At 45.2% G+C, this 112262-nt stretch overlaps 5 protein-coding genes and 1 non-coding gene across 29 annotated transcripts in view; 2 read left to right on the top strand and 4 right to left on the bottom strand.

Annotated features, from left to right (window-relative positions):
- Positions 1-5781, top strand: part of tti2 (TELO2 interacting protein 2) — a 7439-nt gene extending 1658 nt beyond the window's left edge. For 3 of the 5 annotated variants that reach the window (XM_028017119.1, XM_028017120.1, XM_028017116.1), the window contains 7 exons: positions 44-101; positions 485-613; positions 971-1063; positions 4393-4574; positions 4667-4810; positions 4884-5043; positions 5401-5781. In XM_028017119.1, the coding sequence (XP_027872920.1) occupies positions 44-101; positions 485-613; positions 971-1063; positions 4393-4574; positions 4667-4810; positions 4884-5043; positions 5401-5682 (1048 nt within the window). In that variant the 3' untranslated portion in view covers positions 5683-5781. The remainder of the gene's footprint in view (positions 1-43; positions 102-484; positions 614-970; positions 1064-4392; positions 4575-4666; positions 4811-4883; positions 5044-5400) is intronic. The other 2 variants (XM_028017118.1, XM_028017117.1) reach the window with 2 other exon arrangements.
- LOC114144375 (centriolin-like) lies at positions 5782-32040 on the bottom strand. Of its 7 annotated transcripts, XM_028017126.1 has the most exons (15): positions 31925-32034; positions 29513-29671; positions 29340-29428; positions 29107-29214; positions 28938-29042; positions 23104-23204; positions 22748-22856; positions 7242-7344; positions 7078-7178; positions 6945-7009; positions 6732-6861; positions 6441-6508; positions 6238-6378; positions 6085-6148; positions 5797-6020 (listed from the first exon to the last, which is right to left on the bottom strand). In XM_028017126.1, exons 2-15 carry the CDS (start codon positions 29616-29618, stop codon positions 5913-5915), a joined length of 1398 nt encoding a protein of 465 aa, XP_027872927.1. In that variant the 5' UTR covers positions 29619-29671; positions 31925-32034; the 3' UTR covers positions 5797-5912. The 7 variants fall into 7 exon arrangements, 6 of the variants coding, with proteins under 6 accessions (XP_027872924.1, XP_027872922.1, XP_027872925.1 ...); XM_028017123.1 differs by lacking the exon at positions 6085-6148 and having other exon boundaries at positions 5782-6020; positions 29513-29661; positions 31925-32040; XM_028017121.1 differs by lacking the exon at positions 6085-6148 and having other exon boundaries at positions 5782-6020; positions 31925-32035.
- Positions 20743-20815, top strand: trnaa-agc (transfer RNA alanine (anticodon AGC)). The gene has a single exon. It is a non-coding gene; the product is annotated as a tRNA-Ala (tRNA).
- A 12651-nt stretch (positions 32041-44691) lies between the features above and the next one.
- Positions 44692-78351, bottom strand: c5 (complement component 5). 3 transcript variants are annotated; one of them, XM_028018164.1, is made up of 42 exons: positions 78199-78351; positions 72872-73067; positions 72295-72448; positions 72138-72208; positions 71963-72060; positions 71803-71885; positions 71641-71731; positions 71451-71559; positions 71217-71349; positions 71028-71143; positions 70627-70815; positions 70219-70422; positions 69932-70144; positions 69695-69844; positions 69477-69603; positions 69339-69404; positions 68729-68932; positions 68573-68651; positions 67389-67474; positions 67149-67288; positions 66740-66973; positions 66530-66590; positions 66364-66453; positions 66074-66286; positions 65929-66004; positions 64184-64343; positions 64017-64118; positions 63184-63355; positions 62823-62947; positions 62465-62545; positions 62219-62371; positions 62076-62138; positions 61920-62004; positions 61789-61828; positions 61616-61718; positions 53677-53751; positions 53016-53121; positions 48387-48470; positions 48218-48307; positions 46672-46761; positions 46217-46355; positions 45929-46147 (listed from the first exon to the last, which is right to left on the bottom strand). In XM_028018164.1, the coding sequence occupies exons 1-42, from the start codon at positions 78264-78266 to the stop codon at positions 46015-46017; spliced, it is 5052 nt and encodes a 1683-aa protein (XP_027873965.1). In that variant the 5' UTR covers positions 78267-78351; the 3' UTR covers positions 45929-46014. The 3 variants fall into 3 exon arrangements, with proteins under 3 accessions (XP_027873966.1, XP_027873965.1, XP_027873967.1); XM_028018165.1 differs by lacking the exons at positions 45929-46147; positions 46217-46355 and adding an exon at positions 44692-45324 and having other exon boundaries at positions 78199-78266; XM_028018166.1 differs by lacking the exons at positions 45929-46147; positions 46217-46355; positions 46672-46761; ... (1 more) ...; positions 48387-48470; positions 53016-53121 and adding an exon at positions 53239-53303 and having other exon boundaries at positions 78199-78266.
- A 1697-nt stretch (positions 78352-80048) lies between these two features.
- Positions 80049-86577, bottom strand: LOC114144923 (PR domain zinc finger protein 12-like). 2 transcript variants are annotated; one of them, XM_028018167.1, is made up of 7 exons: positions 86269-86577; positions 85718-86137; positions 84917-84982; positions 84674-84798; positions 83025-83180; positions 81313-81427; positions 80049-81205 (listed from the first exon to the last, which is right to left on the bottom strand). In XM_028018167.1, exons 2-7 carry the CDS (start codon positions 85956-85958, stop codon positions 80694-80696), a joined length of 1215 nt encoding a protein of 404 aa, XP_027873968.1. In that variant the 5' UTR covers positions 85959-86137; positions 86269-86577; the 3' UTR covers positions 80049-80693. The 2 variants fall into 2 exon arrangements, with proteins under 2 accessions (XP_027873968.1, XP_027873969.1); XM_028018168.1 differs by having other exon boundaries at positions 80049-81175; positions 85718-86575.
- A 3339-nt stretch (positions 86578-89916) lies between these two features.
- LOC114144563 (far upstream element-binding protein 3-like) lies at positions 89917-104649 on the bottom strand. 11 transcript variants are annotated; one of them, XR_003595511.1, is made up of 19 exons: positions 104501-104649; positions 100212-100320; positions 99615-99648; positions 99364-99410; positions 99221-99292; positions 99091-99148; positions 98832-98994; positions 98660-98758; positions 98322-98423; positions 98137-98239; positions 97600-97914; positions 95446-95606; positions 95284-95354; positions 94918-94997; positions 94616-94684; positions 94412-94483; positions 93599-93696; positions 91071-93520; positions 89917-90401 (listed from the first exon to the last, which is right to left on the bottom strand). XR_003595511.1 is itself a non-coding variant. In XM_028017516.1 (19 exons), exons 1-19 carry the CDS (start codon positions 104588-104590, stop codon positions 93512-93514), a joined length of 1677 nt encoding a protein of 558 aa, XP_027873317.1. In that variant the 5' UTR covers positions 104591-104649; the 3' UTR covers positions 89924-93511. The 11 variants fall into 11 exon arrangements, 10 of the variants coding, with proteins under 10 accessions (XP_027873317.1, XP_027873312.1, XP_027873314.1 ...); XM_028017516.1 differs by having other exon boundaries at positions 89924-93520; positions 97600-97738; positions 97814-97914; XM_028017511.1 differs by having other exon boundaries at positions 89924-93520.
- Between the last annotated feature and the right edge of the window lie 7613 nt (positions 104650-112262).

The raw sequence follows: 112262 nt of genomic DNA, 5'->3' as shown, positions 1-112262 counted from the left end.
CCTGGCCACTTGCCGTTCCTCTCACTTCCTGTTTGTGTCTCAGGGAGTCATGGCGACGGTGTGCCGCCTTGAAGCTGCAGTTCTCCTGGACGCTGCTGCAGGTTGGTCATCGCGTTGCCATGGCAACAACCTTGTGACGGCAGCATGATGATGAATGTTAATGACATAATATCACGGTGCTGATCAGTATTGAACATTTTAAGGAGCTTTTATGTAAAATAATTAATATGAATATGTTTCTGAATATCCAGAATGTGAAACCAGTTTAAATCAGCTGCTGTTTATTAACCAATCAGATTTATTATAGATTTGTTAAGTTTTTATAGGCGGAGTCAAAGTAAAAATTACACTGCATTACGCCACCTGCTGGCAGAAAGTGTTTCCTACATACATGACTGATTCCATTAAAACTCTCGTTAATGTCAGTTTTCCTCGTTAAAGTGTCTGATGTGTGATCGGCCAATCACAGCTCTGGCTTTCACAGGTGACCCGCCCCTTCCTGTCCCCCTTTCTGCCTCGCCTCCTCCCCCCTTCGCTCCTCCTGAATGACGACTACAAGCCGGAGAACTGCATGCTGGGAGTTCGCTGTCTGCATCACATCGTTCTCAACACGGTCAGAACTTTTCCACCTGATCAGAACCAGAACCACGCAGTGGTCGGCACGCTTCCGCTAACACTCTAATAGCAGAGCTAGGATTTCAAGAAACTTTATTGAGCAAAAGGCAAATATACAACAAATGAACGGATGAGGCGCACAGAAGAAACCAACATGAACAAACGTTTAATTAACAGTTAATTAGAAATTAATATGAAATGTTTTGAGAGTCTCACGACACATAGAGGGTATCAGTATTGTGGAAGGTAGCACGTTAGCATTAGCTTCCGCTGAATAGCATGTTGGTATAGCGCCTTAGCGTATCTCAGGTTTATGTTTAAGGCTTGTGATGATGATGATGATGTCTGTGTCCAGCCCGCTGCAGACCTTCGTCAGTTTAACAGAGCCGAGGTTCTGTACCAGGCTCTGTTCAGACACCTGTACACGAGCGAGGCCGCTGTCATCCAGGTAACACACACACACACACACACACACACGCACGCACGCACAGTCGTGTTTTTGTGCCTTGTGGGGACTTCACATTGACTTGGTCCGAACTCTGACCCCTAACCCAAAAACAGCATTTTATGGAGTGAAAATAGTCTCAAAATACCTGTGTGTGTGTGTGTGAAAAATATCTGTGTGTGTGTAATACTGGATTTGTAACTCGTGTAAGCATCTTTGTGTGTAACTTTGGATAGTTGTATCTGTGAAACATGATTTGTAAACTGTAAAAAGAACGTTTGTGCGTAATTCCGGGTACTTGCAAATATGTCGTCACAAATATGAAGAAATTACGAATTCAAAATAAAAGTACACACACACAATTACAATTTCTACAAACATTAAATTTCTGCACACAAACATTTTAACTACAACCTCACAAACCTTCTCTTACGCCTACAAATGTTAAATTAGTACGCACAAGTCGCCTGGTACACACACACAAAACTGCATTTATGCACAGATCCGGTTACGATGCACAAGAACTTTGTAGGCATAAGAGAAGGTTTGTGAGTTTGTTGTTAAAAAGTTTGTGTGTAGAAATTTTACTTTTGTAGAAATTGTAATTGTGTGTGTGCTTTTATTTTGTATTTGGATTTTCTTCATATTTGTGACGACATATTTACAAGTACCCAGAGTTGCGCACAAATTTTCTTTTTACAGTTTACAAATCATGTTTCACAGATACAACTATCCAAAGTTACACACAAAGATGCTTACACGAGTTACAAATCCAGTATTACTGTAGCATATTTATAAGAATAACAATATTCTATATAATTGGATTTTGACCAATAAGGTAAATGGCTAGTTTTTTCCTCAGAAGATAAGTAAGTACGACTCAAAAAGAGCAGATAGGCTGGAAATTGCAGATGCAAGTTGTTTATATTTGCAATGTGAATAATATACACTGCTCAAAAAAATAAAGGGAACACTCAAATAACACATCCTAGATCTGAATGAAAGAAATATTCTCATTAAATACTTTGTTCTGTACAAAGTTGAATGTGCTGACAACAAAATCACACAAAAATCATCAATGGAAATCAAATTTATTAACCAATGGAGGCCTGGATTTGGAGCCACACACAAAATTAAAGTGAAATAACACTACACGCTGATCCAACTTTAATGTAATGTCCTTAAAACAAGTCAAAATGAGGCTCAGTATTGTGTGTGGCCTCCACGTGCCTGTATGACCTCCCTACAACGCCTGGGCATGATCCTGATGAGGTGGCGGATGGTCTCCTGAGGGATCTCCTCCCAGACCTGGACTAAAGCATCCACCAACTCCTGGACAGTCTGTGGTGCAATGTGACGTTGGTGGATGGAGCGAGACATGATGTCCCAGATGTGCTCAATCGGATTCAGGTCTGGGGAACGGGCTGGCCAGTCCATAGCTTCAATGCCTTCATCTTGCAGGAACTGCTGACACTCCAGCCACATGAGGTCTAGCATTGTCCTGCATTAGGAGGAACCCAGGGCCAACCGCACCAGCATATGGTCTCACAAGGGGTCTGAGGATCTCATCTCGGTACCTAATGGCAGTCAGGCTACCTCTGGTGAGCACATGGAGGGCTGTGCGGCCCTCCAAAGAAATGCCACCCCACACCATTACTGACCCACTGCCAAACCGGTCATGCTGAAGGATGTTGCAGGCAGCAGACCGCTCTCCACGGCATCTCCAGACTCTGTCACGTCTGTCACATGTGCTCAGTGTGAACCTGCTTTCATCTGTGAAGAGCACAAGGCGCCAGTGGCGAATTTGCCAATCCTGGTGTTCTCTGGCAAATGCCAAGCATCCTGCACGGTGTTGGGCTGTGAGCACAACCCCCATCTGTGGACGTCGGGCCCTCATACCATCCTCATGGAGTCGGTTTCTAACCGTTTGTGCAGACACATGCACATTTGTGGCCTGCTGGAGGTCATTTTGCAGGGCTCTGGCAGTGCTCCTCCTGTTCCTTCTTGCACAAAGGCGGAGGTAGCGGTCCTGCTGCTGGGTTGTTGCCCTCCTACGGCCTCCTCCACGTCTCCTGGTGTACTGGCCTGTCTCCTGGTAGCGCCTCCAGCCTCTGGACACTACCCTGACAGACACAGCAAACCTTCTTACCACAGCTCGCATTGATGTGCCATCCTGGATGAGCTGCAGTACCTGAGCCACTTGTGTGGGTTGTGGAGTCCGTCTCATGCTACCACAAGTGTGAAAGCACCACCAACATTCAAAACTGACCAAAACATCAGCCAGACAGCATAGGTACTGAGAAGTGGTCTGTGGTCCCAACTGCAGAACCACTCCTTTATTGAGTGTGTCTTGCTAGTTGCCAATAATTTCCACCTGTTGTCTATTCCATTTGCACAACAGCAGGTGAAATCGATTGTCAATCAGTGTTGCTTCCTAAGTGGACAGTTTGATTTCACAGAAGTTTGATTTACTTGGAGTTATATTGTGTTGTTTAAGTGTTCCCTTTATTTTTTTGAGCAGTGTATATACATATTTACAATATTATTGGGAACATCCAAATGGCCATTAACAAACGTAAGGGAAAAAAAATAAATAAAGAACACAACAACAAAGGAAACTAAATCAATCAGTTGTTCCCAAAGTTTCACAATTGAGAGGCCACACCTGATAGTTCATTCATCCCAAATTGGGATCAATTAGGGCTCTGAACAAGATAATTATACTTTGCTTGGTTCAAATCCTGGTAGGAAACTGAAGTCTTCCATCACCCTAAAAGAGTGAATTCTTTCTTTGGCTCTATGCTCGGTCTTCTAGCTCGCCATCAACCTGGCCAGTTCCGATGTTTTATCTCACCCTACCGGGTTTTTTTCATCTCCCTTCTGGCTCACACCAGGTGGCTCCTGCAGCTCTGCTCCTGCCAACGTGTTCTAACCTTCATGCCTCCCCGCTCCAGCTAATATACCTAGCAGGTAACACTGCAGCGGTACACGTGACCCCAATACTCAATCGCAATTGGCTAATTAATAGTCTCGCGGGGTTTGAGATATAAAAAGGTTAAAAGACTGGAAAATCGGAGGAGGAAATAAAGGTTAAAATTTGCACCCGGGTTACAATTACACACCCACAGGTATTTTTACACACCCACAGGTATTTTGAGACTATTTTCACTCCATAGTGTTTCCCCTCATTGGGTCCAAGAAATTGTCCCCACAAGAAGCAGAGGGTTCCCACCACCCCCAATGTAGACAGAAAAAGGTCCTCACAAGGATATAAAAATCTGGTTCACACACTCTCTCTGACCCACTCTTCACCTCTGACCTCTGACCGGCAGCTCGTCCTCTCCTGCCTGCTCGACTTGCTGCTGGTTCTGGAGAAGCCGCCCTCCTCTGACTGCCGCAGGACGCTATGTCGCCATGACGATGTGCTGCATCTGGTTCTGACTCACATGGAGGCGGAGCATAAGGTGGCTCTGCGGCGCGTCTACGCCTCGGCCCTGCCGCTCTATGTGGAGAGGTGCGCTTGATTCTTACACCTCGACTTTGGATCAGAACCCGACCCAAACAGAACCAGACGCAAACATTGGCCTCGTGCTGTGATGTGTTCAGGGTGGGCGTGGCCGTGTGCAGACACCTGCGGCGGCTGCTGCCGGTGCTGCTGGGTTACCTGGAGGTCGGGGATCCGCCCGAGGAGTCGGTCCGGCTGAAGATGCTGGAGGTTCTGCAGTCGACCATCAGGCTGGCGTGGCCACGGTAACGGGAAACCTGCCGGAACCAGTTCTCTCTGAAGCACATGACCCTAAAATCTGACCTCTGACCCCGTCAGGATGGCGAGCCGCACCAATGTGCTGCTGCGCTGTTTGCTGCGGCTGCTGGTCGACGTCTCTGCAGACCCGGGACTCAGCGACTCGGTCCGGCTGCAGCTGATGGAGGGAAGCTCCGCCTCCCTGCGCCTGTTGGATGCCGCCACGCAGCAACGCGTTCAGGTGAGTCACCTGGTGGTGGCGCTGCAGAGATGCATTCAGATTACAGCAATTAAACAGAAATAACAAACACATTTTTATTAGTGTTTCTGTTTTTATCAATAAAAATAATCATAATAAAATTGATGTGGAAAGACGAAAATATTATATTATTTATATGAAAATGCAATTTAAAAAGTTTTTCAGTTTAATTCTGTTGCACCAATTCACAACAAACATCGTCTCAAAGCACAGTTTATTTTTTTATCTATCATTTGTGTAAAAATGTAATTATTTTTGTACAATGAAATATCATTTAACATTTAACAATGATAAATATTGAAGTAAATCCACTGAGCTGATTATTAATTATTGATTCAGGTTTCTCTGTTTGCAGCGGCTCCTCCTGCAGGTCAACAGCCGCCACTGCAGCACTCAGGTTCTCTGTTGCCTGGCAACCGTGACAGTAGAGAGAAAGCACACCTGAAGCACCTGGAGGGGGAGCTTTCAGAGACCGAGCAGCACCAACACCTGAACCAAGCCGCAGCCAAGTCCGAAGGTCGGCCCACCAGAACCAGAGGCTGGGGACTCACTTCCTGCTGGGTTTTCAGAGTAAAACGTTTTAGAGAACAAGGTTCAGATCAGTTCTGGGGACTAATCTGACCTTGTCAGAAGGACCCAAACAGGTCCAGAGGATCAGCAGCTAGTTGCATAAATTAAATGTTTTTTGAATTCATGTAATAAAGTTTTTCTGTAGCTCTTCCTCTTTGTCAGTCATTTATAACCCCGCCTCTTCCATGTGGCTCCTCCCTCTAACGCTGATGACCTTTTGTAGCTCCTTTAGTGACTTCCTGCCCTCCACTGGCTCCACCTTCTTCTGTATCTCCACCCCCTTAGATGATGAAGGGCGGACAGGACGTTCTGGTCCCAGACCTGTCAGTGCGTCTCCTCCGGTCCTCCAGCTCTCTGCTGCCCCCTGGCAGCCAGACGCTGTGCTGCTCCTGCAGGAAAACCCGAGCTGTAAACTGCGCCCCCTGCTGAAGGTTCTGAACCTCCTGCAGTTACCTGACAGGTGAGAGAGTCCAGGTGCTCCTGAGCCTCCCTACAGTCTGACAGCAGATCAGCTAGTCTGCACACACACACACACACACACACATACACAGTGAGTCTGACTCCTGGCGGTTTTTATTGTGAAGCAGCTGCAGGTGCTTGCCTCACCTATCTGCAGCTCTGGTGACCTTTGACTCCAGCTGCTGCAGCTCCTCCTGTCGGCTCCTCAGCTCTTCCTCCATCTTCCTGAGTTGCCGCTCCTCTTCCTCCCTCTTCCTCCTCAGCAGCTCTGCCCCCTCCTGCAGCTCCCTGAGATGACATTAAGGCATGAGGAAGAGGAGGAGGAGAAAGAGGAAGAGATTAGAGTTTACCTGAGGTGCCCTGTGGCCTCCAGCAGACAGGTGGCGCTGTCGTCCAGTTGGTGCTGCAGCGAGTCAGCCTGATGGGAACAGAGGAGGTCAGGAGGTTCTGGTGCTCAGAGTGTGTCCTTGTATTTGATGCTGTGGGGCCGAAGCCTGGTCCCCACAAGGGGAAACACTGTTTATGAGTTAGGGGTTAGGTTTAGGACTACGGCGTGAATTGAGTTTTGGTTAGCAGAAAAGAATGGAAGTCAATGGAAAGTCCCAGCAAAGATAGAAAGACAGGTTTGTGTGTGTGTTTACGTCTCTCCTGGCCATCCGGCGGCAGCTCTGAGCCTCCAGCAGCAGCCGGTCGGCCTGGCGAAGCTCTGCCCGTCTCTGCAGCAGAGTTCCCTCCAAACACACCAGCTCATCACACACCTGCAGCACACTCCTGCACACACACACCCACATACAGGTTTGTTTCTATGGTTTCATCAGTCATTTATCGGCAGCTGATCAGCGTAAATCTGGGACCTGTGTCGCTGCAGGGACCGTTGCATCTTCTTCTCTTCCAGGCAGTCTGACACACATCTGCCTCCCTGCTGACACACACACAGATGAAAGCAAGTGCTCATTGACATCACCTGTGCTGGTGTGAGACCCTCACCTTATCTCTGCGCCTTGACATCCTGCCCCCTGCTGGAGAACCCTGGGAAGTCCCAGCAGAGACAACTTCAGTCGGGTCATGGGGTGCTGGACGAATTCGTCCTGCAGGAAATGCATCATCAGCCTGTGATCCCACTCTGCCCACAGTGTTTGAGACATACTAACCTCCTGAAGGAAGTTCTTTCTGATGTCGCCCCCTGTCGGGAGAACTGAGGTACTGCAGCTCCAAACCAGAGTCCTGAGTCCCTTGAGAGGCCAGACTGGGAGCCTGAAACAGAAAGCTGAACTTTAACCTCTCAGCAGATAAAATAAGAGATCTAATTAGCTGAACAAGGCTAAGCATAAAAACAACACAAATAACTCCTGAACAAGTTCCTGAAGCTAAGAGATGCTGGACAGCTGGAGATAGCTTTCAGTTGTGCTAAAATATAATGAATTGCAGCTAAAACCAAAAAATATAAAAATAGTGTTAGATTTGGAAATAATATTCCATATGTATATACTCAAAATTAACTTTAAGGACTGTGGGATTCTTTTGTTTTCTTCTGCAATGTGTGTTTTTGTGAGAGATGTCTGCAGGAAGCTGATAAGCGTGCCAAATTGGAAGCAGATGCCAGGCACTCTGGAGACAAAGCTAAGAGCTGGCCTGATAAGGAAAACACCCAAAGACTAAAGGTCAAAGCTTGTGATCCAGGGACATGGGAACTGCCTTGAGACCTAACATGCACTAAGACGGGAGATTCCATTGTATTGAAAAGATTTTTGAGTGTGTTAGCACCTGGGTTTTTGTTTCCCCACCCCTTCCAGCAGCTGCTAACTAATGTAACCAGGCCTCTCTGATTCTAATAAAAGAGGAGTAGGAGGAGAGGAACTTTAGAGCGAATTTGGAAACTGTATGTTGGGTCTATTTTAGTTCCTAACCTGCAAGGAATCAACCAAAAACACAAATTGCTTTTCTGCAGAAGAGGGGAGCAGAGCCAGTGTTTGTGTACAGACAGTACACTGTCTGTGATCAACTTCGCCGGCTCTCAGTCCCCAACTTCCTTTTATTATGATTACAAGGAAGGAGGTTGAGCTTTTTCACACAGTCACACAAAGAATGGATCAAAGACCTTTACTACAGGATGTTCTGGAACCTTCTGTGGACCTGCCCTTACAAGGGCACGAAGCTGACCGCAACCAATCAGTTTCACAGACAGCTGATAAAACAGGAATGTGTAAATGTTTCTAGCCTCCAGGCAAACATCCTAAAAACAGTTAATAGTGTATCACAAAAGAAAGGAGCCAAGTAAACAACAAACAGAATAATAATATGAAAACATAGCATTTCAAATAAACTCATAAGTAAATGAGCTTAGATAATTTTTCTAACACTGTAAAAATCAGATTCTTCTTTTTCCTCTCCTCAAGACTCCGGGAGTACAAATTTAAGATAAGATAAGATTTATTTGTCATTGTCATCAACAGATTACAACCAGATTGAGATTTGCTCGACTCGAGTTAAGATGCAGGTTATGTGTATATACATAATATACAAAGATAAAGAAATGAATAGTACAAAATGAGAATAAATAGACATCAGAAGATGGTTGCAGCGCCTGGAGGTGTCGCAACAGAATTGACATTTTTAACAAAGTGGTGTCAAGAGCAGAAGTTCTTATGCCTTTGAATTTAGTGCCATGGTTGCCATCGGGTAAAAACTGTTTTTTAGGCGATTTGTCCTGGTTTTTATTGCTCTGTATCTCTTGCCTGATGGCAGCAGCTGGAAGAGACCATGGCCAGGGTGTGAAGAGTCATTTAAAATGTCCAAAACTTTCTTGTGGAGCCTGGAAGTGTAAATCTGTTCCATAGTGGGGAGGGGGCAGCCTATGGTTCTCTCTGCTGCCCTAACAACCCTCTGGAGCGCCTTCTTGTCCACAGATGTGCTGCTGCCGTACCAGACACACAGACCGTACGTGAGCACACTCTCTATGGAGCAGTGATAGAAGGCCTGCAGCAGGTCTGAGGGGAGACGGTTCTTCTTGAGTATTCTCAGAAAGTACAGTCTCTGCTGTGCCTTCTTCAACAGCTGGTCAAGATGGCGGCGCCCAAAATGGCTGCGGCTGCATGGGCTCTCCACAACTTGCAAGTATTTGAGCAAAATACGCCGCCTAAAACGCTACAAACTTTGCATCCACTCAGTAAGTTAGCATATGATCGCCAGCGTCTGCTGGAATTACGATCATCAAGTGATTTTGGACTCATAAATACGACTACTCTGGAGTGTTTACGTGACCTCGGAGTGCTACGGAGGCAAGACCCAGCGGCCCACGGCGCAGCGGACTCGCCTAGCAGCACTAGCCGGAGGAGGAGAAAGCGAAGGCGGTGCGACCGGCAGCGGAAGCGCGGCTGTCGAAGTGGACTAACAGCTAAGCTAAACGCTAACCCCCACAGATCGCCGCTTCCGTCCATCTTCCTCTCCAACGTCCGCTCTCTGGACAACAAAATAGACCATCTGCAACTAGAACTGTCTTCAAAAAGAGAGTTGAGGAACTGCTGCGATCTCATTCTGACGGAGACATGGCTCAACTCGACCATACCGGACAACGTTGTTAGCCTGGAGGGGCTCGCTACATTCCGCGCAGACAGGAGCAGCGCTCTCAGCGGTAAAACCCGAGGAGGAGGGTTCTGTATTTACATCAACAACAACTGGTGTAAAAATGCCATGACTGTCGCCAGTTACTGCTCCCCGGACATCGAGCTTCTGACTGTTAACTGCAGACCATTCTACCTGCCCAGGGAGTTTACTGTGGTTAGCATCACTGCTGTGTATGTGCCCCCCAGTGCTAACACTAAAGAGGCTATGAGTGTTCTCTACCGGACCATCAGTGAGTTGCAATCCTCACACACAGAGGGCGTTTTCATCATTGCTGGGGATTTTAACCAGGCCAACATGAAGACTGTTCTCCCTCACTTCAACCAGTATGTGGATTTTCCAACCAGGGGAGGAAATACTCTAGACTTGGCCTACACCAACATCAAAGAAGCATTCAGAGCAGCCCCCCGCCCCCACCTCGGTTCTTCAGACCACCTATCTGTCATGCTAATTCCTGCATACAAGCCCCTGCTGATCAGAACAAAACCTACAGTGAAGCAGGTGAGAGTGTGGACTGAGGGGGCCATGGAGGCACTTCAGGACTGTTTTGAGTGCTCTGACTGGGAGATGTTCAAGGCAGCAGCCACTTACAACGACCAGATCAACATCGATGAGTACGCCATGACTGTGTCAGCCTACATCAACAAGTGCACAGAGGACGTCAGCATCACTAAAAACATTATCACCCGGGCCAACCAAAAACCCTGGATGACTAAGGAGGTACGTGAAATGCTAAAAGCACGGAACTCAGCCTTCAAGTCTGGCGACAAGGAGGCACTGAGGACAGCGAGAGCCAACTTGAATCGTGCTATCAGGTTAGCAAAGCGAACCCACAGTCAGAAAATACAGGAGTTCTTCCACAACACCAGCAACACCAGAAGTATGTGGCAAGGCATAAAGGCGATCACAGATTACAATCCATCCTCCCCCCCAGTGGGTGAAGTTGATGCTGACTTTCTCAATGGACTCAATAACTTCTTTGGGAGGTTCGAGGCACTGAACAGTACTCCGGCAAAGAAAACTGTTCCCCACCAGGAAGAGGAGGCACTCTGCCTGGACACAGCCGATGTGTTGAAGACTCTGAAAAGAGTCAACCCACGGAAGGCCCCAGGCCCCAACAACATACCTGGGCGGGTGTTCAGGGAATGCGCAGGTCAGCTGGCTGGTGTCCTAACAGACATTTTTAACACCTCACTGGACCAAGCCACAGTGCCAGCCTGTCTCAAAACTGCCGCCATCATTCCGGTGCCAAAGAAACCTCAAGTCACCTCTTTCAGCGATTACCAGCCTGTGGCACTGATTCCCATCATGATGAAGTGCTTTGAAAGGCTGGTAAAAGAACACATCGTCTCCAGACTCCCCTCCACATTCGACCCGTTCCAGTTTGCCTACCGCCGAAAACGCTCCACTGAGGACGCCATCTCCTCCGCCCTACACCTGAGCCTGGCTCACCTGGAGGAGAAGAACACTCATGTGCAGATGTTGTTCCTGGACTTCAGCTCAGCGTTCAACACAATCATCCCACAGCATCTGGCAGGAAAACTGGAACACCTGGGCTTCAGCAACCCCCTGTGCAACTGGCTGCTAGACTTCCTCACCGACAGACCTCAGTCAGTCCGGATCGGACAACACACCTCCGATGTCATCACCCTCAGCACAGGCTCCCCTCAGGGCTGCGTCCTGAGCCCTCTGCTGTTCACTCTGATGACACACGACTGCGTCCCCAGGTTCGCCACCAACCACATCGTGAAGTTCGCGGACGACACAACGGTGGTGGGCCTCATCAGAGACGACACCGACCTGGACTACAGAGAGGAGGTGGAGCAGCTGGTGGACTGGTGCAGAGACAACAGCCTGATCCTGAACGTTGACAAGACCAAGGAGATGATCGTCGACTTCAGGAAGAACCGGCCCAGCCACGCTCCACTGCTCATCAACAGCTCGGCTGTGGAGGTGGTCAGCAGCACCAAATTCCTGGGGGTGCACATCACTAACGACCTCACCTGGACTGTGAACACCACGTCTCTGGTCAAGAGGGCACAGAAACGTTTGTATTTCTTGCGGAGGATGAGAAGAGCACACCTGCCCCTGCCCATCCTCAAGACGTTCTACAGAAGCACCATAGAGAGCATTCTGACCAGCTGCCTCTCTGTGTGGTATGGAGGCTGCAGCGCCTCCGACTGGAAGAACGTGAGGAGAGTGGTGCGGACAGCAGAGAGGATCATCGGGGCCCCCCTTCCCTCCATTCAGGACACTTCATCCCAGCGCTGCGTGTCCCGAGGCCGAAACATCATCAGTGACCCCTCACACCCCCACCATGGACTGTTCTCCCTGCTGCCCTCTGGAAAGAGGTTCTGCAGCATCCGGTGCAGGTCCACCAGGTTCCGAAACAGCTTTTTCCCACTTGCCATCAGACTGTTGAACTCTTAACTGGACTGCACTTAAAATCTGGTCTCCACTTTATACCTTGCACATGTACAGAGCTAAATAACTTCTATTTTACTGTCAGTCCTGCACTTTATATTTTATATTTATGTAGCCTGCGTTACATTTTGGGTTCATTCATTTCAATTCCTGTGAACGGTAAAAAAGAAAAAAAGAGTTAAGATGTTTAAAAATGTTTAAAAAGCAATTTCCAAACACTAGTAATATTTCTATGTCAAATGCCTTTGTTAAGTACAATTTTGTATTTTATTTCTGTATTTAATAATTGCCAAATTATTTTACTAGTTTCTAATTGGTTAAGAATACTGATCCTTGTTGCGCAATTGGAAGGGGAGGAAAAAAAGAGAGAGAGTTCGGCGGAGGGAGGTGAAGGAGACAGTCTGCTCGGTTGTTCCTCCCAGTTAGCATATGCTAAGCTAAAATTTTCCCAGCTAAGGAAAGGCAGCTGCAGTCAAGTGTTCGGCCAGGACATTTATGAAAGCAGTGGACTTTGGTTATGTGCGGTGGGACACTTTTCCTCTGTTTTATTTAAGAAGTCGCAGCTTGGACTGTTGTGAAAACTGACGCGACACACGTGAGAGCACGCTAAGTTAAAAGACGGTGAGGAGGGTTGGCTACCGCGTCGGGGAGCTACACGACTGCTGTTCTTTGTGAACTTAGAGGTGAGAATTGTCTTGGACACCGGAGGAGTTGTGGTTTCGTTTGGAAAAGGCGACCGAGATCGACTACACGGTGGGGACCGGGAGATTCAGTGCTGCGGGAGTCCATGCAGGAGGCGCGTGCGGAGCCACGAGCCACGACAGGTCCACGCTGTGAGCACGTGAGCGCTCTACTCTTCACTTCTAAACTCAACGAGTCAGGTACCGAGTCCATTTCTTTTGTTTGCTCATTGAGTGAAGCGGCCAGTGTTTAAGTTTCCAGGCCCCAACGCACTCAAGCGGCGTTCAGGCCTGCAACGGGTACTTTTTTGGGTCATTTTAGTTATTATAAAGCCGGCATAGCTTAGGATTTGCTAATGACTCTGATGATTTTGTTTGTTGTATTTGTTTGTTAATGCCCTGAAAGTGACTGATGTACACCGAGGGTTTGATTTTTGAACTTTAAAGGGAAACTTTAGTTGTAAGGTTTTGAGTTAATTCACATTCCTTATTGACTGTACATTGCTTTAAAGGTAATTTGAGTTATTTTAAGTTGTGCCCATTCCTTCGAATGTGTTTATGGTTTATTTACAAATGTAAGATATTTCATTTTACTAAATTCAGGGTAATTTCATTTGAAATATATTTTCATAGTAAAAAGAAGAAAGACATTTACTGTTTCAATTCATTATTTCATTAACAGATTCTATAAGGGAACTCATAACTAATCCGATAATAACTACTACAGATTATCACCTTTTAATGATAGCAACTCAGGGCGCCCGTATTTGGTTATTTTACATGGTTTTGGACGTTTAGCCAGTAATGTAGGCAAAGGGGCGCTACATTTATATTTATATTCATATTTTATACTGTATTTTATTTTTATTCTGGAATAACCTCACAACATTGAAACCTCAAAACATTGTCCTGAGCCGTATGCAACGAAATTTCGTTCTGTATTCACTCTGTGCATGCAAAATGACAATAAAGTCAGTCTAAGTCTAAGTGTAAGCTCCTTGGTGTTGGTGCTCCAGGTTAGCTTGTCCTCCAACTCCATGCCCAGAAACCTGAACACTGGGACCCTCTCCACACAGGTCCCACTGATGGTGAGAGGCTGGATGTCCGTTTTGTTCTTCCTGAAGTCGATCACCAGCTCCTTTGTTTTGGAGGTGTTGAGGAGCAGGTTATCTCCTGCTCCTTATCATCAGAGGAGATGAATATCTTCTCCACCTCAGCAACAAGATCATAAAGTTTGCAAATGACACGACTGTTGTTGGTCTCATCTCAGGCAGGAAGGGGGAGCTGGAGTACAGGGATGAGGTGAAGCGGCTGTTAGAGTGGTGCAAAGATAATAACCTGCTCCTCAACACCTCCTAAACAAAGGAGCTGGTGATCGACTTCAGGAAGAACAAAACGGACATCCAGCCTCTCACCATCAGTGGGACCTGTGTGGAGAGGGTCCCAGTGTTCAGGTTTCTGGGCATGGAGTTGGAGGACAAGCTAACCTGGAGCACCAACACCAAGGAGCTGTTGAAGAAGGCACAGCAGAGACTGTACTTTCTGAGAATACTCAAGAAGAACCGTCTCCCCTCAGACCTGCTGCAGGCCTTCTATCACTGCTCCATAGAGAATGTGCTCACATACAGTCTGTGTGTCTGGTACGGCAGCAGCACATCTGTGGACAAGAAGGCGCTCCAGAGGGTTGTTAGGGCAGCAGAGAGAACCATAGGCTGCCCCCTCCCCACTATGGAACAGATTTACACTTCCAGGCTCCACAAGAAAGTTTTGGACATTTTAAATGACTCTTCACACCCTGGCCATGGTCTCTTCCAGCTGCTGCCATCAGGCAAGAGATACAGAGCAATAAAAACCAGGACAAATCGCCTAAAAAACAGTTTTTACCCGATGGCAATCATGGCACTAAATTCAAAGGCATAAGAACTTCTGCTCTTGACACCACTTTGTTAAAAATGTCAATTCTGTTGCGACACCTCCAGGCGCTGCAACCATCTTCTGATGTCTAAGTTTATTTCTCATTTTGTACTATTTATTTCTTTATCTTTTATGTATGTATGTGTATATACACATAACCTGCATTTTAACTCCAGCCAAGCAAATCTCAATCTCTGTTGATGACAATGACAAATATATCTTATCTTAACCACTTGTCTCTCTTCCTTTTGTCTGTTTGAAAGTGTTTAGGATGAATGAACCTGACATTTATTTGGTCCTTCGAGCCGGAGCCCAACATACCCAAGGATTCCAGCGGGTGAGACAACTGATAGTAAGTAAACTTACTATCAGTAAGTAAGTTTCTCTGTCTTACAACCAGTTCATCCATTTATATGTAAACGAGCCATGTATACAGCTGCAGAAAGGCCCCTCTGCAATAACAACCAATTCTCTGAAGGAGTCAACTACCGCACGGCCATCTGTCCCCCACAGACTTTACCTAACGGCTTTTTGGATCACACCCCAGCAACCTCCTGGCCAAACTTCAACCAGGGCTCATTCACACGTCAAAAGAATGTGTGAAAGAGGGTTGACTGTATAGAAATAAAACCCTGTGCAATCCTAAGCTCTAACAGGTAAATGAAAAGAAAGGTTTGGAACCTTATCCTGTTGTAGGAATGGGGCCCGACGAATACCCGTGGTAAAAGGACGGCGGAGTCCTGTGAAAACAGGCACTTAAATTCCATCATAAAAGTGTGACTGTGAGAGTGATTGGAGGTATAAATACAATTTGGTATTTTATCTCATATAAACTAATGGGATTGAAAGTAACAAACCAATTGTGGATGCAGAGGCAAGAATCCTCCACTCGTAAGAGTTGAAGTGAGGATTAACACAATAGGTATTTTCAATTGTTACCCCACTAGATGAAGAATACCAGTTTTTAGAACACTCTAGGTGTTGACGAACTGGACGAAATTGTTCAAAATGGGAAAAGGAGGCAGTAAATGTGAACCTAAAGACAAACTGCAGTGTAAAAATTAGAAATTCATTAAAAAAAACAAGACCCAGATAAAGTTAAACATTTGGATAAATGGATAAAAAGGTATGGTTCTGATGGTAGATTAAATTCACAGAAAAAATTAAAGAAATGAAAAATGATCTAAAAGAGGAAAGAAGGAAGTTGAAGGGGAGCAAAAGGACAGCCAGGAATGAGAACAAAAAATAATTAATGTTTTATAGGATGGAAGATGATGAGACAGAGATAGCAGGAAGAAGAACAGAAGAAGGTGAGGAAAAGAAAGGATAAGAACAAACAGTTAATGTTTCACAGAAAGAAAGATAATGAAACCGCAGTGGTTAGAAGGAGACAACAGACCACGAGCCCATGATTCACAGGAACTAATAAACCGGGTAGTAGGTTTAGCAAACAGAACTATTCAGAGATTCAGAAGAGCAAATTATATAGAAATAGGTAGGGACAAAACAAAAGGATGATGAACCATTTGAAGAATACAGAATCAGAATGATAGTTATTTTCAAGGCTCATAGCGGGTTAGAAGAAAATAATGATGAAAATGGACCCTATAGACAGCAGGAACATTTTATCAAAAGGAGGTTTTAGGGGGAGAGGCCCTAACCGTAGAGGTAGAAGAGGAAATTTTAGATCAGATACTTCAGGGTGTTGGTGTTGTGGAAAAGAAGGACATCTGGCCAGAGACTGTCCAGGAGAAATACCACACCTCAGTATAACTAGGCTCAGCTCTGAGTGCGCCAGTCATATAATGAGACATCACATCCCAAATTAGATGAAGTGAATGAAATAGAAATTGATCAAACAAAGGAAATTTTGCTAAATTTACGAGATTTGTTATTAATGGATAACATTAACCTGAAATAACCCTATTGGTTAATGGGAAAAAGATCACTTTCTTGTGTGACACTGGTGCATGTGGATCTACTTGTAGAGAATCAATACTAAACTGTAGTGGGACATGATTAAAGCAACTACAGAAAGAAGAGAGTGTTGCAAATAAAAATAATAAACAGGAGGAAACAACAAGTATATGATAAAAAAAAAGTTATAACCTTAGAAGTCAAGTAACAGAAGACCCCCAATTTTAAAATTAGATCAAACTGAAACATATCCCATGATACAAGTGCCAAACCCTAATGGAGCAGCAGATCAGCCTCCACATGTTTTCCATCCTTGGACCTTTAGAGGAAGCCAGGAAAGCAGAAGAATTAGGAGTTTCTCCTGAAATCCTTATCAGCTCTCTTTCCTGCCATGAAATCATCTCCTCCTCAGGGTGAATTGTTTAAGCTCGCTAAGGTTGTTCTGGTTACCTCTGAGTCCTGAACAGAAGCTATAGATTAGGAAACTGAAGTGAATCTGCAAACATTTAAGTTCTGCAATGAGCTAATATATTATGCCATGGAATTCCACCAACTAAAAAAAACATTAAAGATTATAAGCGAATGATGGGTTTTAGAGATGTAACATGGAATGTTTTGGTAAAATAATCTTCTTAAAGGTTCAAATTGTGTTGAAATAAATGATTGTTTGTTTCATTTTAAGAAAAAGGGCAGTTATATTTAATAAAAAACAATTAGTGATTAAAAATAAAAAATAAATTTCGCAGCACCGATATCTCCCGCCATTAGTGGGGTAAATAATTTGATCGTTTTAAATTCTGTGAAAATATGGAAACAAATTAAGTTGCACTGTAAGTTACCGGAGACCTCAGTTCACGCCCCAGTTTACTGTAACCATGCTTTTCCCCCATCACTATCGGATACGTCCTTTAAAAACTGGAGACTGAAAGGCCTTAATACTCTGAAAAACTTGTACATTAACAAAAAGTTTGCTTCATTTGCTGAAGAGCTATTTTTCCCTTCTGGATACGGATTTCTTCAGATATTTGCAAGTTAGAAACTATGTTCGAACTAATATTCCGAATTTCATATCTCTCCCGGAAGAAAATAAATTCTGCAAAATTCTGCTGGGCTCTCCAGGATCGAACAAGTTAATCACGAGTTTTGTTGACGTCTTTGCAGAGCGAATTAACTTTACCACAGACTCCTTGAGGGCTGCATGGGAGGAGGAGCTGGGTTTGTGGATCGGGAGTGAGGTCTGGGAGTGAGGTCTGGGAGTGAGGTCTGGGAGGATTCGGATCCTCTATCAATGTAAGACACCAGTTAATTCAGTTCAAGGTGTTTCATAGACTTCACTATTCTAAAGTTGAACTGCACAGAATATTTCCTTCAACATCTTCAAAGTGTGATAAATGTAAGTCTGCGGATGGCTCCCTGTCTCATTTGTCCTGGACATGCCCCAAGCTCTTTCATTATTGGTGTGAGGTTTTCAACTTGTTTTCTAAGGTTTATGGATGCGCGTTGGTTCCTGACCCCCAGGTTGCATTGTTTGGACGCTCTCCTTCTTTGAGGAACTGCAGCATTTCTATGCAAACGACGGTGGTGTATGGAATGGTAATAGCCAAAAAAGTAATATTGAGACTTTGGAAAACTGACAAAGTTCCTCAGTTTAAAATGTGGTTGAGCGACTTTACTGAGATTCTCCATGTGGAGAAGCTACGATATGATGTTGTGGGTTTTTCTAATAAGTTCTGTAGTATCTGGCAGCCGGCTTTGGACCATCTTTCTCGATCCAAGGCCGACCCCGACACTCGCTCAGTTTCATAGTATGCCACCTTACGGACAGATAATAACGTCCTTAAGCAGAAATTGTACTCAATGCAGTGTAATCAACTCTCTGGATAATTTTCCTGACTTATTATAAATTTTTCTTTCTTTTTTTTTTTTTTTGGTTATTGTACGTCTTTATTTTTATTACTGGATTGATAAGAGTATACTGCTTTCATACAGGATTTTGTTACATACATGCATGTGTATGTAAGTCTCCGTGAATATGTGTATATGTATATATATATGCTTCATACTCTCATGTATGATTTATGTATGTTATATTCTGAAAAACTAATATATATATATACACATATATACACATATATATATATATATATATATATATATGTGTATATATATATAAAATAAATAAATTAAATAAAAATAAAAAATGTTATCAATGAGAAATATTAGAACAGTCCTGAAAAGTAAAAGTCTCAAGACTATAAGTTTTGGACACCAGCTGACACTTAGGTTATTTCCTTATTGAAGAAATTTGTTTGGAATTAAATTAAATATCTGTCAGGATTGGGTTTTCTTCGTGTTGATTTGAGTTTTTCTGTGCGTTTATTTTGGGTTTCTGTGTCTTGAGTCTCCCTGTTGTCCTGTCTTCCCCTTGATTGTTCCCAGGTGTGTCTCGTTCCCTGATTACTCTCTGTGTATTTAATGCCACCCGTATCTCTGTGTCTTTGTCGGGTCCTTATTGTACCAGTGTGTCGTCTGTCTAGTCATGGCTGCTGTCAGTTATTTTGTAACCAGTTGCTACCAGAATTTGAGCTTTTAGCCTCCAGCTCAATCTGTGCTGCCTGGACTTTCTGGATTTGTATTTTCATCAGTAAATCATCACTTCTTCATCCCAACCTGGGTCCTCAGCGTCTTCCTCACCTCCACTCATCGCAAATCTTGACAATATCTCTAAGTGTTGAAAATTATCGACACCGCAGTGTTTGTAGACCATGGAGTATTTGTTGCATTTAAATCGAACAGTCAATTTAGAGTTTGATTCTAAAAAAGAATCTACATTTTATTGAAATCGGTGAAGTGTTTCAGCAGCAGAAAATTAGCGGTTGTTGCTAGATCCTAACATAAGTTTGAGAGAGCTCTCTTTTTAAAATGTGCACGTTATTTAAAACAGGATCCTGAAGACTAGAGTTAAATATTAAAACATTAAAAATGTTAAAACATTGGAAAAGCTTCAGTAAAATTTTATAAATAATTTGAGTAAAGAGATACAATCAGGACAGACTGAAAATGTATGACTGACTACAAATCTGACCAATAGTTTTGTGTTTTTGTTTGTGTCGCTTTTCATGTTGGTGTGAATGAGTGTGTGATTATAAAAAAAACTACTCAAGTACTGAGTAACAGATCTCCTACAAGCAATACAACTGCCAGCTAAACTAACAGTTTGTAAGTGTGTGGCACAAACACAGGTACCAATGTGGTCTCTAATGGAAATAGGTTAGCTGATCGAATAGCAGCAGCAGCATCAGTGGAAATAAAAGTGTTAGATATAGAAGAACAAACTATTATACACAAAAAGATATTTAGAGACATGCAACAGCAAAGCCCTAACCCTAAGCTTGTGACCCAGGGACATGGGAACTGCCTGGAGACCTCACATGCACTAAGACAGGAGATTCCAATGTATTGAAAAGATTTATGAGACAAATTTAACCACTTGTCTCTCTTCTTTTTGTCTGTTTGAAAGTGTTTAGGATAAATGACCCTGACAAATAGATAAACTAAATCTACAAAAAATTCCAGGTAACTTGGTTCTGCTCTCTTATTCTAAGGTCTATCTTATCCTGATGTATTTTTGTAGCTCTGCTGCTATAGACCAATGGAGCACGACTTTCTCCTGCTACAATCCAGTTTATATTTGCTTTTATTTAAGATGTTAACTTATTGTTTTCAGTTATTTTTCTGCGAAAACCAAAAGACATCACCTGACATAATGCTGCCATCATCTAATCGATCTACCTCTCCTGTTATTAACGTTTTCCTTTCATGAACACAGAAAGTACCTCTGGTTCAGTTCTACTGCTCTCTCTTCTCAAAACCCCAGTTAGTCGTGGCAGATGGCTACTGGTACTGAGCCGGGTTCTGGTTCTGCTGGAGGTTTCTTCCTGTTAAAGGGGAGATTTACTTTGTCGCCCCTGCTGGTCCAGTTCCTTCTGCTGAAGGACCAACAATATCCCAGCTGACAGAAACAAACTGAACCCAGAACCTGTGGGTCCAGTCCACCACAGCTCTGGTTCTGTTACTGGCCTGCAAAACCACAGCAGGGGAATTAGCTCAGATGGTAGAGCGCTCGCTTAGCATGCGAGAGGTAGCGGGATCGATGCCTGCATTCTCCAGTGACCTTTTGACCTTTGCTGGTGCAGCATGAGGGCCCTGACCCTGGATCAGCCTGGAGAACCACAGGTAGGAGGAATCCTGTTTCCCGTGATTCAGATGTTTCTGTGGCTCCCGGCTCTCTGAAAGGTTTCAGGGTTATTTTTAGACTCTGGCTGTTGAACAGCAGGAACCTGATGCTGCCCCTCCTCCAGCATTTATCTCTGTTTGCTGTGAATTTCTAACTCTACTTCAGGAAAAACTAAAATCAAACACAAAAACTCTTTCATGGCTTGAGGTTTAACCTTAAATAGAGTTTAATCTAAAAACCCTGTTGATACATCGGTGTGCTTTTATTACATCTGTGATTCTGACATCTTAACCCTAACCCACAGATTCACTATTTGCTGTCTTAATGCAGTGCTAAGGTAACTCAAATTATGACATGCTAAGCTATGTATAATATGTATATTATGTAAGCTAAAATATGCTAAATTAAAATATGCTAAGCTATCATAATAAAAACTAAAATACATTAGAGTGAAAGAAGCTAAAATATTGTAAGGTAAAGCAAGGTGAAATATGCTAAGCTATGATAACAAAAGCTAACATATGCTAAGGTCGCACAGCCCAAAATATGCTAAGCTAAAGTGGGCTAAGGTAAATTATCAAAAGCTGAAATTTGCTACACTAATCCATCCATCCATCCATCATCGATATCTGATTTTCCTTGCAGGGTCACAGTGTTTGGGGGTCAGGGGAGCTGTGTCCGTCTCCAGCGGCCATTGGGTGACATGTCCTGTGACTGACACCTGATAGGAAATTGATACTTTTTACCATTTATTTACTGATGTATCTGCTGTTTTTATACTTCTGCGAAATGTGATTTCCTGTTAAAGGAGTTTCCAGACAATGTGCAGATGCTTTCGCAGCTGTCTACAAAGACAGGTGACATCCTGTATAAATGTCTAACGCAGCTTCTTAAAGAGTTACCATATATGGAATGCATTTCTCTGTACTTGTTTTTGCTGTTAAATTATCAGTATGATGACACGCCTATGCTTAGAAGTGAATAAATATTGACCCCGTTGGAGTTGGCTCGTCTGACGCAGCTCGGTCTGACACGTTTCTCCCCTTTCTGCAGAAAGACAAGTTTTTGTGTCCTTGTGATTCTTTCAGAGTTCATTTGAAGAATAAACGTAACAACACCTCACTAGTCCATCACACAACATTTTATTAAATTTCTGTGATGTTTAATACTTTTCTTGTTTTTTTGTTCATTTTTATGTTAATTTATTCTTTTTTATACAATTTGTAGCATTTTATCTGTATAAAACTTAGTGTTTCTGACTCAGCATGCACCGCCAAAGGTTCTTGTTTCAGAACCTTTGTCTGGGTCGGTTCTGGATCGGCATGAAATGAAACAGCAAACCCAGAAAACTGAAAGAATAAAGCAGAAAACCAAAAGCTCAGATCAGATTCTGGTTCTGGTCCGGTTAGGACCTCGGATTACATGGGCCTGCTCTTCAGTCTGCATGTGAAAACAGGGACATGCAGACTGTCGCCGATAAATCCTTTTAAAATCGTCTTGATTTAAATTCTAGATTCTAGAAAACTGATTTGAAATCATATTTGTCGTAATTTGGCTCAAAATAAATAAACTGAGCTGAAATGTAGAGAAATGGAAACATGGAGCTTTTTCCTCCTGATCTCTGAGTCTGTAACCTGACCTGTGTGAGGGCAGGTGGGCCAGGGGTCAAAAGGTCACTGGAGAATGCGGGCATCAATCCCGCTCTCCTATTTGAACTAATTCCCCTGCTGAGGATCTGAAGAAATAAATCCAGATCCAGCATTGAGTTCTGAGTAGTCTGTCCGGTCGGGTCGGGTCCGGTCCAGTTCAGTCCGGTCCGGTCTCTGGCCGTCATTACAAGTGGACAGACCTGGCTGGTACTGACCAGGTTCTGCTCTACTGTCTGGTTCTGGCCCGGTCGGACCTCCTGCCTGCCGGTCCGGTTCTGGTGGGCCGACCCGTGGAGCCGCTCGGCGCTCAGAGAGTCTCTAGAACTGGGAGGAGCAGACATGAGATCAGGTTCTGTTGACTGGCCAACCAGAACCAACCAGAACCTGAAACATCTCCAGGTTCTGCAGCCCGAGAGCAGAACCTGATGCTGTTCTGCAGACTGGACCCAGTCCCAACCAGAACTTCACAGTAGTCAGATTCTTCTGCTGAGAACCTCAGATCCGGTTCAGGTCCAAAAGACTCTGGACTGCTTCACAGTAAATATTTTGGAACCAGCAGCAGTTCTGGTACCTGGCTCCATCCTGTGGTTCCGTCTGGTTCTCTGGTTCTGGTAGACTGTGGGGAAGCCGCTCCAGCTGGATCCGGGTCGGGTAAAACTGGTCCAGTTGGACCTGCAGACAGACAGAACCTAACTGGGTTAACTCTGGTTCTGGTTCCAGATAGGGCAATATTTTCAATTTATGATCATTAAAATGGTTATATCGCAACCCTCGAGTATAAATTGTCGTTCAAATAATAAACTTTTGCCGTCAAATTTACTGCGAGTCTGGTTTATCCGACACCCTATGAATGCATCACTAGTCCCTCCCCCTCCCAACCTGAAAGTTTTCTGCCAATCAGCTGCGCGGAGAAAACAAACATGGTGACAACAAGAGTTTGAGGCGAGCGGCTGAATGAGACGGAAACTGAGGAGGAATCAGATGAACTAGTTTAGTTCTGAAGAGAAACAGCTGATCAATAATCTGGCAGCGGTTTGGGTTTTATACGGAGGATGTCCAACAAAATGAGGTCATTTACAAAACATGCTATCAAACTATTCATTTAATGGGAAAAAGAGCTCAAAACTACTCATTCTTTTTTTGTTGCCATGGCAACTGACGACAACAACGCAACTTTATGTATTAGGACTCAGCACCAGAAACACTGAAACATTTCCCCCACATAGAGCAGAACATTCAGTTTGTTACAGTTGAATGCTTTTAGGCTTGATGTGTATTTTGCTTTTATTAATAACTGATCGCTGTTTTTGATTAGCCGCTGCTGCTATTAGCCAAGCTAACAGAGCGGTGGTAGATTAGCCGCTGCCGCTATTAGCCACGCTAACAGAGCGGTGGTAGATTAGCCGCTGCCGCTATTAGCCAAGCTAACACAGCGGTGGTAGATTAGCCGCTGCTGCTATTAGCCACGCTAACAGAGCGGTGGTAGATTAGCCGCTGCCGCTATTAGCCACGCTAACAGAGCGGTGGTAGATTAGCCGCAGCCGCTATTAGCCAAGCTAACACAGCGGTGGTAGATTAGCCGCTGCTGCTATTAGCCAAGCTAACACAGCGGTGGTAGATTAGCCGCTGCCGCTATTAGCCACGCTAACACAGCGGTGGTAGATTAGCCGCTGCTGCTATTAGCCACACTAACACAGCGGTGGTAGATTAGCCGCTATTAGCCAAGCTAACACAGCGGTGGTAGATTAGCCACTGCTAATATTAGCCAAGCTAACACAGCGGTGGTAGATTAGCTAATTTAAACACCTGCTTTACTGATGATCGGTCAGTTCGTGTAGGTTCCCTTTTTATTTTTAAGCTGAACCAAAACACACATTATTCCACAGCACATCTATATGCTAAGTTTGTTAAAGTCAAGCATAACTAACCTACTTCCCTCTGCCTCGCTTTTTTTTTTCTTAGTTAAAACTTATTTCTCACCTTGTTATCTAGTCATAGTGTAGACAGTTCATAGCAAAACACTGCATCCCTTTTATATGAGATTACATTTAAGTCTAGGAGGAAACTTGCGTGGGTGACTTCATGCTGCAAGGAGTCTAGTTTAAAAAAACATTGGAGTTCATTAAGAATATCGTAATATATATCGTGTATCGTGATATAGCAAAAAATATATCAGGATATTAGATTTTCCTCATATTCCCCAGCCCTAGTTCTAGATGGATTTTCCTGCTCAATTTGGGACTAAAACTCGGCTGCAAGAAGAGGCAGAACCGGGTCAAGCGTCAGAACAGAATTATACTGTATATGGAAATATCACATCTGCACTCTGGGACTGAAGTGGGCGTCATTTCCTATCACAACTGTGGTTTAATGTTTTCTGGTCGTTTCAATAATAAAAGACCATAAAAGATCATTTCTCTAATAAAACGTCACACTTTATTTTCTAAAGGAAGTAAAACAAAAGCTAAAAGAAAAATCTGTGGATCTATGCCCATGTATTTATTTGTTCATGCAAGTATCGTATTCTTCTGCGTAACTCATTTGTTTGTTTTTCCCATTTGTTAAATGAAGTTTCTTGAAAAAATCAAATATTTGTTAACTGTAAATGCTGCTTTGTTTTACAATGTTGCTTTTTATCTAATTTATTTCTATAATTCCTCCAGTAAATATTATTTATAATGCATGGTTTATTATGAGTGTAGCTTATGTTCTGTTTCTATTGTTAACGTTTTATTTGAAGAAAATGGCTGGCCCCATTGCAATCTGGAAGTGAAGGTGGCACTATTGATTATATGAGCTGTGATATTTCAGAAAACATCATAATTATAAATATCAATATACTTACAACTAAACAGATTATGTATTCCTCTCCATGGGCTGCCACCTTATTGTGGTGGGGGGGTTGGAAGGCCCCAATGATCCCAGGAGCTATGCTGTCTGGGGCTTCATGCCCCTGGTAGGGTCACCCAAGGCAGACAGGTCCTAGGTGAGGGACCAGACAAAGTGCAGCCCGAAGACCCCAATGATGAACGGCAACATTGGACTTTGTGTTCCCTCGCCCGGACGCGGGTCACCGGGGCCCCACTCTGGAGCCAGGCCTGGAGAGGGGGCACGATGGCGAGCGCCTGGTGGCCGGGCTTTTACCCATGGAGCCCGGCCGGGCTCAGCCCGAAGAGGAAACATGGGCCCCCCCTCCCATGGGCCCACCACCTGTGAGAGGGGCCAAAGGGGTCGGATGCATTGTGTGATGGGTGGTGGCTGAGGGAGGGGGCCCTGGCGGTCCGATCCTCGGTTGCAGAAGCTGGCTCTTGGGACGTGGAATGTCACCTCTCTGGTGGGGAAGGAGCCGGAGCTAGTGTGTGAGGTCGAGAGGTTCCGGCTAGAAATAGTCGGTCTCACCTCGACGCATGGCTCTGGTTCTGGAACCAGCCTCCTTGAGAGGGGCTGGACATACTTCCACTCTGGAGTTGCCCAGGGAGAGAGACGTCGGGCAGGAGTGGGCATACTTGTTGCTCCCCATTTCGGCGCCTGTACGTTGAGGTTTACCCCGGTGAACGAGAGGGTAGCCTCCCTCCGCCTACGGGTGGGGGGCCGAGTGCTGACTGTCGTTAGTGCTTACGGGCCGAACGGCAGTTCAGATCACCCACCCTTCTTGGAGTCCTTAGAGGGGGTACTGAAGAGTGCTCCTCCTGAGGACTCCCTTGTTCTACTGGGGGACTTCAACGCTCACGTGGGCAATGACAGTGAGACCTGGAGGGTCCTGGTTGGGAGGAACGGCCCCCCCGATCTGAACTCAAGCGGTGTCTGTTGTTGGACTTCTGTGTTCGTCATGGATTGTCCATAACGAACACCATGTTCAGGCATAAGGGTGTCCATATGTGCACTTGGCACCAGGACACCCTAGGCCGCAGTTCGAGGATCGACTTTGTCATTGTTTCATCGGATCTGCGGCCGTATGTCTTGGACACTCGGGTGAAGAAGTGCGGAGCTGTCCACTGACCACTACCTGGTGGTGAGTTGGCTCCGGTGGTGGGGGAGGAAGCCGGTCAGACCTGGCAGGCCCAAACGTGTTGTGAGGGTCTGCTGGGAACGTCTGGCGGAATCCCCTGTGAGACGGAGCTTTAACTCCCATCTCCGGCAAAACTTTGAACACGTCCCGGGGGAGGTGGGGGACATGGAGTCTGAGTGGACCATGTTCCGTGCCTCCATTGTCGAGGCGGCCGGTCGGAGCTGTGGCCGCAAGGTTGTCGATGCCTGTCGCGGCGGCAACCCTCAAACCTGTTGGTGGACACCTTCGGTGAGGGATGCCGTCAGGCTGAAGAAGGAGTCCTACTGGGCCTTTTTGGCCTGTGGGACTCCGGAAGCAGCTGATGGGTACCGGCAGGCGAAGCGGCATGCGGCTCGGGTGGTTGCTGAGGCAAAAACTCGGGCGTGGGAGGAGTTTGGAGGGGCCACGGAGAAAGACTTCCGCACAACTTCAAGGCAATTCTGGTCCACCATCCGGCATCTCGGGGGGGGGAGCAGTACGGCACCAACACTGTTTATAGTGGGGATGGTGTGCTGCTGACCTCAACTCGGGACGTTGTGGGCCGGTGGGCAGAATACTTCGAAGACCTCCTCAATCCCACCAACATGCCTTCCATTGAGGAAGCGGAGCCTGGGGACTCTGGGTTGGGCTCTCCAATCTCTGGGGACGAGGTCGCCGAGGTGGTTAAAAAGCTCCTCGGTGGCAGGGCCCCGGGGCCCTGCCACCGAGGAGCCAGAACTTAAGGCTCTGGATGTTGTAGGGTTGGGTTGGCTGATGAGACTCTGCAATATCGCATGGACATCGGGGGCAGTTCCCCTGGACTGGCAGACCGGGGTGGTGGTCCCCCTGTTCAAAAAGGGGGACCGGAGGGTGTGCTCCAATTATAGAGGGGTCACACTCTTAAGCCTCCCTGGCAAGGTCTATTCAGGGGTCCTGGAGAGGAGGGTCTGTCAGATAGTCGAACCTCGGATTCAGAAAGAGCAGTGTGGTTCTGGTTCTGGTCGTGGAACACTGGACCAGCTCTACACCCTTAGCAGGGTCCTGGAGGATTCTGGGAGTTTGCCCAACCTGTCTACATGTGTTTTGTGGACTTGGAGAAGGCGTTCGACCGTGTCCCTCAGGGAGCCCTGTGGGGGTTTTCTGGGAGTATGGGGTACCGGGCCCTTTGATACGGGCTGTCAGGTCCCTGTATGACCGGTGTCAGAGTCTGGTCCGCATTGCCGGCAGCAAGTCGGGCTCGTTTCCGGTGAGAGTTGGACTCTGCCTGCCCTTTGTCACTGATTCTGTTCATCACTTTCATGGACAGAATTTCTAGACCAGCCAAGGTGTTGAGGGGATCCGATTTGGTGGCCTTAGGATCTCATCTCTGCTTTTTGCAGACGATGTGGTCCTTTTGGCTTCATCAGGTCGTTATCTGCAGCTCTCGCTGGAGCGGTTCGCAGCCGAGTGTGAAGCGGCCGGGATGATGATCAGTGCCTCCAAATCCGAGGCCATGGTCTTGAGCCGGAAAAGGGTAGAGTGCCTTCTCCGGGTCAGGGGGGGTGTCCTGCCCCAAGTGGAGGAGTTCAAGTATCTCGGGATCTTGTTCACGAATGGGGGAAGAAGGGAGCGGGAGATCGACAGGCGGATTGGTGCAGCGTCTGCCGTTAAGCGGGCGTTGTACCGGTCTGTCGTGGTGAAGAGAGAGATGAGCCCAAAAGCGAAGCTCTCGATTTACCGGTCTATCTACGTTCCCACCCTCATCTACGGTCATGAGCTTTGGGTCCTGACCGAAAGAACGAGATCGCGGATACAAGCGGCCGAAATGGGTTTTCTCAGTAGGGTGTCTGGGCTCTCCCTTAGAGATAGGGTGAGAAGCTCAGTCATCCGGGAGGGACTCAGAGTAGAGCCGCTGCTCCTTCACATCGAGAGGAGCCAGTTGAGGTGGCTCAGGCATCTGGTCAGGATGCCTCCTGGACGCCTCCCTGGTGAGGTGTTCCAGGCACGTCCCACCGGGAGGAGGCCCCGGGGAAGACCCAGGACGCACTGGAGAGACTATGTCTCTCGGCTGGCCTGGGAACGCCTCGGGATTCCCCCGGAGGAGCTGGAACAAGCGGCCGGGGAGGGAAGTCTGGGCCTCCCTTCTGAAGCTGCTACCCCCGCGACCTGACCCCGGATAAGCGGAAGAAGATGGATGGATGGATGGATTTTGTATGACTCATAATGTTTGATTTATTCAACATTGTAACATAAAATATAATTAAGAAATTAACTGTGGTTAATGTAGTAAATGGCACCCCTTCAGTTCAGGAGTTCAAATGTCATATTTCCATATATGGTATGACTCCACTCCTTCCTGAATCCAGGTGCTTCTCAAACCTGGAACCTCCCAGTGTCACCTGGTGGTCTGGCTCCGCCCTCAGCTGCCAAAGCTCCGCCTCCAGCTCCGCCTGTCGGACCCTCAGAGCCTGAACCTCCGTCCACAGCGCAGACAGCTCCTCCTGCTGGACACAGATGGGATTAACACCATGACGTCATGAGACAGTGACCTCTACTCGACCTTCTGACCTGAGGGTCCTGCACCATCCTGCAGTGTCTGTGGGAGTCCTGCAAGAGGCGCCGCAGGCTCCGGTTTTCCGCCTGAAGAACATGGACCTGCTGCTGAGAGCGCTGGGACTGAAACACAAACATAGACAATGGATGAACAGGGCCGCCCCCCAGGTGGACCGGAATGCCTCACCCCCACCTTCCCACCCCCCGCCGCCCCGGTAACCCCTCCTTCTACACTTCTCCAGGTGTACCTGCTGCCTCAGCCCTCTCAGGTACTCCTGCAGTCCAGTAGTTGCCTCCTGCAGATCCCTCTGCAGCGCTTCGTTGGCCAGAATCTGATCTGCAGCAGGACAACATAATGTTGTTTAAACAGCCAATCAGAAGGCTGGAGGTCCGGAGCTGCTCTGTGATTGGTTGTCCTCACTGCTGGTCAGCTGTTGCTCCAACTCTTTGATCTCCTGTGTTTCCATGGCGATGCGTGACAGGAGGTCGTCAAGGCGACCCTCCAGCTGGCCATTCTTCCTGCTCATTGGTCATGGGTAGCCGGACCCTCATGTGGTTCTGCAGCGGGTTCTGATTGGACCTCAGACACAAGCAACGACTCACTGGAATAATCTGGATTTAAAGTCACAGCATTTAATCTGAGCAGCACCAGAAAACCCAGTTAATGTCTGAGATAAGATGCAAGTTATGTCTTAAGCTGAAGACGGACGCTTTTCCCTCCGCTACCTCCCTGCCCACCATGCTGTGGGACAGAGGCGCAAATTGGATTCGCAACTTGCGAATCGCAGCCCAGCTGATGACCCTAAAACTCACTAGCGGGATGAAATCAATGTTGAAGAAGTTGCTAGTTTCAGTCTGGCAGGAACGACCACACTAATTTGGATTAGAATAAACAGAAATGCATCGGTGAGACTTTAGGGTAGATTGAAATTTAAAATCTACCTGACCTAAAGCATATTGTCTGTATCTGAACTGGCTCCCCTGTGTTAGCCTTGGCTGGATGGCTATCTCAAATCTACTGGAAGAAACATAAACATGATGCTCCTGCCCATCCCACTCCTTTCTGAAGACATATGTGCGACTTGAGAGCTCCCAAGGACTTGCTCTTAGATAAGACCATCATAACAGAGACTGCTGGGAGAGCTAACTCGTACAGGCTCATGGACATACATATGCATACACATACACAGCAGACACTCTCAGTTATTGTTTCCTACCTGTCGCTGCCTCCATGTCTGTGCCTTATCTCGCTATATGTGCCATATCCTTCCTGATGTTGCCATTTCATTTTACTTATTCTTTACTTTTATAAATTGTGGAGTACTCATTACTTTAGAACAACATTTAGCTTTATACTTTTGATACTTGCTCAAGACCTGGAGAAACACTTGTTAGCTTACTTAGCAACCCAGAACAAGAGTCAAACATGGAGAACCAACATTTACCTTTATACAAATCTAGAACTCAACCCACAACAACTGGAACCGAACCAACATTTAATTTTATCCTTAGCCAACATTTAGCTTTACACCTCTCTCATCCAGGAATAGAAACCCCTATTAGTTTATAAATTATGGACTATACTTAGTCTTATTCTTATTAAACATGGGAAACTAATATTTAGTATTGTACTTCTACCTTTGTCTTTCTTTTGGTTTTGTTGTTTTGTTTGTATTTCCTTTTAATTCATGTAAAGAACGTTGACCTGCCCTGTTGATGAAAATGTGCTATATAAATAAAATTACTTTACTAAAAAGCAACAGCAGTAATTTGGGCTGTTTAGGTAGAAACAGAATATTTAGCTCTTAAGCTAAATATTTAGCACTAAGCTAAATACATACAGTAACTAGCAAACTTAATATTTTATTTTGCATCAAACTAAATATTTAGCCAAATATTTAGCTTCAAATATTTAAATTGATATTTATATTTATTTATATAAATTTATTTAGATTTATTTATACAAAAATAAATAAATAAATTTAGCTTCAAATATTTAATTTGAAGCTAAATAATATATTAAGCCAGCATATTTAGCTCTAAATTTAGCAAGCAAGCAAAAATATTTAGCTCCAAGCTAAATATTCAGTCATCAAGCAGAATGCTGTAGCCAGAGGTAGCGGGATCGAAGCCTGCATTCTCTAGCGACCTTTTGACCCCTGGGCTTCTCTCCCCCCTCCCTGCTGCAGCCCGAGCAGCCTGACCCTAGAACAGCCAGACATCCTGCTGGAATCACATGAAACGGCTCAGTTCTGATCCAAACTCAGCTGCCCTGAGGAACCCCTCTGCCAAGAGATCTCCAGATAGAACCGCATCGACCCAACAGAACCAGAACCAGACCGAAATTATCTACATATCTAATATCTTTAAAATATTCTGAACATTTTTAAGTTTAGGATCTGTAATAATTTACACACCTTCCAGCAACAAGTCCAACTAATTTACTTGTTTAATTAAATATTTTTTAGTGTATTGTTGAGGAAGTACCATAAATGCTTTTTTGGCCCGCATGTTGTTTGGAACCAGTTCTACATGATTTTTATAAAGTCAGTAAGATCTGAAGATGGTTCTGTTCTCCATGTTGTTTCATTTTTGATTTATGAGTTTAAAATTAAATTCTTCATAATTCAGTCTTAATGTGAAAAGCATATATCACAGAGACAAAACCTGGACCAGGTTTTCCTAACAGACTGGACTTCTGGTTGGAAGCTCCTCCTCTTCTTCTGATGAGGCCAGGTTCGGTTTTGAACTTCTGGATCAGAACCGAGTTTCTGAGATTTTCCTGAGAAAGCTCCAGCTCCTCTTCCTCGGACTCTCAGCTTGTTGTACTCACAGCGTTCAGCTCTCTATCCTCCTCTTCTTCATCTCCTCCTCCTCTCATTCCTCCATCTTCTCCTCCTTCTCTTCTCTCCGTTAGAAACTTCTGCTCCTCCCTTCACTCTGTTGAATAAAACAGGAAATCGCTCTCTTTCTCAGCCAATCAGAGAAGAGTCTGTGGGGTGACCAAGAGCTGCTGTCCAATAGGAGCACAGAAAAGCCAGGGTGCGTGCGTCAGTACGTCTTAAAGAGATAGTGACCTGATTCTCGCTACTTCGGAGATTCGTGGAAGGAGGAATATGTACAGACTCGTTCAATAAATTATTAAACCGTTAGTAAAAAGCTAATTTATTTCAGGAATGTTCTCACTAGTTTGTAGCACCGGTATCACACCACTAACTGCGTCTCTGGACCAGTTCTAGGCTCTAAGGAGTGGGGAGCAAGAATAATAACACCAGAGACCGCTGCTTTAAAGGAAAAAGGCCGGCAATTTACTGAATGCAAAACACACATATAAAGTACAATACATGAAACCAAAAATAGCCTGCAGATTCTTAATAATGATGTAAATATAAATGGGGAGGAAAAGGGGGGAAAAAAGTATATCACTCTTTCTTTTTGCTCTTTAGTTCACCTAGGTTATTTTAATCAGACTAATTTGAGTTAATTAGACCGGTCTCATTTTTCTAGGTTGCACCTATTTTAAGATTTCTATTTTTCTCCTGAGTTAACTAATTTTTCTTTCTTTTACAGGTAGGGAAATACCTTCAAACACAATTAAATCAAAGTGAACCACAATTACTCAAATCACATTCAGAGACATAAACATATGAAAATCAAAGTATGGCACTTTAAATTCAAGTTCAGGTCTAAATGTAAATCCAGGTACTCAGTTCAATGAAAAGTCTCAGTTTGATTCAGTCCAAAAAGATAATAATTCAATCGGTTCTCAGTTCTGTTCAGTTCAGTTCGAACTAGTTCCTGATATTCCTACCGCTCCAGCAGCGGATTACCACACGCGGGAGAGTCCCTCCCTGATGCCATGGAGAAGATGAACTGAAGGTCTAGGTTGGCTCGCCATCTTGAATCCCGTCTGTGAATGTGAACGTCGCAGACCAATCCTCGCTCCGACCGAGCTTCCAACCGGACAAAAAACCTGACCTGTGTAACAGGCCACAAACACAATAAAACTCTTTTTAAATCCTCAAATTATACAAATAAATTCTTCTTCATAAACCCAATATATTAACCGGATAACAGTTTATGAAGCATTTCTTCGTCACCAGCTACGTTTTTAGCGTTAGCTCTAAAAGAAAAAGTACAACACGATGAAAATGCAGAAAAATAAACACAAAACTCACCAAAACCGACGTAACTTAGTTCTCATAAAACCCCCGTCAGTTCCCGACCAGGTAAATTATGTTTTTTTTTACTATAATATTAACTTTTCCTGTTAATTAATCACCGCTCTCTCCCTCAGCTCTGCGTAACGCTGGTTCCTTAAAGGAACAGCGACGTTATTTTCTGTCTACAGACTTTTAACCAACTATTTATTCCTATTTATGTCAGATTTTAACATGGGTTACAAATTCAAACACACTAAATAGATTAATAACAGAGAGATAAATGTTTGAAAGCTTTTATTTCTGTAAATTATTTTTTTCCACTTACAGCTAATGAAAATATGACATTTAAAATTATATATTACATCCTGTGTAATATTAAATAAGACATTGATAACCAACAAAAATAAAAAATGAAACTAAAATAAACGTGATGGTTTATTTTTTAAGAACTCCACTAAAATATTAAAAACAGCCATTTTATGTTTAGTAGAAATTTACACAAACATATTCTATAAATTAGGACTTACCTCCCAGTCTGTCTTGTTGTCAGATCAAACTTACCTGTTTCTGCCACTCTGGTAAAAAAATAAATAAAAAATTGTCTTATTATTTCGAGATACAGTCAAGATCCAGGATAAAGAGGATAAAAAAGAGAATTTATCCTCCTTATCCTGGATCTTGATAGTATCTCATTATTTCAAGATGCTACCTCAAAATTTCGAGATTTTATTTTTTTACCAGAGTGGTGGAAAGCGGTGCATCTTAGGACACCGCTTGGTTTTTCCTCTTCACCTGAACTGGAACCTGAGACTGGATACTGAACTGCTAAACCAGCAGCCGCCATCGGATCTGCCTGCTAGCCGCCGTGTCAGCTAGCACCTCTGCCTGCTAGGAGGTCCCAAGATGGCGGAGTGAGAGCTGTTGTTTTTGCAGGCTCTAGTATACAGTTATTGTTTAGCCTAGATTTAATCCAAATTTTGTGCTTTAGCCCCTGTTTTAAAACATCGTAGGTTTTTTTATTCTTAGTTTAACAACGTTTTGAAACCATTTCAGCCTTCTTATTCATTTTTGCCGTCTGGGAATTTATCTACGGAGGTCAGCATGTCAGACTACAACCGGTCGGCTCTCCAAGAGGCTTGAGACGAAGATATTATTGAAGACATTGAGTTGGTCGGGGCCACGTCTGATCCTTCGGGTAAAGAACAGAAGGTGAACTGGGATCACACACCTATTAAAAACAAAAGCAAGAAGAAAATGAAGCTACAAGAGTCTGAATGTAACGAGGACACAGCGAACGCCATCCTCCGTGCGATAGGAGAACTTAACACAAAGATGGACAATCAGACTGAAATTTTAAAAAGCATTGACAAACGCATAGAAGCTAATCCTGTCGCCATTGAGGTAAATAAGAAAGGCATATCAGAGCTCCAAGCTACGGTTAACCTTCTCAAAAAAGAAAACGCAGCGCTGAGGATCCTGTGAAGACCAGGCTCGTTACAAGAGACGCTGGAACCTGAGGGTGACCGGACTGGACCGGACCAGACTGCCCGAGAAAGACGACGAGGACGTACGGGAATCCATCATCGGGATCCTCACTAGGATCATTCCTGTCTCCGTGGATCGGCTGCGAGATACAGTCGACACCGTTCACAGATTGGGGAACAAAGCTGGAGCCGCTTCGGCCAACAACCGACCCAGAGCCTCATCATTCAGTTCGGGATGCGAACCCTGCGGGATGAGGTCTGGAGGAAATCCAAAGAGGCTAAAGGTTGTAAAGAAATGCACATCAGCTCCAAGGAGGACTTTTCTAAGGAGGACAGGCTCCCAGGGCCAAACTGTGGCCCCTGGTTCAGGGAGCAGAGAGAGGCAAACAGCAGACCTGAAGGAAGGTTTCGCCCTGATCGATAATCGAAGAGTGGACCCTGACTAATTACACCGCCATGTTCCTTTACTCCCACTGGTATGGTATATTATGTCTGTATTTGTTTAAAGGGCTATTGCACTATTTCATATAGCTGTTATTGGCTGTTCTCTCATTCCTGCTCATCGGTCCTGAGTTTAGTTTTTGCACAACTACTGTGTTTATTTCATGTTATCTTTACTTTCACTTAATACTAGGGGTTTAAAAAATATTGTCAAACGTAAGGCTACTTTTCTTTATTGCAAGGAGCAAAAGGCTAATTGTTTTTTTCTGCAGGAAACTCACTCATCAAGTGAGGAGGCCAAATTCTGGAAACTTCAATGGGTGATCAGATTAATTTTAGTCATGGTTCGTCGCATTCAGCTGGGTTATGATTATGTTTTATAAATTCCCAGGTTCTTTGTTGGAGCATATCAGTGAATCAAATGGCCACTGGGTAACTGTAATAGTGGAGATTGATGGAAATAAGATCATTTTGGTCTATATGGATATAATAATAAAGCGATGAATAGTATATTTTTTACTGACCTCGGAGTGAAGATAAAACAATGGAAAATAAAATATTCCACTGATCAGGTTATCTTAGGAGGAGATTTTAATGTAACTCCAGATGGATCCATTGATCGCCTGCCCTCTAGGGGGCAGCACCATATTTATGATGGTATTTTTGTAAATTTAATCTCTACTACAAATTTGACAGACTGCTGGAGAATTAGAAATCCTAATATCAGACAATACTCCTGGTTCAACCCTTCTGGAAACGGCCAGAGCTCTGGGCTGGATTACTGGTTAATCCCTCATAATCTGGTCAATAATATTTCAAGTTGTGAAATCTCAGCAGCTCCTCTAACAGATCATTGTTCAGTTACCTTGTTTCTCTTTCTGAATAAATCTAAACCACCTTCAAACATAGCTTGGAAGTTTAATAGTAATCGGCTGAATAACAAAACTTTCTGTCCAGAAGTCCTGGACCTCATTGAAGATATTTCAGTAATAGATCTGTTGCCCTTAAATAAGTGGGAGTGGTTTAAATTTAATGTTAGGACAACAGCAATAAAGGCAGGCAAAAGTGCTTCAAAGCTCAGGAGACAGAAACAATCCCAAATTAATAATTCTCTATGTTCAAAATCAGTTTTGACGTCTGAAGAGCTGAGTCAGCCTGATGCTTTAAATCTCAACTAGATGATGTTTTTCTAGATAAAGTAAGGGGGGCTTTCATTGGCTCCAGGGCTCGATGGATTGAAGATGGTGAAAAAAATCTTCATATTTTTTTAATCTTGAGAAGCAGAGACAGTCCAAAAAGAAGATTCAGAAACTAATTATTAATGGCAGCATCACTGAAGACCTGGATTTAATACATGAGACATTTTTATAGTGATCTTTACTGTTCTAAGTATTCAGAATCCAATTGCCAGTATTTTTTTGATGAAATTCAGGAATCTGTTGAAACAATTAATCTTGATTTTAAAGACCTCATGGAAGATGAATTAAGAATCGAAGAGCTGGACGTAGCAATACAACAAATGGCAAAGAGTAAATCTCCAGGCCTCGATGGGTTAACCACTGAATTTTATACTTTCTTTTGGAAAGATTTACCAAAACTATTATTGAGGCCCTGCTGGATGCATTTCAAACAATAATCTCTCTCCCACCATGAAACGAGGTCTGATTACTCTGATCCCCAAAACAAAGATCCTTTATCACTAGACAAGTGGAGACCCATCACTCTGTTATGTACAGATTATAAAAGTTTAGCTCTTGTTTATGCCAATCGCTTAAACAGTGGATTAGGAACAATTATTAATGAATGCCAATCAGCGTTTTTAAAAGAAAGAAATATCCATCATCACACTAGACTGATTTTTGATATGATTGATTATCGTAGCTTTATTGATAGTGACAGTTTTATTTTATTCCTGGATTTCTTTAAGGCATTTGACTCACTGGAACACTGCTTTATAATAAAAACACTAAAATATTTTGGCTTTGGGGAAAAATTTTGTAACATAATTAGTCTATTGTATACTGACATAAGTAGCTCAGTTTCCCTGGGAACGAGTTTGACCCCTAGTTTCTCTATGTCAAGAGGAATCAGGCAGGGCTGCCCAATTTCACCTAAATTATTTATATTAACTACTCAAATGCTACCTTACTAATTATGAACAATTCTAATTTGCACAGTATCAAAATTTTTGATAAGGAATTCAAGATAAGTCAGTTTGCGGATGATACAACAATTTTTCTAAGAGATAAAACTATGGTAGACATTGCTCTAAAATCTATTTTAATCTGGTTTGTCTCTCAATATTGATAAATGTGAACTTCTGCCGATCCAGTCCAGCTCTGAGAGTCTGCTGCCTCCATTACAGTTAAGTCTGAAGTTAAATATCTGGGAATACTGATTTCAAAAAATACTATTAGAAGAGAGGAGGAAAACATTGGAAGATGCTTGGATGGCATGAAGAGATCCTTGAGTCTTTGGTTCACTAGAGATCTGACTGGTTCTGGACCAACTCTTCTGTCCAAAGCTGAAGGAGTGTCCAAGTTAATTTATCCATGCCATTCTGCTTTTATCTCTGACAAGAATATTAAGAAAGCTAATTCAATAATCTTTCAATTTATCTGGAGGAACAAAACTCACTATTTAAGACGATCTCATCTTATTAAAGATTATGATAAAGGAGGAATTAGAGCCTTGGAGTTTGAGGCTCTGATTGGTTCATTTAGAATAAATTGGCTGAAAAACTATTTGTCTCATTCCAACTCAGTGTGGTTTCATATCCCTAAATCTATATTTAATAAACTCGGTGGCTTGGATTTCTTGCTTAAATGTGATTTTGAATTAACCAAGATTAATATTGCACTGTCTAATTTTCACAAGCAAGTTTTACATTTTTGGAAAATGATATTTACCCACAATTTTACCCCACATGGATCCGTTGTGTGGAATAACAGATCAATATTAATAAATAGAAAATCTATTTTTAAAACTAACTGGTATGAAAAGGTATTTTATTTGTAACTGACTTATTGGATAGTATGGATAGTACTTAATGGTGTTTTGTTAAATTATAGAGATTTTACCAACAAATTTGATCTGAACTGTACTTGTAATGAATATCTAAAAGTATGTAAAGCTATTCCTGTAGCTCTGATCCATCTCATCCAAAACACCTTCAGATATTCAAATGTTATTTCATCTTTACCCAAACTGAAAACTGGAGAATATAGTGAGACTGATAGAAACAATAATGTTCTGCTTGTGACGGCCTTCAAATCTAAATTATTTAATGATTACAATAATAATATCTTGATAACAACCAATCTGTCTATTATAAAGAATTTGTTCTCCAAGTATGTAAAATGGCCGATTTCACCAAAGGTTAAAGAAACTCACTTCAAAATCTCACAATTTTTACCCAGTGGCTGAATTTTTGCACAAAAGATTTAAATTTGATTCAACATGTTATATCTTTAGTGAATGTCCAGAAGAATCATTAATCATCTTTTTTTTCTGTCCTTTTTCTTTTAAACTATGGAGAGACATTAAAAACTGGTTGTCCCTTAAAACTGAAGCCATCCCAGAGATAACCATCACCCACATATTATACTATGTTGATGATTTGATAGTCAAATATCTGACATGGTAAATATTGTCTTCTTGCTTGTTAAATATTATATACACTGCTGTAAATGGAGAGGTTCTACACCTTGTTTTGATTTTTTTCTTAACCAATTTAAATTGTATTATACCTCATTGAAACATTTGAAATCTATTTCTGCAAAAAAAGTAACTGCCAGTATCTCTACTTTTCTTTTGTTTTAAAATCTTGCTCTATTATTATTCATTTGCCTTACTGTTTGTGCTTGTCTTTATTCTTAGCCCCTTGTTTTTTGTTTATTTTTTCTACCTATGTTGCAATGTTCGTATACCTCAACGAGTCTTTGTATACTGTTTGTTTAATAATAATAAAAAAAAAAAAACCTCTGCCTGCTAGCCGCCGTGTCAGCTAGCACCTCTGCCTGCTAGCCGCCGTGTCAGCTAGCACCTCTGCCTGCTAGCCAGTGGCCCTACATGCTAGCTGTCATCCCCGCTTGCTAACACCATCTCAGTTTGTTACATTGTAAAATTTCCTGAACTCTAAGAAGAAGTGAAGGCAGGACATGACATTTGGTCAGATAAGTATAATAATGAGACTCTTTCTGATATTGTTCTCAGGTGTTTACACCTTTGAAAATGCGCCAAAGTCTTCTGTGGACTTGTATAATAACTCAGCCCACTCCTTCAAGAATTATTCCTGGTCCTTGACCCTCGATCAGACAATTTGGACTCCTTCAGATTTTATTACTCACTGGTACTACTTTAATCAAATGCCAACAGATAACCTAGTTCATCTAATGTGCTTGTCTGTCTTAAGAAACTGTTTTATGTTAAATGAATCTTCTCTTATACATCTTACTCAGAACAGGAGTAATGACTTGGTATCAAATGTAAATGGTCAATGGAAAAGACTTATTCTCCTTTTACTCTTACTATCAGGTAATGTGCAACCGAATCCAGGTCCAGTTTTCAATACCTTTGATACACCAGCAGAATTCAAAACCAGATCAGGGCTTGGTATATTACATATTAACTCTTGCAGTCTATTGCCTAAGATAGACCTGTTTAAAATCTGGATTGAAACAACCAATACGGATATTTTAGTTTTGACGGAAACATGGTTAAATAAATCCATGACAAATAAAGATATTTCCTTAGAAGGTTACGATGTTTTTCGTTGTGATCGCCTCAAGAAAGGTGGCGGTGTTGCCATCTATGTAAAAAACAATTTTCATGTCACACTGCTATTTTCTCTATCCATTCCAAAACAATTTGAGTTTCTAGCCTTGAAAACTGAATTCACTAAGGCTCAGAATATCACAGTTATAGGGTGTTATCGACCACCTTCTGCAGGCTGTGATGCACTTCCTAATATGTACAAATATTTAGCTGACCTAAATAACAATGAATTTGTTTTATTAGGAGATCTAAATCTAGATTGGTTGACAGCATCTTCAGATAGCTTAAAAACTATCTGTGATTCTTTAAATATCACCCAGTTAATTAACTACCCCACCTGACCTAATAACAAATGTCCTCTAAAATCATCTCTCCTAGACTTCATTATGACAAACGCTCCGCATAAATATACGGGGATAGGAGTTTTTGCAAATGACCTTAGTGATCATTGTGCAGTAGTTAGAAATCTTAAGTTACTAAAGCCCAAGCCACGTATCTTGTTCAAAAGAGATCTAAAACACTTAAATGAACAAGCTTTTGTTCATGATTTGCTACTTTTCAACTGGAATAGGGTTTCTCTTTTTGATAATGTAAACCTTGCCTGGCAGTATTTTTATGAAGAGTTTTCAAGACTAATAAATAAACATGCTCCTAAACGTAAAATTAGGGTGAAGGGGAGAAATAATCCTTGGTTTTCACCAGCTATTGGGACTCTGCTTAAACATAGAGATGCAGCCTGGGCAAGAAAAAACAATGCTGAGGAGAGCTGGCTTTGGTTTAGGAAATTGAGGAATAAATGTACCTCATTAATCAAGAAAGCAAAGTCAGACTATTTCCTTGCTGAAATGACAAAAAATTTAAATGATCCAAAGAAATTTTGGAAATCAGTTAAATCAGCTACTGAGCCACTGAGGGACTTTCCAAATTTTGTTTGGAAAAAAAGTAAAATGGTGTCTGATAAATTAGAAATTGTAAATTATTTTAATGAGCATTTTATTTCTGTAGGATCTCTATTTGATGATTTAAATTCATTTACCCAAAATGTAAATACTGTCAAGAAAATCCGAGCTCATCCCACTTCCCCATGCTGGAGATTTTAGTTTAACAGTAATAATAAATAAAGTTATCTTTAAAATGAATCACTCAAGTGACATCAAGGCCCAACAGTAGACTTAAGTGTCAATAAAATAAATCTGGTTGTGTGTGTTGTTTTTGTCTCATGCAAACTTTGCTTTAATTCTACTTTTTTCTATCTAATCATAAGAAATCATAGTCAGTCAGAGAGAGTCATTAAACAAGAAAAGCAGGTTTCCTGGAAAAAGAGGAAGTTTCCAGCCTGCAGATTTATAAAAATAGTTGAGACTATTTTAAAGCATGAAAGTTTTAAAAAATTAAATCTAAACATTTTGAGTAATTTGATAAGATTCAAAGTAAAATACTTATATTAATATTGGTTTACTTGTAATAATACTTACACTTATATTTGTGGGAACTACAAGAAAAACAAGTAACTGTAACTTTGGTATTAAATAATTAGAATCATGGATTATTCTTGGTTTCTTTTCAGAAAACATCTGTAATAACTCACATTAAGATTATAATAAGTATAATTAATAAGTTATGGTTATAAAATTATAAATGAATGCTAAATCAGAGAAGCTAAAGAAAATAAATGTGATATAAATGTGATTTTGACATTGAACTTGAAATGGTGTAAAAAGGTGTAACTGCAATTAAACATCACTGATATGTTGGAGGTAGAGAGTAGGTGAAAGGTCGTGCAGGCAAGGGACACAGGAGGTTGAGCAACCCTGAGACATTAGCACAGACATCAGGAAATGTCTGTAAGACAGTGATGGATATGAGATCATCTGTCTAAGCAGACAGCCAATGAAACAAGAACAGCAACAAGGCTAGCCAATGCTAACGCACCAAAAGGTGGATAAACCCTATAAAAGGTGGGTGCAAAAGAGGAACCTTTTGTTGGATCCTCCGGGCAGCTTCGAGCCAAGAGATGGACAAAGAACTCTGCAGCTGAAGAAGAGCCGGGGCCACGGAGCCGGAGACTGTCCTGCACATGGAGACCAACCCGTCTGGCCCACAATCTGTGGCTTCGAATCGCACTTCTCTCATCGGCTGGGTTCTGACCCCAAAGACAAAGATGAAGACAAAGACAAGGAAGAAGAACTGGTGCCGTTTTTCCTGCCAGCACCAAGTCCTGTGTGACCTCACCATCCATGCGGAGAAGAAGTTCATCGGACCTACAGAGATCCCTGCCTTCGTCGATCAACTTCCTCCTCCTGCTGCCACACCTTCTTCGTCGTCGTGCCAGGTCTGGGGTTCGAGGCGCCAAACTCCGTCCGTCTCTCTCAAAGGTTCCCTTTTTTAGTTCTCAGTGTCAGCAGTAGGGAAAGATAGACTAGATGATTGATTTTACTTATTTGATTATTTCTGCTACTGAATTAAGCTGTACTGACCCTTGCAAAAATGCCTTACTAATAAAATATTTAGCATAAAGAAAATCTAAAAGATGTTGTGGACATTCATTTAATGAGTCACCTTAAAGTTCTTTGATGGTTGTAAAATAGCTGTGATGTTTGATTCTGGAGAGGAAAAAGTGGAAAATGTTTTTAGGTTGCTGGTAGCCCATATGTAAAACAACATCCTTGGGACTCGACCGAGTCACTAAAACCTACCTGGTTCAATAACAAATGCAAGTTGCAAAATAGAGAACGAGCGACCGTTAACAGGTGTGCTCTGTGAAACTAGTTGGCTGTAGGCTGCTCAGTCTGGCTAATTCACAGGGGGAAGAAGGGTGGGACACCTGGATGTAGGCCGTCAGATAACCAGGCGAATCGTTTCTCGAAACCAGCTTAAACAGAGTTTACTTCAGTTCTGGACAGGGTAAATCCCAGCAGATTTAGGAAACTCAACGGACCCGTTAGACGGAGAGCTGGTAGCACATCTCCCCTCTCAGAAGAGGAAGTGCGAGAGTGAGAGAGTAGAGACAGAAAGGAGGGGGGGGTGGCGCAACAACAATACTAATTAACTGTTTTTGAATAATGAGTGTAACTCCACCATTTTTAACTTTCCCCTATTTGTACAGCTGAGGTTTTCAGAGAACTGAAAAACATAGACACCAGAAAATCAGCGGGGCCAGATCATCTGGATCCTTTTTTTCTAAAGTTGGCTGCAGAGTTTATAGCAGAGCCATTATCTCATATTTTTAATCTAAGTCTAATCTCTAATAAAATCCCTAGTGTATGGAAATCAGCATTTGTTTTGCTTCTATTCAAAGGTGGGGAATCATTGTCATAATTTGAGGCTAATCTTTTGACCCACATGCAGAATACACTTCAGGATACAGAGAATGTCAGTTAAATAAAGTTTATTGTAAAAAGAGTTTAAATGTATCTTCTTTGCCCGGGGTATGAGACGGCTGGAGATCTGGATTCTGAGGATGGAGTAGATGAGAGGTGAGTAAGTAGCACTGAAGGTGAAAAAGAGAATAATTAGGAGACCTTACTAGTGAAATGGAACTGATCCACCAGGGGGAGGTATTCTGCTGGTGCTGGAACTTGGTTTCTAGGGTGAGTGCCGGGTCCAGGTGGGGTTGGAACTGAACCAGGAGATCCAGAGAGAATGGGCGGAGATGAGGGTTTGTTAGTTGTACTTCATTGGAGGGCGGACAGGTTGTAGCACAGACTTGAACAGCCAGAAGAACCAATCGTAGGGATTTATGAACCAGGGGTTTCTTTATGAAGAATCTTGGAGGTGAAACGATAAAACTCATAAGGCACAAAGGTAACAGCTGTTGGGAACCTGCAAGGAAAACACAAGGGAGGCTTGAGTAAAACACTTAGAAAACTCAGCGAGAGCACACACTGAGGGGCACAGAGTACCATGAACGGCAACACTCAGGCATCGAAGGACTGGTGACAGGATTCTCTTAAACACTGGCTGATGACTGATAGGCTGCAGGTGTGACGGCTGAACACCTGAGACCGCCCTCTGGACAACACAGCCTCCTGGCGCCATCTAGTGGATAACTAGAGACAAGAAAAGCAGCCCCACAGAAACCAAAACTCCAGCTTCCCAACAATCATCACAGGCAAACAATTACAGACCAATCTCTAAACTATGTATCGTAGCAAAATTTTTGAAAAATTAGTTGCAAATCAATTGAAGAATTTTTTAGATTCTAATTGTGTTTTACAAAATGTACAGTCTGGTTTTAGAAAAAAACATAGCACTGTTACTGCCACGTTAAAGGTTTGTAATGATCTTATCCAGGCTCTTGATAACAAAAAACATTGTGTTGCTTTATTTATTGATTTATCATTTGACGCAGTAAATCACAAGCTTTTAATTGAAATTCTACACAGGATTGGGCTCTAGCATCAAGCTACCATGTGGGCAGCTGATTATCTGTCAAACAGAACCCAGAGAGTTTAATTCTCTGGTGTCACTTCTTCTATTCTCACTATTTTAAATGGCGTACCTCAAGGCTCAGTTCTGGGTCCGCTTTTATTCTCTATTGATATAAATAACTTGTGTGACAATCTGTCAAATGCTTTTTACAATTTTTATACTGACGATTTAATAATATACTGCTATTCTGCATCACTATCGCAGGCAATACAGTATTTGCAGTCTGCTTTTAATGTAGTTCAAACACGTTTACAAACTCTGAAGTTGGTTTTGAATGTGGACAAGACAAAAGCAATGATTTTCTCACATGCTAGAAAACTACCAGAAACCTCCCTATTGCTGACCACTGCTGCTGGAGCACAAATCGAGTTTGTCAGTAATTATAAATATCTTGGTTTTATTCTAGATAATGAACTCTCTTTTAAAAATCACATAGCAAATCTACTAGGGACATTGAAAATGAAAATTGGGTTTTATTATCGAAATGGATCTTGTTTTACACTCAAAGCTAGAAGAAAATTGGTAGCAGCAACATTCCTGCCAATTTTGGATTATGGAGATGTTTTATATATGAATGCTTCGACCAAATGTCTTCAATCATTAAATACTGTGTATCATTGCTCTTTAAGGTTTATAACCGGTAGCAGACGTCTGACACATCATTGTGATTTGTACGCAAAAGCTGATTGGCTCCTTTAAGTGAACGGAGAAACAATCATTGAATGATCCTGATGTATAAATCTTTACTCGGTCCAACCCCAGCATATTTATCCACTCTCCTACATAGAACTGTCGGTTCTCTTCGCTCCAATAACATTATTGTTCTGCATGTTCCACGTTTCGAACTGAAACAGTGAAACAGGCATTCAGTGTTTTTACCCCACAGCCTGGAATCAGCTGCAGTCTGAACTTAAGATGTTGGAAATGATTTGACTGGACTTATTTCGATCAGTTCTTAAAGATGGACAACAAGATTCTATGAAACAGTGTCATTGTTTTTAAATTGTTTTTATTGTTTTATACTTGTGCATATGTATTAATTGTTTTTATCTTGTAGCCAGGTTGCTATGTATTGCAGATGTTTTTGCCCAGGTCCCTCTTGAAAATGAGATCTAGATCTGAACGGGGTTTACCTGGTTAAATAAAGGAATATGAATATGAACAGGTTTCCATAGATTTTTACTCCAGATTTAACTCGTTTACAACCATGTAGGTTTCTTCTCTTCTGTTTTCTTTTCCTAACCAGAAATCAGGAAGCATCTGGAGTTGAACCAGAGACCTCTTGATCTGCTACCCTCCCCTCCCCCACATGTTGCTGCTGTTCTATGTTTTCAGTCAGGAACCGGATGAATCTCAGAATAAACTCTGAGCTGCTGCAGAACCTGAGCCTCCAGGTGACCTTTGACCCCTTCAAAACTTCTGATGATAATCCAGATTAATTTCATTCTCCGCCATCTTTTAGCAGCAATGACAGCAGAATAAAAACACTTTTTTGTTTAATAAATTTATTAATTTTCCAACACTAGAAAAAATACATCTGTATTAATAATGAATGTTTAATAAATGCAGAGTTCTGCCTCGGACCCATTCACCTTTAAACCGGGTCCAGAAGTGACCCGGTCCACAGGTCAGGGGCAGCCTAACAGCTGCAGGCCCAAAGCGTAGCTCCCCAGCTGGGAGTTGTAGTCCTGACACTCTGGAGAACTACAAGCTGCGGGCCACAGCTCCACCAGAGCCTCCGAGTCCAGAGGCAGCCGGTACCTGCAGGTCCAGAAACATCACAGGTGAGACCCTAACCAAGCTGAGCAGAACCTGGGCAGAACCACCCACCTGGAGCCGCCACCCTGCGTGACCTCTGACCCCCTCGAGCCCAGCACCAGGTACTGCTGGTTGTTCTGCAGATCCACGCTGCTGCAGGTCACCTTCTTCACCAGGTCCAGGTCGCTGCCCGGACCGGCCGCTTCCAGCGCTGGGACCAGAACCAGAACCAGAGTCAGAGTAAAGTCAGGAAGGACCCGGTTCTACTGGACCAACATAGCCAGACCAGATCATCTCAGTCACAGAACCAGAACACCGTCTGCTGGGTCATTTCCTCTCTGACTCTGCGCTACGTTCCATGCTAGCTCCACTTAGCTCCTCATGAAGCGTTACAAGAGAAAAAAGTGAATAAAAAAACTAAACTTCAGTCATTCTTCCTCCATATTGATGTTAGTGACTGGGTGAAAGACCATGCAGCGGCATCCATGGTTGCTACCGCGTTTCCATGGTAACAAGCAGAGTCTCACCTTCAGACTTCTTGAGGACCTGAACTACGGTGGCTGTGTAGGTCATAAAATCTCCCTCTGCTGCCGAGGATTTCACCGTCACATTGAAGGCTACAGAGGAAGCAGACAGACCAATCAGGTTCCAACCATTTAACACGAACTGGGAACAATGGTCTGATCTGGAGCTGGTATTCCTCACAACAACAACCAACAACTGGTTCTTACAGAAACACAGAGAGAAACATGTTTTCATGAAATATACATTTATTTTTCACACACTGAGGTAAAAGTCAAAGTTTATAAAATGACAGTCAGTGGAATCAGTGGAGGAAGAGGAAGTGTAGTAAGGTGTAATAAAGTGATTTATGTAGCTAGCGCCAGCAGCATACCTGCTAGCAGTTAGCTGTTAGAATCACCAGATCAATAATCAGTGAAAGATCTGATCCAGTGGAGACGGGAAGGCCGGTTCGTTCAGCTCCAAAATGGATATTACTTTGTTATCTGCAGCCTCAAACTTTAGCTTAACTTGGTAAATATGAACGTTTGAACATTAATAAATCCTTTTGCATTCAGTGTTTTTATGAGAAGCCTCATATTTCCCTAATTTAATGTATTTGTTCTTTCATTAATCCAGATATTATTACTTTTCTGTAATATTTCAAGCAAACTTTTAATTTTAAAACAAAAACAAATTGAAACACCTCAAATCTACCAAACACACCCATAATAATTTATCCATCCATCCATCCATTTTCTGTTCACCCTTGTCCCTAATGGGGTCGGGAGGGTTGCTGGTGCCCATCTCCAGCTACGTTCCAGGCGAGAGGCGGGGTACACCCTGGACAGGTCGCCAGTCTGTCGCAGGGCAACACAGAGACATACAGGACAAACAACCATGCACACACACACTCTAGGGAGAATTTAGAGAAACCAATTGACCTGACAGTCATGTTTTTGGACTGTGGGAGGAAGCCGGAGTACCCGGAGAGAACCCACGCATGCACAGGGAGAACATGCAAACTCCATGCAGAAAGACCCCGGCCGGGAATCGAACCCAGGACCTTCTTGCTGCAAGGCAACAGTGCTACCAACTGCGCCACTGTGTAGCCCTAATAATTTATTATTATTATAAATAACTTCTTTAAACTAATCATCAGTTATATTTCTGGGTCTCCTCACCTGGCTGTTGGTCAGCCCCCCATTTGTTTTCACATTATGGTATGATCCCAAATCCTCACATGTGATTGGCTGCATGGCAGCTTTGTGGCCAATCAGACCAAAGTTCTGCTGTGAGGAGGGCGGGGCCACTGAGAGAGAGAGCTGAGGACCAGATGCAGGAGCCTCTAGGGGGCATGTTGGGATTTTTCCAACATAATAATTAAATCATATTAGATTATTATTGTCTCACAATTCCGTTAACTTTATAAACCATCCAGGTGAGTTTAGAGCTGCTGGTGTGACCAGATCATGTCATCTTTAACCTCCGATAACAATCCGATCCGAGAACCTCCATCTGTTATTAACAACGCTGCAGCTAAAAGCAGCCAATCAGCTTCCAGCCTCTCACCGTATTTGATGTGCGGCTGGCAGATCTCCTCGATGCGTTTGGCTGCAGTCAGGTTGAAGTCCACGCTCCCTTTATAGGTTGCACACGCCGCTACAAGGTCACACAGCACTCAGCTTAATAAGGTCAGCTGCAGCTGGAGCCAGCCAATCAGAGCAGAAACCCGCCTCACCTGCCATGCACTGGCACTGTTCGCCCACACAGAGGCGCTGCAGCTTCTGCTGCTGGCTGGAGAACTGCTTGGTGCACAGGCTGCCTGAAAACAGAAACGTTGCAGGTTAGCAGCAGATTCTCTTCAACATGGAAACAGAGAAAAAAGATTTTATGAGATTTGCTCAATGAAAACATTAAAATGGGTTGGAAACCTGGGAACCGGGACCGTTCTCAGGTAGGGCCAAATATTAACGGCCTGAGTGGGTTTGAAGCAGGTTCGCTCTGGGAGAACAGTAGGACCCAAAGATGTAGCAGACCTTAAGCTAACATTGCTAACTGCTAGCTACTACCCGGATACAGCCGACGTATGGAGACTTATGGTGGGTTGAATTATTAAATCAAATGGATCTCATAATAGAACCTCCGGTATTAAAATAATACACACTGAATAATTTAAAAAACCTGAAAACAGAATAAAATCTAACATATCTGTCAATTTTCCAGCTAACACCTACTAGCATATGCTGGCTATTTCTGATTGCTGTTATTCAACTAATGTTGAGCTAATGCGCTAACAGCGGAGCCAATCTACTGTTTAGCGCTTTGCTAACAGGTAACCTTCAGAGCACTTAGATTCTCCTAAATTAATTTTCTGTATAAATTATGAAGCGCTAATTTACTTGGCTGCTTTGTAAACTTTCCATTGAATAAAGTTTTACATTTTTATTGAAGATTTGGATACTTACTGTTAAGAAGCTAATCAGGCTAAATCAGCAACAGAGTTAGCAAAACTAAACAACTATAAAACTGAGAGCGGGAGTTAAAGATGTGATCCAAAGAATCACTTCCTGAAGCTCGTCATCAACACATAGACGGCAACATGGGTGAATTTAGCATTTTGGCATTAGCCACAAATAAATCCCATGTAATGTTAACAGTTAGAGCTTTAGCATTAGCGCAGCCAGCTTTTTAGTTAGCGGTGCTCAGATCAGAATAATCCAGTTTAATCTGAAAAATTTGAGCAAAACTTTAACATTCAGTTACTGACTGACAAGAAGACAGTTCAGGTCCAAATATAATGCTACATGTCCCAGCATCTCCTTGGGCTGTTGTTAGGTTTTTAGATAAATATAAATATAAATATTAAAGATTAGGAGACTTGAAGGACTGTGAGAATCTAGGTTTGCTCTCAGAACATGTGTGTTATGTGTAAGATGTTTGGAGCAGACACCTAGCAGGAGAGAACACCAAAGACTAAGGGTCAAAGTTTTATGACCCAGAGAATCTCGGGAACTGGTGCAGAATGGCACCATTGTTTAAGTAGTGACTTGTGACTGACTGTGTTGTCAGCTGTGTTTTCTGTTTTCCGCACCTTCCATGCAAAAGATTTGTAACTTAAACCACGACTCAATAAATATGCAATTGCAAAGGAGCACGTTAGAACTGGTCTGGAGACAGAGATAAGGTGATGTCCCTGGGCAGAGTTCTCCGTTCAATTGTAAGAAATTTAACTGTCTCCTTGTGTTTTTATTTTTGTCCAGCGAGAATGTGAGGTTATAGATCTGACAGTTGTCACCTTATCGTGGTGGCGGGGTTTGAGGGCCCCAATGATCCCAGGAGCTATGCTGTCTGGGGCTTTCTGCGCCTGGTAGGGTCCCCCAAGGCAGACAGGTCCTAGGTGAGGGACCAGACAAAGTGCAGCCTGAAGACCCCAATGATGAGAAACAACACTGGACCTCGCCCGGACACGAGTCACCGGGGCCCCACTCTGGAGCCAGGCCTGGAGGAGGGGCACGATGGTGAGCGCCTGGTGGCCGGGCTTTTACCCATGGAGCCCGGCCAGAGACATGGGTTCCCGCTCCCATGGGCCCACCACCTGTGAGAAGGGCCAAAGGGGTCGGGTGCATTGTGTGATGGGTGGCGGCCCAGGGAGGGGGCCCTGCCGGTCTGACCCTTGGTTGCAGAAGCTGGCTCTTGGGACGTGGAATGTCACTGATAAGTTTATTTTAATTCCTAACTTGCAAAGATTCAACCAGAAACACAATTACTTTTCTTTTCTGCAGAAGAGGAGAATTTGAGCCCAGACGCGGAAAGCCGCTGTCAAACACTGTCTGGGATCAACTTTGCCCGATCTTTGTCCGCATTTGGCTTTATTAGAAAATACAAGGAAGGAGGTTGGGCTTTTTCACATAGTCACACAAAGAATTTGACCAATGACCTTTTTCTACAGGGTGTTCTGGAACCTTCTGTGGACATGCCCTTACAAGGGCATGGGGCTGACCGCAACCAATCAGCCCCACAGAAAGCTGATACCACAGGAATGTGTAAACGTCTCTAGCCTCCAGGCAAACATCCTAAAATGGTTAATGGTGTTTCACAGACAAAAAGGAGTCAAGTAAACAACACACAAAATAATAATATGAAAACATAACCTTTCAAATAAACTCACAAGTAAATGAACTTAGATAATTATTCTAACAGTCACCTCTGGTTCTGGAACCAGCCTCCTTGAGAGGGGCTGGACATACTTCCACTCTGGAGTTGCCCAGGGTGAGAGACGTCGGGCAGGAGTGGGCATACTTGTTGCTCCCCATCTCGGCGCCTGTACGTTGAGGTTTACCCCGGTGAACGAGAGAGGATAGCCTCCCTCCGCCTACGGGTGGGGGGCCGAGTGCTGACTGTCGTTTGTGCTTACGGGCCGAACGACAGTTCAGATTACCCACCCTTTTTGGAGTCCTTAGAGGGGGTACTGAAGAGTGCTCCTCCGGGGGACTCCCTTGTTCTGCTGGGGGACTTCAACGCTCACGTGGGCAACGACAGTGAGACCTGGAGGGTCCTGGTTGGGAGGAACGGCCCACCCGACCTGAACTCGAGCGGTGTTCTGTTGTTGGACTTCTGTGCTCGTCATGGATTGTCCATAACGAACACCAGGTTCAAGCATAAGGGTGTCCATATGTGTACTTGGCACCAGGACACCCTAGGCCGCAGTTCGATGATCGACTTTGTCATTGTTTCATTGGATCTGCGGCCGTATGTCTTGGACACTCGGGTGAAGAGAGGTGCGGAGCTGTCCACTGACCACTACCTGGTGGTGAGTTGGCTCCGGTGGTGGGGGAGGAAGCCGGTCAGACCTGGCGGCCCAAACTTGCTTGTGAGGGTCTGCTGGGAATGTCTGGCGGAATCCCCTGTGAGACGGAGCTTTAACTCCCATCTCCGGCAAAACTTCGAACATGTCCTGGGGGAGGTGGGGGACATGGAGTCTGAGTGGACCGTGTTCTGTGCCTCCATTGTCGAGGCGGCTGATCGGAGCTGTGGCCGCAAGGTTGTCGGTGCCTGTCGCGGCGGCAACCCTCGAACCCTTTGGTGGACACCTTCGGTGAGGGATGCCGTCAGGCTGAAGAAGGAGTCCTACCGGGCCTTTTTGGCCTGTGGGACTCTGGAAGCAGCTGATGGGTACCGGCAGGCGAAGCGGCATGCGGCTCGGGTGGTCGCTGAGACATAAACTCGGGCAGTACAGCACCAACACTGTTTATAGTGGGGATGGTGTGCTGCTGACCTCTACTCGGGACGTTGTGGGCCGGTGGGCAGAGTACTTCGAAGACCTCCTCAATCCCACCAACATGCCTTCCACTGAGGAAGCGGAGCCTGGGGACTTTGGGTCGGGCTCTCCAATCTCTGGGGACGAGGTCGCCGGGGTGGTTAAAAAGCTCCTCGGTGGCAGGGCCCAGGGGGTGGATGAGATCCGCCCGGAGTTCCTTAAGGCTCTGGATGTTGTAGGGTTGTGTTGGCTGACTAGACTCTGCAATATCGCATGGACATCGGGGGCAGTTCCCCTGGATTGGCAGACTGGGGTGGTGGTCCCCCTGTTCAAAAAGGGGGACCGGAGGGTGTGCTCCAATTATAGAGGGGTCACACTCTTAAGCCTCCCTGGCAAGGTCTATTCAGGGGTCCTGGAGAGGAGGGTCCGTCGGATAGTCGAACCTCGGATTCAGGACGAGCAGTGCGGTTCTGGTTCTGGTCGTGGAACACTGGACCAGCTCTACACCCTCGGCAGGGTCCTGGAGGGTTCTGGGAGTTCGCCCAACCAGTCTACATGTGTTTTGTGGACTTGGAGAAGGCGTTCGACCGTGTCCCTCGGCTCGTTTCCCGGTGAGAGTTGGACTCCGTCAGGGCTGCCCTTTGTCACCAATTCTGGTCATTACTTTTATGGACAGAATTTCTAGGCGCAGCTGAAGTGTTGAGGGGATCCGATTTATTGGCCTTAGGATAGCACCTCTGCTTTCTGCGGAGTTCAAGTATCTCGGGATCTTGTTCACGAATGAGGGAAGAAGGGAGCGGGAGATCGACAGGCGGATTGGCGCAGCGTCTGCCGTCAAGCGGGCGCTGTACCGGTCCGTCGTGGTGAAGAGAGAGCTGAGCCAAAAAGCGAAACTCTCGATTTACCGGTTGATCTACGTTCCCACCCTCATCTATTGTCATGAGCTTTGAGTCATGACCGAAAGAACCAGATCACGGATACAAGCAGCCGAAATGGGTTTTCTCAGTAGGGTGGCTGGGCTCTCCCTTAGAGAGAAGCTCAGTCATCCAGGAGGGACTCAGAGTAGAGCCGCTGCTCCTTCACATCGAGAAGCATTCACTGCAGGCTCACCTTTGTCCTGAGGTTCTGTGACAGTCATCAGGGACTCAGCAGCACCAATCACCATAAACCTGGTTCTGACCCGAAACCCCACACACAGGAAGCCCTCAGAGGGAACCTGAGGGCCAAAAGATGGGAAATAACACAAATACTGTTGAAGGTTTCTTATCATCATCATCATCATCATCATCATCAGGTGTAGGTTAGCACAATGCCAAGATGGAAAAACATCAGTGATGACCTGAAAGAAGCAACTGCTCCTGGGAAAGGTCAACGGTCATCTACCTGAAGTCTGTCATTCTAGAGAGAATAAGATTATTCCCAAGACGATAAAAACTAATAAGAACTTAAAATAATTAAAAATTAAAATTAATAAGTTAAAAATATTAAATACTAAAAAGCAAATAGAAGAAAATTAAAATAAAATAAAATAACAAAATTAAGATAACAGGAAAAGGTAAAATTGGATTATTCCAGAGAGGAAACCGTTTCAATGTTCCGGAAGATTCAGCTCAGGGTCAGAGGTCAGAGCATGAAGCTCAGAGAGACGAGGAGCTCCATCTCTGACTCTAAAGGCCTCAGTTGGAAGATTAAAGGTCACAACCTTGAACCAGTAGAAGCGAGGTGCTGATATAGCCTAGTCAAAGTCCAGAGCTGAGGGTTAGGTACTCACAGAGTCCATCTGGATGATGACGGTGTCTCCCTGGAGCTGATAGTGGGAGATAGACGGGTACTCTCCGTCTGTGAACTGAAGACCAGCAGGAAGAAAAGTTCAGAATCTCCTCAGAAATTCATAAAACCAAAAGATTAGATAAAAAAAAACACAGAATGAGATTTAAGGTAAACCTTAAAATAGATAGATAGATAAATTTTTATTGTCATTGTCACAAGAACAACGAAATTTAAAAGGTGCCATCAGTCAGTGCATATAGAATAGAATGGAATAGAATAGAATAGAATAGAAGTACTTTATTCATCCCTGCAGGGAAATTACTTCGCAGTTACAGCATAGAGACAAGACAATAGACAAGACACAATAACAACATCCGGGTGTTGAGTCTGGAGTTTGGCTGTGTCAGAGCTGATGACGTCACAGGCCACCGCTGCATCAGCTGATGGGGGGAATGTAAACAGCAATCAAAATGGCGGACGTAAACTCCCTCGGTAAATAACACGGCCGCATTCCCACAGCCAGAAGTTCAATGTCCGGGCTACAAATCTGTTCCTTCACGTTAACATGGCCGGGATTACACCACCTCTCACTCACATAAAGTGCAATCCCGTCGCCCCTCTTCTTCCGACTCTTGGAAAAGTCCCTGTCCCCCCGCACCAAGGAAAATCCAGGGAACCTCCATGCTGCAGTCTGGAATAAGCGAGTGCAGCCAGGTTTCCGTGAAGCAGAGATACTGCACTCCCAGTACTCCTTCTGGGTCCTAACCAGCGCCATGATTTCGTCTGTCCAATTTACCAAAGACCTCACGTTCCCCACAATAATCGCCGGTATCGCTGGCCTGCGCCGTCTCCTCTACTACCTCCGTTTAACTCCAGACCTGCAGCCCCGTCATCTCCTCCGTAACCCCTCCGGAACCACAGGCCCATCTCCGGGCAGCAGCAGAGGCTTACACAGCGCAATCAGCCATTCACGCGAGCAAACAATGCCGCTACTCCGCTCGGCGAGGTTCTCCGTAACTAAGAGTATAAAAAGTAGCAGACGAACGCGGAGAACATCGACAAAACCACATCCAGCCATTGTGGAAAGCCCAACTGATGATCCATGGGTTCTTCAAGCACGGATCATTAATCGGTTACAGCAAATATACACAGACAAACACACACGGCGGGAGCTGCGTCTGCAGGCAGCCAGCTGCGCCGGCGCCATCTTGACGACATATGCTTAAAAACAAAAAATAACTGTCTCACAATTCACACACAATGTAAGAATTAACAAATAACTGGTAAAAAACCCCCCAAAAAAACCTAATAAATCAGAACAGCCACATTCTCACATCCATCATTCATGATGATTAATGGTTGTTTTTGATTGCATTTAGTTTTGTTATTGCTGTCGGGTAGAAACTGTCTCTGAGACGGTTGGTTCTGGTTCTGGTTGCTCTGTATCTTCTGCCTGAAGGCAGCAGTGTGAACAGAGAAGGTCCGGGGTGAGAAGTGTCCTTTGTGATGTGTTGTGCTTTTCTTAGACAGCGGTCGCTGTGCAGGTCCTCCAGTGAGGGGAGAGGGCAGCCAATGATTTTTTGGGCTGTATTCACAACCCTTTGGAGAGCTTTCCTTTGAGCCGTAGTGCTGCTGTTATACCAGACGCAGATACAGTAGGTCAGTATGCTCTCTATGGAGCACTTGTAGAAGGACACCAGCAGCTTCTCCTTGATGCTGTTCCTCCTGAGAACCCTCAGGAAGTTCAGTCTTTGCTGGGCCTTTTTTATCAGCTCCAAGGTGTTCATGTTCCATGTGAGGCCCTGTTCAATGTGGACCCCCAGGAAACGGAAATCAGCTACCCTCTCCACACATTTTCCCCCAATGGTTAGTGGTGTAATGTCCGTTTTATTCCTCCTGTAATCTATTATGAGTTCTTTTGTCTTTGAGTTGTTGAGGAGCAGATTGTTCTCCCTGCACCACTGCAACAGCCGCTCCACCTCTCCCCTGTAGGCGGACTCATTGCCTCCTGAGATGAGCCCCACCACTGTGGTGTCATCAGCAAACTTGATGATGGTGTTGCTGTGGTGGGCAGAGGTGCAGTCGTATGTGTACAGACAATAGAGCAGGGGGCTCAGCACACAGCCCTGTGGAGAGCCAGTACTAAGGCTGAGGGCAGTGGATGTATGTTTTCCCACCCTAACTCTCTGCTGTCGGTTGGTCAGGAAGCTCAGGATCCACATGCAGGTGGAGTGAGGGAGGCCCAGGTCCCCCAATTTGTCCACCAGTCTGTGAGGGAGGATGGTATTAAAAGCAGAGCTGTAGTCTACAAAGAGCATCTGCACATAGCTCCCCTGCTGCTCCAGATGTGACAGAGCAGCATGGAGGGCCGTGATCACAGCGTCCTCTGTGGATCTGTTGGCTCTGTAGGCGAACTGGTGGTGGTCAAAGCCAGGAGGGAGAAGTGCTGTGATGTGACCCCGGATCAGTTTTTCAAAACACTTCGTCACCACAGGGGTTAGTGCCACTGGCCGGTAGTCGTTGAGGCAGGAGATGTGAGGTTTCTTGGGTATGGGGACTATGGTGGAAGATTTCAGGCAGGATGGGACTGTAGACAGGGCTAGGGACTGGTTGAAGATCCTGGTGAAGACTCCAGCCAGCTGATCGGCGCAGTCTTTCAGGACACGTCCAGGGACGCCGTCAGGTCCAGCAGCCTTCCTTGGGTTGACAGCCCGCACTGTGCGCCTCACCTTGTGCTCCTCTACAACGAGGGGTGTGGTGTTGTGGGTCGCTTGGTGTAGTGTGGCTGCCTCTGTTGGCTTCACCTCAAAGCGGGCAAAGAAGAGGTTCAGCTCCTCTGTCAGCGTGGCGTCGCCTTCCACAGCTGCGAGGTTGGTCCTGTAGTTGGTGAGATGCTGGATTCCCTGCCACACCTGCCTGCTGTTGTTGCTGTCAAGGTAGCCCTCTATCCTCCTCCTGTAGTCAGACTTAGCCATTCTGATGCCGCTCTTCAAGTTAACTCGGGCTGTACTGTAGACGGTCCTGTCCCCAGACCTGAAGGCGGCATTCCTGGTCTTTAGCAGTCGCTGGACCTCTTGAGTCATCCAGGGCTTCTGGTTTGGGAATACCCGGATGTGTTTATCCACAGCTACAGTGTCAATACAGTTCTTGATGTAGCACAGTACACTGTCTGTAAAAACCTCCAGGTCCTGATGTTCAAAAACATCCCAGTTTGTCCTGTCGAAACAGTCCTGCAGCTGCTGTGTCGCATCCTGGGGCCAGGATTTGATGGTTTTGGTGATGGTTGGAGCAGTTTTCCTGAGGGGGGCATAACCAGGAATTAAATGCAGGGACAGGTGATCCGACTGACCCAGGTGAGGAAGTGGTCTAGCCCTGTAGCCTAGCTTGATGTTGGAGTAGACTTTGTCCAGAGTGTTAGCCTCTCTTGTAGCACACTTTACATGCTGGTGGAATTTGGGGAGCGCCGTCTTCAAGTCTGCATGGCTGAAGTTCCCCGCTATGATGTGCACAGCATCTGGATAGATGCTCTGCAGATGGCTAATGCTGCCATGCAAAAGTCCAATAGCTGTTTTAGCATTAGCATCCGGTGGGATGTAAACAGCGGTTACCATGACTACGGTGAACTCTCTGGGGAGGTATATTGGTCTGCATCTAACAGTCACATACTCCAGGTCTGGGCAGCAATGGCTGATGACAGTCGCTGTGTTAGTAACCAGGTGTTGTTCAGGTACACAGAGCCTCCTCCTCTGCTCTTACCGGAGTCCTTCGTTCTGTCGTGGCGCTGTACTGTGTAGCCTGCTAGCTCGATGGCAGAGTCCGCTACGTCTGGATGCAGCCAGGTTTCCGTGATCAGAAGAATACAGCTCTTCACTGCGCTGTGAGATGCAGCCTGTAGTCTCAGTTCATCCATCTTGTTTGCAAGGGATCTGGCGTTGGAGAGAAACAGGCTGGTGGTTTGTGTGGTTGCCTCCGTAGCCTAGCTAGCAGGCCGGCCCTGCAGCCCCGCTTCTGCCTTCTCTCTCTACGCCGCCAACGCTTCCTCCCTGCTGGGATGGTAATCCACGGCGCCCCGGGGCTCCTCGCTATGTCCCCCGGAATATTGAACAAGCGTTGAAAATCAGCTGTAACATCTAGTTCGTAGCGGGCACCGATCGTCAGGAGATCGTCCCGACTGTATATTTTGTTTGTCCGACATGACGGAACACAAATCAACACGTACACAAGCAGCCAATCATAGCATAGCACCGACCGAGAGAGCAATGAGCCGCTGCAACTGCGTGCGCCGCCATCTTGGGAAAAAGAAAGACTGTACACAATGCGAGCTATGATGCTAGCGGGTTTAAATGTGTATGGTTGATTTATAAATATATATACATTTTTTTTCTTTGTTAACAACCAGAGAAGACGCTGCTGCAGGAGTCAAAGCCACTACAGAAACGCCTGGATGAGTTTCATTAGTCCTGATCCTGGAAACCTTCTGCAGCTACTAGAAGGCCACCTTCTGTGGATCTGGAGGGTCAGGTCAGAGGTCAGCCTGATCTCTGGTTTATAGCTGGAACAACTGAAGCTGACTCTAGACCTATAACTCTAGATCCTAATACTGTAGATCTATAACTCTAGATCAGGGCTGTCCAACATGGGTCCTGGTGTTTTATCCTGCGTGTTTTAGTCTCTCCCTGGTTTAACGCACCTGGATCCAATGATGGATCATTAGGAGAACATTGACCTGCTGAAATGGTTGTTATACCAGCAGGGAGGGAACTAGAACATCCAGGATGCCGGGCCAAAGGACCCACTTTGGGCTCCACTGATCTAGATTCCTCCTCTTTAGGTCCAAAAATAATAACTTCAATTTTGTTTCTGTTCAGCTGGAGAAAGTTTTGGCTCATCCACACATTTATCTGTTCTCAGCATCTGTTCACTGATTGGATGGGGTCAAAGGTCACCTGGTGGCATCATAATGTAGAGCTCAGTATCACCTGCGTAATTATGGTAGCTAATCTTATTTCCTGTTATAACCTGAGCCTGTGGGAGCATGTGGATTTTGAGCATTAGAGGTCCTAGGACTGAAACTTGGGGAACCCCACATGTGACCTCTGACCTCTTCAATGAGAAGCTTCCTATTGAAACAAAAAAATCCCAGTTCTCTATGGGAGCATTTAGTCCACTTCCATTAAAGTTAGAAACTAGAAACTCCGGTTCGGTTGGTGAGGTGTGAACGCTAATCGACCTCTGACCTCTGGTCCTCCAAACCTCGGTCTGGGTTCGGTTGAAGAGAACTCTGGTTCAGTTTGTGAACGCCAAGCGGACCGGAGACGGCTCCGAACGCAGGAAGTGGACTACAGCACAGAGCATTCTGGGTAAATACAACCAAAGCTAACGTGTTAGCCTAGTGCTAGCAGCAGAAAGTACAAGCATCAGACTAACCCATTATTTATAAAATATTTTGCACATATACAACATTTTGTACTGAACAACTACAAAATACTCTTCAAATAAATAAAGCCAATGCTGTCCACAATTTCATTCATAAATATAAAAATAATTCTAAATTAATTAAGTACTGCATTGCCCATTGCAAAAACTCGCTAAGCATAATATTTTGCATTGCAAATTGTCGTCTGAATTAAGGTGCTGATGATACAAGTCTGGTCCCTTATAGCTGGCGAATAAAGAGGCAGGCTCACAAATACACTTATAAAAATGTCTATGCTCCAGCTGTTGGTTTCTGTATTCATCTTCAGTGAGTTTAATACCTGAACTCTGACCTTGCCCAGACATTTATAGCTGCATGTTCATGTTAGCGACGGGATTTGGCTCCTTCGTTCATCACACACAGAAACGCATCATTTCTGTAACGCCACGATGAGCTTCGCCATCCGTTAGTGGCGACCGGGACGATATGAAATACATTTTCCGGTTCGTCCGTAAAGCTACACTTACACTGTAACCATCACCTGCTCAGCCGCCCGCCGTGTTCAGTCTATCCGCTCACCTGTATAAATACACCTGCAAGTTGGTCCCGCCGTTCGCTCTGAACCAGCAGCTCCGGGAGGAGAAAAGCTGCCGTACTCCAGGCATGGCGCCAGTCATTTTAAAGATGCTTATTGGTCCCCCAACAACGACACAAACCCGGACATTATCATGAATCAATAAAATCCTCCCAGGCCGAACTTGAAAACTGGACCTTATGCTGCTAACACTTAGCTTTCATCAACAACTCAGGCGGGAGTGAGAGCGCCGGGCAACGCAAATAACGACCCGGCCGGAACTCGGCGCATTGAATAATAAAATATAATTTAATGAAGCTTCGAGGCAGATAAATTTCCCTGGAGGAATTTTAATAATCGAGGAATCATCAGGAATCAGCCCTAATCCCATCTCAACACAGCAGCTAAAAGTGCAGCAGTATAATGTTTAATTCATTGTTAAAGTAAAATTGTGAAGGTTAAAAAAATCACCACTGAGTATTAACAAAAAACATTTAGCATAATTTCTTTTGTTCCCCTCTTGGCCCCCGTCTAGATCCGCCCCTGGGCTGCAGGTCTGGTTCATTTTTGGTTAGCATGATTTTTCTTCATTGATAGGAAGTCAGGTTATCCAAACTGGTAAACCACGTTAATAAAATAATAGTGAAATAATACATTAAATGACCAATGAACAATTATTCATAAAATATATAAATATTTCTGAATAAAACACACAGAAAGTCCTAACAAACTTTTCTAATGTTGGAAATATGAATGTACTGTTAATCTATTAGCATGATTTGTTCTTTAAATGGGCATTCATATAATTTTGGCTAATGCTACTACATATTAAATAAAGTATCATCCAAACTCAACATCCAAGCAAATAATCAAAGCATTAATAATTTACTAAAAGCTCAATGAAAAACTGATCAATGATCAAATGTTCTGTACCATATGAGCCTCAGGAGATGATTGAGGATGAAGAGACTCTGATGTCTGGTTCTTTAGGTTCTGACGGGTCTGTGGTTCCTCTCCTGATCCACTCTGTCTATCATACAGCAGCACACGGCGCCACGACGGACACTTTTGTGTCCATCGATGGACACATCGTCCATCCTCACTGACATTGTTCAGCCTGGAATGAGCGTCTTCCTCCTCACGTCTGGATTTCTGCCAGTCTTTGTTTCTGAGGACGGCGGAGTATCGGGTGGGGGTTAGGGTAAGACGCGGGTTGATAGTAGCGGCGTAGCAACCGTCTCTAGGCAACCGTAGTGTTCTGGGGTCCTTTAGCTCCCGCCACCAGAATTTAGTTGACCTTAATATTTCCTGTTTTATTTTGGTCATTATTGTTACATTGTTAAGAAGGTCCTGGGTTCGATTCCCGGCTGGGGTCTTTCTGCATGGAGTCTGCATGTTCTCCCTGTGCATGCGTGGGTTCTCTCCGGGTACTCCGGCTTCCTCCCACAGTCCAAAAACATGACTGTCAGGTCAATTGGTTTCTCTAAATTCTCCCTAGGTGTGAGTGTGTGTGTGCATGGTTGTTTGTCCTGTATGTCTCTGTGTTGCCCTGCGACAGACTGGCGACCTGTCCAGGTGACCCCGCCTCTCGCCCGGAACGTAGCTGGAGAGGCAGCAGCTCCTCCTGACCCCATTAGGGACAAAGGTGAACAGAAAATGGATGGATGGCATTATTGTTACATTTAGTGTTGATGTGTGTGAGGCCTGTCTATCGGACAGTTATGTATCGGTCCAATACGGGACGCCACATTTAACGGTATTTTCCGGGAGTGGTAATCCTATTCAGGGCTGCTGAGGTCCAACAGAACCAGAACCAGCACTTCTTCAATGATTTGTATTTATGTGGATGTCATTGAACACTTTAACGATGGCGGTCTCCATGGTAGCCATGAAAACCGGACTGAGAGACGTCAAAGCGTCTGGAGGCCGTTTACCTGCCAGGCTGATTACCTGTCTCAGGTCCTCCAGGTACGGCTCCATGCCTGTGGGCAGCTGGATCTTCATGACGGTCAGAAGCGACTCGGTGTAATCCTCGTTGGGTGGAGGTCGGTACCTGGAACACAAAGGTCACAGCGTCCACCACTGAGGATCCGGGCCGACCGGGTCAGGTTTTACCTTCTTACTTCACACAGGCGACCAGGTGAGGAGGCTGCACGGTTTCATCTGAGGAGCAGAGCAAGAACATGAGGTGGAAAGATCAAACAGAATTTCCTTAAATCCAGCATGGGGGGCGAGGGCCTTGGGGAGGACGTACTGATGGGTCCGACCAGCTCGATGGTCAGGTCAAAGTTACAGGAGGTCTGCGTGGACGCCGTAGTCTGGTAGTAAACCGTCTTCATCTGGAGACACAGACAGACTGTTACTGGGAGGACGTCTCACCTGTCAGGTGACCACAACAAGCTCCTCCCACCTTCACACTGGACACGCCCCTCCCATAACCGGTGCTCACGATGATGTCATCATCCTTTGTTATCTTTGACAGAAACAGAGGAGGTGAAGTGAGTAGTTCTGTTGGGGCTGTGGCCCCGCCCCTCCAGGTGGGCTCAGCCTCACCTGGAGGGGCGGGGCCACCGGGCGGCTGCGGCTCAGCTGGACTCGGCTCAGCACTTCCTGCCTGCTATAGCGGATGTTGATGTCCTGGTTGAGTGCAGCTCTAGGAACGACCCTGCTGTACTCTGTGAGGGCCTCCAGGGTCAGAGCCATGTCCTGATGTCACACACCACCACCGAAGAAGAAAGGAAGCTGAGCTGGGTGTAGAACTCAATGTCGCCCTCCGCTGGTGGAGTGGAACACGTTTACCTTGATGGAGTAGAAACCTTCTCCGTAGTGCTGATCCTGAGTCAGCCAGGAAATCACGGGGTTGGCGTAATGGATCCTCCCCTTTAAGAGACAAACCAAGTTACTGAGGCAACCCCGCCCTCTACAGGCGGAGAGAGGAACCACAGAAACACCGCCCTCTACAGGCAGAGAGAGGAACGGCAGAAACACCGCCCTCTACAGGCGGAGAGAGGAACCGCAGAAACACCGCCCTCTACAGGCAGAGAGAGGAACGGCAGAAACACCGCCCTCTGCAGGCAGAGAGAGGAAATGATTGTGTGATATTATAAATGTAAATTGAATGGTTTCATCAGCCTTATGAAGTGGAAGCTGTTTGCACCTTGAGCAGGACGGTCAGCAGGACGTACGCCGTCATCTCCACCGTCTGACCGCTGGATTTATCAGGCTTCAGCCAATCAGCCGTCACGCTGGGCTCCTGCCAGTACCGCAGCACAACCGGGTTCCCTGAACACAGAAAGCAGCATCATGACACCTCTGGTATGTTTAGGGGTTCAAAGACCCCAGACATACCAGAGGTTCAAAGCCATGGCAACGCAAACAACAGAATAAAACACAAATACAACAGAAGAAAAAAAAAAAAATATATATATATCAAAGGAATCAACAAACCCAAAGATTCCTCAAACATGAAGAGGAAATCTTGGTTTTGAATAAATATGAAACGATCATTTGCAGGTAACCTTTCTGCCGCGCCTGCTGCTCCAGGCTGGTCAGCAGCATCATGGCCTCCGCGCTGCTGGGGTCCTGCAGCGTCAGAGCGTAGGTCGCCACCGCACGCACGTACATGCTCCTCACATTCAGGGCATGCTGGGAAAGGTAGTTTGCTGCTAAACGCTTGCTGTTGTCATGGAACTGAGAGGAGGAACGACAAGGAGAGGAATCAACATGGATCAGAACAAAAAAAACAGCCGGAAAATGAAAATAAAAACTGAATCCGTTCATAGGAGATTCAGCGAAAACCGACTCAGTTCTTTTCAGTTCATGGTGAGAACAAACCAGGTGATTTGTTCAACCAGAGTTCAACCAGACTTCTTGTTTCCAGGGAAGAAAATAACGCGACACACGGAAGAATTTCTCTACTAAAGTTCAACGTGGGAAAGACGAAGACGAGACGTCTGCCGTCATCATCCTGCAGCAAATTAAACTTTCAACCAACTGAAAAACTGACAGACTTTAACTTAGTTTCTGCCACTAGTTTCCATGGCAACCATTAAATGCAGACTGCATGCTGGGTGTTTGGGAAATCCTCTTCTGTTCTACCATCACAAACACAAACAACTGAGACTTTAACTGGACCTGTGAACTCAGCTGATGAGCAGCCGGTGGAGGCTCCGTGATGCTGCGGGCCCCGGAGCCCACAGAGCAGCGGCTACAGAAACCGAAAGCTGGTATCCAAACTGCTCAGACATGATTCTACTGACAAAACTAATCCATCTTCTTCCAGAGGCCTTCCCACGCTGACCTTTGACCTCTGACCCTGATGTTCATCTGTTTAGGACGACCCAGTTCTCACCCGGAGCTGCAGGATGGGGTCTCTGATGCTCGTCGCTCGGTGTAAGGCCACCAGCACCAAGGAAGTCACGAAGACCGTCTGTTCCTCATCAGCGCCGCCAACCTGGAAACCAGAACCACGGTCACAGAGGAGCTGACCGCCAGAGGAGGCCGACCGACCCAACTGACCATGACCCGGCTGTTCTTGGAGGAAGCCCGCTCCGTGAAGGAGCCGTCAGGCTGCTGAGTTTTGAGGATCAACCAGCTGACAGAGTCTGACAGCAACTGATGGTCCACGGAGACGAACGGGTCGGCCAAAGACAGAGTCCTGACCACCTCGGCGGTGACCCTGCAGGACGGAAGGTCATCAGCTCACAGATACAACTTTATTCATAAAACACTTTAAAACAACACCACAGGCCAAAGCACTGTATGATAAAAACACAGAAAACAACAAATAAAACATTAAAATCTAGAGTTTTATAGGACTGCGCCTAAAAATTGATTCACATAAGAATCACAATTCTCATTTATTACAATTCAGAATCTATTTAAAATGTCCCAAAATTGATTTTAAAAAATAGAGTCAATCCACTGTCGGTAGGCCTCCATTTTTTTACGTTCTGACGTCGCCATGGAGACGGTACTGGAATGTATCGCTTAACACATGTGCAGAAAGCAGCGCAACAAAGAAGAAACTGCACACATGAAGGAGGGAATCAGGCGGCCGTCAAAGCTACAGCACAGCTAAACTAAAGCTACAGCACAGCTAGGCTAAAGCTACAGCACAGCTAAACTAAAGCTACAGCACAGCTAATCTAAAGCTACAGCACAGCTACGCTAAAGCTACAGCACAGCTAGGCTAAAGCTACAGCACAGCTAAACTAAAGCTACAGCGGAGCTAAACTAAAGCTACAGCACAGCTAGGCTAAAGCTACAGCACAGCTAAACTAAAGCTACAGCACAGCTAATCTAAAGCTACAGCACAGCTACGCTAAAGCTACAGCACAGCTACGCTAAAGCTACAGCACAGCTAGGCTAAAGCTACAGCACAGCTAGGTTAAAGCTACAGCACAGCTAAACTAAAGCTACAGCACAGCTAAACTAAAGCTACAGCACAGCTAGGCTAAAGCTACAGCACAGCTAAGCTAAAGCTACAGCACAGCTACGCTAAAGCTACAGCGCAGCTAGGCTAAACTACAGCACAGCTAAGCTAAAGCTACATCAAAGCTAAGCTAAACCAACAGCAGAGCTAAGCTAAAGCTAGAGCGCAGCTAGGCTAAAGCTACAGCACAGCTAAGCTAAAGCTACAGCACAGCTAAGCTAAACCTACAGCATTGCTAAGCTAAAGCTACAGCAGAGCTAAGCTAAACCTACAGCAGAACTATGCTAAAGCTACAGCGGAGCTAAGCTAAAGCTACAGTACAGCTAAGCTAAAACGACAGCGAATCTAAGCTAAAGCTACAGCGGAGCTCAGCTAAAGATACAGCAGAGATAAGCTGAAGCTACAGCACATCTAAGCTAAAGCTACAGCAGAGCTAAGCTAAAGCGACAGCGGAGTTAAGCTAAAGCTAAAGCTACAGCAGAGCTAAGCTAAAGCTACAGCGGAGCTAAGCTCAAGCTAAAGCTACAGCACAGCTAAGCTAAAGCTAAAGCTAAAGCTACAGCAGAGCTAAGCTAAAGCTACAGCACAGCTAAGCTAAAGCTAAAGCTACAGCAGAGCTAAGCTAAAGCTAAAGCTACAGCACAGCTAAGCTAAAGCTTTATTTAATGGATCAGACCAGAGCAGATCAGGAGGATCGTTTGGACTCCGACAGATTGAAGCAGAAATCATCATGAAGAATCGTGTTGAATGAAAAGTCTGGATAATGAGGCAGTGAAGTAATCGGATCGGTTTGGTGTTGTGGAGCGGCAGGAGGTTCTGGTCCACTCACAGGGTGCTGGGGTCAGAGTTCATCCACATGCTGTAGCTGCTGTCTCCGTTCCTGAAGGACGTGAGGCCGACCTGACCTGCAGACACACCACCCATCATCATCATCATCATCATCTCCAGAATGACCCCTGGCGGCGGCGCCCCACCGTCTCTGATCTTCTGCCTCAGCGCGCCGGAGTTCTTCTCTATGTTTTCTCCCAGGACGTCCCAGAGGCTGTTGGTCTCCAGGTACTGGTACACCTGGATGAGTGGGAGGAGCCTATCGACCTCTGCTACTGCTGACCCAGGAGGAAGGCTGAGGAGCCGCTTGAGGCCCTCGGGGTCCAGTATGACTGACAAGACTTCGCCTGGAAGCTCGCCTGTTAGGAACAACCATCCTGATCATTTCTGCAGACCTGAAGAAGTTCAGCCGCGGCGCCTCCGCTCCTCGTCTCACCGTTTATGGTCAGCTGTCTCTCCACGGCCGAGTTGGGAACCACGTTTTCTGGCAGGATGTTCTTCAGCACCACAGTCCGCTTCTCTGAACCTGGAGCAGGAATCCAGACCAGTGCAGGTGAGACGATGACGAGGATTCGAGGTGAACCAAGATGGAGTCCACAAACCGTAGAGTCCCTGAGGATCCAGTCTTCCCCCGGAGTTCACTTCCTGTCTCACTCCTTCAGGCTGCAAACAACCAAAGCAGAACTAATGTTTAGCCAAGCTGACCACTGGTAACTGCTGACATGGTAAGGACTAACGGTGTCCAGAACAAGACAAGGCAGACAGGTTCAAACTTTGTATGCTCCAAGTAGAGTCCGTCATAGTTCACATACCACCACACGCAGCATCTTCTTCACAACGTCTTTGGCCCCTGACTGGGTGATCAGGGTGAAGGTCAGGGTGTGCTCTCCAGGCTCCAGGCCCAGCAGGGTGAAGGTCACTTTGCCCACCTCGCCCGCAGCGAGGATGCTCCAGGTGCAGACCGTGGTGTGATGCCCCTCCTGCCTGGGCGTCGGCCGGGACTTCAGCAGGCAGAGCGCCGGGCCGACCGTCAGCGTCACGCAGAACTGAGACACAGAGAGGAAGCAGAAATTAGAGCGCTCCCAGGTGTGTTAGCCCCTCCCCTTCCTGCGTAGAGGAACACAGGAAGTGAGCTCCTGCTGGTCATCGGAAGAATCAGCTGTAAACTCAGCCAGCAGTAATGATCTGAGTGTTTATTATGGGATGTGTGGTTGAACGGACTTTGATGTTGTCGTCCTGTTGGTTGTAGACGGAGCCCTGCAGCTCCAGCTGTTCCCCTCGGACCACCTGGTAGGGCAGCGGGACGTCCACGCTGAGCGGCTGATTGACCGACACCTTCACAGGATCCGACACACACATCCCTGACAGAACCAGAACGACTCGGCGGTTAGGTTCATTCCTGCAGGCCCCTGAGGGGACCGCGACGGTCTGAAGTGATCAACAGATGGAGAGGAAACCCACCACCCTCTGGAGACATGCCAATGGCTTTAACCACCCAGGTGGTCAGAGAGTCCGGCAGAGTCCTGCTGATGGACAGTTGACCTGACCTGAAGAGACAAACACCAAAGCTGGATTAGCTGCTCCAGCTGATGATCATGATGATCGGTGCTTTAAACAGAAGCTACAGAGTCTCCACAACAGCTGGGCAACATCTGGCTGCAAAGAAGTAGAGACTGCCCAAATGTGTCGTCTGTCCAGTCCAGGCTGTTGTAGGGCAAAACTGAGGGGTTTCTCACAGCAGTCCACCAGATCTCTGTACTCAGCCTCTTGTCCATCTCTGATTCTCCCAACAACTGCAGAGTAATCTGAGTATTTCTGCAGATGACAGAAGTCAGACTTGTCGAGAGAGAAAATGAACAGTGAGAGTCCAGAGCCCTGTGGAGCTCCTGTGCTGCTAACAACCTGGTTAGACGCTCAGTCATTCAGTCTCATAGATCTGTGAGATGCTTCCCTGATAAACTCCTGGATCTGAAAGAAGTGCAGTGCAGAAACTGCCGCCTTGCCAAGAGAAGCTGTCTGCATTTCAGAAACACAAACAGCTGAAACCTTTTCAGAGCAAAGAAAGAGACGTGGTGATTGGACCAGCTAACACTGGGAAACTACTGCTCAGCAACCTGAAGGAGGTAAACAGGGCTCACCTCCTTCAGTCTGATGCTGACAAGCTCTGCTATTCCACCACCTTTACTTTGTTGTTCCTCCACCCAGGCAGAGAGACTCTGGAGTCATGGGAATTATCCACCAGTCATTTCTAAGTGAGAACCAATAATCACATCTTCCTGATTCTTATGCTGGGATGCTGCCAGGTCCATCAGGAGCCCTACACTCCTCCTTGGGTAATAAGGATGAAAACGACATATTGAATATGTCCAATCCATCCAGGAGACGAAATGAAAGTCCTCAGCTAACTCCTCTCAATCTGGAGGAGCAGCAGCAGCTCCGCCATCAGCGCCCCTAGAATATGGAGGCTCTAATGTATAATTATTGAAATAATTGAATGAAAATAAACTAATATGACTGCAATAATTGACAGAATAGAATATTCTTTGCACCGTGGTTCATTAATATTAACAGAACTGAAGAGAGTCGAGTTCCTCTCAAACGCCAAACAAGCGTTGATCCGTTGAGGTGCGTTTGATTTGTGCTACCTTGCACGCTGCACCTCCCACAGCCAGCTCTCTGGAAAGTAGCTTCTCACCAACAACGGCGCTTCATCGAAGTTTGCTCCTAGTTCAGGAGAGAAACACCAAGTCAGGCATCACAGTCAGGTCCAGAAGGAACGGACCAGAACCGACCAAACTCACCGTGACGTCCCAGAACCAGACTGTCGCTCTGGTCCAGGTGCTGCTGGAAGAACTCGCAGCACTGCCTGAAGGCCGTCTTGCACCCTTCATTATTTTGTCTGAGCCTCTGGAAGGTCTGGTTTGCGTACTCCTGGCAGGTCATGCCCTTTGGCATGAACATCATTCCCCCTAAGCAGCAGCTCTTCCTGGGGCCGAAAGTTCTGGCTGCAGAGAGACGGACCCAGACAGAACCCGGTGACTGACTGACGACCAACAACAGCAACTGTTTTGGCTGTTTTTGCAGCATTGCTTTTGTTTCTGTTGTTTTATGTTTTTAGTCACTTTGGATGTTTTAAATCTTCATGGCTGTTTGCAGGGAGATTTATTTTTTTATTATTTTGTCTTTGCTTGTTCCAATAATCCCCTCTACACACACAAACAGTTTAATATGTGAAGCTTTCTTGAATCTTTGAAATGGTTTCATGTTGTAGCTAAATCAGCCAAACATACAGACCAATCAATCAATCAAATAATTTGTTTATCTTTAGTTAGTTATTACACATATAGATGTGAAAGAGGATTAAACTAGGAACGGGAAAGTCAGACGGACGTAGCAATGGTGGAATCGTACCTTTAGCTTCCTTTTGTGCGTTGGACAATTGTCTCTTTGAACGAACGGCGGCTGTACACGGCTCATCTGTGAAACAAGCCGCCATTACTGAGCAGATGATGATTGTTTCTGATTCCTTACTCTGAGTGATGGACGTACTGCTGGATGAGGGGGCGGCGTTGGCATTGGTCATAAAGGTGAGGCCAGCCAATCGGAAGACGTCGGCGTTGTCTTTGCCGCCGCCTCCTCCACAGCCCAAGTCGCTCTGCTCGAAGTGACGAAGGACCTGCGGGCCACCGTACATCCTGTCAGAGCGCCGCTCGACGGCACCGCTCAAAGCAACGCAACAAACAAGCTCAGGTCAAACTGACGGTTACCATGGAAACAGGGTCCCTGTAATTTCGTCGTAGGCTGAAGACAGCGGAGTCTACGGCCGACAGAGCCACCATGCTGCCCTGATTGGTCCTGATGTCCAGCTTGATGTTCTCCTTCGGCTTGTAGAGTCTTTCCTGGAATAAGATGTTGGTCTGATAGACAACACCATGTTAGCCGGTGCCGACACATTTCAGAGGAATTCCTGCTGATGAACCAGAGACGCAGCCAAACTGCAGCACCTGGAGGCCGTTGACACACTTGTCTTTGACTTCCATCCAGACGGAGTCCGCCACCAGCTCCGTCGTTCCTTCTCCGTCCAGGACGTAGTAGACCAGCAGCCTGATGGACGGCACCATGGAGGCCGTCACCAGGAAGTTCAGGTTCTGTCTGTTGTCAACGCTGGAGGCAAAGTTCTGACTATTAAAAAACACCACCTTCCCTTTAGACAGCACCTACGGGGGAGCAGCAGTGAAGCCATCAGTAACTATGGCAACAGGGGAAGCAGTATGTGTGACCGCCTCCTCACCAAGTAGTTGAGAGTCCTGATGTTGAGGTAGGAGGGAGCAGCGGTGTACACCTGGATGTTGGCGTAGTGGCTGACACGGAGGCTGTGGCCGAACATGGGCGTGTTGATGTAAAGGTACCGTTGGTTTGGGGAGTGATAGGCCACGGCCTCCAGGGTCAGACTGGCCTGACTCTCAGCTGGCAGGGTGGGGTCCGCCGTCTCAAACTGGGTCAACAACAACCAGACCAGTTACACCAAGAGTACCAAAAGGACAAATCTGCTGTTTTTGTCCCACCTAACATTTCAGTTCATCAAGCTCAGTATTAGGCAAACAGAACCTGAATGAATATGAAAAACACTTTCTAAAGCTTAATAAACCTGCAAGGGGTCAATACTTTTCACAGCACTAGAGTGACAGATCTTCCTCACCTTCAGCTGCGCCCTGACTGCATTTTTCTGGGGGTTGCAGATAAAATACAAGAGGCCATCAGATCCACTGCTTCTGCTCTCCCCACAGGACATAACCTCGCTTCCTCCTGTGTTCATGAACAGCTGACGCTCCACCAGACGCACCTGCACCAGGCTCACCGGCTTGTCCAGGTGATCCTTCACCAACACCTGCAGAGACAAAGGGCCTGTGGAGCTGAACAAGGTGTGGGCCGCAGGGGAGTCAGAAGGTCCAACCAGATGTTGCCTCTGGTCCTGGAACAACTCAACACCTGGAACGCCTCAGTGGAGGTCCGTTTCCTGGGCACGTCTGGAATTCATGCAAAAGGAGCCCAGACCAACTAGTGTTAAACACTTTTCAGGTGTGACTCCATGAAGCATACCTGGATGTTGTAAGGAAGTCCAGGTTTGATGAACGGAGGAGTCGAGATGAGGCTCAGACGGTACGGTGACCTGACAAACTTCACAGTAGCAAACTCCGCCTCCTCAGTGATCCCACCTGGAGGGCGACATCCAGTCCAAACGGTGAGTAGGTGAGGACCTGGTTTCAGGGTGATATGATGTCAGCGTACCTGTGTCCTCCTTCAGCAGCACCGCTACATACAGGTAGCTTCCCACCAGGCTGTCCAGGTCTCTCGGTCCATCGTGTTTGTGCAGGACCTTCTGCATGTTAACGGTCACATCCAGTTCACCTGCCGGAGAGAGCTGAGAGGAGACAAACCAACCCCATGTTGGAGATGTCTCTCAGGAGTCTCATCAACTGCCGCCAGAGAAGTCTTTGAGACTGGTGCGTGTCAGGGCCTTACTCTTTCTCTGGTGACTGATGTGGGAATGATGACAGGAGCGTTCGTCTCTCTGACGTATCCATAACGCAGATACACCTCTCCTTCAGCCACCGGAGCACCATGGAGATACCTGCCAAAGGTCAGAGCACCGCAGGGTAAACATGGCCGCTCAGCTCGAACATCTGAGCAGCTGGAGGAGATCAGGCCTCACCTGGCTGAAATCCTGAAGTGGAACTGACTGAACTGACTGTGGCTGATGAAGTTTGTCTGTGGGTTCATTTGGATGGAGAAACTAGGAAGAACTGACAGAGGAGGAGAACATCACAGATCATCACCTCCACCAGCAGGGCTCATATCAAACTCCTAGACGTACCATATTCTTTAACTTCAAAATCTGTCTTTGCTTTTGTTGTGAAATCATCTGTGTAGGAAGCTTCTATTGTCCAAATTCCCAACCTGCAAGTACAGAGAACTCAGGAAGACCTTCAGGAATCACCCGAAGGTCTTCCTGCCTCGGCAGAGGTCTTCCTTACTTTGGTTTGATGGGAATCCTGAAGGGGTTTTGCATCGACGGGATTCCATTGTTCACATCGATAATCTCCACAACATCTACCGTGATCTGATCCGGATCCTGTCGGGAACAAAGATGTTCATTGACATGGCAACAAATTGTCAACTCATTTATGGTCCTGGGCTCATCGGGCTCACCTTGAAAGTTAAGAAGACGCTGCGATTGGCTGGTCTCAGCTCCTGGTTCATGGAGAACGCCCTCACTTTGACTGAACACATCACAAACAGTTTATTCTGCAAACCTGAGCAATCTATGTTCAACCAGAATCTGAGTGAAGAACCAAGAAGGGCCGACCTTTCTGATGAGGCGTGTAGAGCGGTTTGTCTGTTTGGATGAACAGGAAGCCGTTGGATCGGGTAACCGGGATGGACAGGTAACGGTTGATCCCATTTGATTGGATGTGAAGAATCACATGATTCAAATCCTTATTCTCTGGAAGTGGCAGCAACTAAAGAGACGCAGAAACACAGGAATCAACACCCAGGTGTTTTCAGGTACACTCCATGTTGAGCTGCGGTTGCCACTAGTACATCTGGTCTTAACTGTTGTTCAGTGATGTTGTTATCTGTGCATCATGTTTGTTGCTATGGTTTCTCAGTTTTCTGTAGTTTTTTTGATTTTGTTCAGCAGGTGTGGAGGCAGACTTCCCCTGTCCTTTTAAACCTTTCTCTCTTTATTTTCCATTTTATTTCCATTACATTGGAAATATATGTAACAAATGTCTAATAAGTTCAGCGTCATAGTGGAAGCCATCTGGCCTTCTCCTCGGCACTCGGACAGTTTTGATCGCCACACTGCTGGACATTTTACAGAAATCATAATAATAATCAGTCAGGTGAGTAATGCAGAGTGCTTCAGAAGGATTTCTCACCCGGACTTTAGCGACGCCCTGGTAGTTGTTCTGGCTGTTGAGCCGCAGGGAGTCCTTGGACAGTTCCCTGTGATCCGGAGCCATGGAAGTCTTCAGGAAGACGTAGACGGTTTCCTCCGTGGAGGAGCCGAACAGCTGAACAAACACCGTCTCCACAGCTTCCAGGCACACGGACAGAGGCGCTGTGATCAGGAAGCTGACAGAAAGAGATGCCATCACTGCTGGTGGTGAAATACCACAGAAGAAGAAGAGTCTGTTCACCAGCAGCACGCCGTTATGAATCTGTTTATTATGATATGATAAATCACAGAAATCCTAGCGATGAAACTTAGGGTGCATTCAGACCGGATAGTCCGGTAGACTCGGTTCGATTGGGGACTAAATTGCAACATTTGTTACATTTTCAGAACTCTAGTTCTCATTCACACTGCAGTGAGTCAAACAAACTAAAACTAACTGAATAGCCTGTTCCCCCCGTCGCCTGTGGGGGCGCTGCACCAAGAACTACTGAAGGAGTCGACAGAAAACCTCTGAAGAAGAGCAGCAACTTCCTGCTTCACAAAAAATAAACATAAACGGAGCAGTGTCAGATTTTTGCTGTAGTAGGATTTCTTCATTTATCTACTTTACTAGTCTGGACATCGCCTGTTAGCCGCTAGCATTAGCGGCCTGTTAGCCGCTAATGCTAGCGGCGCTCCTGTCCACTAAACCAGGCTGTTCCAACGCGGGATGAGCAGGAATCACAAAATGATCTCAGCGCCTTTATTTCTTACCCGATTTCTATAAATATGGCTTAAATTAAAGCAGAGAAATTTGCTGATGTTTGTAAGTTTTCTCCCTGGATATAAATCTATAAACAGTTTGGTTTCTGTCAAGATGCAAGAGAAGACTAAGCAAATTCCTCCATCCTATTCGATGATTATGTTTAAACAAACGAGGCAATTAGTTCAGTTTTTGTCATTTATTACAGGTTTAAAATTCACAGCAGCTGCAGAGCGCCACGGCAACGGGACAATAAGCTGATAAAAAGTTGTAAAACAACCTAAACCATTTATATTGTAGCACCGCAAATGAGCAACGGCCACGCAGATCCTGATAAATAAATGACTGATATTAATATTGTGTCATATAATGCGCGAGGTCTGCGTGTTGGACACAGTGAAACAGACAGAGCGCGTCGCCTTGTGGTGGACAAATTACTGGAGACTTGTGATATACTGTGTGTGCAGGAGACATTCTTAGCTAAACAGGACCTGGAGAAGCTGAATTGCATACACAAAGACTTTTACGGCGCTGGTGAATCCACTACCGACCTTAGCACCAGAATAATTCGGGGAAGGATAGCCGGTGGTGTTGCAATATTATGGCACAAAAAATATGATCAACTGGTTGATGTGATTAGACTGGGTGTGGATTGGGCCATAGGGCTGAAATTTACTTGTGGAGACAAACATTTTATTGTTTTAAACATATACACACCTTATGAATGTCCTCAAAACGAAGACGAATTTCTTAATAGACTGTCTTTTATTATGTCTTTTATGCAAGATAATCTATCCACTTGTTTTTTTATTGTGGGGGATTTAAATGCAGATGTTACAGATAAACATTCTACATTTGCTAAGCACTTAATGCAATTCTGTCACAGTAATGCCTTAATTCTTTCTAGTAAAGCACTTTTGCCTAACAACAGTTACACCTATATTAGTGAATCATGGCATACAACTTCCTGGTTAGATCATTGTATCTGTACAGCTGATGCTCATGATTCCATTCTGGGAATTCGTGTCAACTATGACCTTGCCACCACTGACCATATACCATTCTCCTTATGTGTAAACATGAATTGCATACCTTCTGTTTTGCCTGTAGACTATAATATAAGTACAGGAAAAATAGCATGGGATAACTTGACTGAAAAAGATCTATCAGATTATTGCTATCAAACTAATGACATGTTCAGCAATACATACTTACCAAAGGGAGCAATCTCATGCCGTGATATGAATTGTAAAGACCCTCAACATGGTATTGAGTTATGTACTCTGTATGAGAATGTTGTGAAATCCCTCCTTATCTCAAGCAAGCCACTGCATAAAACCATCTTGCATAGCACCAAGCCGGGTTGGAACGACTATGTAAAAGAACATCATGCAGAGGCCAGAAGGGCTCTTAAAGCATGGGCCGATGCAGGTAAACAGAGACATGGCCCCTTGTTTGAATACAAAAAACAAGCAAATGCTAATTTTAAACATTTTTTAAGATTCATAAGGAGACGTGAAAATACTATGAGGTCTGACTCTCTTGCTAGAAAGTTAGGAAATAATAATGTTAAGGACTTTTGGAAAGAAATAAAGAAAGTAAATAACTGTAAAACGTCACTTCCATCTACTATTGATGGTGTTACTGGTGTAAAAGAAATCACTCAGTTATGGAAAGAGCACTACAGTGCGCTGTTTAATTGTGTCAAAAGTGACATTTCTGACATAGGAAGCATTCACAGTAATGAGAATGTGACTGTATCCCCACAAGAAATATATCATATAATTATGACACTGAAAGACAATAAGGCCTGTGGGATGGATAACATATCCACTGAGCATTTGAAAAATGCAAGTAAAAAACTCTGTGCATTACTCTCTATGTGTTTCACTGGCTGTCTAGTACATGGTCTGCTACCTAAATCAATGTTATCTGTCATTCTGGTACCCACTATTAAAGACAAAGCGGGTAAGATTAGCTCCTTGGAGAATTACCGACCCATAGCTTTAGCTAGTAGTTTGTCGAAAGTTTTTGAAAGAGTCCTTCTAAATAGGCTGGAAGAGTTTCTTTTGACCTCTGATAATCAATTCGGTTTTAAACCCAAACATGGTACAGACATGTGTATTTTTGTGCTACAGGAGATTTTAGATTTGTATAATTTGCGCAACACCACAGTATTTATGTGTTTTATTGATGCTTCTAAAGCATTTGATCGCGTGAATCATCAAAAATTGTTCTGCAAGTTAGAAAGCAGAGGTGTACCCAAATATCTAATTAGAATAATGGTCTATTGGTATGGTCATCAACTAATGTATGTCAAATGGGGTAACTCATTGTCTGACTCGTTTAATGTTGGTAACGGAGTAAGGCAGGGAAGTATATTGTCCCCTTACCTTTTTAACATCTACATGGATGAACTATCAAAGCGCCTGAATTGTTGTAAAACAGGCTGTGTAGTTGGTGACCGCACAATCAATCACATAATGTATGCGGATGATTTGGTAATCTTATGCCCATATAGTGCTGGCCTTCAACAATTACTAAGGGTCTGCTCCCAATATGGATGTGATTTTGATGTCAAATATAACGCTAAGAAAAGCAATGTCATGATTGTTAGAAGTAGAGCAGATAAGCATCTGATAACCCCTGACTTCTCTTTATCTGGCATTGTCCTCAATATATGCAATGAAATTAAATATCTGGGACATTACATAACTGATGACCTATCTGATGATCGTGACATTTGTAGGCAGTATTGCATGATGTATGCACAGGCTAATATTTTGATCAGAAAGTTTGGTATGTGTTCATCCTCTGTGAAGGTAGCTCTTTTTAAAGTTTTCTGTACTTCATTTTACACAGCCCATCTATGGCGAAGATATAAAAAAAGTAGCCTGCACAAACTTTATGTGGCATACAATGATGGCCTGAGGCTCCTACTCAAAGTGCCTAGATGGAGCAGTGCCAGCCACATGTTTGCACATAACGCTGTTCCCACATGTGCAGCTGCGCTCAGGAATCTCATGTATAAATGTATGTGTAGATTATCCGTGTCATACAATAATATAATAGCAATTTTAGTAAACCCTGTTTTTAGTACAGCGAGATTTTTCTCAAGATTGTGGAAACATTGGCGTCATCATTTATTTGTGGCTCAGTGACTGTCATGTTTCTTTTTGTTTTTTTATTCTTTTTGTTTTACTATGGACCTCTTTTGTGTCTGAAATAAAGATTGATTGATTGATTGATTGATTCTGCTTTTCCTTGCTTAGTGTCGGCATGCAGACCTGTTGACATGACAACATCTCCTTTAACCCGCAGAGCAGAGAGCAATAAATGACCAGAATGTCCTGAACTGTTTCTAACTGAATCGGTTTCTAGTCAGGTTGCATTCAGACAGGTTTTCTACCGTGTCAGAGTCCACTTCAACCGGACCCAGACCGAGGTTTATAGGCGGATCAGAGTTCGGTTTTTAAGTCCATTTAGGAATTCAAATTTGCATTCAGACCTCCCCAAAAACTCGGACTTTCTAGACAAACGGATCAGAGTCTGATTCGGGAATCTGATCCTGGTTGGTCTGAATGCAGCATTAAGGTTCCCAATCAGAGGCAGTTTGACCAGAAACCTGCAGGATTCAGTAAAAGGAATAAATGTTGAGCATCAGAATAAATCTGGACAGAAGGAAAAGTTCTGTGAACTTTAAGGTGTTTTTGGTTCGGGTTCGGGTTGTCATGGAGATCCACAGAGTTCCTCTGAACTTTGATGTTTGTTGCCATTGATCATTTTCCGGGATTCTGCTGTAAATATTTGTTCACCAGTTGAACCCGCTGGCTCGTGTGTGCGCCCCCTGCTGCTGGTCAGGTAGAAGGCAGAGTGGAGAGACCTCCACCCAGGTAACGGCCTGCTGAACTGGTCCAGCTGTAAACATGATGAATCATCTGCTCTGAGGCTCGGTTCTGGTCCATCCGTCAGATGATTTCTCCTCCTGATTGTTTCTGTGCTGAAGAAAAATAAACTTTCCAGAAGCAGAAGGTCGTCATCCAGCAGAGGAGAACCAACCTTCAGGAAACTGACTTCACGTTTGCTGAGTTTCCTCCTTTAGTCCAGTCTGTTGTTGGATCAAAAACAGCTGAAAGGTTCAGACAGGCAGTCAGAAACAGGTGGGGGAGGGACCAGGAGGCTGCCGGCAGCATTGGAGGAGCTGCAGGGTTTCCAACCCGTTCTGGTTTGGTTCTACAGGGACCAAAGCGTCGCCTTGCAGAACCGCTTCCTGTTGGCTTGGCCGCCGATCCAAACGGTCCTACGGACGTGTAACACGGCGGTGTGAGCGTCATGATGTGGGGTTGCTGTGCCAGGACTCCTGCCACTAAGACTTGGTCCAGTTAAAGGACAGACTTTGGTTTTCACATTTTTCTTTGCAACAGATTCAGTTTTACAGGATTTCTGTCAGATTAAAGCCAGAAAAGTTTTGAAATTTTACACCATAACAACCGTCTCCATAAACTAACCAGCAGCTGGACGATCATCTCCAAAATAAAACAACCAATCACAGGAGCTGCACTTACGATTGACTCTGAGCGTCCGTCCTCCAGCACAGAGACCAAACCCAAACCAGCAGGACCAGCGGCTTCATCCTGAACGGCCAGACTGACGGCCAGCGGCGCCGAGCGTCTCTTTATCGCTGATCGATCCGCTCAGACGGCAGGACACAGGTCAGACTTTTCCTCTGGGACGGGTTGAGTGTCCCAAAGGTGAGTTTACTCAGCCTGCTGTGTTTTCCAATCTTACCCAACACCCACGACCCGACAGAGAAAAGCTGCTGTGAAAACTAGACAAAAAACACTGAAATGTTTGGGTTTTCCAGAACCAGAACTTCCAGAAGCTGCTCTGAATCCCTGAAAACCAACGTGAGAACATTTACCTCTCTGAGACACATTTGGGTTTGTGGCATTTCTCTGCATTTTTATAGAAACTAGAAATGTTTATCCAGGCTGATCAGAACCAAACGGACCGCAGGAGGACTGTCCAGTTGGACCAGAACCTGGACTGAAACCAGCAGGGAACCAAACGGTTCCTGGTTTTATCCAAGTTGATTTCCAATCAATCAACTCAGCTACAAATGTTAGGTGGACAAATGTAGCACAGTGGAAAGACACCTGCTTGATTTAGTACATATAGAGGGGCTGGTTGACCTCTGTTGACCTCTGTTGACCTCTGTTGACATTTATTAATATCTTTAAAATGATCGTCACCCTCTGGGTCCCAAATGTTGGAATAGATGCTTTTAAACACGACTCAAAGAATCCACAATAATCCTGTACCCGGACCCGGACCCGGACCTGGACCTGGTGTGAGCTGACCGTTCTGGGACTGGACCTCCACTGCGTCCTCCTGGGTCATTTTCATGCAACATAAAGTTGCGTCTCTTCAGGAACGTTCCTGAACGTTTCTTTCGGACGAGGATCTCTTTAACGTTCTCAGTGTTGAACCCCTGGAGGTTCTGAGGTTCTCCCACCTGAACGTTCTCCCTGGGTTCAGCTGGAACCACAGAACTCATTTCTCACCTGCAGCTCCACATCTCCTCCTGGAAGCGGCGGACAGAACGTCTCCTAGGACGGGACTGGATCACATGGGGAACCATGAATGTTGGGGATTGAAATGTTCCCAACATCTATGTGTGGTTCAGGCTGGAGATATTTAGTTCTCACATCTGGACCTGGACACTCCTGGTCTCTGTTAGACCAGGAGTGTCCAGGTCCAACAACCATCCAGCAACCTGAACACAATGAATGGGTTGCTGGATCACCTGCTGGATGAGGGAATTCAGCCATTTGATTCAGGAATGATGGAGACGCATCTAAGGATGTTTCCTTCTTGATGGTTCGGTCGACCCGGTTCTACTGGAACCAGAACTCCATTCTCTGCTCCACCTCCAGCTGCTGTGGTTCTGACCCAAACCAACCTGTTCCCCTCCTGGCCTGTGGGGGCGCTGCACCAAGAACCACTGAAGGAAACGACACAAAAACCTCTGAAGACACTGAGAGCAACTTCCTTCTTCACCAGATGGAAACAAGATGGAGGCGTCAGATTTTTCTCTTTAGTCTTTGGCTGAAGACTAGGAGCCATTTCTGCTGCTAGCGCTAGGCTAACACGTTAGCTTTGGTTGTATTTACCCAGAATGCCCTGATCTGTAGTTCACTTCCTGCTTTTGGAGCGGTCTCTGGTCTGCTAGGCTTTCACATTCAAACTGAACCCAGACCGAGGTTTGGAGGACCAGAGGTCAGAGGTCAATTAGTGTTCACACCTCACCAAATGGACCAGACTTTGACTAGGCAGACGGACTGGACTCAGTCATGCTATGTTGGAGGTTCTGTTCCGGTTTCTGTGGAACCTTTGAAACGTCCAGAGACCCGAGTTCAGGAGAAAAACTTTATTAAGACTTTCTAGAGGTTTATAGTCAGAACTTCCTGTATGTTCAGATTAAAGTTTGATACATTTAATGAAATAAAGTGACAGCAGAGTTCAGTCCATGAAGCACATCTCATGTTCTTCCACAAGCTGAACCGTTTCAGAACCGACGTCCAGTAACTTCGTGCCAAAACGTCTCAAAGGTTCTGGCCGGAGAATCCGAGCCTGGAGACCCGACAGAACTTTTCTTCACATTAATATTCAGAACATTTAAAGCTCCAGACAGCCTCCAATGTTTGGACCTGAGGTTCTGTCTCTGTAACGTCACAACCTTTAACAGGAACCAGAAGCATGCAATGCAAACACGACATCAACAGAACATGGGTCATCATGCAGCTGGGCGGTCGGAACCGGGTCCGAACTCTGAGTGTCTGATAAATATAGGAAATAATTAATAATCAATAAACCACCGAGTTTATTTATTCGGTTTCTAGGATTTTATCGGCTGATCGTCGTTTGATGTTTCTGGACTTTTAATCTTCGAACAGAACCGGGCTCATCAACACCAACTGGACCTGTGTTTGTGCAGAAATCTTCGGTCAGCTTGTGTTCGGTGATTGATCAGCTGACCACGTGGCCGGCCCTGATTGGCTCACAGCACCATGGCGGGGATGTGATGAACCAGGGAGGCGGGGTGAGGCACCGCGGTCAGCTGCGGGGGGTGAACCGGCGGGGGCGAGTGGACCCCCGGACCGCCCACCACCACCACGCCGCCCACCTGCGCGCCCGCGTCCCCGCTGGGTCGGTGCCGCGCGCTCTTCTGGTGCGCGCGCAGCCCGGCCAGCTGCGAGTAGGCCGACTGGCAGACGTGGCACTTGTAGGGCCGCTCGCCGGTGTGCAGCCGGACGTGGTTCCGCAGCGTGGACGACTGGCTGAAGCGGCGGTTGCAGAAGCGGCAGACGAACGGCTTGTCCAGAGTGTGAATGCGCATGTGCGAGCGCAGGTTGCTGCGGGAGTTGAAGCCGCGGTGACAGATGACGCAGCGCATGCGCCCTAGACTGGAGGAGGAAGCGGAGGAAGAAGAGGAGGAGCAGGAGGAGGAGGAAGAGGAGCCTTCACAGGTGTGGAAGTCATCTGGAAGCAGAAGAAGAAGAACATCCAGACCTGCTGAGCATCAAAACCCGACCTGCCGGAACCGGAACCAGAACCAGACCAGCGGTTCTGGTTCTGGTTCTGAAATGTCTTCCGAGCTCATCTCTATTGATAATTACCGGGTTTGGTTTTCTTTCCCTGCTCCTCGTCGGCGCCTGGAATCCCAGGAATTCCCAGGAATGTGTTGTGGGAATTTCCATACCAGACCAGCAGCTCCTGGTCCGGAGGGATGGTCTGGGAGAAAATATGACTTTATTATGAAAATATAACTTTATTATTAAAATATAGAAATATGACTTTATTATTAGAATATAAAAATATGACTTTATTATGAAAATATAAAAATATGACTTTAATATTAAAATATGACTTTATTATGAAAATATAAAAATATGACTTTAATATTAAAATATGACTTTATTATGAATATATAAAAATATGACTTTAATATTAAAATATAAAAATATCAGTTTATTATGAAGATGAAACATACTCTGGCTAATTTCATAAATATTCCACTGATAAAGTCATAATTTGCAAACATATTTTTGGGTGAATTTAAATCATTTCAAATCAAGTAAATTTCAGGTTTTCAGTGTTTTTCTGTCTGTGGCCAGCAGGTGGCGCCAGACAACAGCAGAAGAACCGTTTCGGATCCAGGTGTTCAAATGTCCTGATCCGATCCAGAGGGGAACGTTCTGGATCTGCTCTTAATTTCACTTTTTTGGTTTTAAACATTTCACCGTAAAAATGTTTTTATATCATTTTATTTCAGTTTTATGCAAATTTCTCTTCGTCTGTTATCAATAATTATTTATAATTTAATTAAATTTTGCTTGTTAGTATCTAATTATCAAATAATTAACCACTAATTTATTCTTAGGCTGTTTAATTTACTTTAAATTTTGTTTTATTTTTCTTATATATTTTTTTCATTTAAACAAATTTTTCTTTTTTTATTTCAAAAATCAACTAAATGTATTTTATTAAATTCTGAACATAAATTTAATTAGAACAATTTAGTGACTTGATTTATTTAAAGGAGGTTTTTGTGTGAATGAATGAATGAATGAATGAATGAACGGAGAGCTCGGGAATCCTCTGGACTTCATAACTTGTTAAATTAATACAGAACATTTGATATGAATTAATGGATGGAAATAATCTGGCAGAATTATTTATTATTTTTATTTCTGTAATTTACCTGACAGGAACATTATTATTATTATTATTGTTGTTGTTGTTATTGTTATTATTATTATCATTATTTTTCTATCTTAGTGAAAATTTGCCATTGCACCTGAATTTCTCCACTGAGGGATAATAAAGGATATTCCTATTATATTGTTATATTATTAGATATCAATAATATTGATATTATTATTAGTAATAATGTTATTATTTATTCCTTACATTCGCAGGTTTTTGCTCATGTTTTAATTTTCCAGTTTTGTTATTAAATCGCTTGATTTAGTAAATTTGCGTCTTTACAAAAATCACCAACATATTAAACCTGAATTATTGAAATTTAATTAAATAACTGTTTTCACAGATGAAACAAATCAAAAATGAAAAGAAATTAAAGATGCCATATTTATAGATTTACATTCAGAAAGATTATTTTTTATAAAATTATTTTTTTAATTCCAAACAGAAAAACATTTCATTTGTTTTATTCTAATTATTATTTCTTTAACAATCTTTTGGCTCTAAAAGGAAAAAAACCTCAAAATTATTTTGTGTTTCAGTTTAAAGTCTGAATAACTTTAAACTGTTATTTTCCATGTTTATTGGAACTGCAGCCAATAATCAGTGATCGATATTTTCTGACCTCCACCGCCTTGTAGAAAACGCTGCTGCCGACCTGAACCACCTCCAGGTTCTGTTCCTGCTCGTTCCGGGCGCATTTGATGTACGTCATCCAGCTGCGCTGGTCCTCCTGGCTGGCATCCACGAAGAACCGGACCGACCCGTCTTCATTGAACACCTGGAAACCAAACCGACCCGAAACCGATCAGAAACCGATCAGAAACCGATCAGAAACCGATCAGAAGCCGATCAGAAGCCGATCAGAAACCGATCAGAAACCGATCAGAAGCCGATCAGAAACCGATCAGAAACCGATCAGAAGCCGATCAGAAGCCGATCAGAAACCGATCAGAAACCGATCAGAAGCCGATCAGAAACCGATCAGAAACCGATCAGAAACCGATCAGAAGCCGATCAGAAACCGATCAGAAACCGATCAGAAGCCGATCAGAAACCGATCAGAAACCGATCAGAAGCCGATCAGAAGCCGATCAGAAACCGATCAGAAACCGATCAGAAGCCGATCAGAAACCGATCAGAAGCCGATCAGAAACCGATCAGAAGCCGATCAGAAGCCGATCAGAAGCCGATTGGTTCGAGTTCCAGACGATGTTTGGTTTTAGAGAAATATTTTTAGCGGTAAGATCTGGAGAACCCGGCCCATTCTCACTCCCAGCTCGTCATGTTCCGGACGGTCCATCCCGTCACATGTTGACTCCATGGTTCCGTTTCGTGTCAACATGTCACGCGCGGGTTTTTGCCCTAAACTTAACCAAGTCGTCGGTTCTGAAGGTTCGGCAGCGGTTTGTAGAACCCTGGGTCGGCAGTGAGAAAGTCGCTCATGTTGAATTTAACTCATTATTTAAATAATGAGTTTTATTAAAGATATTTATCTTTAATAAAACGAACCAGTTTCATTAAAATCACTTTTATTTATTTAACGTGGCTGAAAAAATGTTCAAGATTTTCTGACTGCGGAGAAATTAATAAAAATTAAAAATGTCAAAATTTTTCTTTTAGTATAAAATGTGCAAAGATTTTTATTAATAATTAATTACAGTCCCTTACAGCAACCATTTTATTAATATTAATATTATATTAACATTAATATTATTGAACTGTTGCATTCTGGAGTTTCTGAAATGTTTGTAAAACAAAATCAGTAAAATTTTCTTTTATTTTTTCTTCTGTAATATTTTCTGCAGAATTTTGATCCGACAGTCAAACAAGTTTTTAATGTTTAATAAAATAAAATATAAAGTTATAAATTTTGTTGCTGATTCTTTGTGTTTTTCGACTCCTGTAAAAATTAAATATTATATTTATGATTATTTATGTTTAGAAAATAAAACAGAAATAAATTTCACACCGTTTGTTTGTTTAACTGATATTTTTATATTTTGATGTGATGGAAGTCCAGAACCGGTTCCGATCGCTGCTGCAGCGGGAAGAACCGCTGAAGGTTCGGCTCATTTAAAGAATCTTTCCGGAGCTGATTCGGTTCTGACTGGTTCTGGTTCGGTTCTGACTGGTTCTGCTGGAAGTGTTTAGATGTTCCGAAAAGCCTGAAATCCGCGAACACAACCGGAGGTTAAGGTGTGTATGACGGGCCGGACCGAACCGAACCGGGCCGGACCAAACCAAACCGGGCAGAACCGGACCGGGCCTCACCTCCCACATCAGGTTGTTGTTCTTGTACAGGTCCACGTGTTCCGGTGAGACCAGGCGGCCGGTAAATGGACCCATCTCGGTTCCGGCTTTGATCCAGGTCTTGGAGAAAATCCCGAGTCCTTCTCCTGCAGCACAGAGAGGTCCAATCAGCCGGACCGGACCGGACCGAACCTCTACAGCGTGTAATATTATCTCTGCTTAGTTTCACAGAAACATAAAATATTCCGTAAAGGTTCTGCTTACCCGGAACCGAACTCTGCGCGATGATGACCTCGCTGGGCAGAACCAGGCTGGACAGCTTCTGGACCTCTGAACACAAACAGAACTTCACTTAGCTCAGATTCTTTCCGAACAGAACCAGGTTCGGCTCTGGCTCAGCGGCACCAGAACCTCCCGCTGCTCGCCGAACCCCGACCCAGTTCCGAAGATCGGAACCAAATGACAATAACTGGAAAAAGCAAGAATAAAACTGTAAGAAAAGTTCGGCTTCTGTGGATGTCAGGGTTCGGTTCGGTTCGGTCCGGTCCGCCAAACCAGCAGAAATAGAAAAAACATTTAAATTCGAGAAAAGAAGAACGGAACCGGAACCGGAGCGGCGGGTTGATCCCGAACCGCCTTTGAACTCCTGAAACAGAAACAGAAATAATTCCGTCAAAATGACAGAAAATGATAAAAATGACAAAACAAAAGTTAAAAATTTTCTTCTTAATTATTTCTAACGAAATTTATCAAAAACAAAAACGAATCAAACCATAAAATGAAATAAAAATGAATCAGAAATCAGAGAAGATCCGCTGGAAAAATCATCTTCATGTTCAGAAAAGGTTCAATAACTGATCAAATTAATGGATCGGAACTTTGAGCACAAAATATTTTCCTTCGTTTTTCTATTTCAGATCAAATTCTGTTTAAAAATAAATCCAAAATAAAAACGGAATAAAAACGGAATCACATTTTCATCTAAAGTCCCTAAAATATGAATTCACGCGATGATTCCATGATTTAACTCTATTATTATTATTATTATTATTATTTTGATCTCACCTCCGGAGAAGGACTGGGCCAGAACCTCGGCCGTGAAGGCGGTCCTGGGGCTCGCGCTCGGCCCGGTTCGCTCCTCGTGCTGCAGGTGATGCTGCGCGTGCGGCGGCTGCTCGCCCAGCACGTGCCTCCAGCGGCCGTACAGGAAGCTGTGCAGGATGTCCGAGGTGATGATGTCCGCCAGGGAGAGCGGCTGCTGCGGCTTCAGGGCCAGAGAGGAACCGGCGGGCAGCACGGAGCCCATGGCGGCGGGGGAGAGGAGGACCGGGGCGGCGGAGCGGAAGTTGGGCGGAAGCTCCCGGTCTGGATTCACCGGTGAAGAAGATCCAGCCGCTTGCAGCCCGGGAGGCGCTGGCAGGAGTCGAGAGGTTCTGCAGGAAAACCGAGCTGAGGGAGAGTGGGGGGGCCTTTATACCGGAGCCGCTGAGGAAGAGGAGGAGGAAGAGCAGGAGGCCTGTTATTGGCTCCGCTGCGGTCTCACGCTCAATTAGGACGGAAAGAGCCGATCTGACCCAGACCAGCAGGTACACACAACCCAAACACGCAGCACTGACCGGGGGTCACCGGCCCGCCGGGGGAGGCTCCGTCATGCTCTGGGCTTCAGAAAATGGAGCCGCCGAACCTCCCGGAACCAGCAGCGCTGGAATCCAGGCTGAGTGACGGAGCAGAACATGAGATTAGAGGCCAGATTACAGAGAAACAGCTGCTCTTCATCATCCTCCTCCTCCTCCCGACACCGGCATTAATTATTCCCGCTTTCACTCTGATCTGTATTTATGAGCTTTTAAACATTTATTACCCCCCGAACACACACACACACACACACACACACACACACCGACACACACACACACCGACACACACACACACACACCGACACACACACACACCGACACACACACACACACACACACCGACACACACACCGACACACACACACACACACACACACACCGACACACACACACACCGACACACACACACACCGACACACACACACACACCGACACACACACACACACACACACACACACACACCGACACACACACACACACACCGACACACACCGACACACACACACACACCGACACACACACCGACACACACACACACACACCGACACACACACACACCGACACACACACACACACATACACACCGACACACACACACACACACACACCGACACACACACACACACACACACACACACACCGACACACACACAGACACACACACACACACACACATTTCTGTCGCCTGTCGTTGAAACAAGCTGGATGTTGAATAGAATCAAATTTTAAATGAAACCTGAAATAAATCCGAACCGAACCTGAACGGACCGGATCCAGAAACCTGTTGATGTTTGAGACTCGGTAGTTTTATTTTGTCTGCGGGTTTTTATTTTTTAAATACATCGACACATATATATATTATAAATAAATATATATTTCATTTATATTTCAAATTTATTGAATTTCTGGCGAAACAAACAAAATAAAAACTATAAAAAAAATAATCCTTTATAATCCCACAGTTAAATATTTTATCCCAGTAAATAAAATAAATATAAACTTAAAAAGTTCCTACAAATAAAATAAAACATAATTTCAACATCATGAATTTTCCTCCCGGAGCTCCGGGGGTCACCGAGCCCTGCAGCCCGGTTTCTCGGCTCCTCTCCCGGCGTCGGCCCCGGTTCCGCCCCGCCGGCCGCTGCGGAGCTCCGTGCGCCCCGCAGCGGGCCGAACCAAGTCGAACGGGCCGGACCGGGCCGGACCGGGCGCTTTTGTCCTGGGAGTCTGAGAGGAGAGAAAGGGGAGAAAATCCGGGAATAAAAGCAGATTTGCAAATGTTTTTTCAATTCGTAGGAGAGAGAAAGGCTGCGTCCTCCTTTCTCTCCCTGCTTTCTTTGCGTGGCGCAGAGCGGGGCTCCACGCACGCGGATCCGGGCGTTTCGGTTCCTTAATGGAGAGGCGCGTCTGGGCCGCATGGACCCGCTTTAATGAGCTTCCCAACAAAAAGCTCCGCGCCGCCACAACAACGAGCCACTTCAGCCCGATCAGCTGCCGGGAAGTCAGAGGCGGAGGGGGCGGCAGGTGACTGGCACGCGCACAGACAGGGGGGGGGGCTGGGAATCAGCCCAAATGGCGCAATAATATTGTTCCGCTAACGTGATTAAGTGGCGCAGAGCCTCATTAGTATTCATGCGGCGGACAGACGCAGCGCGCGCCGCAATAATCCGCTTTAAAAACCTTTTAATGATCATCAGTCAGCTGCACCAGCCGAACCGAACCGAACCGAACCCAACGCACCTTCCTCCCGACCAAGGGGAGGAGGAGGGTTCGGTCCAGAGCTTCAGCTTCTCTCCGGAACCAGCAGAACTAAACTAAGACCAGAACATCAGAGCCGGACCCAGAGTCCTCGGTTCCGGACGGTTTCCCACATCCCGCTTTTTAAAAAAAAAATTAAATCTCATTTGGAAAAAGTTCTGCTGAGGTTCTATGACCCAAACATCGGCCTGCTTTTCTCCAGAAATGTTTCCGAACCTGTTCTGGTTCGGCCTCTGGTCCGATGACCTTCAGGACATTTCCAGGAAAACTTCGCGGTTCCGAAATGTTCTGCTGGAACTGAAAACCCGCAGAAAACCAGAACCAGGAAAACTTCATCGATCAGCAGAGAGAGAAAATATAAAATTTATAAAATATAAAAATTAAAAACCATAAAAATTAAAAAACATAAAAATGATCAAATATAAAAGTCATAAACAGATAAATCAAAACCTGTTCCAGGTTCCGGTTCGGTTCCGTCTGGCGGCACAAATTCAGGAGAGAAATCAAAGATTCGTTTCTCAAAGCTCATAAACCCGGTTCGGCTGAGCTGATCAACCCGCCCAGTTCCGACTGGACCTGGACTTCAGTTTGAACCAGGAATCCGGTTCTGGTTCCGGTCGTCTCAAACTGAAGTTCTGGAGGAATCCCTCCAGGTCCAATCCTTGGTTCTGATCCAGACGGTTCGGGGTAAATCTTCAGTATAATCTCAGACAGAACATTTGGGTCAGAACCGGCGCGGCCCCGCCGGGCCCCTTCAGGGAAAACATTTGGACCGGGTCCAGATCCCCATCACGTTAATGTTTAATCAGGTCTCCGCTTCATCGGTACTTACCGAACTCCTTCCGGTACTTTATGACCGCAGAGCTGCATGCATTAGCCGAACCGGACCCCTGGGTCCAACCAGAACTCTGAAACCACAAACAGAACCGGCCGGTTCCGTCGCTACATGAAGAGCTTCAGTCCATCATGAAAACATCCAGAACCTTCACAACTTTGGTTCTGATTAATAAATTAATCACAATCAGTTTCAGTTGGAGGGACCAGAACTGCGGACCGGAACCAGAACTGCGGACCGGAACCAGAACTACAGCAATAATCATAATAATAATTATTATTCCCGAATTTAACCGGTTTCATCAGGAACCGTTTCATTTTCCTCTTCGGTTCTGCAGGGTTCTGGGCCCCGTCTGGAACCGGTCCAGATTCTTCAGAACTTCCTCGTTCATGTTCCTGTAAATATCCGTTTCCACGGCGAGTCCTTCCTGGGAGCCCCAGCGGCCCCCGGCGGCCCGCGGGCCCCCGGGCCGCTCGGCGGTGATTACAGGAACGTTTTAGCGACCCGATGACATCACGCCGTTAGCCCGACCAGAACCATCTGCGCCGCTCAGGGAGCATGAATAAATGATCAGAACCGTGTTCATGTCAGGACACCGACCTCCTTCCGGCGGGGCTCAAGCGGCGGGCCGCGGGCCGGTTCTGACCCAAAACACACAAGTTTGGTCCGCTGATTGGAGCCAAGCAGAATTTCATCCATAATTGTCATAAAACCAAATCTGACCCAAGTTGAAGATGTGACGTCCAGAGCTGAAGAGGTTTTTCCTTCATTTTAATGTTTTTATTCATATTTAAGAACAAAAATTAGCTGCTTAAATTTTAACAGGTTTTGATTTCAGACGCTTTTTTTATGGTTTACAGTAAAATGAAGCCAGAAAAACGTCTTCAGTTTTAAAAATGTCAGAAACAAAGTTTGGCTGCCGGGAGAGAAATGAACGAATGCGGATCTATAGATCTAGATCTATCAGGAACAAAACGCTCCAGATGTTTCAGCTCCTCAGTTTGTCCTGAAACCATAAAAATCCCACAGAGACTTTTTCACTCAGAAACAAGGATCCGGTTTATTAGCCCTCAGATTAACAGCAGCCCGCGGCCCGGTTCTGTCTGTCAATAGAATCTAATAGAAAAATCTGCAGGTTACAGTCGGACGTCTGTCCATTAGAAAAAGAACAGAAACCATGAAACCAGAAGCTGCCCTCCAGAACCCGACTCCCATCAGGAAGCCGGACGCTGAAGTGGGCCGGTGCGCGCAGCTCCGGTTCTGGTCGCAGCTGTCGGAACCAGAACCGGACACCTGGCATGAATCCACTCCAGCTGTTTTAACAATGCGGCGCCGCCCGACCCGGAGCCGCCCTGCCATAAAGGGGCGGAGCTTCAGCTCATCTCTGGCCCAATTACAGGCGGGTCGGAACCAAACCGGTGCCGGGACGGGCGGCGCTCCGGGGGGGGCAGAGCAGGAGGCAGTTCACCTAGCAGTCTTGAGGAAACACACACACACACACACACACACACACACACACTCGCAGATCGGTTAAACACAACATGTGAATTAAACAGTAGAACAAAAACACACCATTTTAAGAGGAGAGCACCGCCAGAGGAAATGTACACAAACCAAAGCGTCTCATCGACAAACTGAATATTTATACGATTTAAATAAACCCCTGCAGAGGAGAACTCATTATTATTGTCTTTATCATCATCATCATCACACAGAAAGCAGAACCATTGATTCAATAACAGCCAGATCTCCGGAAACAAGACAAACCTCTCTGTGGTCCGACGCTAACAGAGCAGCCGCCGCCGCCGCCGCCGCCGGCTGGCCGCGCGGACATGGCTACCGAACAAACCCAGCAAACTGCAGCTCGCTAATAATCTGAGGACCAAACCTGCAGCTAACAGGACATGTTGGCTAACGAACCTGAAATACTGCAACAGATGGAATTAAACTTGTAGAAAAATCGAAACAAAGATTTCAAAAAATAGACAAAACTAAAAACTTCAGGACTGACATCTCTTAAAAAATAAAATGAACAAGTCTTTCAATTTTACCAAATTTGCATCAAATAAGCTTAAACAGTAAATTAGCTGAATTTCAATAAGAAAAGCCAAAAATATATTTACATTTGTGCAAGTTTGTGAAAACAACAGAACTACTTTTTGAGGAACATTACCAACCCTTAATAACCACACACACACACACACACACACACACACACACACACACACACACACACACACAGATAAAGCATAAATCAGCACCGCTCGGATACACATAATGTTAAGCTAATGTCTTCAAGAAGCTAAGGTAATGGCTTCTGTTAGCTTAGCTAAACCACTTTCAGCTAAATTATTGTTAAACCAGGCAGGAAAACATTGAACTCAAAGCAGGTTTGGCAGCTCATCAATTAAAACGGATCATTTTGGAGTTAATATTTAATATTTAACCATTTACACCAGCTGTTTCTTTGGAGCCATTTAATTACTGGTTTTGTCCGTTTTCCTAGCAATATTGAAAAAATCTTTAGTAGCTTATTAATTTCAAATCCACAGATGAGTTCTTCCTTATGCTAACCCTTATCAGAACTGAAGTCTGGAGCCATTTTTACAGTTAGTTGGAAAATCAACACTAATTATGTCAAAGATATGCAACCTGGGTAAGATGTTTAAATTTTAATGAGCGTACATATGCAGGGTTAGTTTGGAGGATGACGATGAGTCTGAGCTTAGCATGAAGCTAAGCTAGCTTGGTTTGGGGTTAAATTACTCAGTATTTAAGTTTTTGTTCACACTGAAACAACAGTTAGGATGTTAAAAATGAAACGTAGTAAATATTAAAATGCTGATAGTCCGACTGCTGCTGGTTGTTTCTCACTTTATTATTTTATTAAATTCACAACTGGATTTAGAAAAGTCGTCATTTTTCTCCTGTAGTTTAACAAGATTTAATCTAGTTTGATGTTTTTGAGTTTAAAATCTATCTCTGATGTTAACTGTAAAGTCAGAGCTGACCTTTAACCTGTGAGCTGATGACATCACAGGTTAGCATAAATCTGCATATTGAGAACAGAGATAAAAATCTGACGGTTTACATCTAAATATTTTGTTTAAAGATTATGCAGATGAAGCTCAGCTTCTGTCAGGAAGTTAAAATATCAGCAAGTTTAACAGATATTTTACATTTATTTTTATTTCCATTGCAGAATATTCACATTATTTCTTTGCTGAAAGTAACTAGAGGGTTAACTTTAATGATTGTTTAATTTCTTAATGTCTGTTAAAATGTTACTGGAGAGAAATACTCAAAGCCAATAAAGGGACGTTAAGTTTGCTGGTTAGAAAAGAGCCGTCTGCTGTTACTTCAGTTCCCGTTAACTTATATGTTGCATTTGCATATTTGGGAGGAAAACATGAACATTTCACGCATGGCAGGCCAGATTTACTGAGCTTCGTTGGTTAAAACAAAAAGCAAAGTTGTGCATAGAGCGCTCCACGTTTGGCAGTTTGTTAGCAAGTTGAAAAAGAATATCAGTAAATGTCAAAGATCAATAGCTTTTTATTCTGTCAGCTCTTTTAAATTTTGTCAAGGCAAAACAGTGTTCACATGTTAAACCATCAGGCTCACCTGATTACTTGGTTTAGGACTTTTTGATAGAACGTGAGCGTCCATTCGTCTCCCACATCCACTCAGCTACATTCACCTAAAGACATTCATTCAGCAAACATCCGCTGAGGTAACACTGACCAGCTTCAACGTTTCTCCACACAAACTAAGCAGAACTAACAGCAATAATTCAGTTTCACTGTGGAAGAAAACAAGGAATATTCTCCTGTTTTAATAAAAAGTGGTGCTGAACTGCTGAGGTTCTTTCCTGCCAGGAAACGTCTTCGACCACAGAGAGATCTGGCTTTAGACAACAATATGATCGCCACTTGTTTCATCGTTACATAATAAAACCTAGAGAGTTCACTATCGATAAACAGGAAGAAGAATCATCAAACCAAAGAAAACAATCGTGTCATTGCACCTCCAAGATGGCGACCAAACAAATGAAATCAGGTGAGTAGAAAGACCCAGCGAGCAGAAATTTAGTACAAAATACAGTTTTATCTCTGACGGTAAAACATCACATTTCCATCCAACGCTATTAAAATATTTCTATGCCAAAATAAAAAAGATAACTGAGAGTCAACACACAATCTGACGCATGCTTTAAAACATTATCATGAACAAAATAATATATCTGATTTTCTTACTCAAGACTGCTAAGCCTTTTACCGTTTATCAGAAAAATAAAACTAGACAAAATATAGATTATACTGGATTTGTTTTTGTTCAAAGCCACACTGATAGATCTTTAAGTTCAAGTTTGATAAAAAAACAAACAAAAAAAAAAGAAAATCAGGTCTATGCTGTGGAGACCAGAGGCTAGTCCAAAAAAATCTGCCTGACAAAATATCAACTCTGTAAGGTTAAAAAACAGAAAGAAAAGAGTTTGTGATTTTTCAGTTAATCCTTAGTTTTTCTCTACAAAAAGGAAGAAAGAAGCGGCAGAGCGTTGCTTGGAAACCCCGTTTTGGTTGCTGTCAACGACCGTCCGACGCCTGGAGCCCGAGACGAAGGAACCTCTAGTGATCCTGGCGGAAACAAGACGACACGGTGGTTCAGCGGGTTCACCGCGGCCCGGCGGAGGAGGGCGGAGCCTCCGGTGTTACCTGGATCTGGGCGGGGTTCCACAGGTAGGGCTGCTGTCTGTAGTATTCTGCTAACACTGCAGTGTAGTCTGGCACCGAACTCTGCTGAGACGACTGACCTGCAACAACAACAAGACCACCATGACACCAAGAACCGCTCATGTTACAGTGTAGCCCAAGTTAGCGTAGCCCAGAGTTATTGTAGAGCAGAGTTAGCATAGCCCAAGTTAGCGTAGCCCAAGTTAGCGTAGCCCAGAGTTATTGTAGAGCAGAGTTAGCATAGCCCAAGTTAGTGTAGCCCAAGCTAGCATAGCCCAGAGTTATTGTAGAGCAGAGTTAGCATAGCCCAGGGTTAGCATAGCCCAGGGTTAGCATAGACCAGGGTTAGCATAGCCCAGAGTTATTGTAGAGCAGAGTTAGCATAGCCCAGAGTTATTGTAGAGCAGAGTTAGCATAGCCCAAGTTAGCGTAGCCCAAGCTAGGGTAGCCCAGAGTTATTGTAGAGCAGAGTTAGCATAGCCCAAGTTAGTGTAGCCCAAGCTAGCGTAGCCCAGAGTTATTGTAGAGCAGAGTTAGCATAGCCCAGGGTTAGCATAGCCCAAGTTAGCGTAGCCCAGAGTTAGCGGGCCCCAGAGTTAGCGGGTTCCATGGGGACGGAACGCCGTGTTAGTGTCGGATCTCCATCCTAATTGATTGTGTGTCTGGTTCTGTTTAACGTGACCTTCCCTGACGGCAGCTGCCACGGTTTCACATGTCAGGTGGAGGGAAGTGGGCCGTACCGGATCAGAACTGGACTCTACAGTGAGCAACAAGTGAGCGTTCATGCAGTCGTACTCTGTTTCTTGTAGTAGTCCTCCCAGGCCTTGCTGTAGTCCGTCATCATGTTCTGAGGCTGGTTCTGCTGACCTGCACACACACACACCCACACACACACACCGTCAGCCTCTGGCCGTCCAGCAGCCGCTTCCTGCCGGGTGAACTCTCCCTTCCCTCAGAAGGCTGCACAGTATCCGTGTGTGTGTCTGTGTGTGCACTTGCCTAGCTTCTTATAGTACTGCTCCCATGCTTTGGAGTAGTCCATCTGTCCTGTCTGAGCCAAACTGTGACCTACACACACACACAAACACACACAACCAAACTGTGACCTACACACACACACACAAACACACACAGCTTCAGCCGCTGAACTGCAAACCAGCAGCTCTGAGCTTCTGACCACCAACCTGGTGCTTCTCTAAACTCACGACTAACCCAGGCAGGAGGAGGCAGCTGCAGCCAGAGCTGTGGATGTGGGGTGTGTGTGTGTGTGTGTGTGTGTGTGTGTGTGTGTGTGGTCCCACCTGGGTCCTGCTGTCCCGGGTTCTGCCAGCTGGTCTGGTAGGTGTTCCCCCAAACGCCGGTCACAAACGGCTGGCCGCTGCTGCAGACACAAACACCTGGTGAACACCTGCTTACAACCGACCAATCACGTCGTCAGGAGGATCTATAGATCTACAGAGGAGGATCTAGCAGTGTTTCTAACAGTTTGTATTTTGATTGTTGTTGGAAAATGTGTTAATTTTTATTTTTCTGTTTTGTAAACAACCATCAGGAAACGCTCTGGACCGATCCACGACATTCAGCTCCTCACTTCCTGTTTACACCTGAAGATGGAGCCTCTGATTGGCTGGGAGGCAGTGAACAGGTCAGAGGTCAGAGGCCCTTACTTCTGGTGGGCAGCAGGGCCCTGGGTGAAGGGGCCGAAGCCGAATCCTCCGTTGCTCATGATCCCCGATCCCTGCAGGGAGACGAGACGGAAGCGTGAGCGCGGACCGGGCCGGACCAGAACCCGGGCCGGACCCCCAGCTTGGCGCGTTCCGGCGGCTCACCCCGATCTTGTCGTCAATGAGCTGGCGAGCGACCTCCATCTGCTGGGCGGAGCCGCGGATGGTGAAGACCCGGGTGTTGGGGTCGGTGGAGGGCGGCGGGTTCCTCTGCAGCTCCACATGGGCCCCGGACTGCTGGTTGATGCTCTTGATGGTTTCACCGCCTGGAGGGAGGAGCACGCGTCACTTCCTGTTCACCAGAACCTGGACCTGGACCAGGACTTGGACTTGAGCCAAAAACTCTACCAGGAGCAGAACCAGAGCAGCTGGACTCATGAGGAGCTCCTGGTTCTGACTTGGTTTGTGTGGACCCATCAGAACCAGGAGCTCCTCATATCATAACCTGCCTCTGGTTCTGTTGGTTCTGACTGGAGATCTGACGGATCACTGAAACATTTTCTGGTTTTTCTAAATTAAAAAACTTTGATCAGTCGATTACCGCTCACTGCTTCAGTAATCAATAATCAATAACTGGAGGAAACTAAAAAAGGATCGGCTGAAAGAAATTAAACCAAAACTGAAGAAAATAGAGAAACATTTTACAGGTAAACCTGGAAATCTCCCAGATTTCTTCAGTTTTAGATTCTTTCAATCCAATTAATGATCAGATAATCAATAACTGAGCTCCTCTCGATCGTCCACTAAAGGAATCCAGTTATTGATCGGCAGGCAATAAATCAATAAAATTATTTAAATCAGGAAGTCAATTATTAGTGTAATTGTGTCTTTTATTTATAACTTTTCATAAATGAAAAATCTGCAGAATGAAATGATGTCAGAATAATTGATCACTAAAATAATCAATATCTTTTCTCCTCCTGGGTCTCAGAGTTCAGCTCCATTTATTTCAGAGTAGAAAAAAAACATGGAATATGAACGCAGAGTGTGTGTGTGTGTGTGTGTGGAGGTTCAGACGGTCGAGCCGCAGCTTCCAAAATAAAAGCCACACAGAGAAATGAATGTCATCATGTGGCTGCTGGTTACTGCACACACACTGCACACACACTGCACACACACTGCACACACACTGCATACACACACACTGCATACACACTGCATACACACACACTGCATACACACACACTGCATACACACACACTGCATACACACACACTGCATACACACACACTGCATACACACACACTGCATACACACTGCATACACACACACACTGCATACACACTGCATACACACACACTGCATACACACACACACTGCATACACACACACACTGCACACACACTGCATACACACACACTGCATACACACACACTGCATACACACACACACTGCATACACACTGCATACACACACACTGCATACACACACACTGCATACACACACACACTGCATACACACTGCATACACACACACTGCATACACACACACACTGCATACACACACACACTGCATACACACTGCATACACACACACTGCATACACACACACACTGCATACACACACACTGCATACACACACACTGCATACACACACACTGCACACACACACACTGCATACACACACACACTGCATACACACACACACTGCATACACACACACACACTGCATACACACACTGCACACACACACACACACTGCATACACACACACACTGCATACACACACACTGCACACACACTGCATACACACACACTGCATACACACACACACTGCATACACACTGCATACACACACACACTGCACACACACACACACTGCACACACACTGCATACACACACACTGCATACACACACACACTGCACACACACTGCATACACACACACTGCACACACACACACACACTGCATACACACACACTGCATGTTTTTTTTAAAGTTTTGTTTCAGGTTTTATTGGCTCTAGTGGCCTTCATTTGAAAGTAGTTTGACAGGAAACAGGGCGATCAGAGGGGGAAGACGTGTGGCAAATGTCACCAGGCTGGGACTCGAACCCGCGACCACCGCCACGGGGAGCAAGGCCTCAATACGTGGGCCGTGCTTTGCCCCTGCCCCACCACAGCGCCCCACACACTGAATGGTTAATGTTTTTCCTCTCTGTGGCTGTCAGAGTTTGTTCCCGGTTCTGACCCGATTCAGGCCGGGTCAGCGGAGGGTCCGGTCTGAGCAGAACCAGTGGGGGGGGGGTTGTGCGCCTACCTTTGCCAATGACCAGGCCGCACTTATCAGCTGGGATGGTGTAGGTGACCTCCTGCAGCGGGCCGGGAGAGCCCATGGTCCAGTCACTGCGACCTCTGACCCTGGAGCTCCGCAGGGCCGAGCCGAAGCCGTCCCGCTCCTGGACACAGGGGAGGAATGAGGGGCGGTTCTGACCCGGTTCTTGCATCGCCGGTTCTGGTCTCGCCAGGCTTACCTGGGCCGTCTGGATGAGCTCGTTGATGAGGTGGACCGCGTGCTGGCAGCGCTCCGGCTGACCCATCACCATGGCGACGCGCTCCGGACTGATGCCATCATCTGAATACAGCCAGGGTCAAAGGTCAGAACCGCTTCCCTCAGCCGGGGGATGTTAAACATCAAACACAGAGAACCAGAACCAGAACCAGACACTCAGCTTCTGTCTTTAAAACTAAAAACGGATCAATTATTGGAACATTGATTATTATTATGGTCTGGAGTGGAAGTTTGCTTTTATTAAGAACTGAACAGTTCAAGACCCGTTTCCAACGGTTCCCCGACCTGCTTTGAACTGAACTCTGACCCCGGCGTCGTTCTGGATCTTCTTGATCATCTCTCCGTTCCTGCCAATCACGATGCCGACAGCGAACCTCGGAACCTGAACCTGTGGACAGATTGGACCTGGGGTTAGCGAGGCGTGGGGATGGCGGTCCGGTCCGTGTTCTGGAGCCGGGGGCCGGTCTTACGTCCAGATTGGTTCCGCCCAGCCTGCCTCCGAAGTCGCTGCGTCCGGACCGAAACTCCCCATCCTTCTCCCGGATCACCTCCAGAACCAGCTCCTTGGCCGCCTGTGGATCGGAACCAGAACCAGGTTTAGCACGGAGGACTCCATGTTCGCTCGTACCAGGAAGGTTCTGGACCCAGACAGAACCTCTGACCCTGAATCTAAACTCATCCAGATTCATGACTGCTGTAGCTTTCTGCATCGACCTGCTCCAACAATGACCTTTGACCTCCTGTCACCTCGTAAGGCCCGTGAACCGGGTCCGGACCCAGAACCGGCTCAGTGTAGAGGTTCCGGTACCTGGACTTTGTAGGGATCTCCGGAGATGCGGAGCGGCTTGTCGGCACCGGTCGGCAGCGGCCCGTCCTGGATCATCATCATCTTGACCCCGGCCCGCTCCTGGCAGAACCAGAACCAGAGGCTGAAGGCGGGCTCAGCAGAACCCGTCCCCCGGCGGTCCGGTTCGTCCTACCTGCAGCTGCTTGATGGTGTCGCCGCCGCGGCCGATCACCAGCCCCACCTTGCTGGCCGGGATCAGCATCTCCTGCACCGCGGCGCCGCCGTCGCCATCACCATGGAAACCCGGCCCGTTCCGACACCGCTCCACGATCTGGACCAGCAGCCGCTTCGCCTGCCTGGACAGAACCAGAACCGTTACAGAGCCGGGTCCACAGGAACCAGAACCAGACAAACCGGTTCTGGTCGGACCAGGTCAGCCCGCCGACACTCACTCGATGCTCTCTGGAGTTCCCGTCAGTGAACACGGCCGCTCCATCAGCCCTCCGCTATCTGAGACACAAAGCAGCCATCAGCGGGTCAGAACCGGGTCAGAACCGGGTCCTGGGCCGATTCCGGACTCACCTGAGGCGATCTGGATCTTACATCCCGACTCCAGCTGGATCCTGGTGATCTGCTCGCCGCCTCTGCCGATAACTGAGGAGCAACAAGCAGAGAGGTGAGCGGGCCGCCGCCGACCAGAACCAGAACCTCAGGGTGGTACTCACTGAAGCCCACCATCCGGTCCGGGACCTTGTACTCCTCCGTCATTACCCTGCGCGCGCGCACATGAACACACGCGCACACGCACACACACACACACACACACACACATACAGGTGAAGGATCTATAATGATCTCAGCTCACACTGAGCGCTATTAGCAAACAGAACATGGAGCTGAGAGCAAAGGATTATGGGATCCCTGCTGTGTGTGTGTGTGTGTGTGTGTGTGTGTGATCAATAGCAGCTGCTCCTACCTCTGATGGCCCATGGCTGGGAGCTGGTTACCCACTGAGGAGAGAGAAACCACCGTTAGATCACGTCTACTGATCCGTCTCACTGACTGCAAACAGGAACAACATGGTTGCTTCTGATAGGTCAAAGGTCACAGAACAGACCTAAAATTCCCACAACTGAGGAACACTGCAGACATTCTCCAGAAACTGTGCTAACATTCTAACGGTGCTAACTACTCTTTGGACCCGGTCTGGACCCGTTCCGGACCAGAGCGGATGTTTGCTTTATACCGTGACGCGCCGCTGTTCGCTGTAGCCTAAGCCCCGCCCACACAGGAACATTAAACTCTTTTGAGCCCCCGTTGTCAGGGAGACGGTGTGTTAGACGTCATGTGGAGGCTATATGGCCTTCTCCCAAACTCTATGCTTAGCGCCACCTACAGGTCTGGAGGATTAAGTCGTGTTTCAATTTAGTTGAAACACGATTTAATCGATAATCTGGAACCGTTAACACTTCAGAACCAAAGGTCTTCAGAAGCTGCGCAGCTAACAGCTGAGCTCAGGTTTGAGAAGCATCATGGAGGCCAAACATGAGGCGCGCTCCCTGGTCCGGCTCACCTCCGTCCTCTCCGGGTCGCTTCTGTCCAGGGTAGTACAGCGTGGACTCCACGCTTCCTGAGGAGCTGTTGAGGTGGGACATGGCTTCTCCCCCCATTTTCCCCACAATCTGAGACAAAAAGAGAAAACTCAGTTTATCATCGTTGAACGTATCAAACCTGGAGATTTTACATAAACATAAACGCCAGCGTTTTCCAGACTCGGTACTTTATGTACCAGCTGATTCTAAGAACAGATACTGAGAAATTAGCAAGTTGGTACTTATTCAGCACACAATGACTCTTGAAAACATAAAGGATAAATTAAAAAAAAGTTAAATTTGTATGTTTTACAAGTTTTTCTGAACATAACTAGCAAACATTACGTTCCTGTTTGAGTCACAGCGCAGAAATCCAGCTGGAAAATGTCAGATTTGTTTTAAAAACGTTTTTTATCAGTTCTTCATGCGACTCAGCTTTCGGTACGCCGAGTCTGATCTAGACCTGATCTGGGATATTAGGCCGGTCTGGCCAATATTTGGTGGTTAGCTGTGGTGGCTAACAGAGATGCACCGCCTTCACTGCTTCAGTTAAACATCCCACAATCCTACGCTGCATCGCTGTCACATGACCATCACCCCGGGTAGCCAATCAGAGAGCGAAGTGACCAAAACATAGAATCGGCGTTCCCGGCGGATCAGGAAGTCAGAAGGACGACGGAGACGGTTTTAGTTTTTCTGTTAAATATCGTCTGCTGCTGCCCAGTCGGCCATGTTTGTTTATTATTATAATAATAAAAGTCACGTTCAAGTTATTTAGTTAACTTTAAATATGATAAACAGAATTTATGAAATATTTAATAATTGAGAATTTTTTTAATTTAAAGAATTTGTTGTGATTTTTGGCTCAGAACTAAAAACCAAATCAGTATCATCAGGAACATTTCTGTCGGTTTTGAAAACATCTTGGAACCCTCTTCCTCTTTCTGAGCAGACGGCCAACACGCCAGCTCCGTATCGCCCCCTGTGTGCCTGCAGTAAAACTACAGGTCTGAGTGGGAAGCTGCGACCCAACAGAACCAGAACCAGTCTAATTACAGTCAGCAGAGAGGAAAGGTTTTGATCCAGTAATTTATTGTTTTTTGATATTTTCCACGTTCAGATAATAAACATGAAGATCTGGAAGTTTTAAATCGTTCCAGGTAACCTGCAGGGCGACGCCTTGTTGCTTGTTTTTATTTTTAGAAAAATTAATAATCCCAAAAAAATAAATAAATTTTTATTTGAATTTGAAACCATCTCTGTTGCTCTGAGCGTTTCACTGGCGGAACAAATTTATTCCTACAGGATAAGTTTATAGTTGATGCATTTAAAGCCGGGAATGTGGGCCAGTCACGCCGCTGGCGCCTCGGCCCGTTGCCTCTGCTTGATCTCTGAAGTTTACCTCAGCGGGATCGCGCGCTTCCTTTCACTCAAACTGGACACAGGCTGACCTGTATGGATATTTACATCAACCCCCTGTGAGGAATCGTGTGTCTTTTGAGAACTCAAGGTAGTTTAAACCCACTGCGTTAGCTCTGGTTGTGTTAGCTCTGGTTGCGTTAGCTCTGGTTGTGTTAGCTCTGGTTGCGCAGCTCTACATGAACCGCAGGAATCACTTGTAGTGGCTTTCAGTGAAACGTTGATGGAGCGCTGAGAATGATTTATATTTGTGAACAACGAATTATGTGGGTCGTTTCCGTCTCAACAGCTGCCCAGCGTGTGGCGCTGTCTGCCCTGTACAGTTCATGTCTGTGTCCTGGTTGGTTGGCGCGTTAGCGGTTAACTAACCAGCGCTAACCTCATCATGCAGGTTCAGCCAGTGAGGAGCTTCACGTTTGCCTCATAGTCACGCATCACGCTGTTTGTATATATTTTTTTAGTAATATTTTTCCGGTTACGATGCATCAAACCATATCAGATGTTTTGTCCATTTAGTCAGTCAGAGTTAATGAGTCCAGAGATCTGAGAAACTCGTCCATAAACTGGAGCAACCAAAACAGTTTCTGCTACTAAAGCCACATTAGCATTAAATTAAATCTCAGTGCAGCAGATTGAACTCATCCTGCAGGGCCGGTCCCAGGCTGCATGAGGCCTGGGGCAGAATCTGACCTAGGGGCCCCTCTTGCTGCTAAAAACATTAGCACCGCTAACAGCTTCTGTGTTGGATTTAATCTGGGAGAGAGAGAGTAGATTAACTGGCCAACCTGAAAACAATCAGTTATAATTACAGTTTATTAATTTGTATTTATGAACAAACAGCTCAAAGTCAAAGATTAAACTCACAGCATCAGATTGTTGCTATGGTAACAAAACAATCTAACTATGAATATTGCTTGAACTTTTACAAAGTAAACAGCTCCTTAAAATCTTACATTTAAATGTTAAACAATTTAAAATATTTTAATCTATTTATGCTGAAACCATTAAATCAAATTCAGCAGCATTGCTAACCTCATTAAATAAATGTTACATTTATGTATCTGTGGTTTGTGTTAATATGATCATTTATGGCCCCTGGGGGCCTCATGGAGCCGCTGACTTCATTTGGATTAAACAGAAGTGAAAATAATTGATATTCATCTTAATTAATTTTTTTATTTGTTGTTTTTGATACTAGTTGTGGTTTAAATATTGTTTCACTGGAGATGTTTTCCAGTAACATTTAATAACCCAGTAATATTTTTACATTTTCTGTCACTTTAACATGTTTTAGTATAAAAACATGGCCGACGCCTCGGCGCCGGCTGAGCAGGTTTACTGGGAGAAACTCTGCCATTAATAAACTGATTTATTGTTTTATAGTTTAGTCCACCTAATATCTGGGAGAACCAAGATATTTTATGAATTTTGCTTTTCATCCAAACAAAATCTCAGTTTAATATAATTAAAAATTATAATTTATGAAAACTTTGACCAACCTGGACATTTGAGAAACTCTGTATTTGTGTGTGAGAAAAGATGGGAAGATTTAAGGTCAGCTAATTAATATTCACATATCGGCTTTGAAACGATTCCAGATCAACATCATCTGGATTTATTATCTTTATATTCTAAACGAAGCTCCACCTACAGATGAACCTCCGGGCGCCATGTTTCATTCCTAACAGGAAGTGGTGGTTGTTTTGAGGCCATCTGATTGGCTGACAGGTGTTAGTGTGGCGCTACACTGCCCCCTGTGGGACTGGCATGTTTAAATCAACGGATTTGTTGATGTGGAGAGAACTTTTCTGAAACCAATCCTGAGCGACGGTTTTTAAAACGACACGCTGGAAACGTTTGTTTCTATGGAGACCTGACTGGCTGGAGAAAAATAAACTATTTCTGATTATAAATCAGATTCTGGTTCCTTTCTGAAGGAAAGAGGAGAAGAAGAAACTTAACTTCTGACTGGGTTCGGTTGGTCCTGCTGTTAGTTCCCCGTTTGGTTCTGGTACCGATTCAGTTCTGTTTTTGTGGTACCAGTTCAATTCTGGTTCTGCTGTTAGGTTCTGGTTCTTTTTCCAGCTCGGTTATGGTTCTCCTGGTCTCTGCCAGGCCTGGCTCCTTTTTGAGTCTATGGTTCTGTTTTTGTGGTTCCGATCCATTTCCAGCTCCAGAAACTTCTCGCCCACCTCCACAGAGCCCCGGCTGAAACCCCCAGCCCGGTCCCGGTCCGGGCGGGTGGAGCCACCTGAACAGGTGAGTCAGTGGGTGCAGCAGCAGCAGCAGGGCCCCCTCCCCTCCCTGTTGCATAACCCAGCCTACTTTCTACCTTCCCACCTCACGGTAAGCAGCCGCCCGCACAGGGAGCGGTGCGGGAGGGGGGTTCCGTCCGTCCCGCCGACCGGGTCTGGACCCCCTACCCGGACCAGAACCGGTGGCTGGGTCCAGAAGCAGCCCACCGGTGAGCGGGCTTTCCCCTCCTCCTGCCCGCTCGGAACCAACAGGTTGCCTCGCAGACTCTCTGACACGTGTGGCCAAAACTTGAGTCCCGCTCCCCCCGTCACTTCCACCCCGACTCCCCCTGCGCTCCGTTCCCGCTGACAGTTCCACAAACTCCCCTCAAACTAACTCGGGAACCGTGTCAGGCCCGGTAAACCGGACCGAACCGGCCTCAAGTCCAACTCCGAGCACCTTTCTGAGCTAGTTAGCATGCTAAGTGTGTTTGTGTTGACGGAGCAGAAGTTCGGAGCAGCAACAGCTCAAACACCATGAAAAGTGCTCCGACTCGGTCCAAACAACGCGGCTCCGCCCGGAACAGGTGTGTGCTAAGCCCCAGAGGAGTTGTTACCTGCCGGGCCCTCTGTAAAACATCGACCAGGCCGTCTGACTTGAGCCCCGGCTGGTTCATCGAGGCCTGTCCCTGCACCAGCTCCGCCATCACCGCCGCCGTTAGCCGGATTAGCCGCCGCTGCTAGCTGCGCAGAGAGAGGAAGAGCTGCGAGAGGGCTCACTCTGAGTCCGTTTTCAGATGCTCTCTGGGATCGTCAACATGGATGCACACTGTTCACTCAGTTATTCATTAAATATCCTGCTGAAATTAAATATATACATAATTTATGGTATAAATACAGCACCTAAATCCAGAATACACACGTAAAATAAACTAAAAACGGAAAACTAAGTTATTAATCAGAGGACGAAAACTACCATGAATATAAAATAGAATGAAATATATGGTGATCATAATACATTTTTAAGTGTATCTGAGTGTAATTATTGTGAAAATAAATAAGAAGTATGATTAAGAGAATACTTGTTTTTATATATATAATCTGTAAATTTCCCAAAATTTAAAATCTATTGCATATTTTTCAATATTTTTTTTAAAATTTCCATAACTGTTTGATATATTTCTAAAAGATTTTTTATACAAAATACTTTGGCTTTATTTTTTTTCAGCATTTTATTGAAAACAGAAGCTTTTTTATACTTTGTTAAACTTCAGTCATCTTAAAAGTGTCCAATAAAATTTCACACCCAATCAAATGCTTGTGTTGTAATTTTTCACACATAGCTTCTGTAAACCGTAATAAATAAAATATTGTTTTATTTTTCAGTATCAAATGACGTGGACAGTGTTCATAACTCCCAAGGTGAACAGGTGTTAGCTAAAGAAATGGTTTGAATCTGTTTGTTAATCTCTGGATTTGACTTGAAAATATTCATTTATAGCACTCCAGCATTAAACATCATCATTTATTGTTTGTTTCTTGTATTTATATGTTTGTGTTTGGTTTAAATTTAAAAACAGATTTTAAAAACAAAATCTATTTAGCTAAACTGTGGAGTGGGTCATCGTATTCTTAGACGATCTCTGTAATAGCTCAGCTGTTGACAACTCGTTGCGCTGTTTCCACTTCCGCGTCGAGTCACGTGTTCGAGCCAGCTCCACAGGTGGGGAGAGCAGAAGTTTGAGCAGCAGAAGAAGAAGAAGGTCGACCTCCATTCTGTGCGGCGGTGTCAGTCAGTCAGTCAGTCAGTCTGTCTGTCTGTCTGTCGGTCAGTTCTAGTTAGCAGTGAGTCAGTCAGGCTGGTTAGTTAGTTGGTTATAAACCAGTTTGGAGGAACAGTCCAGTTCTTCCATCAGCTGAAAACATAATGAACTCTGAGGCAGACATCAGATCCAACCTGTGTGGAGACAGAAACTCAGCATTTAGGTCCAGAAAGACCCACCTAGACCAAATCATGAACACCAAAAGAGAAGAAAACAAAAATCCAGAAATGATCAGATGAAATCTGGAGTGAAAGTAGAAAGGATTATATTATAATACAAACCGTTAGAGGAACCAACCTGTTCTTTAGCGTACAGTTGATCTGTTTTTAAAAGTTCTCTGGATCATCTATTAAAAACCTGCAAACAGAAAACAACATTTATTAGTTCCGAATATTTCTGTAAACAGATAAAGCTGCATAAAAATAAGCATGCTCAGATGTTCCACTTGATGGCTGATGGGAAGATGGCTGGCATTTTTCAAGATGGCTGGCATTTTTTTACCTTTTAAACCAATTATTCCCATTTTCATGACTTGATTAACTTTATGTCACAGCAAACTTTTCATCGTTGTTCATCCTGTTCAAGCAACTATAAAGTGACAATATGAGGCAAAAGAAACAGGACTTTGCTGTTAGCGAGTCTCACACCAGTCAACAGGAAGGAGACACAGACTGAGAGGCAATTTTAACGGCTAGCATCGGCTTCTGCAGATTTTTGTGTGCTTAGTGGTTTAACGTAAATTTACACACATTTTTTTTATGTGTTTAGCAGTTTAGCATTAGCCTGGAGTCTCTGCAGCTGGATAATAATGTCTGGTGAAGAGCCTCTTGTTGGACGTCAACAGGAAACACTAACAGCCTTAAAGTGGCATTAAGACCAGCTCTGTGTGTGTGTGTGTGTGTGTGTGTGTGTGTGTGGGTGGGTGTGTGTGTGTGTGTGTGTGTGTCTGTCATTATTGCTTCTTGAGTGCAAGAAAAAGATCAATGGTGTGTGTGTGTGTCTGCTGTGCGGAGGTCTGCCTCTGTGAGGACCGCTGTGAGTCTTGTGAGGACATGAACAGCCAATCAGAGCAGCCATCGGCAGGCGGCAGCCAATCAGAGCAGCCGCCAGTAGTAAGCAGCCGGAGGTTCTCCTGGTTCTGCTGTAATGACCGGCCCGGTTCTGCCAGAGATTCAGGGAAACATGAAACAATAAAACCAAAATATTGCTGAAGGAGAAGAGTCTGCCTCTATCTGCCGCCAACTTCTGGTAACCATGGCAACTCTGAACACACACCTTAAAGCTGCCAGCAGGTCTTGATGCTCAAATAAGATTTAAAAAAACAACAAAATCTGTTTTTTTTAGTCTGATCGTTCATGTTTCTAATTAAATACGATTAAATCCCCAAAGAAGAAAAACGTAGCCTCCTAGCAGCGCCGTTTATGGTAGCAAAGATGGCCGCCATGGCGCTCTATTTATGGCGGACTTTGACTAGAACAATTTGATTCTTTTCTTTTTCAGTCATTATCATGGATGTATGATGGATGTATGATGGATGTATCATGGATGTATGATGGATGTATGATGGATGTATGATGGATGTATCATGGATGTATGATGGATGGATGATGGATGTATGATGGATGGATGATGGATGGATGATGGATGGATGATGGATGTATGATGGATGGATGATGGATGGATGATGGATGGATGATGGATGGATGCAGAAGCAGCAGTTTTCTCTGTTTGGGTCTCAAAGATGAAGGCAGAGCACCGATGATGATGATGATGAGGATGATGATGATGATGATGAGGAAGGAGAAAGAAAAACAGGAATTATCCAGATGATTAGAGCCGGCCCTGGTGCGTTCACGGACCATTTCACCTCATCACCCCAGCCCCGCCCCCCTGTGGCGCTCCGCAGTACCGCGCATGCGCCTGAGCGCAGCGAGGCTCGGTCCGTCCTGGATCCGATCCGAGGGTTTTAACCTGATCAGATTCTCTCTGCTTGTTGCTTGTTTTGGCGCCAGCGGTTCAGATAAATGAACTAAATGTTAAAAACATCAAAATATGAAACAAACACAAAGACATTTCCAAAAACGCTGAAACATTTCTTGGTTTTACTTTGCAAAAATACAAAAACTACTTTGAAAAGATGAAATATTACAATAAAGACAAAATAAAGAAATGTCACAAAAACTCTGAATTAGCTAAAAGTATCAAACAGATCCAGTTTCCCTCTCAGCTCAGGTGAGTCTCTCAGGTACCAAAGAACCTGGAGGTCTGGGCTCAGAGGGAGCTCAGGGTTTCTGCTACACACATTGAAGGCTTTTTTAATGAAAGTTAAGGCAGTAAAACTATATGTTGGAGCTATTTATTCTTTATTTCTTTATCCATTTGAATTTTGTTAGTTTATTCTTAAATTTCTATTTTTTGTATTATTTACAGAGTTAATTTGCAGGTTAAAAATTGTTGATTTTATTTATCTTTTGTTTTATTATTTTTCTTACTTATTCTTTCTGAGTCAGACAGGAAGTAATGTGGGTCAGTCCACTTTCTATAAGTGTAGGGGCCTGGTAAAGGACCAGCAGGCATTTGGGTTTGGGGCCTTTGGTTTTACCAGAGCAACAGGAGATCAAAGGAAAGTTTGAACGTTGTAACTTATTGCTGAAAAGGAAAATAAAAGCAACCAAGACAGTCAACAAGTTTGGACATTAAACTTCTTTTGCCTGCGTGAGGCAGCCTTAACACCCAAAGTGCGAAGCTAAAAGTTTTTTTGCTTGGAGTGTTTCTCACTTCATACCAGTTAGCAACAGAAGCGAGATGGCAGTGAAAACAAACAACTTCCAGCTAAATGACCATAAATTTGTGCTGAAAGTTCTGGATATTCTGTCGGCTCAGTGACGTTCATGAATCTGTCGCTGTAGTCCATCACTCCTCACATGTCAAGTGCTTCATCCACGACAGACACAAAAATGCTAGCTAGCTATCAAGGATACTAGCCACTACTTAGCATTAGCCTCAAGCCGATGCTAACTGGTGCTTGAAATGTCCCATGAGAAAAAAACCCAGTAAGGAGATTAAATGTCAGAACATTCAGACCTGAGACGATCGTATCTGACACAATAATGGATTTAAGACGTTTTCTGGATGCGCCGCCTGCTGTCCCTCAGACCTGGACCCATCCACAGCGGTCCGGTCCACTCCACTGAGCATGCTCAGAACGCGCTGATGGGTCAGACAGCCTGATGGAGGAAACAGAGAACATCTCTGATGATTTTATCTCATTAAAGAAAAGAAATGAAGAACATCATCAAAAGACAGGATGAGTTTCAGCTCATCGGTATCTAGATCCTGCATGGCAGTGAAGGTTCTGGCTCTGGACGGGTCCGGCCCAGCAGGAGGCTGATGAAGGCAGGCAGAGCGCAGCAGATTGAACCCAGATGAGATTCTGTTTGTTCTCCCAGCAGGAGGCCGAGAGTCTGCAGAGCTTCATCAGACTCACAGGAGGCTGAAATCAGGCTGTCTGTATTCAGCTCCACAACATAAACATGAAGCCTCCTCCTCCTCCTCCTCCTCCTCCTCCTCCTGCTCCTGCTCCTCCTCCTCTCCTCCTCCTCCTCCTCCTCCTCCTCCTGCTCCTCCTCCTCCTCCTCCTCCTCCTCCTCCTCCTCCTCCTCCTCCTCCTCCTCCTCCTCCTCCTCCTCCTCCTCCTCCTCTCCTCCTCCTCCTCCTCCTCCTCCTCCTCCTCCTCCTCCTCCTGCTCCTCCTCCTCCTCCTCCTCCTCCTCCTCCTCCTCCTGCTCCTCCTCCTCCTCCTGCTCCTCCTCCTCCTCCTCCTCCTCCTCCTCCTCCTCCTCCTGCTCCTCCTACTCCTCCTCCTCCTCCTGCTCCTCCTCTTCCTCCTCCTCCTCCTCCTCCTCTTCCTCCTCCTCTTCCTCCTCCTCCTCCTCCTCCTCACCACCATCGCCTCCTTCAGCCTCGCTCAATTATTTACCTGAAAACATCCCATCATGGGAATCCATCCAGCTCTGAAACAACAATCTGTACATCAACTCTAACTCTGATCCCAGAGCATGACACCTCCTCCACCGCCTGGCAGCCGGGCCCAGACGCTCCCCTTCCTCCAACCATCTGGAAACCGCTGAGCTCAGTGCTCTACCAGCTGAAAAATGCCTAAAGTTGACGGGTAATTTGAAAATGTTACAGGCAGACATTATGAACTACAGCTAGACATAAAAACAAGCCTGGAGGGCGCCAGGCTGATAAACCTGGAGGTCGTTGAAGATGATGATGATACCTGAACACCAACAGCGTTTCCTGTGGCGCGCCGGGACTCGGGTCTGAATCCTTCAGAGCATCAGCAGTAACCTCAGAAACGCTTCAATGCCGAGTTGCCATCTCAGCTGACAGGGCGCCAACTAGTGGTGGCACCCAGAAGCACAACTCCTGATTCCCAGAAAAACATGTGACAGGTTGCTCTGATGACGTGCTAGTATCCCTGCCAGCTAGCAATTAGGAGCTCAGGAACGTTGACATCGTTGGCTCAGTGGCGCCCCCTGTGTCAGCAGGTGAAACAGAAGAGTCCTCGTCTCCTCCACTGCTGTGTCCGACATTTCAGATTCTTTATCTGCTTCTGTACCTTTAGCTTCGTTAGCGTTAGCAAGTCGACCTGCAGAGACAGGAAGTGGTTACAGAGTCACCTGACCTCTGACCCTCTGTGTACAATACAGACCATAATATGTCACCATGGCGCCTTCAACCATTTCCCCAGATGCTCTTTAATCTTTACTGTTACTGCTGCTGCATCGAAAACACAAATATGACTGGAAAGGTTTTAAAACCCGACGAAAGGTTCTGGAGATCAGAACCAGGCTACAGGTTCTGGGTTCTGGAGATCAGACCTTCATGAACTCAGAGATCATTTCCTCCTGCAGACGTTTCAGTCCACAGACCCGGTCAGAACCAGCAGACTGGTGAATGAACTGGTTGGACTGGGAATCCCCCACCTCCTTTCACTCACACTTCATTTATATGAAGTTTTAATCTCATTATTAAGTGTTTTGTGGAGGGGGGTGAGAGCAGGGGGTGTTGCTGACAAAAGCCCCAGTCCAGGAACATTTAGTGCGATGTTTCGGTGGCTGCAGCATGGGGGGGGGGCAGCAGATGGATGCCAGATTAACCCGCCCGTCACTCCCCATTCGCCACACTCCTCGCCTTTCTTCTCCTTCTCTACCTCCACAAAAGTTTCTCTCTTGTCTCCCTAAACCCCCCCCGACTCGTATCACCCCCCACCACTCTGTTACCCCCACCCTGTTGCCCCCCTGAACCTCTTTTATTGCTCATTTCAGCGATGAAGACAAGGCAGCGCGCCTCCTCATCCAGAAAGCAACAGCAATGAATTCATGGGCTGGAAGGCCTTGATCCTTCGTGGCCCCCCGCCACCGCCGGGGGAGGGGCGCCATTGTTCAGCAGTATATAGGCTTGTCTATTACCCCCCTATTTTTCCTCGCCCCCCCACACACACACAGCTGCTGAAAAGAGCCATTTATTGCCCCCTCCCTCCACAAACACACTTTGATTCTTTCAGTCACAGAGACGACAACAGTAGCAGAAGGTGGCGGGTCGCCACAAAGACAGCCATGAAATTCAATTAGCATCCAGCGCTAACGCTCTATGAGGACCGGCTAGTCTGTCAGGCCCAGAGCTGAAGACCCGGTAGAACCAGGACCGGCCCGATTACCAGTCCGACCTAGTGACAGAAGCAGCAGGAGAAAGTCCACAGGTTCAGTAAAAATGAGAGCATGAAGACAGATATGAACGTTTATGACACACATCGCTTTTAGTTATCAAAGTTTGAGTCACTGAGCTAAAAGGAAGGAAAGCAGTTTAGATATCCTGCAGATTTCTGGTGAAGCAGAAATCTATGAAGCAACATTTTACTACCAGTCCTGAAAAAGATAAGCTACACACCTTAGCCAGCTAACTTTTTAAATAACATTAGCTGTGCTAATGTTAGCAAACTAGATTGCTCACATTAGCACAGCTAATGTTTTCACACTAGGTGAAAACACTAGGTATTTAATGTTAGCACCCAAGTTAACTAATGTTAGCACCCATGTTAACCAGAGGTGGGGACTCGAGTCACATGACTTGGACTCGAGTCGTTAAAATCACGACTTGAGACATGACTTGAAAAAATGCTCAAAGACTCGGACTTGATGCCATTGACTTGGGACTTGACTCGACTTGAAGCTGTTTACTTGAAAAGACTTGATATTTTTTACTCAGTCTTAAAATTTAAAACACATTATTTATAAAGTGGCGTCATTAATTAATGTCACTCATTCCGTATCAATATGCGCAGACCGTCACTATGGTTTTCCTCTCTCCTTATGTATGTATGTGTACGTAGCTGCAGCACAACCAATCAAATTAACAGGATTTGGACGTTTAAAAAAACGGCAAAGCTACAGAGCTCAGGGAACGAAATACGAAATAACCGCTCGAATATGCTTCCGCGAGTAATTTCTTTTGGCTACGTAGGTTATGAACTTTCGACTAAAAAACGAACT

Source organism: Xiphophorus couchianus, chromosome 5, assembly GCF_001444195.1.
Source record: "Xiphophorus couchianus chromosome 5, X_couchianus-1.0, whole genome shotgun sequence".
In the NCBI taxonomy this organism is placed as follows: Eukaryota; Metazoa; Chordata; class Actinopteri; order Cyprinodontiformes; family Poeciliidae; genus Xiphophorus; species Xiphophorus couchianus.
This window is presented reverse-complemented; position numbering and strand designations above follow the sequence as displayed.

Excerpts from the sequence above, each read along its gene's own strand:
- LOC114144375 (XM_028017123.1), bottom strand. The coding sequence starts at position 29,618 with ATGAGCAGGAAGAATGGCCAGCTGGAGGGTCGCCTTGACGACCTCCTG. Across the intron at positions 7,345-22,747 it reads AGACAGTAGAGCAGAACCTG|GCTCCCAGTCTGGCCTCTCA; the intron begins GTCAGTACCAGC and ends TTTCTGTTTCAG. Across the intron at positions 7,179-7,241 it reads GAAAGAACTTCCTTCAGGAG|GACGAATTCGTCCAGCACCC; the intron begins GTTAGTATGTCT and ends CATTTCCTGCAG.
- c5 (XM_028018164.1), bottom strand. The coding sequence starts at position 78,266 with ATGAAGCCGCTGGTCCTGCTGGTTTGGGTTTGGTCTCTGTGCTGGAGG. Across the intron at positions 69,604-69,694 it reads ACAGGGACCCTGTTTCCATG|GTCCTTCGTCACTTCGAGCA; the intron begins GTAACCGTCAGT and ends GGTGGCCCGCAG. Across the intron at positions 46,148-46,216 it reads ACGCAGGGTGGCGGCTCCAG|GTACCGGCTGCCTCTGGACT; the intron begins GTGGGTGGTTCT and ends CTGGACCTGCAG.
- LOC114144923 (XM_028018167.1), bottom strand. The coding sequence starts at position 85,958 with ATGGGCTCCGTGCTGCCCGCCGGTTCCTCTCTGGCCCTGAAGCCGCAG. Across the intron at positions 84,799-84,916 it reads CGCGCAGAGTTCGGTTCCGG|GAGAAGGACTCGGGATTTTC; the intron begins GTAAGCAGAACC and ends TCTGTGCTGCAG. Across the intron at positions 81,206-81,312 it reads GGGAAAGAAAACCAAACCCG|GTCTGGATGTTCTTCTTCTT; the intron begins GTAATTATCAAT and ends GATGCTCAGCAG.
- LOC114144563 (XM_028017511.1), bottom strand. The coding sequence starts at position 104,590 with ATGGCGGAGCTGGTGCAGGGACAGGCCTCGATGAACCAGCCGGGGCTC. Across the intron at positions 95,355-95,445 it reads TCATTGACGACAAGATCGGG|GGATCGGGGATCATGAGCAA; the intron begins GTGAGCCGCCGG and ends GTCTCCCTGCAG. Across the intron at positions 94,685-94,917 it reads CCCGGGACAGCAGGACCCAG|GTCACAGTTTGGCTCAGACA; the intron begins GTGGGACCACAC and ends GTGTGTGTGTAG.